The sequence below is a fragment of the Muntiacus reevesi genome, chromosome 12, assembly GCF_963930625.1.
Source record: "Muntiacus reevesi chromosome 12, mMunRee1.1, whole genome shotgun sequence".
Lineage (NCBI taxonomy): Eukaryota > Metazoa > Chordata > Mammalia > Artiodactyla > Cervidae > Muntiacus > Muntiacus reevesi.
In genome coordinates, this window is record NC_089260.1 from 32,086,448 (window position 1) to 32,230,626 (window position 144,179).

General features: G+C 38.4%; 2 protein-coding genes and 1 pseudogene across 2 annotated transcripts; 2 read left to right on the plus strand and 1 right to left on the minus strand.

The window, feature by feature from the left end:
• Nucleotides 1-3,343: 3,343 nt before the first annotated feature.
• Nucleotides 3,344-96,340, minus strand: EIF3H (eukaryotic translation initiation factor 3 subunit H). The gene is made up of 8 exons (XM_065903159.1): nt 96,180-96,340; nt 66,561-66,717; nt 18,623-18,790; nt 16,964-17,063; nt 15,579-15,728; nt 7,387-7,507; nt 5,272-5,404; nt 3,344-3,568 (listed from the first exon to the last, which is right to left on the minus strand). The coding sequence occupies exons 1-8, from the start codon at nt 96,309-96,311 to the stop codon at nt 3,471-3,473; spliced, it is 1,059 nt and encodes a 352-aa protein (XP_065759231.1). The 5' UTR covers nt 96,312-96,340; the 3' UTR covers nt 3,344-3,470.
• Nucleotides 96,341-111,738: 15,398 nt separating this feature from the next.
• UTP23 (UTP23 small subunit processome component) lies at nt 111,739-116,841 on the plus strand. The gene is made up of 3 exons (XM_065903286.1): nt 111,739-112,012; nt 115,249-115,423; nt 116,343-116,841. The coding sequence occupies exons 1-3, from the start codon at nt 111,825-111,827 to the stop codon at nt 116,724-116,726; spliced, it is 747 nt and encodes a 248-aa protein (XP_065759358.1). The 5' UTR covers nt 111,739-111,824; the 3' UTR covers nt 116,727-116,841.
• Nucleotides 116,842-126,860: 10,019 nt separating this feature from the next.
• On the plus strand, nt 126,861-126,941 carry LOC136145327 (U4 spliceosomal RNA; annotated as a pseudogene).
• Nucleotides 126,942-144,179: the final 17,238 nt, after the last annotated feature.

A 144,179-nucleotide genomic window follows, 5' to 3' on the forward strand; every position in this document is an offset into this window, starting at 1 on the left:
TGACTTACACACACATAGGGAGTGCGCATCTATGTAGTAAGGAAGCTCAAGGCAACAGGTATTAGGCCACAGCTGTTTGCTTCCACAATCAGTAATCTCCCAACAGTTCTGGCCCCCCAGGCCTCCTTTTCTACCCCAATGAGTCACATCAATCTCTGTCCCAATCGGTCCAGAGGCTCACACTCCACTCTGAGAGTCAGTGCCAGATAAGCAGGTTCGAACTTCTCCACAGCACATTCTCAGGCTACAGGAGGCAGAAATCATTCATTGCTCTTCCTGTCTTTGTTAACACCGATAGACTCAGATCTTCAGCCTCCCCTTCATTACATGCCTATTAACCACCCCTTCCATACATGCCAAATAAAGAAGGAAGCCTCTATTGGCAATGACGACTCGGTCATGCTCTCTACAGATGGACACTTATGTTGTTTACTAAAATAAGCCCTAATAAGCATTTGAAAAGTTAAAAGTCACACAGTCATGTCTGACTCTGCGACCCCATGGATTGTAGCCCACAAAATTCTCCAGGCCGGAATACTGGAGTGGGTAGCCTTTCCCTTCTCCAGGGCATCGTCTTAACCTAGGGATCAAACCCAAGTCTCCCACATTGCAGGTGGATTCTTTACTAGCCGATCCACCAGGGAAGCCTCATCCTGATCTAATTTGAGTATTATCAGCCCCATCTCTGATAGAATTATAGTAAAAAAAAGATGCCTAATGAGAAAATTGATAAATGGTATATTACATATTTAATTTGAATGAGAAATGTTTACTGTAAGATGGAATTTACAGCTTAAGTAAAAAATTATTTCATGACATTCTCATATCCACACCAGACTTTAATGCCAGCATGGTCTGAAAGTAAAGTTGACATAGATTTTCCAAAGTTATAAAAACATACTGTGGACAGTGTAGCAACATTTTAGAAGACACTAAAATTTAAATATTTAGATGGTGTACATGAGAAATTACTGTACATGAGCTCTTTAATGAGGTTAACGTTAGATAACCACATCTCCATCTCCATTTCCAAGCTTCAAAAAAGGAAGAAAGTTCTTTTAGTTTTACCCCCATTTTAAAAGGACAAGATATTTTGGGCAGGCTAAAAGATTTTCTTGGGCATTTTTTAAGAAAAATGCTACTTTTTCTAGAGCCTTATAAAACATTATCTATGATTATGGGGTAAATATCAAACAGCTTTTGCTTTTCTTGGCTTATAACATTTAATTTTCCATTGATTAACACGTTAGCTTTTTCTATTCTTTTTGTTCTTGGGTAAGTGAATGATTTATTAGACCTGGTACTCAGTTTATGAGCTTTCCTCATTTCAACTTGAAGAAACTGCAAATATTTATAGAAGATGAACCACATGTATTTGTTCCTGAAAAATGTCAGAATATAGCACTCAAATCAAATGCCGAACAGAAGCTACTCCCTAACACTACATACTGCGGAGATTTAATTTCCATTGACATGTTTTCCTAAACAGTTTTTCCCACTACAGTAATTCCTAACTCAAAAACTACTGAAATCTTCTGTTAAGTATATGTTCACATATTACTGAGTTATGGGCACCTAAATAGTCATACAGAATTTCAGAAAGATTCCCATCTTTAGAAAATACAGTAATGAATGAATGAATCCTGTTAACCATATGCCACGAGGGAAACATTATATAAGACTATGTTGGAACCAAATTTCCTTCTTTTTAGTTTGCTCTCTGATACTTCAAGGCCGCTTTGTTTTTATTCACAAGGAAATTCTAAATCTAGACAACAAGAATTCGGGAAAAGAACCAACAGTCTACCACCCACAAAGGCAGGGACTGGCTCTATCAATAATCCCCTCTGCCTAACAGTCAAACTCAAATACATGCTCAAATAAGGAATCACCATGGAAGGACTGCAAAGCAGTATAATGCTCCTGAAGGTAACATGGCAATAAAAAGCCTCCGAATTGTATATACCCCTTGACCAGTAAGTCTGCTTCTAGGAATGGATCCTAGGAAAACAAATTACATGTGAGCAAAAACCCAATATCCTCAATGGAGAGCCCCGGAGTGCACCCTTAGTCACAGCTCACATTGACGCTGCTCCACACCTACCACGGCTCCCCACAAATCTACTAGTGCTCACACCACTCTACAAGTAACACACCTGTCTCCTTCTCTCCTTCTCTCATCTCCTCTGGACACGGAGAGTCAGGCGCAACCTGTCAGTCGCTAAGCAGTGTCCAACTCTTCACAACCCCATGGACTGCAGGCTTCCCTGTCTTTCACCAACTCCCAGTGTGTTCAGACTCGTGTCCATCGAGTCGGTGATGCCACCCAACTGTCTCATCCTCTACCACTGTCTTCTCCTTTTGCCTTCAGTCTTTCCCACCATCAGGGCCTTTTCCAATGAGTCAACTCTTCGTATCAAGTGGCCAGTCTGCCTAAGGGCACACTAAAGGGAAAAGAGCCACGGTGGAACCCAGCTGATCACAGGGTCCCAGTGTTGCCTCCAAACTAGTGTTGCCCAAAAAAAAGAAAAAGAAAAAAGGGATTTCTCTTCTTATCTGTTACCCATTCCTTTTGACTTTCTTTCTAGGGGCCATGTCTTCAAAGGGAAAATCACAGCAAGAGTCTCATAGGCATACCTCCACCACCTTGGTGACTCTGACTTTGGTGTTAAACAAATGACAGGATTTTTAAAAATTTTCTTTCAAACAAAAAATTATAACAATCCTTTCCCTCCCAATGTAGTACTTACTTCTCAATTCCTCTTTCTCCACTCATAAAACTTGCTATTAGCAGAATTATTAATACATTTTATGGTATAAAAAAATAAACATGAAGTCTTCAATTCAAACACACAAACACAGAATGAATTTCATTTTCATACAAAACATGGTCCTTTAGCAAAATGATTTTTTTTTTTTTAATTCTTGTGCCCAGTGAATGGCCTATGAGCATGGGGACTGGCCAACCATCATCTGAAGAAATGAAAAGCCAGCCATAGGAAGTACACCCAGCGATCCCAGGCCTGAGAAAGAGGGGTGCTAGAGCAGGAGCAGGAAGCCTGGGCTCCAGGCACGCTCACTGGGGAGCAAAGTCCTAGAATTCACAGTAGGTGCCAGGGCCTCGAGGTCAGGAGTCAGGACAAGCAGCACAAGGCTGGGTGGTTGAAATGTGGCACCGAAAAGGTAACAAATGTGACGGAACGGAGCCTGTAGGTGTGAACTGGTGAAACTTTTGGTCGAGCCTGCTTTATCTTCGAAATACACAGGTACAAGCAAAACAAAAATAAGAAGCTAAATATTATATATATATATAGTCTAAAACCAAATGAGCAAGCAGTCAAGATTGGTTTATTTATATTTTATTAATTGCTAGAAAGACTTTCCAATATTCAAATGTGCTTCTTCTGAGAGTTGCCCCAGTGTGATCTCAAGAGTCTATGTTAACGTCCTTTTCTGGAAACATCCTCTTCTTAGTTGTTGTATTCTTGAAGAGCCTGGGCCATGAAGAGTTTGCCTAAATTCTGGGCAGTGAACTCCTTGATGTTCTGGCAGTAAGTGTTAATCTGGCCTGTGCATTCGGGAAAGTGAGAAAGAGTCATAATGTTGCACAAATTGCAAAATGACCTAGAATACCAGTCACATGATAAACTCAGGATAATACAGAATCATCAGAATTTTATTATGTTTTGAATCAATAACAAAAAAGAAGCAGACTCAAAGATACAGAGAACATACTAGGGGTTATCAGTGGAGAGAGGGAAGAGGGGAGGGGTAATACAGAGGTAGGGGAATAAGAGGTACAAACTATTAGGTATAAAATAAGCTACAAGGTTATACAACACAGGGATATAGCCAATATTTTATAATAACTATAAATGGAGTATAAACTTACAAAACTGAATCACTAGATTGCACACCTGTTACTTACATAATATTGTACAGCAACTATACATCAATAAAAATTGTTTTAAGAGTTAAGAATTCCATTTATTCATAAGGGATAATAAACAATGTCAGTTATTTTGAAGATAAACTATCTTCCACTCTTGGTTACACGGAGAATGAAGAAAAACAACAACTTTTTAAAAGATAATCAGCAGTTACTAGCACATGTTAGTTGTCAATCAAAATGTACTGACAGTGCAGATCAGACCAACACTGGAACTAAGAGAAGTGAGAAAACAGCTCTAGCTCTTCTCAGTCAGGTGGAAAGGAGACACCAACCAAAGAACAGTAAACTAACCACACCCCCCTGCCCCAGATGTTAAGAACTACAGGAGTTTTCAGCCCATGCTCTGGAAATATTAACAGCCTCCTGCTGCACCCCCAGAGCCAAGACAGAGCCAGAGTGGGGCGTCCACGTGAGGGGAGGGCCCCATTACTGCCCGAGTCCTCAAACGAGTGATCTGATGGGACAACTACACATTTCTTAAAAGTGTAAGAAATACAAATTTGCTTAAACTGGACCTTAGGTAAGAAATGTGTCTCAGTTTCCCAAATTTAATTTAGACATGTACCAGAAAGCTTTAAGGAATTTGGAATTTTCTCCTGTTCTAAAAATATGTCAACAGAAATGAGAAACTGTAGAGGATCAGCTTTTCTTTGAGTTGGATTTTCACACTAACAAACCTCTTGGACAACTGGGTGACTGAAACAAACAGTATTCAACCACATTTACACAGAAATAAGCTATTACAGCTGAGTATGAGCATGAATGTTATATACTCAACATCAGGCCCCGGTACAGGACACACGGCCTCACTCCCTTAAGGCAGAGTTAAACGTTGGGTATCCCCTGAGAAACTCCATCCAGAGTCACACTCATGTTGCTACAAGATGAGTCAAAGTAAAGGAGATGCTTCTTCAAGTCAAAAACTACAATTCATATCAGACACCCACATTCAGGCCAGGCTCAATGAAGCTAGAGCACCAAAAGAAAGGGGTTCCAACTACACGATCTTTTCCATTATGAGATGATAAACACTTTTTCCTGGTTTCCATGTTAGATGATCCACAATAAAAACTTTCTCATTTTAGAAAGTTTATATAATCCCACCTCAGAAGTGTTAAGATGAACACCGAGTGGAGCACTGAAAGGATCTAAGAAATAACAAAGACTGACAAATCCTTAAATTTCAGAAATTACAGGTGCCAGATTCAAGTTCATCATTCAACCATTTGAAACACTATCTTGCTGTTAGTGAGCCTCCCACCCGTCTGCTTCCTAAAGAATAAAGAAAACCAGCCATGCTCTGCACGGGCCAGCAGTACCTGCAATGAGCAGAGAATCCATCCTGGCAGGGGGCTGGTGTGGTTTGAAGAGTTTGGACAGATCCTCCTCAGGGAGTGGGGGTTCTCCTCGGCTCTGGCGCTGCATGTTCTCCTGCTGGCGACGCTGCTGATACTAAAATTCAGACGGGGGATGGCTGGGTTACTATTCTCTACCCAAGGAGAAAAATAAGACCTCCTTCACTTATGCGATCAGCAAAAATCCCACTGCTTTGAATTCTAATCTCGGTTTTATAAACGCAACCCTTCCTAATCCTTGCCTCTAAGAGGCTAAATATGGTGACGGTCGCAATGGTCAAAGAAAACTTTGTTATAAACTCTAGTGTCATTCTGAGTTCTAAGAGTCTACTCTAACTAATGATTTGGAAAAGCAAAACTGGTTACGTGAGGGGGCTTCAAAGGCAAAGCTCAAGATGAGTGAGAAAAAAGGAAGGAACTTGATCATTTATGACAACGGGGTAATAACAGCATGACAAGTACGATTCATCCCAACTTATAGAGCTAGGTAATGAAATAACCACAGTGCAGAATTTTTTCAACTTTATCTCTACTGACCAAAAGAACAATAATATTGATGATGTTACTATTATAACATCACTGTAGTAACATACTATTATTATAATAGTAAATACTATTATTATTCTTAACAGCAGATAATCATCTGTGCTTTAGCACCACAACTGAGAATGAATATTAGCTCAGATAACGCTTCAAAAACTTTCAAACTCTGGATTCTATGATTCAACGCAAAAAACGTGGGAGTATATCTAAAGATATAGACCAACTATAAACTTACAGTTCTAATTACAGTCAAGATGCTAATAGCTGTGAACTGCCTAAAACAGCAAAGGGAGTAATAGCCCATGCACAGCCTTAAAGGTCAGGAAATGGGAAACCAGGGTAGGCGAGTAAAAATTTTAAGTTCTTAGATTCCTAAAGAAGGGAAGTAACTTGCCTTGCGAAGATTTCTATTTACTATGAGGCATGAGAATAGAAGTTAGACAAATCTAAAAAGGGTTATGAATGGTGCTAAGAACAAATGTCAAGTGTAAAAATTTATGACATATTAGAATTCAAAAAAAAACTCTTAAAATTGGTTCCCAGAATCAACTGTCTCACGGGTGACAGATTCTCAACTTGATCTTCCAGCTGAGTCTAAACTATAGGAAGGGCCAGTAGGAGAAAGGATCAAGATGGTTTTACTCTCCCCAGAGACATTCACCATTACCATCTTCATCACCATCTTTTCAGTTAAAAATAAAAGGTATTTTATAGACATAAATGTGCTTTTAAATATTTTATGTATGCTGAAACAATATATTTTAAATATATGAACACTGAAATTAATTTTTAAATAAAATACTCCCAGAACCACTTAGTTGTGCTTAGAATTCTATAGTTACACACCTAAAGTACATTGTAATGAACAGACTAATCAAACACTCACATGGATGTACATTCTGGAATCAACCATCCATGAACCAAATGCTAAGAATATTCTGGGGCAGTATAGTCCAAAACAGTATTCCACGAACTGTGAGAATCAATCATGTGGCCTTCAGGCAACATTGACAAAGAAAAATATGATTGGCCAGAGCAGTATGGATGTGTGTATTACATCCAGGTAATCCCAGGGCTCCTTCTGTATTATACTATCTATTTCACAGCAGTTGGTCTATTATTTCCTATCAAAATTACTTGCTCTTAATCACAATTGCTCAGTTTTTTAAATGAACTGAAGATTGCTAACTGTACTGCAGTAAGCCACTAGTAGACCAATTATAGTTAGTAAAGAAATGAGCTGTGACCCTCCAGAATCTCTCTGCCTGATTTTCTCAATAAATGTAGCCCGTATTTGCATAACCTTGGCACTACCATCTGAACTTAAAATACTAGCTCTCTTCAAGACAGCTACTTTTAAGTACAACTTGCAAATAATCTATTAGGAACATACTATATAAAGAATAATCTTTAAAAATATGATAGAGTTCTGTACAGATACCATGATTTATTAATTTAGATAATTTTGAAGATGACTCTTGAAGCATCACACTTAGAAATGAATTCTATGTTAGCTGAATTTTCCCAAATACGAACCTGATGTTTCTGCTGCTGCTGTTTACTTGTGTTCCTCATGTATGTGTTATATTTAACTATATCTTGGCTCATCTCATCCACTCTGTCCATCAGCAACTGCAGTGTCTTCCCCAAGTGATTGCTGAAATATAAAGTACAGATACTGACATGTCAAACTTTTAAAGTTAAAGCTCTGCCACTGCTCTAAGCAGTTTAGAGATATTAAGTTGATCTGCCATTTGCTTAAAAAAAAAAAGCACACACATACCAGAAAGCAAGGGTGGAGGAAAGAATGTGAATCAGCATGTCACTAAACTTTCTGTATCAAACCCACAACTGTAACTACAACCGTACTTGAAATAGTTCAGTTTCTTCCTGTCAGAGCATATACACACGTCAGAGCAGTAAACAGTTAAACATATCTAGCAGGGTTATCTAAAATGTGTACTTTTAGAACAACCAAGTTTAATCTAAGCTCAGGACTCCTGAGTGCACTTCCTCATCCCCACCACGGCCCTCCCCAAACGTGCTCCAGACATTCCGATCAGAAGTCACAGAAAGGAAGAACCAGGCAGAGACTTGAGACTTCTGGCACGCGCTTTCTCTACCCAGCAGGTTCTGAGAGAGTACCAGCAGCATTTATTCTGCAAGGCCAGATGAAGAGGGCTCCTTTCCCTCTGCCCTTCCTAGAATCTGGAATACAGTCATTTTTCATCTTTTCCTCTCCAGGAATTTCTGCTGTAGCTTACTTACCAAAATCTTCTTATAAAGTGATGCTAACGGTTTGTACAACGCCCATCATATTCACTGATTTCCTCCTGCAACCATCTCCTACCATGGTAAGGCTCACTACACATAGATGTAATCTGAAAATAACTAGCTGACAAACAGGATTCATTCATTCATTCCAAAAGGCTATCTACTAAATGACTATTATGTTCCAGCCTCAGTGTTATTAGCAAATAAGGAGACAACAGTGAATGAGACATTCCTAGTCTTGGTCTTCACTAGCTTACAGGTGACAGGAAGAAGGGAAGAGATGAGATGGACACTTAGATAGTATGGTCAGAATATTTCTTTTAAAAGATGACAGGTTGAAAGCAAAGGACTAGAAGGCATCAGCCATGGAAAAAGTATTCTAGGTGGAAGAAAGCACAGGTGCTGAAGGCCTGAGACGGGCAGCAACCAGGCTGATTTACACTATGGAGGCCTGGCATGGGAGGAGCACAGAGACAGGTTAAGGAGGGCAGGCAAGCACGAATGAGGTACTGCGGGCGGGCCACGCAACACTTCAAAATCACAGTCAGTGAGAATGAGACCCTGTGACTCTAACATGAACAGTACCCTTGTGACAGGTTCTGCCTTAAATTTTAAAATGGCCACCCTGGCTGCTATGCAGAGAATACACCAGAGAGTAGAAACCAGAAGATGGTAGAAAGTCAGAAAACTAAGATCACGGCATCTGGTCCCATCAGTTCAGTTCAGTCGCTCAGTTGTGTCCGACTCTTTGCGACCCCATGAATCGCAGCACGCCAGGCCTCCCAGTCCATCACCAACTCCCGGAGTTTACTCAAACTCATGTCCATTGAGTTGGTGATGCCATCCAGCCATCTCATCCTCTGTCGTCCCCTTCTCCTCCTGCCCTCATCACTTCATGGCAAATAGATGGTAAACAAAGGAAAGTGTCAGACTTTATTTTTCTGGGCTCCAAAACCACTGCAGATGGTGACTGCAGCCATGAAATTAAAAGACGCTTACTCCTTGGAAGAAAAGTTATGACCAACCTAGACAGCATATTAAAAAGCAGAGACATTATTTTGCCAACAAAGGTCCATCTAGTCAAAGCTCTGGTTTTTCTAGTAGTCATGTATGGATGTGAGAGTTGGACTATAAAGAAAGTTGAGCACCAAAGAATTGATCTTTTGAACTGTGGTATTGGAGAAGACTCTTGAGAGTTCCTTGGACTGCAAGGAGATCTAACCAGTCCATCTTAAAGGAAATCAGTCCTGAATATTCATTGGAAGGAATGATGCTGAAGCTAAAACTCCAATGTTGTCCACCTGATGCAAAGAACTGACTCATTGGAAAAGACCCTGATGCTGGGAAAGACTGAAGGTGGGAGGAGAAGGAGACAACAGAGGATGAGATGGTTAGACGGCATCACCGACTCAATGGACCTGAGTTTGAGTAAACTCCCGGAGTTGGTGATGGACAGGGAGGCCTGGTGTGCTGTAGTTCATGTGGTCGCGAAGAGTCGGACATGACTGAGAGACTGAACTGAACGGATGGAAGTGCTAGAAAGAATGAAGAAAAATTAGAATGCTCATACATTTGTTGTGAGAATGTAAAACGGTGCTGCCACTGTGGAAATAAGTTTGGTGGTACCTCGAAGAGTTAAACACAAAGTTGTTACATGATCCAGAAATTCTATTCCTGGGTGTGTGTGTGTGTGTACACACACTCAAAAGAACTGAAAAATCATGTTCGTACAAAACCTTGTACATGTATGTTAATACCGGCATTATTCAAAACAGCCAGAAAGTGGGAACAAAAAAAGAAAAGGATAAATAAATTGTGATACATCCATATGATGGAATACTACTGCATCATAAAGAGAATGAAGTATTTATCCATGAATGAAACTTAAAGGCATTACACTAAGTGAAAGAAACCAGACACAAAAGGCCACTTATAATATGGTTCTATCTATATGAAATGTCCAGAAGAGGCAAATCCACGGAGACAGAAAGTAACAAGTGACTACAAGGGGATGGAGGATGAGAATTGGTATTGACTGCACAATACTGCAAATATACTAAAATGTATTTCTTAAAAATGGTTAAAATGGTGCCTTCATTTTCTGTGAATTTTATCTCTACTTTTAAAACTGCATACACACACACAGCATCTACTGTGGTATTAGACAGTAGCAGTAGTGGCATGGACTAGCCCAGTGGCAGTTAGCATGGAGGAAAATGGGCAGAACTGAGAGAGGAATCAAGGGTGACTCCCAGTTTCCTGGCCTGAGCAGCTGAGTGGTTGGTTACAGCACTTAGAGGGAAAAGAGACTGAGGAAGAAACAGAATGGGAATCCTGGGAATGAGTAAAACTAAACCCAGCTGAAACATGAATTCTATATGGATTCCATCTGTAACCTAAAAAAAAAAAAAAAAAAAAAAAAAGTTTTGACTGATCTTAAATAGTAGAAAGAGCATAGATCTGGTCTCTGTGGGTGTGTGTAAATTAATCTTTTAATTCTAGGTCTGGCACTACCTACCTTAACTCAATATAGTAGCTTGGCCTAATGACTTAACCTAAAAATCAAGTGTTTTTGCAAATTAAATCTTATTTCATATTTATCTTATTATAATTTTGTGAGTCAGCTTTAACTTCCAGACATTTCTTCTTCTTTGCAAATCAGATTAAGTATTCACTCTTTTCTTCCAATTTCTTAACAGGTTGATTTTAATTCATCTATAATTTGAGCTGATAGTGCAAGTTGAGGAATAAAAATATTTTTTTTCCCAATATCTCATCAAATGTCCAGATCGGCTGATTATTGACACTGCTTTCCAAATAACTTCTGAAATTTAACAATACTGAGTCCTCTCACATGCATTCTTTCAACATACATTACTGAGTATATACTGACTTTCCCAGTCACACTCAAAACATTCTAGAAGAAAGAACATTAGAAGAAAGGAACACAAAAAGAGAAGCACAAGACAGCGGTGGTAGACTATAACAGAAGAGAAGCATAAAATATAGTTTGGTAGGATCAGGTGAAGACTCTCCAGATTATATGAAGCTGAATTTTGAGTTTTTGAAGGAGTTGGAGATGGGAGTTGAAGACAAGGAACATGGGGAGGGACACTTCAGATACTGTGTATAGGAAGCCTGTTCAGAGACACTGCATGAAAAGTCTGACACATCTGCAGAGTGACAAGTAACTCAGTACATCAGAAGCTCGGAAAAAGGGCAAGATAGGGAAAAAAAGAGAGCAATGAACCTGAAGAGGCAAAGAGTCACATAGCAAAGACTCCTGGACGCTAGGGCTAGAAGTCCGGATTCTATTCCAAGGACAAAGGGGACTCTGCCAAAAATTCTAAGCAAAGGAGTAATGTGATCATACATTTTAGTTTTAGCAAGATAACTGCAATGAAAGAGGAAAAGGTCAGAAGCAGGAAATTAAGAAACTGTGAAAGTAATCAGGAAAAGAAATGAGGCCCTGACCAAAGGTAGCCAAGGACAAGGATGTAGATGAGATCACCCCAGGAATCACATATAAGAAGACAGACCCCAAGGAACACATATTTACGGATGAGCAGAGGAAGGCTGACTGTGGAGAATGACAAGTAACTCAGCAGTAGAATCCTAGACTCAAAATATTTCAGGAAGAAGCTATTATCAACACATTAAATGCTTAAGAGTCTACCATATCCAGTAATATCGTGATAATGTGTGGCTTGAGCAAAAACTCTTGTCACAGAATAGATGGAACACTGAGTGTTTAGGATAAGTGGGAAATGAGTAAATACAGACAGCGACATGCAGAAAAATCCTATTAAAAAGTTTGTAAAGAAAAAAAGGAAAAGATGGAGTAAATGGTGAAAGGAAATGGATAAACTGATATAAGGTCAAAAGATGTTCTTTCTGGAACTTAAGTTTAAATGTCCTTACTTATTCTTAGGAGATGCACATTCAAGTATTTATAGGTTAAGTATCAGGTCTGCAATTTACTTTCAAATGGTTCAGGGGAGAAACCCATTTATGTCTACAAAGAGAGTGGGCGCAAAGGTAAAGGTGCAAAGTAAAAGTTTAGGCATGTTTATTGTATGATTTATCATTCTTTCAATTTTTCTCAACATTCGAGCATTAAAAAAACAAAACTTTTTTTTTTTAAATGGGGAAAGCCAGTCAACAAATGTAACAGAAAAGAACCAGTACAGAGAGGAACAGGAGATAACTCACGAAAAAGGGTGCAGAAAAAGAGAGACTGGATGAGACCTCATGGAGACCCTGAACTCTCACATTCACCAGTGAAAGAACTGAGGCCCCAAAACTGTATGAAATACTGTAATTCACTACAGGATTATTTACTAAGTAAGTCATTTATATCCTGAAGTGCAAAGAAATTCAGAGAAGGGAAAGGTCAGCCCCAATCCTTGGCTGGGTGATGGAGGAGAACAGAGACACAGGAAAAAGTCACTGAGGAGAATTACTGCCACTGCAGAGAAAGATCTAGTATTTGTTTCCAGATCTTGTATCCGGGAGTCTGACTGCGAAAGGTACTACCAGAATAGAGCTCCCCTCACCACCAAAAACTGTCTTCATGTAAAGTACTAAGGTCACGTGTTATATAGGTGTATGTTACAAACGTGGAAGAGAACAAGCACAGGTACGTGGACTGTCAACATTTCATAACATTCTATTACCATAATGCTCTTCAGAAATCTAACCAGCAAGAAATACTTGAATATCTGCACAGTTCAGGTCTTGAAGGGCAAAAGGAAATAACAATAACACAGAACTGTTTCACAGATAACGTTCACAGGGAATCAGGTACATTACCAAGAGCAACTTTATGGGGATCTTTTCAGTACCAGTGCAACCAGAATACTGAAACAGAGTTACTGTTCAGAGTTTCAATAATATAGTCTTTTCTTTTATTGCCCAGGAAACAAAGAATTGGAAACAGATAACTTAAACAGATGTGAACCAAGACGCACAGTGATAAGCTTGCTCTGGCTGCAGTGTCCATTTGTCCTTATTATCCTTCAGGTATGATGCCCACACTTAGTTTATTTTTTTAAAGAGGAAATAAAAACAGATTTTTTTTCCATGTGTGAAAAACTGAAGGCTTGTGTAACACATTTTTAAAAATTAATCAAGGCTGTTATGAAATAACCATACCAAAACTTCCATCTAATAAAATTAAGAATCAGAATTTTTCAAATGAAAGGGAATGTAGTATATGTTTTATTCATAGCATAGAGCAAATTTATCAGGTAAATAAAAAAACTGATACACACATATGGGTTGTGAAAAGCAAGACCAAGCGAAATGTTTAAGGAGCTACTTCATAATGATTTCTGAGGCAGTTTCTTAGAAAAAAAATTGTATGCCAAATGATGATTAACATCATTGTACTACTAATGTTAGAAATTAAAATTTGAGAGGCATGAAGGTTACATTTATTTCAGTATTTTAAATTAGTATTATCAATTCGGGTCAATGTAGCAGTCCATTAATATAAGCACAGCTTCAAGGTTGCTTCTTTTTTTCTCCCCAAAGGAACACCAATTTACCCTTTAAAACAGTTTCACATGGAAAGCAAAGGCCTTTTCCTATTTCACATAAAATACAGAAGATAAAAACTATAATGAAATAAATATTTGTCCTGATCTTAGTTGCTATGGTGAACTAGGAACAGTTTCTTGGCTACTATAAATGCTGCTTTGGATGGACAGACATTGCAGACCAGCTCACCGGTAATGGGAAAGCAGAGAAGGGCTGTATTTGTATTGTATGATCAATAAAGGAAGCTTGGGAAAAGGTGAAGACATAAATTATATAAGCAAAAGCTTTCACATAGTAAATTTAAATTATATAACTATATACTTAATACATAAAATTGTAACCTTGCATGTTGAAAAAGGTTCTTAGCTCAGTGCTTTAAATACAGGTGTGCCGAGTGTGTTTGTGAAAGCCATGAAGAAAAATATGACCTTCTAAAAGAGACAAATTAAAGGACTATTATGAATGTATGTTTGCAGTCAAACAGTACACTCTTTAGTGCCAAATGAGCCTTGCAACCTGGCTGTATTACCTAGCACTCCGTTTACCATCCAGTTTCCATCTCCTTCCCCTGTAAAGACTTTCTAATGGTCTCTGTGATGAGTTCATGCAATGGAAGGTGGTTCTTCAACCACAGCCCCCCGTCCTGGTGCATGGACAAGAGCACTGGGTACACTGGTCCTTCAGGTTTATCCCCACTTGTCTTACAATGAAGAAGCACAAAGCCTGTATATTCTTTTGTAAAGCTTCTATGTGGTGTAACTAAAAATCTGATGAATACCTGAGCTTCTGTTCCAAGCTGGTTGCTTCAAGAAAACACATCTTGTTTTTCTCAGCCATTCAGCAACTGCATATTCATAGTTTACTACACCTACCTGCTGTTAGCTTCCTCCCACCACAAAGAACAATCACTAGCAACAAGCTTAAAGAGCATTTAGGAGGAGCTATATATATATATACACACACACACACACACACTTGACTCTGTTCATATTTCTGTTAAAAGCAATAAATGAGGGGAAATGAAACATTAATTCCATAAAGGAAATACCCTGTTTAGGCACACCTCAGTCAGCATTTTACCAATATAATAAATAGTATCTTAGCAACTAGATAGCTAAGGCAGTCAGGATGGGGCAAATTATGTCACCACTGTCTAAGAGAGCAAAAGCCAGTGTCAGGTTCAGAAAATTCTAATTCTGGTTGAAAATTCAAGTGGAAAGTTTACTGCTAAACAGAGTCTACATCTGAACAATGGTGAGTGGCACAGTAAAACAAACAAGCATTTCTGGTTTTCTCCTAAGCATTATTAAGTATCCAGACATTAATACCATAGCCTCTAATGTCAGTGTACAATAAATAAGGCCGAGCCACATCAAAAACCCCTCCTCCATGGGCATTTACCATCTCAAAGCAAAAATGACACAGCAAGGCAGCTGAGGTTCCTATAATGACAAGAGGTAATTAGTATTCAAGCCTCATCTCACTTTATCAATAACCATGGTGCTCTTCCGGACTTCCCTCGTGACTCAAACAGTAAAGAGTATGCCTGCAATGCCAGAGACCTGGGTTCAATCCCTGAGTCGGGAAGATTCCCTGGAGGAAGGCATGGCAACCCACTCCAGTATTCTTGCCTGGAGAATCCCATGGACTGAGGAGCCTGGGGGTTACAGTCCATGGGGTCGCCAAGAGTTCGACACAATTAAGAGACTAACACTTTCACTTTCATGGTGTTCTTCCTGGGATTTGAGCAGAGCTGCACAAGACTACGTGCTGTTACTATGTCTTAAGAACCTCCCAAATGTTTAAGTCATTCCCCACCCCCCCTTGTTTCACAGATAAAGTCAAAGTTAAAAATCTTTTGCATAAACTGATTTTTTAAAAAAAGGGACTTTTCATGAGACAGGGTTGCTTACCTGCTAGCAAGACTGAGCAATTCATGTTTGTCTGCTACAGCTGACTTCTTCTCTAGCTCCCACATTAGAACGTTGATCAGATGTGAATTTTTAATTACAATGGGCACTTCTTCAAACATGTGCTCAAAGGTGATATTTCCCTTTTTCAATCTGCAAAGCATGTTAAAAATACTTTATAGTCTGGTGGTCAGAAGTAAGTGTTAAAGTGACTATTTCATACATTTTACATTCTTCCTAATTACAGGCCCTCTTCAGAGTTTTTGTTTGTTTCATTAGCAATCTTTAAAAGAGGGAGAGAAACTAGAGATTTACAGAATCAAGCACAAGTTGAGTAATTTGAACAATTCAGAAAATGATCTGAGTTGGAGCTATAAGACCAGAAAATAAAACTCTTAGCCAAAGAAACAATTCTTTCTTCATAATCAGGTATCTTTGAAATTTCACATACTAAAAAATGCAAATGTCGTAAGAAATTATGCTATATAATCTATATCTAAAATATTTAAAATAAACAGCTAGAAAAGAGAAATACTCTCATTCTTGGAAAGTTCACTTTAAAAACCAACTGAACTCAAGAGATTAACAACGAGAAGGACACTCACAGGCTATTCCACACACAATGGTTGAAAACACAGCAAGAATGCAACTTCTCACAGTTTAATTATAATTACCATACCCAGGAGATGTTCATGAGTTAGACTTTCTTTTAAAATTCTTTGTATCTTAATTTCTTTAGGAGCCAAATGGGAAATTAGTCATGAACTGTCTGTCCCAAATGAAGTCAAAGCCACTAAGTTTAATTTATTAAGAAATACATATTCCTATAATTAACAGAAAATGAAAGAATTCTGAATTTAAAAAAATTTTAATGTAAATATCCCAGTGCCATCATGCAGGATCGCAAAACAGCTTTAATAGTTAGTTCTCTGCATTCCTGTCACCCATAAAATTTCCCAAAAGCAACACTCCTTACTAAACCCTTAAGACATTGTATCTTTCCACACCCCGTCCCCCACAAAGAAACAGGAAGTCAGAAAATAAGACAAACGGCTCATAACTGTTCTAACACAGAGCTTACAACCTGACAGCCGCTGAACACTCATCCCATCTCCTTTTATTTAATCATGTATTTCTTCAAATCCAGTAGCTAATTAATTCTCACTCTAGCTGCATTCACCCATGGTGAGAACAACAGATGAGACATTCCAGTTTAAAATGGAAAGGGAGAGATCAAGGGGCACTCAGCCATGCAGACACTTCCACCGTCCACACGGCAGAAGCATCACCGCACCACCACCGAGGACTCAATGCATGTGGCAAACTAGTATCTTAAAAGAAAAATACCCAGTCCTTAACATATGCCTTATAGGCCCCCAAACACTTACGCTTCAGGAGAAAAATCCTTTTCTTTACAAACTTCCATCAATTTAGGAGTCAGTCTGTATGCCTTTAGTGAGAGAGACCCTTGGGCAGTTTTTATGGGATCTCAAATAAAGAAAAGAGAAAGAAATTACTAAGAACTTTGTCACTACCAGTGCTCAAATGACACTGGTTCTGAGCATGTTCTGTTAATTATTGTACAATCTTGGCAAAATGAAGATCAAAATAAACATAAACGAAGAATAAAATAAAAATAAATGAAGATCAGAGCACAATCTGAAGCAGATTCAAAGCAATATAGCAAACGGTAAGTGAAAAGGCAAAAAACTATCACCCTACTTATACTAGGCAGAATAACTTCCTCCTGAAAGTATAAATATAAGATACAAAATATAGTTATTTTCAAATCTACTCAGCTGGAACCAGCAATGTTGACAAAAATTAAATACAGCATATGTTCCATACATCTTATATACATCTTGCATAATTAAAACGAAATACTAATGAATATTAAATATGAAAACTCACTGGATGCACTTGTGTATTTCCTTTGCCCCTAATTTAAATGAATGGCCGTGCAAACAATTTACCCATCCTAATAATCACTGTTCACAATTTTTAGTTAAAGCAAATTCTAAAAAGAAAACCACTAAAGTCAAGGTGCAATCACAAGTGTCTTTTTAGTTTTAGAGAAACTAATTTTGTCAAAACTAACTGCTTAAACACTCCAAGTGTAAGGGAGCTTAGCACTTGCTGCATGATAACGGCTCCGGCATGCCAATATTCGCCTAAAACCTGTGTTAACATTCATGTTGCCTGAAACTTAACACAGTGAAACTTTTAGCAATAGGTGATAAAATGAAAACCAAAATAGATTGAAACAAGTGGAAAATTCATCAAGGTCTGATGATGCAATGTTTCCAGCCAATATAAGTACACTTTAACAACTTGTTCTTTACTGTAATCCAATTGTTAACATACTGAAACAATTTGGGGGCAGCTCATAAGATTGATCGTATTCATTAGTATTTTTTCTGACAGATACTCAGGACGTTACATTTACTTCTCAGCTGGAAACTATATGCAAGTCTGCCAGATATGGCAAACTGTGAGTGTTTGGGGAGGGGGAAGGCTATAAAGCTGTTAAATTGCCTACAGTTCTGATACAGCACAGAACATCTGGTCTGGAGAGCTTGAGGAAACACCATTAAATAGGCTGAAAAGAAAAAAATCTTTGTGCTGAGAAACAGTCCAGGTTTTGTACGCTGCTGTCAGAGGTATAAAAAAAAAAACTTGGCACACTGTGTTATGATTGGTCAGTCACGTACAGAGCCAGACACTCTAGCAATCGGGGTTTGTTAGACATCTGGTCTAGTTCCACCAGCCCCTTCAAATGAGGGAGGGGAGATGGAGGAATAAAAATGAAGCAGCTACTCCAGCATTCCAAAATGTACACATCAGGGCTCTGATAGCAAGAAAAATAAACAGAAAGAAGGAAACCCTGTCTAGACTTAGCTGCTGCTGAGGCTGCTGCAGAAACAGGGTTGGTATTTACTTGGGAAGGCCTGCCAGGCTGCTCTTAGAGGCAAAAAGACAGAAAGCAAAAATAGTAGTAGCAATAATATTAAGGGAAGAAAAGAATAATAAAGGAAACTCCTACTAACCATAAATGAGAACGACAGACTCTTCAATGGCATGCTGGTAACTGAACTGAGAATCCAGAAGGGCCCGGGTGACGAATGAGCCGTAGTATGTGGACTGGTACCAGCCCACGTGGAGGTGGTCGATGTTCACATGGCGAAGGCTCCGCATCATCTCCATCTGATACTGGACTAGATGATGGGCACAAGGGGACAAAAGAACAACTGTCTAATGACATCACCCATATGAAAAAACAAGCCTTTTGGAAACAAATTTCTATACAGCTATTTCTTATCTAAAGGGAACATTTTTCCAGATTTTTAAATTAATTCACTTTACACATAAAGCAAACAAATAAAGCTTTCAAAACATTAGGGCATTCCTTTTCTCATTAACCAAAAAACATTTTGTAGAAACAGTATTAAAAATGATAATAATATTAATAGTAATAATAGTATAGTATATTAGTAACAATATATTATTACAGTATAATAGTAATAATAGTAATAGTAATATTAACAATAATAATAATAAGCTTTATTGCAAACAAGTAATTATTTATTAAATGTGGTCTCTTTTAATAAGAAATCTATAAATTACTAAATTGGCTGTAAGAAGTTTTGTTTGAATGAATAAGTTGAGAGTAGTTATCAGCGTCTTCAACAAAGCTTTTAGAACGGAGAAGTTAAAACCATCAAGAAAACTAAAACGGGGAAACAGTTAACTACCACATGATTTAACTATGAACAGGACACAAGCTGCAGCTGATTAAAAATATAAGAATTCATTTTTGCCTTCGTCTGGTGCCCCCTGCTGCATGTGCTAAATTTTAAAAAGAATTTTTTTCTTGTCTGGGAGTTCCTTTATGTTAAGTAATCAATATTATTTATTAGATAAGTCATATGCTAATCACCATGTATGGAACCGAACAGTTGGATTAACTTTTATTGATAATGACTATAACATACATTATTAACTCAAAGCCATATTACCAGGAAAATCGGTGCAAATTGACAGTACAATAAATAATATATTTTAAAAAGCAATATAGCCCAATAATGAGTAGCAAATATGTAAAACTGGAGAAAATTTTATAGTTAGTGTAATATTCAAGCTATTTCTGTATAATAAATGCACTCAGACATACTTGTTTAACTCAAAATCCAACCATTTCATTTTTAATCAGGTTTTAGCAAAAGTGGGTTAAATGTCATTTCCTTGGCCACAGAGCTATGGTTTTACACACCAAACAAAATTCAGGATCAAAGAGTATAAAAGAACGTTCCTCAGATGGACACAGCCTTTTCAACACCTGTTACTAGGTAAAAAAATTATAAATCTGCTTATCCCAAAGAAAGTTATATTTTTCATGATAAAAGATGGCAGCCAACTCATCAACTACTCAGAATTAAATGCTTTTTGAAATTTTCTTTTTATATACAACATGATGGTCTCAAGAAGAAGCAGTATAAAATTAATATGGTGATCCTGTGTCAATTATCTCTTCTCTTAATTTTTTCACTCTCAAGCATATAAGAGATCCCCTTCCTAGCCAGTTAAGAGATTTCTATCAACCACATAAAACTGGGATAGGACCACTACTATGATCTCTGTTTTAAAATTTCACAACTCTCCTAAAATAAAATCACTGATTTCGCTAGTAAAATTTAATCAAATGTAATTTATGAATGAAAAACTCTAATATTACCAGTAAAACAGGAGCCAGAACTAAATTTAGTATTTATTTTAAAGGGATAGGAAAGTGGAGATAGGAAGCAATTACAAGCAACTGGCAGTGCAAACACGATTGTATAGGGTGAGCTTTTAAAAACAGGTCCTTCTTAGACATCTGTCAGTGTACAATTTAGTTATAAAACAAGCACAAGTCAGATTCCACCAACTTGAAATAGTAGTAAAAAAAAGACTTGGAATCTAGCAATCTAGGTTCTCATGTCGGCGCTGGGATTTCTCTCATGGGGCATCTTGCTGTCCTTCTCCGATGCTGTTTTCCCATCTCCAAAAAGATCTGAGAGCTCATCCCAGTCAAAATGCTGTGACTCCACACTGCTCACTGGATATGCTACTTGTAAATAATGATTTTTCTATAAACTAAAGCCAGGTCCCTAGCAGGCATTAATAATTAAAATAAAAATGCATATCTCTAAGAAATATTCTTTAATCTTACTAATAAGTCAAAAAGCCTGAATACAACAGATTTTATAATAGCATTTTCAGGAAGCATGAAGTAAAACATTTTACAATTGGTAGCAAACATCAAGATTCCTTCTTCATATACAGTCTTACCTACCTCAAAGCTCCCTGAATAAGGATAAGAAGGAAAATGAAGTATTCAGCTAGAAAAGGGACTAAGAGATATGAGTGAAGCCTGTTGCCTTATGGATTTACCATTATAATAAAACTTTATTTTTAAGGTCACAAGAGCTTTCATATGATGAAAATACAAATTTAAGGGTTAAGAGCAATGACAGAGGAGTTAATAAAACTGGTCTTGAAAAATCTACAATGAACTGAAATTTCACTATTACACAAAAAACATGTGAAGTTACAGGTCATTCTTCATCTTGGTTTAGACTTTAAACCACTCATTTTTTAAATTAAAAAACACTTAAAAAAAATGAATGTCTTCTTGAAGGTATCACAGGGAAAGAAAGGATCTAAAAAGACTGCCAATGATCCCTGAAAAGGTGAGGCTAGGGGTCCAGAGCTCCAAAGTGACCCTGGGGTGCAGTCCTCGCTGGAACTACACACACGAGGCTCCGATAAATGCACGGTTTAAAGAAGTGGTGGTCAGTCACTCAGTTGTGTCTGACTCTTTGCCACCCCATGGACTGTAGCCTGCCAGGGTCCTCTGTCCATGGCATTTCCCAGGCAAGAATACTGAAGTGGGTTGCCATTCCTTTTCCAGGGGTCTTCCTAACCCAAGGATCAAACCTTGGGTTTGAGCAAACCAATGGGTCTCCTGCACTGACAGATACATTCTTTATCACTGAGGTACCAGGGAAGCAAAGCTTAAAGAAGTTACTTTGATTTAATTTAAAAAATTTTTAAAGAAGTCATATTTATCCTACTATATGCAAGCAAGAGACAACTCAAAAACAGCCAAGTGAATTTTTATCTCTGCAGTCTTTAGGTCTGTGTTCTTGTTCTAACATCCACACAAGACATGACCACTGGCTCCTTCCTCAGTTTTTCCCCTCCTCCTCCAACCCAGGTTCTCAAAAAGTACAAAATCAAACCCTACAAAAGCTAAACTTGTCTCAAAACTGTGCTTCCAACACCCCCACCAATCAACAGAGCTGAGCTGCCACACCAGCTGACACCCACTTATCCCTCTGACAGAAGGAAGAGAGTTGTGACACAGCAGCAGACTTCAGATGGGAAATAAGGAATGGTCATTCCAGAGTCTAATCTCCCAGGCAAATGCCACTGCGTTAGTGGCTTTGCTGATGCCTCTCAGGAGTTATGCTGGAGGTGAAGGGGAGAGATACTGGAGGTGGGTAGGTGAGGTATGAACAACAAACCAAGTTTAGCTAGGACACTGGATGAACTGGGATGAGAGGGGCTCATGTTACTGGAAGGGACTGTGAGGACGGGTGTCCCAGCCCACAGGCTTTGGCGAGGGGAAACTGCTGCTATTTCCTTCTCGTTCCCAGCCAACCTCACTTAAAACCCCCTAACCCCCTACTGGCGTTTTAAAAGAGGGGTAGAAAAGATGTGACTACACAGGGAGACAGGTTCCCTCCTACCCAGGGACTGCCTCACACCTCCGAAGGAAGAGAATCAGCAAAAAGAAATACAGGAGAAGGAAAAGAAAACCAAAAGTTCCTTGATATAAAGTGCCACAGCTCCCTACTGTGGAGTTAATGCAGATTAATGAAATAATAAACAAGCCTTTACTGGCAACTTTGCCGAGTTGGTTCAGGGTTACAGACACTTTCATTTTTGTTCTCAAGTTCTCGGATTTAACAGAAACCCAGGCAGCAACTTCAACCAATGACACTCACTTCTGAGTTAATGGCTAAATATTTCTGGAGAACTTCCCAAAGATGAATAGCAAGGAAAAACCTTTTGGAAGAGGGAAATACTTCAAAATTTATGATAATACTCAACAGAAAGGCTCAGAATTGTGCAGTGAGAAGTTTATGAAAGAACATTTTAAACATTGTTCATTTAAAAAGCAAACACACCCTCCCAACTGAGGAGAAAGAGTGCATAGCAAATGAATTTCAAAGACAAACTGGAAGTTACTGTTAAGCCAACTCAAATTACTAATACAAAAACTACACTTAGACGCAACTGAGGTGGTGCTACAAAACTTGGAAGGTTATAAAAATGAGGTGAAGTTTTATAAATCTCTTCAACCTCTACAATCATCTTAATTGGTTAAGCCTCTCAAGCAAAGGACAGCATGGTTTACAATACTGATAACTGTTCAGTTTGGCACCAGTGTATTCATATTCACTTTTTCCAGATATCTCCTTTGCAAAACAGGCAATTTTAAATTGCCTAGAGCTAAAACTGTCAACTGAGGCAGGCTGCCCAACAGTTAACTATTCCTTTCAAAAATCCACCACATTTGTAGGGCTTTCCCTCATTTTTATCTCCAAATATGAAAACACTGAAAATAATATGCAGTCTTCTATTTAAATGCTATGCTGGGATTCACACTGGCAAACAACCAAGTAAGACTTTGAGTTCTCCTTAAGACCACCGGGAAGGATGGTGGCTTAGCTTTTCAGTTCAGCAGAAGAATCAACCAGTATTTTTTTCACCTCCAATTTCTCACCTTCATTTTAAAAACCATCTCTATTTTATTATTTTAAGTGAGCCCTCATGAATGCAATTTATCACCAAAAAAACAGGAAAAAGGAATTACCACTGTTGGCCAGATGGGGATGAGGTGAAAGAAGAAAACTGAAGCTGAGACATAGTCTGAAACGATCTGTCTGGCAGATTTTGGGGCGGGGGGTGGGGGGGAGGCGGAGTGGGCAGAGCTTATAGATGTCTCATTAGAGAACAATTAAGGAACCCAGGAATAATCTAATTTAAATTTTAAAACAAAAAGAATTTAATGGACCTGTCATTTGACTACTTAATATTGTAGCAAATAAATCTAAATCATTAAAAAAAAGACAATAAAACCATACTTTAAAATGTGCATATGCACTGACACAGTGTGGAGAAAACAGAGAGAGCCAAGCACCAGGAAGGAAGTAGCACTCAGCGAGCACTAACTAAGGCGGACTTCCTGTTAAGAGGTCTACACACGGTATTTGACTTTATTCCTCAGGATGACTCTAATGAGACAAGCACGATTACTGACATCTTTTTAGAAAAGTTGTGTATCACAGGTTGTGAACGGGCAGGACTCAACTGGACCTCAGACTTTCTGACTCTAAAGCCAGGCAACCACCCATTTACAGGATCTCATTTCTTCTTATTAGTAAAGTGGAGACAATGATTTCTGAGTCAATAAAGCATAAGAGAGATAGAGCAGAAACACACAATTTCTAAGTTTTCAGAAACCACACCGTGTGCATATTTGATCACTAAATTAACCAATAATTTAGGACTACCAGTAAGATTTTAAGTGATAAAACTACTGTCAAGGATTTTTAAATGTCAAAGTTGAGAATTATCACAAATATATAATCAAACTCCTAAAACACTGCATTCTATTTTAGTATTTGAAACTTCTGCCAAGATTACTTTGTAACCAAGCACTGGCTCAGATCAAAGATGCACAAACACATCAAGAAAAGGAACAAAGAGAGACCAGATGTAGTATACATGCTCTGTGCAGCAAGGAAACAGACTAAGCTCAGCCAAGAGATGCAAACAGCTTTAAAGGCAAACAAACAAACAAAACCCCACAACTCTGAAGCAAATCGGTGATTACCACAAGCGTCACAGGGACATGGACTACATTAAAATTTCCTATCTGTCCCACCATTAGGCTGTCCTAAGGAGGGCTTGTAAGAAAATGATCACAAGCCCCCCTCCCAGCAGCACAGGTCCCAGCGAGCGCGGACAGGTTATCAACTGTGAAGGCTCAACCCCGACTTCTCTGCGCTTTCCCCTTCATATCGGATTTTCTGCCAAGCCACACATACGTTTCAGGCAATGTTCAAAGCTAGGAGCAGATGTAGATTTAAGCAAACAGAATGTGCATCTGAAAAGAAGAATTAAATAAGAGTCTACTTTGGGTGGAGGACACGTTTTTTAAAACTTCCATACTCTCTTCACCAAGTCTGCATTTATGTATTCATCTGTTTCCCCCTCAGTCAATACACCTGTTATTAAGGTCACTCTGGGATTGCTTAAGAATTATGGTAAAAGCTCAGGTCCTCACAATAAAGCGTCCAATATAAATTCTACTCTACTCACACATGAACCTATTCTATTTAAAACGAAATAACAAAAATACTTTCTTAATCTTACCAGAAATATCCTTTAAATTGTTCGTTTGTCCTGAGTGGTTTAATTTCTTCTTTAAAGTATTTATGAATTCTGACAAGTAATTTCTTCTGTATGCCAATCTGGGAATGGGGGGAAGGGGATGTGTGTGCTACTCTACCTTTTAAAACCAGCCAAGAGCTTAGAAAACTATTGGAAGCCAGAGGGCTTTTTAAAGAGGTTTTAATGTAACTCAAGAAGTATCCTATGAAACAAAGTGGATTCTTCACAGAAAATACTGTGTATATGCTGCAACAAATTCATATAGTTATGAATTTGTCCATAGGGATTCTTCAGGCAAGAACAGTATAGAGTGGGTGGCCATGCCCTCCTCCAGAGGATCTTCCCAACCCAGGGATCGAACCTGCATCTCTTATGCCTCCTGCACTAGCTGGCAGGTTCTTTATCCCTAGCACCACCTGGGAAGAAGTCGCCTATGAAATAAACAGGATTCTTCACAGAATATACTATGTATATACACAACACATTCATACTCTTATGAATATGACTTGTTACAATGCAGAGCACAGAATGTTAGAAGACCAAATGAGAATCTCTGGATTTAGAAAAATAAATATTTCATGCTATTTTCATGAGAACAAATAACACCCCAACATATTTACAGATATATATACCATGTACTTATTTAATGTTGACACAAAGTGAGGTGCTAACAGAAATATTTCAAAATTGTGATTGTTGTTAATGTACTAGGGAATGGTCACAATCATCAAAAAATTATACATATATAGGTAGATGTTGCTATTTACTTACTAAGTCGTGTCTGAGTCTTTTGTGACCCCATGGACTGCAACCTGCCAGGCTCCTCTGTCCATGGGATTCTCCAGGCAAGAATACAGGAATGGGTTATCATTTCCTTCTCTAGGGGATCTTCCTGACCCAGAGATCAAACCTGAGTCTGCTGCACTGCCAAGAGGATTCTTTACCACTAAGCCACCAGGGAAGCCCCAGATAGGTACACAGATAAAAATCGATGTATCTCCATCTTAGTATGTTCATAAAGCACAGGAAGTAGCTTGCATTAAAATGTAATCAGTGAAATCATATCTAAGGAAAGTAAAATTAAAGAAGGTAGAAATTAAAGGTGAGGCAGAGACCTGAACAAAGTGAAGCAAACCAGATATTCTGGTTAAAATACACAAATTTAGTTCTGAGCACTGGCAATCAACAGAGAAGGAAATGGCATTCTGTTTCAGTATTTTTGCCTAAGAAATCCCATAGACAGAGAAGCCTTGCCGACTACAGTTCATGGGGTGGCAAAGAGTCAGACAGACTTAGTGACTAGACAAACAACTGGCAATCAAAGCAAAACGGAAAACATGGTGATTTATATTATCCAAAGCAGGCAGAAAACTAAGATCTCAAGGTAGATTCTCTCTAGTTCTTAACCCTAAAATAAAATTTTCGTGTGGGGTTTTAAAGAAAAACTATTATGCAGCTTTTTGAGACGCAAAAACATTTTTCTAATAAAACAATTACAACTGATTTACCTTTTAAAAATAAATCTAGGTTTTTAAAATAAAACAAGGAGAGACTGTCTCATGATTATTTTCATAAAACAGAAAACAGTTTGTACAACTTAGCAACAGAAGAACAAGCACAGCAGAGGAAGAAAAGAAGAAAGGGCTACGGACATGAATTAACAGTTCCATCAAATCAATAGTTTCATCCTGTAAGAAACTACCTAACAAACTACTAGTAGTAGTTCAACCACCTACTGAACTACTTTTCAAAAAACATACTGGGATGCATCAGGAGTGAGCACTAAATACTTTAAATAAAGAACAAATGATCCTTTTTGGAAGTATTGTTTGCTGTGCAGGAGCAAAACTGTTCATTCTGAACCCATTCACTGAGCATCACCTGTGCTGGGAGCTTGATGAAGCTATGGTGACACGATCTTTAAAGACAGTCCCTCCTTCAATATGAGCTGTTGGTTAAATAACGCATTTATCTCTCTGCACCTTCCTCACCTAGAAAACAGTGGTTTCAACTTCCAACTATCTGAAGATGGCAGTTTTAAAAACATACCTCCAGTCTGGACAACTGTTTGCTTGTAACAAGCATTTTCAAGGGGGAGTTCCATAGGTAATGCACTGATTTTTATCAATCCCACCCTCCACACACCTACTAATTCTGCTTTCTCCCTCCCTGAGAGGTCCTGAGTCACCAATCTTGACGACCTTCTCCCATACTCAGCTCATATAATACTCTACCTTCTTAGTAGCTCTCAATCTGTTTTCTCCAAGGCAAAACTCACTTAGAAGTTTTCTAGAATTTTAACTGGGAAACTGCTCATGAGAGGCCAAAGGAAAAGATACAAAAAAGCACATGTGAAAGTTGTTCCCTCCTCCTAAAGAGAAATACTAGAAAGAAATATGCTGAAATGGTAAAGAAATACACTGAAATGGTAATGGCAACAGTTCTCCAGGGTGTGGGATCATAGATGATTTCTGTTCTCTTATTTATTCCTACCTTTATTTTCCTTGGTTTTTAGCAAAAGAAGTGTAAAATACATATGTTAAAGGAGTCGCTGCTGCTGTTTCGTCACTCAGTCGTGTCTGACTCTCTGCAGTCCCACGGACTGTAGCCCACCAGGCTCCTCTGTCCATGGGATTTCCCAGGCAAGAATACTGGAGTGGGTTGCCATTTCCTTCTCCAGGGCATCTTCCTGACCCAGGGGTCAAACCCACGTTTCCTGCTTGGCAGGCGATTCTTTACCACTGTGTCACCTGGGTCGTATTAAAGGAGTACATACACATGTATCAATAGAGTTTTCTTTTGCTGGCCAATTTATTACATGTAACAGAGTCACCAAATAATCTGGATACCAAAGCTGCTAAGCTGTGGAGGCAGAGAATTCGGCACAAGATTATTCAGAATCTGAAGTAGCCAACCTGGTCTGAATATTGTCTGCTATGGACTGAACTATGGCCACCCCAAATTTGTAGGTTAAAGGCCTACAAAAATGTATAGGTTAAAGGCTGCAGTGTGATGGTATGTAGGGACAGGGCCTTTGGGAAGGAACTGGTTTTAGCTGAGGTCATCGGAGTGAAGGCTTCACAATAAGGGAGTAAGTGCCCTTAACAGAAGAGATACCTTAGAGCTTCTTTCCTTCCTCTCCATCCACGGGCAGTACTGAGTAATGAGGCTGTGTGAAGACACAGTGAGAAGCTGGCTACAACCCAAGGAGACAGTGTTCACTAGACACCAACCCTGATAGCATCTTGATTTTGGACTTTCAAAGCTGAAACTGAAAAATAAATTCCTATTGTTCAAACCATCCAGTCTATGGTATTCTGCCATGGCAGCCCAAGCCCAATAAGACACTGTCTAAATTTAACACACATTAGTTGTGTGACCTATGACAAATTATCTCAGCCGAGGTGTCTGCTCTTGCAAAATGAGAGTAAATCAGTATCAACCTCGTGAAGTCGTAAAGAGGATTAAATGAAAACCTTCTCAACAAAAGCAAAGGCCTTCTGAGGATTACTGAATATCCTCAAGAGTTCAGCAGGTTTGCACTGTCACCTATTATTCAGAAATGCTATTTATAATCTAGAACCTATGGAACTTTTCTGAGTCGAAAGTTTTTGAGAATTGGGTTTGGTTAACTTGGTCCCCAAGTATTGAGTAAATTCCCCATTTTCATCTGCATTTTGGGAGGACAGAGAAATCAGGAAACTGGGGAAGAGAATCAGAGGTAGTGTATGTGACAAGAAAGTCCATGAATTTGTAACATCAACTTCATGAAAAATAATTCACATGTACAAATATGAATATGATCAAAAAACAACCTACCATGAAAAAGGATTACAAAAGGAAAAAAATACTTCTTAGATACTAAAACTATAAGCTAATTATATTCAGTACAATAAAGAACAGATTCAATAAAGAAAGAGACAAGCTACAGAAATTAGATTTCGAGAAAAGGTAATCTTGGGTGTTCTATTATTACTGTGTATATAACAATATAATTGCATTGTACTATATAAGTTCCTATCTCCTGATTCCATTTGTAACTCTTCGGAAGGAAGGAAATAAGCTTCCTCCCCCACTCCACAAAAGGTGCCTCTACAAGCTACACTGAGAACCGGAGTGGAAAAGGGAAGGTGACTGGGCAGCAGAGTGTCCCCTCCACAAAACACGGACTGGGCACGCTGCCCGCCCACGTGATGGAGCTCAACTCAGTGTCAATACAGCAAACACCTCTAACGCGACATCTACTGCTTCCTGGGGTGATCCACTCCTCTACCTTCACGGGTCAGGACAAGTGGATTAGAAAACCCGTATTAAAGATGTTCTAAGAAGAAAGGGGCTTCCCTGGTGGCTCCAACGGCAAACAATGGCAACACAAGAGACCTGGGTTTGATCCCTGGGTCAGGAAGATCCCCTGGAGGAAGGCATGGCAACCCACTCCAGTATTCCTGCCTGGAGAATTCCAGGAACAGAGGAGCCTGGTGGGCTACAGTTCATGGGGTGTAAAGCTTGAATGATACAATCTTTTAATTAAGAGTATCCTTAACTACAACCCAAAGAAGGGAAAGCTGGCAAGAATGGCAAGTGACAGGAGTTACAAAAAAGGAAAGGTTAGGAAGAGGAAACAATTTTCTACAGATTAGTTACATCAACAAAACAGAAGCACTTATAACCATACCCTCTATCCAACCCTTTCTTGCCCCCATCTCTTTGCCTACATGCTCAGTTCAGTTCAGTTTAGGCACTTAGTTGTGTCCAACTCTTTGCGACCCCATGGACTGCAGCACACCAGGCTGCACACAGCACACCTGTCCATCACCAACTCCCTATATGCTCAGCTTCATCGAAACTTATTTTTACATGGTAAGGGATAATGAGGTATATGCTGAGAACATGACCAAGCAGAAACCCTCATAGCCACCACAAATAAATCTGAGGTTTGATTCTCATGGCTTGTTTTCAATGAGGCCATGTTACTTCCCTGTTACAATCTCCTTTTCCCAAAACCATAAGAATATATGCTTTTGTGGAAAGAGGGTGTAAAGCTTTCACTAAATTCTCAAAGGGGCTGAGATCCAACAAAGAGTAACAAGCACTGAGATACAGTGGAGAAGGAGACAAACTGAATCCTGGCTCTCAGAGAGCTTCCACCCCTCTAAGCGTGCAGTGGAGGGGATGGGGGGCGGGGGCGGGGAGAGACAAGATGAGAAGTAGTAATCAGTTCCGGTTCAGGGGCAGCCAAACAGATCACCAAAGACACACCACCAGAAAAAGTAGAAATGACAGGCCCAAGTTCCCGAGAAAACACCAGCTTTCAGCAGGATGCGCAACAGATGGTCACTCTTACCCATCTCCTACCAAGACCAGCAAGTCCATCATGGGAAAAGCAGGACAGAGGCTTCATCCAGACTACTCTGCAATTCAGATTAGTAATTCCCAGGGTGGACAGGAGAAAATACTCGCGTTTACCTACCAGGTGTTACATTCTAAAAATAAACAGCACAAACTGTATTCTACTATGTTACGAACATACCCTGGAATACAGTTCTGGAGTCGCACACACTGAAAACCTTCCTCAAGCAGCCCAGTGATCCTGTTGTCCTTGGCAGCTTTCACAAGGAAACCTCTAGAAGCCATTACTGAGGCTGCTCTAATCATACGTCACTATGTAATCCGAGGCTCCTGAAGATGGTTTTCTATGGTAGGCCTCTCAGATTAGAGGGAAGATGAAATAGAGAGTACAGGTGGGAAATAAAAATCATTGAGAGGCAAAAAAAAAAAATTATTACAGAAAGATGCTGGAAGGCTACAAAACAGACCAAATAATTCTCTTTCACAATTGGCAGGCAGGATCCTGCCAGATGTTTGAAATAGAATTAACCTCTATGGGCTACACTGATAGAAATAAACTGCACAACTATAAATAAATAAATATCTAGGGAAGTATAAATAACTATCTAGGGAAAGGCTATCTTTGTTTTACTTTCCCTGAACTTGATTGTTCACCCCTCGCTCAAACCACCAAAAAAAAGAAAACAAAACAAAAAACTGTCCCTCACTGCAGTATCCAGATACAGAGCCAGCAGCTTGTGCCGAGGCTTTAGAAAATATGCCAAAGGCAGATCAAACAATACCTACTTACAAAGCTAATAAGTTTAATCAGAGTATTTGCAATGTTTCAAAGCATTTTCAAACCAGGCAATATCACCTTAACAACAAAAGCCCTCTTTTATCCCCAAAGGATATGTATCTATTCCTTGCAGAAAAGACTATGATAGTTAGATAAAGGCAATACAAACAGCTTACAGATGCTGCTTTCTTCTATTTCGGGGAAGAAAACTCTTGAACAGCAAATTCGTCCCTTCATATATTCACACTGCAAGTGTATGTATCAATCTACAATGTGCTTGTCCAGAAACAGGGTGAAATAGACAGAAAAGGTCCCCGCAGCCGACATTCTAGTAGAGAGGAGCGGATATGACACAGGGGACAGCTAGCATTCCTGGGTCTACTCAAATGCTCAATGTTCCCTAAAGAGAGTAACTGGGTAATCCCATATAGTTCTCTGGGCCTCTAAAATGAATAAACTAGCTCTGTTAATAACCACCAGGAAATCAAGCTTGGGAATCAAAGGCCTGGCTACTTACCTTGCAAAATAATACAGTGCGAAAGAATAGTTGCAGCCTGAGAAAACAGCAGACCTGAATGGCTCTGCCATTATATACAATAAAATGAGGCAGACGAAAACCTCCAAATAACCAAACTGCCCTTAAAAATACAGTTTAAAAATCATCTAATTTTTAATTTACCTCAAATGAAAAAAATGATTTTGATTAATGCGTATCACATGGTAACAGTGATCACAGTAAACAGTGCTAAAATGGCAATGATTACCCTTGTGAGAAATCTGACATTTTAAGAGTTAAGGCATGGACCAGCTAAAAATCCTCCATGAATAAAATTTCATGTGTTCCTTTTCCAGGTTTTTAAAGTGGAATCAATTATCTCTAATGTACCTTTGGGTGCTAATATTCCAGAGGTAAATGGGAGGGGGGTTAGTTTCACTAAAAATATAATCAAGAAACCCTAACAACAAGAATGGTCAGAAGAAGGGGAGAAGTAACAAGAATCACAGTTTAAGACGCGACAAGAGTGCTAGACTACGGAGCATATGTGGGTTGCTCACAAAGAAAACGGGCCTCAGGCTGATCTCTGAGGAAGGAGGAGAGGGTCAAAAACACTAGATTTTCCTCCCAACACAATTTCAGTTCGTACTAAGAAGCACTGAAACAATCTCACACGTGAAATCATTTGTAGAACATTTAAATGGACACTGGCACTCACAAAAACCACAGATTTTGAGTTTTTAAAACGTTATCCTAATTTTAATTACATAAATAAAAGCTTTAATAAAATTAAAAACAAAACTGCTTTATATCAGCGACAGAGATGATTTGCATCTTAAATATACAGCCTGGAGATGGATGACTTGGAGTATAGGTTATATATCTAAGAAATTCTTTTCTCATTCTCTTTCTACTAAATTAGCAGCTCCTTAATCAAACTTGTAGGTCATCAGGAAAAGTAGCCAGCATTTTTGCTGTCAGATGATCCTACATTTATGAATGAATGTAACAGACTAAATTCTAATCCTTGATTTCACCAAGTTCCAGAGCTATAGATGTAGTTGTTAAAATAGGCCTGGCTATCTCTTCAATTTCTTCCTTTAATAAAACAGAACTATCAAGGCTCAGTAAAGTAGGAACACTTTACTCATCCCAGTATCATAATCTCAATGTTTAAAAGTGTGATATTTTTACTCAAAATTAATACTGTAAGGCTTCTCATGGTATTGGATGTTTAGCTAAAACATGCCACTTAGCAAATTATTTGAAGAAGAAATGGAAATAGTTTTTATTGGCACTTAATACAGTTATAGAGAAGGCATCTATGCAAAGACTCCAGCAGGCATCTTTCTCCTTACAGGCAGGTTAGAAAAGCAGGGTCAGAGTTAATCTCCTGTCCCACATTTTTCATTGAACATAAAGATAAATATTGAAAGACTGAAATTTTATTATTTTCATTATTTCCTTCCATACTAAATTAAGGCTGGAAAGCTTAATAGCATTATTTTATCAAGTCTAAAACTAAGCATAAGAAAGAGAGCTGGCAATTTTAATTACAAGACACCATGGATTAAAAGACACCCAATTTCATAGAAGTTCAGATGCAAAGCCAATGAACCTGTTACCTGTAAATAAAGCAGTGTGTGGGCAGGCATTGTGGCAGCAATGCTCTTTTCTTGTCAAAAATACAATTGTATTCTATCAGTACCCTAATATACATTTCCTGGCCTATATAACTCATAAAATAGTTAAAGTAAAAACTCTCTTCTCTTTAATCATGAATTTCCCATGATAAGCAATAAAATCACCTGGCACTTTTCCTTCATACAAGAGTAACATATATACTAAGACTGAATGCATTTGTGCACATCAACAGTGAAGCTGAGTATCCACTAACATGCACATATAACAGGAAGTCCTTCTGCATATTCTATACAATTGAAAGTACACAATATTAACTAGCAGTCATCCTTCTAGAGAAGGATATAGCTCCTCCACCTTCTCTCCAAACACAGCATTTGTCATTAACTTTGCAGTCACTTTCACAAGGTTCTCTGCAATAGTGCGACTTCTGCTTGTGTCACTTAAAAAAAGAAGAAGAAGAAATGCTACTTTGAATGCTGCTCTCATAGATGGGACTCTCGTCCATCGTTAGCAACAAGATTCATTATATTTGGAAATAATTCTTTGGAAAGCAATACAGCTTAAACAACAATGGGGAAAATCATTCAATAATACAATAATTTATATTATATTACATATGAATAATATTCATATTATATTACATATGAAAGATTAAAAGGGCTTTCCTGGTAGCTCAGCTGGTAAAGAATCCACCTGCAATGCAGGAGACCCAGTTTGATTCCTCCATTGGGAAGACCCCCCTGGAGAAGGGATAGGCTATCCACTCAGTATTCAGGGGCTTCCCTGGTGGCCCACACAGTAAAGAATCCGCCTGCAATGCCGGAGACCTGAGTTCAATCCCTGGGTTGCGAATTTAATGTAATATAATATGAAAGATAAAAAAGGTAAAAACACTCTAAAATTAAAAATGTTAAACACATTTTAAAACCTTGGAAGGAAATCACCAAATTATTAACCATCACTGTGTTAAAGATATAAGATGGATAATTTTTCCCCTTTTCCAAATTCTCTGAAATACTGTTCTATTAATTTTTTTATAATTCAAAGAGTGTACTTAAAACAAGAAAAACTTAGCAAGGGCCGAAAGTTCAAATAGAGTACATTCTGTTCTCTAATTCATAACAAAATTTGCATGCTCACAAAAGTGATAGTTAAGTTTAAAGACATAGATAAGATAGGAAGAGAAAAGGCAAAAAAGAGATGCAAGATTTTGAGGAGTTCAGTAACAGAAGCATTTCAAGAAGTAAACCAGATGTTCCTACTATGGAACTGCAGCAGAGGGTCCACGAGACAAATTCATAATGTCAAAGGCTATATTCAGATCAAAGAGCATAAAAGTAGGGTCCATTTGCTACAGAATTGTCCATGACACTGAAGGGATCAGGTCACACTAAGCTCTCAGCAAAACTCAAAATCAGCTGAAGGCTGTTGAGTAGGAAAGCAATGGAAAGATGAGAAGACTGCTTCCTCAAGCACATCACTGGGAAAAGGAAGCTCCACAATGGGGTCAAAGCACAGCGGTCAGAAGTGTCTCATTTGAGGCCATAAAAAAACTTAGTTACCAAAAGTATTTACCAAACATTCATTTTATTTGCTTCTACTGCCACAAAAGCAGAAAAAGCTTTACTTTACTTCTTTCTCCCTAAGTATCTCTCTTCTACTTTACTGTTCTATAGATCAAGTAATATTACAGTCCTTTCTCCAGGACTTCTCAAAACCAAATGAAAAAACTCTTTTAAAAAAGACATCCCTGTCTTCAGAAGCACCATGGATCAAATGCCCTCACAAAACACTTTACAGGTCACATTTAAGAGGGCAGATGATGCATACTCTGGCTAATTCACTTGCAATAAGTAAATAGCAAACATTATTCTAAGTGCTTGGTCTATACCTAATAAATTTACCTTCCCTACAAAATTAAAATGGAATTTTATTAAAGACCTGCAGGGTGGCATGAAGCCACTTGAGCAGGAAATGTTTGATTTCTTGGAGATAAGTCTTAGCGTCCAACTGCCAGCTACTTCGATTCAACAACCTAATCAAGAGAATATATAAAAACGAAACGTTGATATGCTGTTTGCTATGGTTGTGATGCACAAACTTTTCCCGGGACCTCTGCTTAGATGGTAATCAACTGACACTGAATTATGACTAGTACACTAACTGCCTGTTCAGAGAAAATCAACTACACTCACATGATTGTTTAAGGTCAAAAACATCTCAGAACACCTACCATCCACAAACAGTAACATCTTACAGATGGTGTCATAAAACAAAAATTTCAATACACATCTGCTCTCCTATCAGGATTAAGAACAGATAGGGCCATACACCAGACATTGTCACAATGCCCTAAATACTGAATTTATCTCTAGTATCAAAGATCAGCCTACTTTCTTACATAACTTCTCCAATTGTGAGTGTCCCTTGTATGGTAGTCTGCTCAGGCTGCCATAACAAAATACCACAGAAGTTTACTTCTTCGCGGTTCTGAAAGCGGGGGGTTCCAAGATCAAAGTGTTGGCTCATTCAATTCCTGGTGAGGGCTCTGCTCCTGGCTTGCCAGCCTTCTCCCTGGGCCTTCACATGGTAAAGAGAGAAGGAGAGCAAGCTCCTAGAAGGACTCTAATCCTATCAGACCGGAGCCCCACCCTCATGGTTTCATCTAACCCATTACCTCCCAAGGCCCCATCTCTAAGTACCATCACAATGGGGGTTAGGGTTTCAACATATGGACTCTGGAGGCACAGAGACATTAAGTCCATAACAAGGTCTATTTAAATTTCTCAATTTGGAAATGGTGTGTGTGGATAGGGATGTATGACAAAAGCAAAAATGTTTATTTAAATCATAAAAATCTTTTATTAAAAAAGGCTGACATTAATATTCACAAAAAGAACTGTAAGGAAACAATACCAAAATTGGGCAGAAGCAAAAAATAAAATCTCTGGTTATCACAAAGATGCTGTTCGGTAAATGCTCTGGTCAAAACAGTGCTCAATGATTATACAACCCAAGCAGCTTACATACATTGAATTGTTTTAATTTTGGCCATCTTTATTTTTCCGAAGTCACAAGATGAATAATAATAGTCTACATTTATTAGTAGCCTACACAACTCACATGTATTTATGATAATAACCTCAACAGTTCTTTGGTGTAGGTATTATTATCCCCATTTTACAGACAAGGAAAGTTTAAGAACCGTCCATTACGGTAGCACAACTTTAGAATGTAGTTTTAAAGAAGAAAATAAGATCTGTCTCTAATAATTCTCTATCTGGAAAAAGGACTATTCACAAATCTGTAGCCTTTCACTTAACTATTAATAAAAAGAGCCTGTCTTTGTTCTGTGTTTTAATCTCAAAGAGAAGCTATTATGCTACAACCACTGGAGAGAGCCAAGATGAAACTGGGCAGAAAGGATCAAGTTCTCACCAGATGGAAGTCCTGCAGACATGAGGGCTTTTTCCAAAATATTTGATTTAAAGTCGGAAGAAACAGAGTGTATCTTCTTAAATACACTATAAAACTGTCCCTGCTGGATCCCCCACTAAAGTGAAGATGTAGAATGGACACGAATAAAGCAAGGTTTCCAAAAGAGAAGATGCCAGATTCCTCTCTTTCTTCAATTAATACTCATTTTTAATTACCTTGCAGCTATTATATTCATATTATTCCAAAGAAACAAGATGATGCATTCCTCAACACAACCACTATTTTTACAAAGCTAACACTCCTAACATTAACATAAAACTGCTAAACCATTATGAATGGGAAGGAAAAACACAGAAATTTGGAATATCATGAAATCTTTTCCAGACTCAGAATTATGACCAGTGCTAAAATTCAAAGATTGAAGGAAATAGATAAGAAAATAATTCTTTTGAACTGTAAGCATACACTACAGGAAGTATGCATAGCATGAAAACATTTTATAGTGTTTATAAATCAACATCCTGTAGATGTTATGATTAAGAATATCCACAATTTGTTCAATTATAAAATGTTTTAAATTGTCAAATTAGCAAGAAACTCGTATCTGCTTCAGATACTCTTTGGGAAGGAATATGTAAATCATAAATAGTTGTTGCACAACCAACAAAGAACACTACTGTTTATTTCATAAGAAATATGTTCTTGAAATATGTATTTCCCAAACCTTTTCATGCAGAATATACACACACAGTATCGATGACAAAAGTATAAAATGTGGCTGTAGGACAATTCATTTGATATTATGCGAATCACCCAGTCTTACAGGTTATAAATGCCTGTGCCTCTTCTCTTATTTATAAACAGCCACAGTCTGCATAAAATGAACTTCAGATTCTGATTTCTTGAAGAGTGACTGATATAAGAAATTAACCAGAAGTTTGCCCTAAAGAGAAATGGAACATCTGGTGAAATGTGTACATGCTTCAGGATCTCATCTGCTGCTAAGGTTAGTATTCCAATGTGATGGCTGTCATCTCCACACTAAGTGGTAAAAGCCTCACGTACTGAAGAGGCATCTTCTTCAACCACAGAGTGCGTTCTTTTTCTCAGCAATGTGCTAACAACTGGGCCTCACAGAGTACTCGGAGAACTATTTCTGTAATAAGTACACCCTTCAGTTCAAAACACGGACCACTCAATAGACTGCTTTCACCACTGCATTGCTGACAGCATCCCTCTCCCACATATTTTAACCTCAGTATTAATCAAGTCAAAATGTGTGCTCCTTCTTGTCTGTGATCCATCAATCTGTTCTGCTTTTATTTTTCAATTCACCAATAAGAAAATCCGGAGAAGAAATGGGAGAGGAAAACTGAGAGAAAGGCCAGGTGACCAGGAGAGGCTGGCATTATTAATTCGAAAAAGAGCTGCTTTCACGAGCACACCATGCTCAGTAGCCTTCCTCCTCCATTTACTTTTAACTTTCCATTTTCTGCCATAAACAGCAACAACAAAATTCTACGCTTACTGCAGTATAAATTGCCTTACATTTGTGACACTTTTAAAAGCCCCTACTGTGCCATCAAAAGTTCCCAAACAAGGAAAGATCTGCACAGCAGGAGAGGAACCCACTTACATTTTCTAACAGCTGTGAAGGATCAGTCCCCTCGAGTAACAGAAATCAAATGCAAACTGAAAAGTGTTTAGAAATAAAATGTTTCCATCACCTCACACTATCAGCTACTTCCATTAGTATCCAGGAAAGGGTCATGGATTTTACTCAGCATTTTAATACAATAAACTTTACTGACAGTAGAAAAGAGAACACAATTACAGACTAATCCTACTATTAAACACAGGAAGTCATCAATGAAGAAAATGAACACTAAACTTCCCATTTCAGCCGCTTCTCTACTGGACTAAACAACGAATCACAAAAGCCCTAGGGAAGAGTTTACAAGTGTTATTTATGAAGCTTATTTGGGGTTCCGTACTCTGAATTAAAAACATATTACTTAAAATATAAAACATTTAGCATCACATCAGGAATTGATTTTACACCTAGTTCAAAGAAGATGATAAAGTCCTATGGAGGGATTTCATATTATTGTGATGGTTCTGTAAATATCTTGACTACCTACAAATCAGAAAGGATAACACAGTCTACAGATCCTGGAACATAAAAGATGAGTGACCAAATGGGCTCAAATCATCCATAATACACTAAAAATAGAAGGATGTGAAAAGATTTTCAAACATCATTACAGAGTGAATCCCAACTCTCCAGTTCCAGATGACTTCCGCCTGTTATTTCCTGAGCACCTTTCTCAATTTCCAGGCACAAAGGTAAAAGTTGACAGCTGGCTTTAAATCAGGACATAGTCCTTGCCTTCAAGCAGCTCAGAGTAGGTAAGAAAGCCACATTAGCAATGTGTGTGTTAGTCGCTCAGTCGTGTCCGACTCACTGGGACCCCATGGACTGCAGCCCGCCAGGCTCTTCTGTCCACGGAATTCTCCAGGCAAGAATACTTAAGTGGGTTGCCAAGCCTTCTCCAGGGGATCTTCCAGACCCAGGGACTGAACCCAGATCTCCTGTATTGCAGGAAGATTCTTTACCCCTAGCGCCGCCTGGGAATCCCATCAGCAATACCACGGGATAAACTGAAGGTGCGCGGGTTGCGGAGCTAACGCAAAGGGGACTACCGGGCGGGCAGAGAAAAGGCTTTACAGAGGCTCGGGCCTGCGCTGTGCTGAAGGATGGGTAAGAGCCCGCCAGGCAGAAAAAGGTAAGAGCTACAGCTGAGCCTAAGGAAACCACCATGCAAGGTATGGCGTGTAAAGGACTCCAACAAATTTTTAAGGAGCTCTATAAACTATCTCATACTATACAATATGCACAGGAAAAGGAAGAAGAAATAAGGTGGAAACCACACACCTGAGCCAAATTTCTAAGTGTCACAGGACAGGGAGACACGGGCTTTACTCTGCGGGTAGAGGTGCCAGACAAGGGTTTTAAAGTAGGAAAGTGACACTCTGAGACTTCAAGTTTTGTTTTTTTTTCAAAGGTATCACTTTGGAGGGAAGAATGGACTAAAAAGGAAAGACTTGGGCAAAAAACCTGTTAAAAGGCTACCACAATTCCAGCAAGAGATGGTAATGAAAGCCTGAAGTTAGGTAGTAATGTAGACAGAGTAGTTAATATGAAAAACGGAATATGCTCAACAATTTTACATGTTAACTTTAAAAGGTGCTTGTGCAAAAAGTTTAAATGAACCACCAAGAAAACATCAAAATTCCAAAAGGCATTTTAGGCTGTGTACTGCATTAAAGTAATACTGCAAAACAACTTAATTAGTAAGAATCAAAGTTTACACATTCAAGAAAAGGACTAGAAATACACATCATGCCTTTTCCAACCCTGGCATTCCAGTAAAAGACACAAATTACCACGTGTTATCACAAAATACATTAATCAACAGTGCAGCCTAAAATATTTCAAATAAATAAGGGCTATAATTTATAATTACATTATTTGTTACTATACTATACTATACTACCTAGAGAAAAATAGATGTAGAAATTCAAGAGAAACTGTTTCAGTCATTTGATGGGTTTTACGAAGTATTTTCTACTTGGCTCAAATTTTTTTTTTTTTTTTCCTTTTAAGTAGGAAGGGCCAGGAGAACTTTGTTTAATCTGGGGCATTTTTATAGGGTTTTAAAACAGCATCATTTCCAAACTGCTTTTCCCATGACTGCTTTCTTTTCTGGAATGATTTTCAAATATACTGAAAAATCACCTAAATTTACAAAAATCTCTAACAATGAGGGCTGCAAAGTTATTTATGTACTTTATGATTCCTTTTAAAGATAGTTGTAATAAACACTTGGGTCACAAAAGCAATCAATCATCCATTCAAGTAAGAAACCTAAAATGCCCAAGACACTAATCTAGCATGAATCAGGTCTGACTACTGCCTACATATACTTATACTACAGGTTCTCTCTCTCTCTTGTTGCTAAGGTGTGTCCGACTCTTGCGACCCAAAGGATTGTAGCCTGCCAGGCTCCTCTGTCTGTGGGATTCTCCAAGCGAGAATACTGGAGTGGGCTGCCATTTCCTTCTCCAGGGGACAAGACCTTCTCAACCCAAGGAACGAACCCAGGTCTCCAGCACTGCAGACAGATTCTTTACAACGGAGCTATGAGGATAACACAAGTTAAAGTTAGTTAAAAATACAGTGCTTCAGAAAGTCAAGAGACACCTTCTGACCACAGCTTAAATGTAACAAGAAAATGTTACTGAAAATGCAAAGCAATAAATAAATACACACTATATTTAGTCAGCCCGATTTAACCCATAATTTTCCTTACTTTTATCTGTATGATAGTCAAATAACTTGGAAAAACTAAAGAAACATTTGAATATCAAGGGAAAAGTTTCAAAAATTCTGAAAGAAGCAACATCAAACTCACCATAAATATATCAGAGTAGGGAAATGCCTTCCTCTGAGTAAGCTCAAGTACTAGCTCTAAACACAGAATGGTATCTAATCTCTATGGTATTCATATCTTGAGGAAAGGTCCTATACAGCCAACTTCAGGATACAAAACATTTTGACATATACAGTGCTTTTAAAAACCGAGACATTAAACATAAAAACTGGAAACAATTCAATAGCCCACTGAGGATAGAATGAGTAAATAAAATGTGATATTCACACAATAGGATACAGCAGTTAAAAAATGAATGAGCTACACAGGATGAACCTCAGAAATATAAAGCTGACTAAAAGAAGCAAAACAAAGAAAACGTAACTGTCATTACATTTATAAAGTTCAAAGATAGATAAAATCAAATTAATAATGCAGCTGGTAAAATTATACAAGATAAAGCTTCATGAACAGTCAGAATACTAGGTATTTCTAGGGGGAATGCAAGGGAGTTGTGATCAGGAAGATCTGAGGGGTTGTGTTATATTTCTTAACCAAAGTAGTAGTTCCGTGGATGTTTGCTCTATAATTGTTCACCAAACTGTGTTTGTTTTATGTACTTCTCCTGCAAATAGATGTAGGAATTCAAGAGAAACTGACCCAGCCATTTGACGGGTTTTATGAAGTATTTTCTACCTGGCTCTTAATTGTGTGTTTTTTTTTTTAAGTTAGAAGGGCCAGGAGACATTTCTTTAATCTACGGCCTTTTTACGGGCTTTTAAAACTGTACATATTCTTAAAAACTCAAATACAGTCAGAGGCCCTATCACATTAAAAAGTAAGATTCTCTGTATTTTAATTAAAACTATTACAGGTAAAATGAATCACACCAGTAGGAAAGTATACATAACATGAACATATCCCAGAAAATCCAGTGGAGTCTGACATCTTAATGCTGAATCTACTCCTCCCACATATGATAATATATTTCTACCCAAAATAATCACTATCACTTTAGTAACTGTTGAAAAGCATTTCTATTTTCACAATTACTACTAAAAGTCAGTCTTACTAGTTCTTAGAAAATACTAAGTCCAGGACCTTCTTCTTACTGGCCCCCATTCCTTTTTGTTGTCTTTTCCTAGAAGCAAAAAGGCGGCCTAGAAACTTACAGATGACAATTTGCTGACACATCATTAACTACTGAAGTCAGTTGTCTAGTTTCTGAATATACAGCAACCTGAAACAATCAGATGGAGGGCAACATAACTAAAAAGAAAAATAGCTCATCTCTTTCTTTATCCCTCAACTCCACCACAACAGCACTTTAAAATACAAAGTGGTTGGTGGGGACCAGAAATTTGAAAAGTTCTAACTGAGCAAAGGCAACTTACTTTGTTTGCTAAGTACTGCAGACACTGAACTAAGATTGCAGACACTGAAGCCCAGGAAAGGGTGTACTGAAATTATTAACTCTTCTGACTGCTGTTAACATTACTTTTGATCCTGACTACCATTTCTAGGTTAACTTACATTAGGGTCTAATTATAACCTACTTTTCTTATCATTCTCAGTGTATAAAAGAAAAATGTCTTAACATAATAGATACAGCAAATATTCAAAGATTAGTTCTGCTCCGTGTATTCACGTTAGAGAAAATTTAAAATACAGGTAGAAAATGCTTTAAGTATATTTGCTAAATTAAGCAAGTGACTAAGAAGAAAGCCACTATTCTCAACATATTAACGGCTCTGACAAATGTGAGAATGATATGAACAAGTATCATAGCCAATGCAAAGAATTTACACCAAAATTAGTGACAGTATTGTGTCTTTGAGAATACACTCAACCCCAATGCTTACTGTTCAGGTAAACACTGTTTCCTAGTATTCATAGACCTAGTTCAGTTCAGTCGCTCAGCTGTGTCCGACTCTTCGGGACCCCATGAACTGCAGCAAGCCAGGCCTCCCTGTCCATCACCAACTCCCAGAGTTTACTCAAACTCATGTCCCTTGAGTTGGTGATGCCAGCCAACCATCTCATCCTCTGTTGTCCCCTTCTCCTCCCACCCTCAATCTTTCCCAGCATCAAGGTCTTTTCAAATGAGTCAGTTCTTGCATCAGGTGGTCAAAGTATTGAAGTCTCAACTTCAACATCAGTTCTTCCAATGAATATTCAGGACTGATCTCCTTTAGGATGGACTGGTTGGATCTCCTTGCAGTCCAAGGGACTCTCAAGAGTCTTCTCCAACACCACAGTTCAAAAGCATCAATTCTTTGACGCTCAGATTTCTTTATAGTCCAACTCTCACATCCATACATGACTACTGGAAAAACCATAGCCTTGACTAGATGGACCTTTGTTGGGAAAGTAATGCCCAAGAGGCATTTAATAAACAATCTTAGTGCAAGCATGACTTCTTACATAATAAGTTTCATGGCAGCTCCTAATGAGAGCAAACATTTAAGTTAGGAGATATAAGAAAAACTTTCATTTTCTATTTTAAACAACAACTGCATCCACGATACATATACATACCACACTTTGAAGGAAATGCTGCCAACAGTGCGCAGAGCAGACTCCAGTTCAAAACCAAATGCCACCTTTTGGTTTTGACCATCGCTCCCCCTCCACTCCCTACAAACCTAGCAGGGGCAGGCGGGGGGCAGAGGGGGGGCGGAGGGGGGTCTGGGGGGAGAGAAGGGAGGAGACACGTGCTTAAAAAGCCCCAAGGGCATTCCAAATAATGTATTCAAGTGTTCTTTCTTTTGGTTGTTTAACATGTACTAAATAATCTTGCATTTCTTGCCTGCCACACTCTATGCACTTTTCAGTTATTTAAATTTTAATTTTGCTTCAGAACACTGCTACCAGGAACTTTTATTAAAAAGAAATAAACTTCTTAAAGGCTACAAAAAAATGCCCTTCTATTAAAAATAAAAAATGAGGAGGGGGATGTACACGTTTCTATTTTCAATTTTCAGTTTTCTATTTTCAGTTTCGGAGATTAGACACAATTACTTTTTACATTATTCCTCTTGGAACAGAGGTTTCTCACAGCTAGTGAAATCACCAATAGAAAATTCCCTCTTCCCAGTGCTCACTCTTTAACACTGGCAGATAAGGTCCTGTTTCCTAAATTAACAACCTGCTAAGAAATCATCCTAGCATCCCACCCTTCTTACTTATTGGACTGAACTAAATCTAAAGGACCAGAGGGATAAAAGCACAGAAAGATAAACACGTAATTTTGCAAGCACTTTGAAAGGCTCTCAAAATCCAATAAAAGTTTACAACGATGTCAATAATATGAAATAAACTAATAGAAACTGGAGAAAAGAACCATTTCCTTCATAAAACTTACCCAAGATTCCTCTTAATGGCAAATTCTCAGTGCATTCGAAACGACTATTAGATGTGCAAACATACAAACTATGTACTTTTACAGGACCTCGATTATATATCAGGCATCAATGCAGTAAGGACCAATTAAATTTCTGATTTACAGAAAAGGCCACCTCACTTATTATCTTGTACTAAAAGTAAATATTGCTTTAAAATCTAACCTAAGTGGAACTTAGGCAAAACATTTAGAGAATGTACTGGCATAAGAAATGACTAAGAATCAAGACAGGATTCCACACCACAATTAAGGGAGACTCAGGAAAAGTATTATCTGTTTTTCAAAAAGTCCTTTACCTGATACCTACACTGAATATACATCTTATACAGTAGCTCTGAGACCTTAATGAGTACCTCTCACTCCTATGACCTCTGATATCATCACTCTTCCTGGTTTTTGAAAATGAAAGTCGCTCAGCAGTGTCCAACTCTTTACGACCCCATGAACTATACAGTCCGTGGAATTCTCCACAGAATTTCATATTCATATATTGAATAGCATATACATGTTATATATGCATATGGAATTCTCTAAGCCAGAATACTGGAGTGGGTAGCCTTTCCCTTCTCCAGGGGATCTCTCAACTCAGAGATCAAACCCAGGTCTCCGGCATTGCAGGTGGATTCTTTACCAGCTGAGTCACAAGGCAAGCCTAAGAATACTGGTGTGGGTATCCTATTCCTTCTCCAGCGGATCTTCCCAATCCAGGAATCAACCAGGGTCTCCTGCACTGCAGATGGATTCTTTCTTTACCAACTGAGCTATCAGGGAAGCCCAATAAGCAATAGTCATGAATAATAATAATAAAGACATGATATAATAATAATTAAGACTTGATAAAAGATCAGCATATTTCATGACTACATCAAGGAGATCCCAAAGCACTATACAAATTGTTTCTGAAATAATTTATAATTTCTGCCTGAAATACAGGGTTCAATGACGAGGGTTTCAGAATACTTACAATGAAGAGGGCTGGAGTGATACTGGCATGATATCAAATTTCTACTACCTATCATGTTTAATCCTTGTATCTTGCTTAGTCTTCTTGAAAAAAAAGTCTACATAATTTAAGAGTAAAATTAATGAAGCATAAATCTGACTATAAAATATGTGAGGCAGAACACCCTTGCTCCAAAAACAGAATGAAAAACACAAAAACAAACAAACAAAAAAAAAAACCTTTTTAAAGAAAACAAAGCAAATGAAATAAAATGGAAACAGTTAAGGCAGCATATGCAGTCAAACAAAAAAGGCCAGGACACCAAGCCTACCTGTATTAAATAAGGGCACAGACACAGTAGTCTCACTGTGGCTTTTCCAAGGAGTTCCAGATCACCCCTAGGGAAATACTTTGCCTGGATGAAAACTTTTTTATAAGAAAGAATAAAAAAGGATAGAATTTTAAGATTTTAGAAAAGCATTAAAAAAAATGCATGCCTATTTATATACACTTGGATGTGTATGTTAATCACTCAGTCATGTCCGACTTTTAGTGACCTCATGGCCTGTAGCCCACCAGGCTCCTTTGTCCATGGAATTCTCCAGGCAAGAATATTGGAGTGAGTTGCCATTTCCTTCTCCAGGGGATTTTTCTGACCCAGGAATTGAACCCGGGTCTCCCACACTGCAGGCAGACTCTTTACCGACTGAGCCACCAGGGAAGCCCTGGTGGATTCTGAATACTGAAGACATCTGGATACTGAAGATCTACTGCTGCCTTCACCAACCCAAAGGCTGGCAAATACGCTCACCTTCCTCCTTTGTTCTACTACCAGTGAGCTCTATGAATTAAACTGGAATTAGGATGGTTTCTAGCTGACGCAGTGGTAAAGAATCCGCCTGCTAATGCAGGAGACGCAAGAGACATGGGTTGGATCCCTGGGTTGGGAAGATCCCCTGGAGAAGGAAATGGCAATCTACTCCAGTATTCTTGCCTGGAAATTCCAGAGAGAGGAGCCTGGCAGGCTCCAGTCCATGAGGTCAGACATGACTAAGCACACAGCCCAGGCAGGTACGCAGAATGACCGCAGCCCTCCATTGTCTATACACAGGTCACTCTCTCAGTTCCTTACAGCGCCACTTAAAGAGGTGGGGCTCCTTCTGCATTAGGTTACAAACAGTTTTTTACCCCCTTTATTAGGAACCTCTTTCTGAGCCTATCCTCCTCACACTGAATTAGTATTAATGGTTTATGTTTCTTCCCTCAGGGCCTAAATCTTTATTTGTTCCTATTAAATATCACACTGTTTAAAAATCTCCTAAATTTCAACTTGCCCTGATTAGTCTGAATTATACAATGCAAATTAGACCTCTCAACAAGGCTTGATCTTGAAATGCAATAAACATAATCACAACTGATTAAGTTAAATTATGCTACCACAGAAGATAGACTCTACATATTTCATATGCTTCCAAGCTATAATGAACTAAAAACTATACCCCAAATGTACCCAGAATTATGCTTTTGTGAAAAATACAGTATCTACCACTCATGAAGTGTTTACTATGAATCAGATACTGTCTTAATGTTTTACATGCATTCTTACTTAATCCCCAGAACAACCCTAAAGGTAGATGGTAGTATCATCACAGTAAAGAGCAGATCACATTCGACTGTAGCAACATCCTATCCCTGAACCACTATACTAAAGAGGTATGATCATGGCTATTAGGTATCTTATGGTTTCACATGCAAAATAATTCTAAGAGCAGTTATTATTACCATAGCTTTAACATGTTGAGCGATATGATATAAAATAAATCTGACATGGTTGATTATTTTAAAAAGTAAACCTGTACATTTCCTACACATTTAATTCAAAATTGAGTTTAAGGTGCAATTTTTTAGATCATCATGTAAGTCTAGTCTACAAGTCTAGACTTAGCTGTCACTCACTAATGCAAATTACCCCTTTACTCAGAAGACATCAAATTTCTCATCTCTATCCCTTTGGTCATTCCCACCACCAATGCTCAAACTGGTCTTCTTGTAGTTTAATATTTTTTCTTAAACCAGATCTCAACATTGTTAAAATACAAAAAGCTTATATAGTTGCCCACTGTCAGTGGCACAAAGGTCAAACTCTTCAACAAAATGATCAAAACTAATATACCCTATGTTGTAGGTATCAATTGTCTCTATTTTACAGAGGTGGAAACTAAAGCTGAAGGACTAATTTTTTTCCATACTCCACATCCATCTATCAGTACATTGGTCATGCAACAGCCTCTATTTCAAAACCTCTTCCCACAATCACCCTCCTCCCTCATTTTGAGAAATTCTAATCTCTCATGTGGATTCCAGTTCTTTAATGTTGCCAATCCCTAAATTTCATTATGATTTTTTTCTACCAAGAGATGCAAGACATTGTTAATATCTGTGGCTCATCTTAGCAAAGGACAGCAGCAGGGCTGTTAAGAATTTACACATATTTTACACACAGATACACATACATTTATTTGGGTGAGTATGTCTAAAGTCACTGAGCTATACATTCCATTTTACTAATTAAAATTGATTTGGTTAAAAAATAAATAAATAAAAGTGATTTGGTAACATTTGTTTACATTTCCATCCATTTCATAATTTTACTTCCCAACAATTTTTGTCATCAGTAAAACACTTAACATTTGACTCCTCTAAGTTCAACAAACTTTTCCCTTATATTTCACCAAAATGGTTAATTTAAATAAGCACATATGTGCTATCATTATTTTCTTCTAAGAGCAAGGGTCAGTATGATCAATGACAAATGACAATGTAGGTTGTTTTTTTAATGAAAATAATTAAAGAGAAGACAGCATTTTAACAGTCTCAAGTAGACAGTGATTATCTGGCATTGGTGCAAGTCTGTTTAACTGTCTAGAGTGGTAGAGTGAAGTCGCTCAGTCATGTCCAACCCTTTGCGACCCATGGACTGTAGCCTACGAAGCTCCTATATAATTTTCCAGGCAAGAGTACTGGTGTGGGTTGCCATTTCCTTCTCCAGGGGATCTTACCCAGCCAGGGATCGAACCTGGGTCTCCTACATTGCGGGCAGACACTTTACCATCTGAGCCACCTGGGAAGCCCCAGAAGGTAACAAAACTCATCCTGAGTAGGAGCATGGCAACAGCAGCTGAAACAAAAGACTTAAAACCAACTGTCAACTTCCTTAAGCCTTCAACTTCTTAAAGAAAACTCCTCTTCACTTTTTAGTCACTATTTAGCAAAAACATCAATGACCAAAAGCAAGTATTGTTCCTGTTTTTAATGAATCAACCAACATTCTTAAAAAAAAAAAAAATTTTATACAGTCTGAAAGGAAGCCAGAGCATCCATAAGTAAAACTGGAATCCAATATGGAAGTTAAATTTAGCATGCTTGGAGTTCAGAGAGTCCATTTATAAGGTAAAAGTTAGGAAAAGTTAGGTTAAACATAACACTGGTACTTTTAAACACCTTTTTTGAGAAATGGGATGGGATTTTTCTATCACTGCTAATTTACTTAGAAATTACATGCTTTCCCAAGTTAAATCCACCCTTCTAAATACAGAGTATGCTCAAAACATTCAACCTTTAATCATATAAAAGACTTCTGGTCTAAATTTATTTTGTTAAATTTCTTTATTCTAATCAGTTGTCCTTCAAAGCTAAGAAGAAAAAATACTTTTTCTAAATATGTTCAAATCAGGGAAGAATATATTCTTTAATCACAAACAAAATTAAAACTAAGGAAACTAAAACACTAAAAATTTTTGTTAAATTATTCAAACACTGTTAATACTATTCCACTACCTAAAGGATCAACTTAAACTAATTTAGCTTTGTGTATAATTTACAATCTCCCTTTTTTGGTTCTAGCCATTCAACAAACATTTTATTGTGCATTTACCCTATGTCACTGTTCTACATATAAAGGAAACAATACATCTTAGCTCCTGAGCTCAATAAATATCCAGTCCAATAAAAGTGAATAAGAGAAAAAGGTAATTAAGATTAAATCTGACAGTCCTCATAATATTTACTAGTTACCAAAGCGTTTTCATTTATCTCTAAAAATTCTTTGCTACTTTTTCCACCAGGAGGTGCAACTTAACTCTCCTCTTAAGCAGTAATTTACTTCTAGGGACAGATAGTAACTGTTCAGTGGAGAAACCTGGCCATTATCCCCTAAACTGAGTGGCCAAGGTTAGTATCACCAGTACTAAGACATGTTGAGATGATGTCCTTCCCAATATGATGTGATTAGAGAGGCATATCTCCTGTATTCTTCCCCAAATTCCATAACCTCAATCTAATCATGAGAAAGCAACACACAAACCAAACTAATAGACAGCGGACAAAAGACCTGACAGTACTTTCCAAAATGCCAGTCAAGAAAAACAAGGAAAAGGTAGATTGTAGGAGACTAAAAAACGTGACAACTAACTGCAACAGGTATCCTGAACTGACCTTTGAACAGAAAAAGAATGTAAGTGGGAAAACTAGAGAAATACAGATGAAATCTGTAGTTTACTTAATGGTGTTGTGTCAATTCTTAGTTTGACAAAGGCACTGTGGTTATAAAAGATATTAATAATAAGGGAAGCTAGATGAAGGTTATACAAGAACTCTTTGCAATTTCTATAAATCTGAAATTATTTCAAATTAAGAGAAGAGAATAATCCACTATGCAGGAACAAGGCAGATTTTGGTTTGGGAAGAAAACAAGTGGTTCAGTACAGCTGTCATAAAGCGGGCCACGGCAGCAGGAATTGAGGGTAACGTCACAAGAGAGAAAAGCAGGAACCACATATCCTCAAGATTTAGCTCAAATTCCACTAGTTCCAACCTAGTGCTTAAGTGACTTCCTCTTCTGAAATCACTTCCTATACAACCAATTGTACACAACCAAGTACCACCTGGGAATAGTACAGAACTTAACTTCATAAAGTAGCCATGGTTATATCTAATGCATGCCAAGTGCTCAACACAGGAAGTGCTCAATAAATGTTAACCATTACGACTGAGGTTGTAATGTTATCATCACCAATCCAAGAATAATGACAATGACGATGATAATGACAATATTCAAAGATTATTGCCTCCCCATGACTAGTTTTCAAGACTTTTACTTTTTAGTGATTTTTCCCAGTTAAGAAGAGAAAAACGAAAATTTCTTCTTGCTATGTTCTTACTAATAGCTAGGAAAAATACCTATTTTACTAATGATAGCAAAATTTTGATGTACAATTGCTTTTTTCCCCATACAAAGAGCCATAATAAGATTAGTCAACATATATGACGAGATACCTGGAGTCAACAATGAAATAGAAGTTTAAGAACTGCAGAACGGGGAAATCAAAGGGATGTCCCTGAAACTTCAATATAATCAAACTTCCAAATCTCCCATGTTTCACATATGATCAACTGCAGATTGACAGCATTCAAGGAAGGGAAAACAAAACTTCCAGCAAGTTCCAAAATAAGAATATAAAAGATAAGGAACATGAGCATCTGTGGATTCTGGTCTTCACTGACTGCAGGGGCCCTAGCACCAATCCCCCTTGGGTACCAAGGACAACCGTACATTCTTTCTTATTTTCTTAACTGGGATGTTTAATATCTGAAGTGTTTCAAATATCCCAAAGAAAAAAACAAGCTATTTAAGGCTGGTTTTCAATTATTTCAGGCATTTTTTTCTTCATCTCTTAATTTCACCAATTGTATGTCCATGTGAAGCTCTCACAGTGGGAGTATACGCCATGCTGGTGGTCAAAGTTGTGTTGAGACCAAATTGAAAGTTTGAAGAGGTCCTTTGTACACAAAGTATTTTGCAGTGTATGCAAACTATTGCCAATAATACTGTGTAGGATCACACATGGGAAATGTTAATTCCTGCATCAAATATTCCTGATATTGAAGTTCTGGTGGGCTATAATCAATGTTCTCCAACATCCAATTCATATTCTGTAAGAGATGAATCTGAATCAGTCGGAATGAATTTAGATACTCAACAGTATGTCTGAGATGGCGTAGCGTAAAAGTAAAAAAGAAAAGCTCATCTAACTTATGTGAAAAGTTACAGCACATAATATACAACTCTGTCCATGTTGTTTAGATATTAAACTATTAGGAGCAGACAGTAAAGTTGCAAAGTGATTTGAGTTGTTTCTTCTAAGAGAGAAACTCTTTTTCAACTGAAACATCAATGTTCTAATGTTTCTGTAAATTATAGAGATATCCAAGATAAGAGTAATAATTCAAAAAGGATATCAGATACCACCTTATCCAAGTGACCAAGTGACATCACTAGTGATGTCATGTGGATAACATTCTACCATCCAACAGGACGTAGTAAAAAGAGCACTCACCGTTATGGGTTTTCTCCTCAAAACTCTAATCATGAAAAAATATCTGACAGACCTAAACTGAGGGGCATTTTACAAAACACTTAATTGGCACTCCTCAAAACTACCCAGATGAAGGAAAACAAGGAAAGACTGAGGAATGGCAAGACCAGAGAGGACTATGGGAGACACGAGGACTAAGAGTAATGTGGAATCCTGGACTGCACCCCAGAAAAGCAAAGGACATTAATGGAAAAACTGGTAAAATCTGGACAAAGTCTGAAGTTTAGTTAATAGTAATGTACCAATGTTGGTTTCTTAGACTTATGTACCACAGGAATGTTAAGATGACAACATGAGAGGAAGCCTGGCTGGGACTATAGAAAACTCTCTAAACTATCTCTGCAAGTTTTCAGTACACCCAACATTATTCCAAAATAAAACATGTAGAATAAATAAATAAATAAATAAAAAGAAAAACTTGTTTATGAAAGTTATCCAGGAACAAACTTATGGCTGCCAGGGCTGTGGGGGGCTGGGGGGAAGGGACAGTTAAGGAGTTGCGGATGGACATGTCCACACTGCTATATTTAAAATGGATAACCAACAAGGACCTAGTGTATAGCATATGGAACTCTGCTCAGCGTTACGTGGCAGCCTGGATAGGAGGGGAGTTTGACGGAGAACAGATACATGTATGTATGGCTGAGCCCCTTCCCTGTTCACCTGTGACTATCACAACATTGTTAATTGGCTATACTCCTGTACAAAACAAAAAGTTAAAAAAAAAAAAAGTTATCCAGAAGCCACAGATAAACTTTCTTGGAATAAACACTATCACTAATGCATTCAATCACCAAGCTAAGCTTCATAAATATTTCAAATACACCACCAAGAAGAAAAATCTGGGGAAAAAAAAAAAAAAGGAAAGAAAAATTTGAGATTAAGTCTCAGTATTATAAAGAACATGACAGTCATGAAGTCAACCACTTTAACTTAAGACTCTTCAGTTCAGTCACTTCTTGCTACTTACTGAACAAAACCCCAACTCCTACAAGGCTCTAAATGACACAGCCCCTTGTTTCTCACTGAGCAGGATTTATTCAGATAGCCAAGCTTTCCGAGAGTTGCTAAACAACTGCAAGCTCATTTCCACCTTAGAGATGGCCTTTGCACTTGGCTTTCTTCTACTCCTGGCTCTCAAACAGCTGAATACACCTCAGTACCAAGGACTCTGAAGGGACCCATAAAAGGTGGGTTACCACCTGCTAAAGTATGTTTATTTCTTCCACACTACTTAACACAATTTATAATTATTTCACCTGGTTAACTATCTTATGTTTCTCTCCTCTAGGTGTTCACTAGGTTGTCTCTAAATATCTGGCAAAGTTCCTGAAATAGCTGGACTCAGTAAACATCTTTTGAATGAATGAAGGAATGAATGTACCAACTTCTAACAACTATTCTCAAGACAAGACATGACTGTCTAAAGAATTCCATCCCATGAATGGACAGTTCTATCGGAATAGTGAAGTAAATCTTCTTTACTCTTTATTACTATTTTTAGTAGATCTTAGTTCTGTCCTTTGGAACTTTAATCCTCTCTCCTTAAGACAGCTCTAAAAATATCAATCCACAGCTACATCACACTGACTCTTCCAAACAACACATGTACTTTTCAAAATGACCCCCAAAGCTCCCTGAATTGAAAAATACTTAATATTTTAGTAAAGCCTGTACGTGCCCTGCTGGTTATCAAGAGCTCACATTTACCTTACCCACCTGCTCGGTCATACACACCAGTATCTCAGAACAGGTGCTTTTCACAAATGATGCAAGAGCAAAGGGGATGACAAACAGGATTTACTTCTTCTAGAATACGTCAGATACTAAAGCTATTTGATACACGAGATCAAGCCCTCAAAATGTGTGTATAAACCTGAACTCAACCTTTTGACGTTTCTTCCAACTCTCTAGTATCACCTTTTCACTCTTACTGCTACTGCCCACATTTCATTCAAACCTCCATTATCCATTCTGTTTTTCCTGCTTCTAGACCAAGATAGACAGATAGATTTTATACCCTCATACCTCTGCTGGGGAACCTAGAATGACACACAACTGCTTCAAGCTTAAGCCTCTTTTTTTCAAGCATTCAGTCTTCCATAATCTGACTCTATTATTATTTCAGACCATTCCCCCAAACTAAGTCTTTGTTCTAAGTGACAGGACTCATTTTTCTCTGCCTGTATCACCTGCTTGTTCCTAAATCTATGCCTCTGCATTTTATATGAGTTCACCTTTCCTCAATCAATGAGTCACAAACCTCTAAAACTTAAAAGCACTACCCTACTTTCTAAAATAAAAATGTTACAAAGCTCTTGGTCAGCAATTTTTCCAATGATCAAATATTTTCCTATTTTTAATAGTTTTTCCTTTGTCTTATCATGGAAAACAAAAAGGTTGTTGATGGATTAACACTTCCATATGCTTCTTTCAATACCAAGGGCAAATCAGATATATTAAAAGACCATTATATTCTTAAGCGCCTTTAACCAGGCTTAAAAGTTATACTGAGACATGGAAACTTCAAGCCAAGCTAACAACAGTTGTAAGAGTACTCAAAACTCAAGACAGTGAAAATTAATGAGCACATCAATAAATGTACAAAGCAGTTTACATGTAAATTTTCAAAACAGCACTTTTAATATGCCAAGGACAATAATACCTTAAATTATTAAAACTTCCCTGTCCGCTCTTTACTAATCAAAATGAATATATATGTCCCTAGGCCAAAACATTTGCTTAACTATCATACTTAACAAAGATACTATTAGGTACTTGTGAAAGACTATTTCTAAAATTAGTAGAAGAAATATCTGTTGCTTTTAATGACTAAAAATTTCATTCATCTATATCAACAGGCTAACTAAAGTTTAACATTTCAAGTTCAAAGACAAAAAGCAAGGCAATTTATCAGATTCTGTGATTAGTATAATTTATTCATTATGGGTGAAGTAGTTAAAAAACTTTCCATAAATTCTCAAAGATGCTCATCAAAACCACTTAATACCAGCTGAAGGGAAACCAATAGCAGTACCAAATTCTCAAAACATGAAATATATATTTTAAATGCATGTATTTATATCAAACAATAATTAATTGAATTATGCCAAACAGCATTATAGTGCCCATTACTATATGATAAACAAAAGTGTAATTATGATCCAAGCAAAAATCTAAAGAGAAGCAAAGTCAGATGAACTTGATACTCAACTGCTGTACTTTCAAGCTTTTAATTTTGTTTAAAAGCTTTTCTCGTTCTAAGGATTGCTGAGCTGTTGAACTTGCACCTCCCCAGAATTTCAGCTTGGCCAGGGCCTTTTTCTTTTCAAAAATCTCTCTGCAGTGAAAGAAATTATGGTCTAAATCACAAAGATGACAAGAACCCTTAGCAATTTAAATAGACAAGCCTTGAAATAATATTGTGATCAAAGTATCAAGCAGCCTAATAAAACCCAGGTGGCTCATGCTTATCATATATGGTACTCATTACCACAATTGCACTATTTAATCTACTTCCTGGTGTCAACAAAAACTTTCTGTTATTAATTCCCTCCAGTTATGGATCTGCTTAAGTTACTGCAGTTTTCTGATAAGACAGCTCTTTGTCCAAAAAAAAATTTTAAAAGAGGGAGCAGGTCTCGTTTTAAATGTTTCAGAACTAGAGGCATGGCTGGTAAAAGCCACAGAAAGCACAGTGGCTTTGTATTATTAGTCATCTCTATAAGGTTATGTTCATTCCTAAGGAGGTACCAGATGACTCACGATTAACACAGTTTTATAAGGGCTTCTATGTTTGTATCAAAAAGGTAACCATATGCATACACAAAGAAAGACTTTGCAAGTTATAAGCCTCAGATTCAAACAAGAGATTTACCTACTGACAAAGCTATATAGGTTAGATTCTGCCAGTCAATCCCTTTTACCCACACACAACTTCTCTATCATTCACATGGTTACAACTTGTAAGATTGTGAAGCAATTTTCCCATTTATAGGTCTTACTGACCTTTTTTAAAAGTATTTAAATGTTTCTCAGGAAACTTGTTTTATAGTATAATTTCTTTCCAGAAAGATTCCATTTAGGCAAAGTAAAAATGTTAGCATTATTACATCTACCTCAACAACGGTGTCAAACACTAAAGCAGCATAAAGATTCTATCCCCCCCCAAAAAACTGAGAAAAATAATAACAGGGTGGCAAGATCATGGTTACTGTCTTTGGATTTTCTACTTGGTCTCAGGCACAGGTACCACGATATCCAAAAGGTGAAGTGGAGAGCTGAATGTGTTTCAAGCCTCCGGTTCACAGACAGCTGGCTGCACTGGGTACAAAGAAAAACCACTCACTGCTCAGCGTTTCGTGAGTGGCACCCAGTGTTCACACAGATTCCTTACAACTAACACATCTACTTCCTTTCCACACTCTCTTCTCTTTCACTCTGCTTGCGCAGATGGCAGGCACAGCAGCTTGGAAGCACTGCACAACACACCACTTAAGCAGACTGTGTACTCAGTCAAGAAGGAAGTTCACACGACAGGCTTTATCAGTGTTGTCTGTCTAAGTCATCTGCAGAGCAATGTATTCTAGAAAGTCTTCCTGTGTCATCAGCCACAGACCGGTCTCCAAAGTTAAATTAAACCATCTATTCAACCTATTGTTTGTAACTGCATTCGAAAGCATTTAATAAGAAAGTATTTCTCCTTCCTTAACCTAACCAGATCAATTTATACTTTCAATTAAGTCCTTTTAGCATTGAAACAGGCTTAAGAGTGCCTGAGCTGACTGTATATATTCAACTATCACTAACTTTCTGTTGACATGAAAGGTTAGGATTGCCCTTCATTTTATTTAATACCTCGTATACAGGCACAGACTTAAGAAACTTTCTGAATCTAGTGTTAAATTCAACAACCCAGCTGTGCTGATAGTAATGATAACACCAAAAAGTCACCTTTAAGTAAATACATCATGCCTACATGTCACAACTACATGTATCTATATCCCTCACTCACAACGATTTCAACAAAACACTGGGAATATGGAAAACCCTCCTAAACTGTGCTGAATTAACATAATAGATGAGCAGGTTGGAATTTCTAGTTCTGGATTAGCCACTCATTTTAGACTTGAGCCTCTCTAGGCTTCAGCTTCCCAGGTGTACAACAATCACAGAAGTTCCTCTTGTGATCCACTCTACAAATGTGAAAACTGAGACTAGAGGCCCAGGATTACAATCAGTAATAAACCATAACTTCACCAGAACTCCATCTAAGCTTCAGAACGTTTGTAAGATCTGTATATAAATGATTCAAAAATTCTTCTCAACCAAGAGCTGTAACGGTAAATGTGTACACACACCATTTCCACACATGTGGAACTGGCTGCAACTTATTTTTTATCTAGCTGCCAGTAGGATGAGGAGACAAGAAACAAACACAAATCTGGATTCTAGCAAAACATCAGTCTCACGGTTAATTATGTCAAACATCTCCTAAAGGAGCAGGGAAGTAACCCAGACACGCTTACAGCTTTCACAGTATGTCTAATACCATCTTATTCCTCACTCATACACCAGAAAAAATGGCTAATACCCATAAAGGTGTTATGTCACCCCTCTTCATATAACCCTTCACTCTCTTCTAATAATGAATCTTTGCAATGTTTCATTTTATCTGTGTTTCAAAGTAGGAATGGTGGTAAGAGTGGTATGAGGAGGGAAAGAAGAAATTTCTAAGTTAAGGAGAAATAATTCACCTTAGCAAAAGTCTTGCTCACAGACTTTTAAAACTGAGTATATTTGTTTACAGATTAAATTACTGACAGGAAGTTTTACCTAGATTTGGGAACCCCACCCAAGGATATCCAAAATAAATATAAAATATTTCTAATACAAAAATGAAAAACATGATAATTTACAAATCTTGAGGAACCACGTTATTTTACAAAATAATGGAATTACCCTGAATCGCAAATCCATAGACATGCAGATTTACAGACACGTATTTATAATCCTAAATCATTCTTCAACTACACAAAAACTTTCCAGAGACTTGCACCTGAACAGCAACATAATCTTCACTCAGTATACTAACAAATGTGCTAACATAATTTCACAATTTCTGATTTCGTAATTTCACAATTTCATAATTTCTGATTTCACTAACATAACGTGCTAACAAATCTCCCCACGCTTCAAGTCACAAACACTGCTCAAAACAGCTAGGTTCTTGAAATAATGAGCACCTCAGAAAATATCCTTAGCAGGGATAGACACGAAATGGCCACTGGAAATGCCTGGCACATAGTTCCCCCTGAAATAATGACTTGATGAATGAATAACAAAGGGATAAAGAAAGAAAAGGAGAAAATAAAGTGAGAACAGAGCTACCTGGAAGCTACAGTAGCTCGAGGACAAATGTTATTTGTGGAGGGACTGCCGCTGCCGCCTTTCCTGCTTGCTGGGGTCACTGACATGTGCCCCAGGTCCAAAGCCCCCACTAGGACCCCGCTGCTGGACTCTTATAACCACTATTGCTGCTTGTGGGACTCGCAGCCTGCCACCCAAAACTATGTCCTCAAGGTCCTCACCCATCCAATTCTACAAGACAGAAACAAGGCAGATACATTTCTGCAAAGACCATGGAAATAGCTGTAATCCTCTCACCATTCAAGGAGGAAAGAAAGATTGTCTGTATATTAAAATGTCTGCAGGTTAAATATGAGAGAAAACAAAGGGTGAATATGTAGATGGTGAAAAGAGGGGGGATGCAGGGTTGCATTATAAACGCATGCCATTATATTGTTACTTAAGTCAAAATAAATATTGCCTTTGTTTTCAGAAATATTAGAAAGCATCTAAAAGTACTGAGTAAAAATTACTGATCAAAAAAAAAGGCAGCAAATAATTCTCATGTTGAAATGGGATAAAGGTATGAATAGATCCGTCTAAAACTGATAATAGGTAAGTCTTGGAGAGTAATCTCAAACAGATAAAAGTTTCAAGAGCTATGAAAATTTCACCTAGAGAGACAATACAAAACAAACAGAACACTTCACTCTTAATATAAAGGGCAACTTGCAAAACACAGTATCAGCACCAAAACATCAAACCTAACTATAATTAATCTATCAATCTATAAAACTTGCAAGTAAGATAATGTGTTGAATTGGGGGAGTGAAGCCAGCTAACACTTCTCCTGGGTAAGACAGAAAGCTAGCTTTAACTGTGATGATTAGGACAATTTTTAATCAAACAGAAATAGCAAGGATCTTTTGTTACACACTAGCTGTGACTTTTTGACATTTTAATTAGTGCCCAAACAGTTCATTTTTAATGGTTATTATCTTAAAGTTTAGTAACAAATTCAAATATCTATACCTAATGTCACTGTGGTTCAAAAGTAAGGTTATTTTTATTTAATTAAAATTTAAACCACTGGGAATAGTAATTTAAGGATTACATTTTTAGACTTGGGAAACAGGAATTTTAAATACTATTTAAGTATTGTATCCACCTGTAATTTTCAAATCTTAAAGTATTACTTTAAGTCTGCACAAAATTTGAACAGGTTTTACTTGGCTCCTTTCCAAACCATAGCACTTACGCTTCAGGGACCAAGGGAGGGTACAGTGTAAAGCGCTTTAATTTCTTAAAGCAGAAAAATCTTTTACCTTGACCACATTTTCAATAGTATATCCTTCCATGCACAGAAGCTTCTCAATTCACTTAAAAAGCGAGGGGAAAATCCTAAATTTTAAAACATGAAGTAAACACAAAAAATATTTTTCGAGTTTTTAAAAAGCAGCAGACTTTGTTCCTACTCTTGTATTTTAAAATCTTGAGACACCCAAACTGGAAGGACGAAAAAAGCATACAAATATACAGGATTGAGGCTTTATATCTGGATTTTACTTCTCATATTCTAATCACCTTAATAAGCCAAAAAACTAAACATATAAAATATGGTTAAGGTTATTAAGTTAGTTTCAAATCACAAACCATAGCTTTATGAGTGATCAAAATAATTTAAGAAGGCAATAATCTAAAGTTCATTACCCTGAATATTCAGCAATAAATCATTCAGTGTGAAGGATGTAACATTTTCAAAACACTACCGTGAATAACCACCAAGGATCAGTGCCCCGGAGAACTGTGGCATAACTCAGAGCACAGATTCTCTCTGGTTACCTGACTGTACAGTATGTCACTGAGAATGAAACAAATATGAAATAGTTTATTAAATATTTAAGATGTACCAAGCATTCTATTTAAAAACCTATTAAATATTTTAAATAGAGCTAAATGAAGCAAGGGCCCTGAGTTTCTATAAACAAAGCACTCAATCACCATCAGGCATCTTTTTATGTATCAGAAGAGCCTAGATGTCAAAGACAACTTCACTATCTGACAAAATCAGCAACAAAATTTGAAAATTACTATCAAGGGACATAATCAGCTCTGAATTACAAAGATGCCAAATTGAATATATATTAGATAGTTTGCTCTTTATTTCTAGAGATGCTTGTGTTATATATGAGGGCCCAAAAATGTGAATAACGTACACAAACTCACAAGACATAACTTCCTTACAAGTTACTTAAAACGTAACTGATAATTATCTACAAACTCAAACTTTACCTCCCTCGTAACTGTAAAGTCATCTCCCAAAAGGAGTGAGTAGCTCATATCTGAGTGTTGCCATCATTTTTTCCTTTCCTCATTCTAAACTTACATCAATTCTTTTTCACAATTCTTTACACACTTGTCTCTCCCACCTAAAATCTTTCAAAGCAGTAACTAGATTTCATATCTGTATCTTTTTCACCACCCACTCAATGTAATTTCCTGGATAAAAGCTGAAAAGAAATTTTTTCTAAGATATCTGAAACATTTTTATTATACCTCCCCCACTTAATTATTTGAGATCACAAAGTAAACTTGCTCCTACTTCTCCAATAAGCTTCAAAACACACTCCAATACGGTCTACATAAACTTTCAATATTTCTACCAAGAAAAGTTCTTTGGGAGAAAAAATAAGGCAATAAAAGAAATGGATTTTTTAAAAAAAACTTAATTTGTCAAGCATATCACAGTGATCACTGACTGTTCATACAGATAGAAGATAATACAAAATAATAACTAAACATCTTTTCACAAAATGTCCCCATCAGTCTGAGAAAGTATGAAAAGCTTTCTCTATTCTGACTCAGTGCTTTCCTGAACTCAAAAGCAATACACAGCTGAAACAGTAACCACCGGCTAGGTTTAAAGCAATTTTGCCCTCACAGTGTGGGCTGCAAGCAAAGGAGAAGGTGAGACTTCAGGAAGCAAGTAATTAAGCAGAGACTTTCTCCAATGTAAACTGCGGCTTAGCAAGGTAGAAAGTATGGAAAATAATGTAACTATACAAACCCACTCTCTCTGAATCCAGTGATACCAAAATAACACCTATGCCATGAAAAACTACTGTGATTACATTTTATTTTAATTACATTTTTGCCAATCTATACTTTAGACTTTAAAAAGTCTGTTGAAGGCTACACCACTGCCTTTCTTTTGGAAGCTTAATGATAAAGTGATAGCGTACGGCAGTGTTAAGTAGTGTTTCTTGCTCTAACACTAAACTTGAGTAATAAAAAAGAAAATAATTTTCAAGTACCTGAAAAGAAACAGAAAGGTTAAGAGCTATGTGTGTGTGCGTATTGCTTCGCTGTGTGAAATTACTTCAGTAATTACAGTCAGTACAGTCTCAGTTAGGCATCAGCTCATTCCCCTGACTCCATTTTAGTAGCACAATAGTCTTCATGCTTCATTTCTCTAAGAAACTTTTTTGAAGGCCAAGGATCATCCTTTGTGACTGACTTAATAAAAGCAAAATTTTCAAAATTATCTATTCTAAATATGAAAATTATGGATTTGGCTCTGATTCAGAATAAAGTAAGCCTCTTATATCACCTGCAATATTATATTGATTTAGTTGACTGAAAAACAAGACAGTGAGTTATTGGATCTGTGTTTAATTCACTGCACTTTATAACATATTTAAGGAATCTGATTGTATAAAACAGTATCTGAATCTTATCAGATGAAAATACTTTTCCCTTTTAGCAAGCCTCGGGTTGCGTGTCTGAGAAAACAAATTAGTCTCTAGTTCTCCTAAGCTTGATAATAGTGCCCCCTAATGGGAATTTTAATATGAGTTTTTCTACTTAATTTTTAAAAAATCATATATTCTCTAATATGAGCACATTATCTCTCTAGAAAGTAAATTCTGTAACATAAAAGTGTATCAAGATTTAAACCACTCAAATGAAGAGTTATCACATATGCAAAAAAAGAAAAGTGAAACTTCACGCCAACAGTTTCTTATTTTCTGAATCACCTTACTGGAACATAAATCCACTGTAGCACTACCCAAAATGTTAACCTCATAAGGAAATTCTCCTTCCGCTATGTTCCGAGTATTCAGTAAGTGAGCAATGAATACGTGCCTGATCAATCAGTCAGATAAAAACTGGTTCAGAAGTGAGTTATTCAGAGTTACACAGATCATAACTGTAGAGCCGAGACTTCCACCTGAGTTTTCTGGCCTCATACCACCGTCTTTCCACAATACCTGGTCACAAATCTACAACCATAATCGAAAGCCTTCCTTTCCTACTATCTACAGATGCGTGTTGTGAGCTCAGTCAACTCAGTTGTGCCTGATTCTTTGCAACCCCATGGGTTGTAACCTGCCAGCCTCCTCTGTCCATGGGATTTTTTAGGCAAGAACACTGAAGTGGGTTGCCATTTCCTCCTCCAGGGGATCGTCTCTATGCGGGGATCGAAACAGCGTTTCCTGTGTCTCCTGCATTGCAGGCAAATTCTTGACCATTGAGCCATCAGGGAAGTCCATTATCTACAAACAGTTCTCCCAAATATCAGTAATTCAGTATGTGGGTTTTTTTTTTTAAAGGAAAAATGCAGTAAAATTAAAGCAAAAACTACCATTCTGATATTTCCAGGTGCACCAGTGAAACAAACACCCGATAATGCCAGCATTTTCACTATTGTGCACACAAACAGTCTAGGAGAGTCAGCATCAAGGGCAACATCTAAAAGAAACAAACAAAAAGCCATCAATTCATGATGAAAAGAACTATCTAACTTTATGAGTGGGAAAATAATAAGAAAAAGTGATATATAAAAAAGAAAAGGTCAGTTTTTCTTAAAGAACCAGACCGTACAAAGAAAAAATTTCAGGCCAGGTATCCATATGATCTCTGTCACAACTACTCAACTAAGCCACTGTGGCAGGAACACAGTCACAGAAAATACATAGTGAATGGGTATGAGAGTGTTCCAACGGAATGTTCCAGCCCAGATAGGAGGGGAGTTTGGGGGAGAATGGATACGTGTATACATATGGCTGAGTCCCTTTACTGTCCCCCGAAACTATTACAACATTGTTAATCGGCTATAGTCTACTACAAAATAAAAAGCTCAAAAAAAAATTCATATGCAAAAGCAGGCCCACAGATCACAGAATCTCTAGTTTACACTGGACACAATAACAAACCAAAAAAAAAAAAAAAAAACAAAACAAAAAAACACACACAACATGATTCAAAATACGTAATCACTAAAATTATTAAATGTTTGGTGTGCTTTACTTCCTTAGGGTGAAAGGCAGAGCAAAAGATCCTTCCCTGAACAAATATTAGTTTTAGCAAGCATAAAACAACAGAAAAGCAGTAAGCAAAACAATAGGCCTTTAGCATTATTTAAAATAATAAACATGCAGAACTATAATGGAAAAAATCAGCTTTTATCAAGTTTGATAAAAATCTAATGGTGACTGCATACTAATGTCCATTAAGATAAATAAACAGATTAAGTGAGAGAATCTAAAACTCAAGAAGAAATACTGGGGACTGTCTTAGATTTTTCACATATATAAGAAAAATGGCAAGTCCTACTAGTTTCCAAATTAGCTTTCCTCGTCTGCAAAATGGAATGGATAAAACCTTCAACTATGCAGAGTAAATGATTATAGAAAATGCACATTTAACACACAGCAAACAATGCCCTGTAATATTTTTATTATTTAATGCTAAACTGAAGTCTGTTGTTACTTCAGTGTTATTTTTAAATGAGCTTCTTAAAGCATATGTTAATGAAAAGGCACACGGGCCAATTATCCCAAGTCCATAAAAGAAGTTAGCAGACAATGATCAAATCTTTGCTTGGTTCATCTACTGTAATTGCACTAAACATTATTTCTTGCTCATATTTCAAATTAAGAATTTTAGGACTTCCCTAGTGGTCCAGGGCTTAAGAATCTGCCTGCCAACGCAGGGAACACAGCTTTGATCCCTGGTCTGGTAAGATTCCACATGCCGTGGGGTCACAACTACTGAGCCTGTGCTCTAGAACCCATGCTCTGCAGCAAGAGAAGCCGCCACAATGAGCAGCCTGCACAATGCAACCAGAGTCCCCCACTCTGTGTAACTAGAGAAAGCTCACACACAGCAATGAAGACCCAGTGCAGCCAAAAAGAACTCATTAACAAATAAACTGAGGATTTTATAAAACAAAATTAACTACTTGAGAAAACCATGAGACAATGTGAACTATTCAGGAATGGATCCTGCTCCCAACTGTGCCACTAACAGGGAAACTGAATAAGTCACTTCAAATGAACTCTTAGGCTCACTTATAAATCAAAGAAAGTATGCTAGCAAGCCATGGTCTTCCAGATCTAAAATAGTTATTGCTGAATTATAATTGTGCATCTCCAGATAGGGTGGTGAATATGGGAATAGAGATATCTAAATACTGCCAGAATAGACTGAAGAGAAATTCCAACCATAATCTTGTGTTTCACACACATTTAATAGGAATATTACAGCCATTCAAATGAAACAGGGAGATTCTGGCTGGCTTAACATAAAAAATTTAAAACCTTAAAAAAGTTTTTAAAAAATTCAAATACTTAGGTGCCTAGAATAAAACAGCCTTGGTTAGTTTCTAAAAGTACCACTTCAATTAAAATAAGATGTGTAGACCAAACTGCAATACCAAGGTATCAACCGCTGTAAGAGTACACTTTGTGTTACTATACGTTCAAGGTACTATGAGGACATGAAGTCAAATGAGATAACATTTTATCAAAGTTAAAAGTGATCAATAAAATGAATGAAAGGAACTTAAAAAACAATCACATTTACAATAGCATCAAAAAGAATAATATACTTAGGAACAAACTTAACCAATGCAGCAAAACACTTGTAAGCTGGAAATTACAAAACACTGCTGAAAGACAAAACCAAAGGAAAAGACGCCCATCTCGTAATCATGAACTGGAAGATTTAATACTGTTACACTGTCCATAATACCCGAAGTGAGCTACAGATTCAATACAATCCCTATCAAAATACCAATGGCATTTCTTTTTTTTTTTTCTTTGCAAAAATAGGAAAAAAAACTATCTAAAATTTGTATGGAATCTCAAAGGACCCTAAATAGCCAAAATAATGTTGAGAAAGAAAAACAAAGTTTGGAGACCTCACACTTCTTGATTCCAAAACATATTACAAAGCAACAATAATCAAAAGAGTACAGCACTAGCATATAAATCCTAGAAGAAAATATACGGAAGAACCTTCGTAATACTGGTCTTGGCGATGATTTCTTGTAGATTACACCATAAGTATAGCAAACAAAAGCAAAAATAGACAAGTTGAATTATATTAAAGCTTCTGTGCCACAAAAGAAACACCAAAAGTGTGAAAGAAAGACAATACCTGCAAACTATATATACAAAAAGGAGTAAATACGCAGAATATATAAAGAACTCCTTCAACAAAACCCTAAGAAATTAGCAAAGGACTTGAAAAGACATTTCACCTTCTAAAGAAGACATAAAAGCAGCCAACAAGCATATGAAGAGGTGCTCAACATCACTAATATTAAGAAAATGTAAATCAAAACCACAATGAGAGACTGACTCACACCTGTCGGAATGGCCATCATCAAGACAACAATTAAGTGCTGACAGAATGTGAGAATTCGGACAACCTAATTTTCAACTAGATCTTTTAAAAAATCCTTTAGGATGCTGACCTTGGCCTTTGGTAGGATCTTTTTAACTACTATTGGCCTTTGCTAACAAAGCAATTACACCTGCAGCACAAAGATTCTGAAATGCTTAAGGAGTAAGTTCTTTCTGAAGTAGACAACTCATCTCTTCTTAAACAGTAAGTCAAAAAACTACAGAAGGAAATGGGTGTGGGACATAGTGACGATTTCTGTCCTTCACACTGTAATTGGTAAGCTGCTTTCACAATGAGAAAGTTAACATCAGCACAGCTCCTATCCAAATTATCAGAATCACAAATCCCGAACAACTAAAGGCTAAACCAATCAAGTTTTTGATAATGTAACTTCATTTCAGAGAATCTGTAGAATATTTTTCAAGAGACTGAGAACTAGGTTACTCTGATGAGCTCCCGGTTAACAATTATCAAAGGTTATGGTGAACACTGGATCAATAACCATTTGTGTGAGTATCCTTACCTTCATCAAAGTCAGCATCATCTTCAGTGTGCTGAGGGAAAGGAAAGCAGTTGGTAATCTCAAGTCGATCTTCTACAACAAGGCCCAAAAGCACTCCTTGAACCACCTCAGTTCCTTGTCCTTCTTCCTGGTAATGTTTGATAATCTTTAATACCACCTAAAAGAAAAAACAGAAGCTTAAATATCACTCTTATAGTTTACACTTCCTTTATTTGAAAGAAAAAACAAAACTATACTGATGAACCCACAGTTCTGACAGAACTGACCTAATTTTTAACAAACCATTTCCTTTACCCTTACCTAAAAAAAAAATCTTACATAGTCTAAACGTACACCTGAAACTCTTGGAATTTGAAGATGTGTCAAAAATGTCCATGTGGGCTTCCCTGGTGGTTCGGTGGTAAAGAGTCTGCCTGCCAATGTAGGAGACCTGGGTTCGATCCCTGATCCACAAAGATCCCATATGCCATGGAGCAACTAAGCTGGAGAGCCACAACTACTGAAGCCTGCGTGCCCTAAAGCCTGTACTCTGCAACAAAAGCCACTGCGATGAGAAGCTCCCATACCACAACTAGAGAGTAACCCCCACTCACCACAACTAGAGAAAAGTCCGCGCAGCAACAAAGACCCAGCACAGCCAAGAGTAAATTAAAAATAAATAAAATGATATTCCAAAAACTGTCCATGTAGAACACTTACAACCTTTAGGTCAAAGGTGCTTAAAGTTCTGGCATCCAAAAATTCCTTCAGTTGAATCTAACATTACCACTTCTAGCTGAGACTATTACAGAGAAAGTGACCCCATTAACCTTTGTTAATAGCAATATCCTGCCACAAAAGATAAAAATATCAGTAAGGCACAGAGAAAAAGGTATCAATTATCTGAATATCTAAAAGCAGAACCCTCTGACAAACTCTCAACACCTCAAGACGGTTCCTGGACACAGCATCTCATTAATCAGAGGAAGCAACAACAGGAACATGTATCCAAGAACTTGCTTGGTAACAGAGAACATAAAGACAGCCCAGTCACAGCACTACCTAATTTTTCTCAACAATAAGGATATACCAAATAATCTCTAATGGAATAGCCAGCTCTTCTATTTACTCTCTCCTTTAATATTTCCATTAAAATGAAGAGGTACACTGCATAACTGAATAGGCAATTAATTTAAAAGTTCACAGTAACAGTCATGATTAATAATAATTCCTACAACATGAGATTGTTAATATATTAATGGGCTTTGAACAGTGCTTGGCACATAGTATTATTAACAGCAGTAGACTGTATTATTCAGTACAAGGACATGGCCTGAAGACTAAAGGGCAATACAGTCTAAAATACAATGGAAAGCTATCAGAGGGAAAAATAAATCTAAGAACAAAATGGGAATTAGAGTTTTACTGATTAGTGTTTAATTTAAAACATGTATATTATTGATAGGAATAAATCATCAGTAACCAGTTACTAATACAGGTTACAATTATTGAACATCATGTGCCAGGCAGTATCCTAATTGTTATACCTGTATTATAAATCATGTAATCCTCATAACTACCTTAGGAAAAAGCATTATATTATACTCATTTTACAAATAAGAAAGCTGAAACAGAAAAGTTGAGTAAATGGCTGAAGATCACATGTCCAGGAAATGGTGGCAGAACCAAGATTTAAACTCCAAAGCTTATGGGCATATTTTAACAAGAAGATGATTCTCCTACCAGCAGTTTAATTATTAAAACCATGAGTTAGGAACAGACATGAAGCAAAGACTCTGTGATGAATGGACTCACAAAGACTACACCAGTTTAAGATCCAGACCTTCTAAGTACAGCAAGCAGTCAGCAGGGAAGAGATTAAAGCAGAAGGACACCAACTAGACTGGCAGACCTTCAACACTGTGAAGTGAGAACGTGCATAAGCCTTATGCATTTCTGTATAAAAGACCTCTCCATTTCTTGAAAGGCACAAAAACAGGCTTCAGGGGTCATGCAGGAAGAGGATGAATGGTTTCCAGCTCTAGCATTTGTTAGCTGTGACCTTCGGAAAGCTATTTAATCTTCCCAAGTCCTAGATTTCTGACTTGCAAAATGGAACCATTTCACAGCATTACTTAAAGACTATTAAAAATGAGAAAAATGTACAGTAAATATTTCACACAGGATCTGCCCTGAAATAATGCTCAATGATCAATATTACTGACTTTATCAATAAAAAGAAAACAGAACTGTTTAATTCCCATTCAACTTAACTCTGCCAACAATGATCATTTTCACAATTAAAAAATAAACATCGGTACCTAAGAAGGGATAAACAAAATTGATAAAGAATTATTACAAACACACCTATCAGCTTGCCCAGGTTACCTAGTTTCCTGGATACTGAACCTGGATAATGAACCACAGCTGATATCAAAGTACATGAGAGATGCTAGAAGGTATGTGGGCTTAGTGTATATCTCTGCATCAACTGATTCCTAACAGCTGATTCCTGCATGCGGGACACGGAGTATTGATGACTAGAGCCCAGCACAGTTTCACAAAAAGCCAGACCAAAATAACCTTATTTCCCTTTATAAAGAAAACAGAAGTGAGAAAAAACAATTATTATCTTTAAAAACGAATTAGCATAGTTCAAAAACAGCTTATACTGAAACACTGTCTTATTTTAAACAAAGTAAACTGTGAAGGGGTTGGGAGCAAGTAGCCGAACAGCATGGCAGCCTGATATGCCTGCCCCAAGAATCAATGCAATTTATACAGTATCCACAGAAGTACAGTCCTCAAGTAAGAGAAATTATTATCTCGCTCTTTTCTGCATCACTCACCAGCTACAGCCAGTTCTCTATAATGACCAAGAGAAAAGTTACCAGTAACAGTATTCAACTGAGTAATGGTAAAAGCACAGTGGTTTAACGTCACTGGCTAAAGACAATCAATATGAGCAAGTGTGCCCCCTGAAGGACTAATTATAAGAGAGAAAGTTTTAAAGCCCTGTGATGAGAACCAGTTCCATGAATTAAAATCTCTCTACAGGCCAGGGACAGCCACAAAGAGCACTGTGCCAACAGTGTGGCAGTAGAGGACGTGTCTTACCTTGAAAGCCAAGTAAGGACCACAGACGATGGTTTCAGGAAAGAGGGTATCCATTCTAAGGATGAATTCTCTCCAGCATTTCTGGCTCACCAAAACAGAAAGCCTCAGGAAAGGCTTGGTGATCACTGAAATAACTTCCAACTGTAATATTTATGATTTTGCCAATTTAATAAAATCAGACATAATAAAGCATTCAGAAAACAAAAAACTTTTAACAAAACTAAGCAAACTCATTCTTCATTTTGACATTTTATAGCCTTCCTATTTCCTGTATACACACTAACATCTCAATTCTTTGGTTCAAAAAAAATGTAGTGGAATTGCATTACAAACTTCAGAGGACATTCAGATGTCAGAAGGAAATTCCTGAGCAGAAGCAACCCACTGACAGATAGGCTTCTGCTATTCTATACAAATAATCAAGAACTTACTATATCTAAAAAAACATTCCATAGATTATTAGGTTTTATGAGTAAGACAGAATCCATGTACTGCTCATGGTCTATATACTCAAAATGTATTTGCTAAAGGAATGAATGGTAAATACCAGTAAATCATTTTTGTCAAAAGCACTCCACTAAGTGCCTCAAATGCAGTTACTCATTAAATCCTCACAATCACTCTATAAAGTCAGTAATATTATTTTCCCATTTTACAGAGGAGGAAACAGATAATCTGACATAGATTTATTACAGCAGGGAGGTGAGATCTGACTTCAAGGTGTCGGAAGGTTACTTCACAATAACTGAGTAACTTGTGGTTCCAAATAGGTTTTTTGTAACAAGGCTGCAACAGAATGTGGTGGCAACAGCTCCAGAAGTCTCCATAACAAAGTTGTAGAAACAGGGTTACTACATGGAGTAAAAAAAGTTCAGAGAAGGGTTTACAGGGACAAGCAGCAAAAAGACTGAGGGAATGGTGCTGGTGGTGACATGTTTTGTGCCCTAATCACGAGAAGTCTAATAGCATGAACAACTGCCACTAGTTGGGTAAATTCTTACATAACTAAGATGAAGAGGTTCAGCTCTTTCTCTTTAGCAGCACTGTCCTCACTAAGCCACAAGATGGGAATGTTCCACCACACAAGTCCTGTTCTAGTCCTGCTTACTGGCCTTTCCTTTTCTCCCCCTCTAACCACTCACATGCTTCTGTCCATAAAACAGTGCTGACTGACTTGTAATTACCCCTGCTTATTGATGTCACGCTCCCTACTCTTACTCTTAAAAACAAGATACATGGAGAGCATACTAGTTCTCCAAACAAAAAGCACACTTCTCTATTATATTTTGTTTGTAAGTGTCACAAATGATCCCACATGCTCAGGAGCTCTATATCACTTGTTCCTAGCTTATCAAAATGACCAGGTGAGTTTTTTTTAATAAAAGAAGAGAGGTCTTTACTCTGGTGACATATTACAGTCATCAGTATTTTAAAAATACAGATGCCTGAAACCCAATCTTTGAAAATCAGAGGTAATTAAACTGGGCTGGGGTTCCTATCCTATATTTTAGGGTTTGGGGGGATGTGGGATTTCTTCTTTTTTGGGGGGGTGGTGGTGGTGGTGGTTTCTATTTTCATTTTCAGATTCTCCAGATGATTCTAACATCCTACTTCATTCTAATTTTAATAAGGTAGCATGGACCAGCCGGTCTGCTCTAACACCTCAGGTGATTGCAATTAACTCAACTGATTAAACCACAAGTCTCCTTCCTTGTTTAAGATTCCTTGTGTTGCTAAAAACTGAGTACACTGAGAAATACAGATCCAAGAATGAAACTTTTATTTACAAAAGTATGAAGAGAAACTTAAGCCCTAATTGGAAGGATCTCCACAGTAAAGAAATAAGAGGAAAGGTAAAGTGAGCAGCCCCACTGAGAAGCATTCAAGTGCCCTATCAGAGTTAAGACTTATTCTTTATATCTTGACCCCCTAATTTACGACTACTTATGAACCTGTGCCGGCCAGGTTACTTTATCCTATATATCAGCGGGTAAGCAAAGAGTCTTCTATAAATTATGCCCTAAGGGACAGAAACAAACTGACAAGCAGAATCTGAAATTACCGAATTCTTCTATACCTCCCTAACACTGTCATATTCTGGGTTTAAATGCTTATTAAATAACTTCCTGGATGTGACCTACACAACCAGTATTGTTCTTGGAATAAGTCAGCAGTCTCTAGAACCATCTCCTAGCTTTCTGAAGTTTGCATCTTCTCAGGATGGGCAAACCTTAGCAAAGAATCCCAACTTGCAGGACAGTAAACAGATGTCCTATCTGCTGAAAATACCTGAGAGGAATAAATTTTTTTTTTCCCTTACTATCATTTATTATTCAGTGTGGGCAATCTGAAAAAGCAAAACAGACTATCTGTAATCTACAATGAACAAAATACCATTTCTTTAAGTCTGGCATTTAAAAAAAAATGAAAACCTAACTTTGTCCAGAGGCTAAAACCAACAAAGAATTGAACTTCCATGACAGAAAATATATTTTATTTATTTATTATTATTTTTATTATTTATTTATTACTTATTATAAAATACAGAAAGTATTTTATAAGATAAAATATAAATAACAATCTAAAATATACAAATAAATTATACTAGAAGTCAATCAACTTAAACTTTGAGTTAGTTAATAACAAGCATGATCGGTAAAATCTTCCATCCTTCCTAGAAAGGAACATTTAACAGAAGCTCTAATCAAAATCACATCAAAAACTTTCAGTTCCACATCAGGGAACAATTAAACCTGGCCAAAATAAAGATTATGCTTTCTGATGAATTGGGGTAATTTTCTATCAAATATGATGTCTACAAAAACTGGTTACTATAGAAAAATTTGAAAGCCCTGCAGAGAATCACCAGAATTCTACAATTGTCATTTTCTTTCATTCACTCATAATTGGTTCACCCAGATACTTCATTGATTTCCACAGGCCAGTTATACCTCTGCCAGGCCCTATGAATATGAAACCAAATCAAATACATAAGGTCTTTACTTTCATGGGACTTTTAAGAACACCAGTTCTCAAATTTTTTGGTCAAAGGGCCTTTTTAACACTCAAAAATTATTGTGGACCTCAAAGAACTTTTACATTGATATTTCATACTGAAATTCAAACCAAAAATGTTCAAAATACTTTATTCACTTAAGAAAATGCATCCCACACTAACTTAAATTATGACATTTTTCACACTTCTATAAAACACTTACCTTTTCAAAAAGAAATTTTAATCAGGATAGAAGAATGACACTGTTCATAGTTTTGTAAATTCTATTAATGTCTACTTTAATAAAAGACAACTGGATTCTCATATCTGCTTCTGGCATTCAATGTTTTATACAACACATAATGGAGCATCTGAAAACCTCTATTAGACATTTATGAAAGAATGAGAGTAAAAAAGATGAAAAATGTTTACTTATTATTACAAAAACAGTTTAAACCTCAGAGAGTGCTGGGGGTTCACACTTTAAGAACCACTATTTTAAAATGAAAATTAAGAAAGTTAACGTGCTTATAGATTGTTTAAAGCACGATGAAAAAAACATAGAAATGTGCTGTTAAGCTGGGGTGATCTGGTAAAGGCCTCTCTCAGATGACACCTCAGCCGAGGGCTGATGAACAAGCACTCAGTCCTGTGAAGACCTGAGTGAAGAGAGTATGCGCCAATTATGATTTTAAATACTAGTTTCAAAGAATACTAAGATTTGCTTCTCATAAAATATACAAGTTGTATTTTAAGAGTATAAAAGGGCCTAAAGATGGATGAACAGCAGGGCGGCAGGAATACACTCCCAGGCTTCTGCTAAAAGCACTGATACATCAATAAGAAACCCAATCTGCTGGCAGATATAGACACTACTGCATAAGTCAAGACTAACAATTTCACATGGTTTTTGTTGATGAATTATGAAACAATATATTAATAAAATCCTTTCAGAAAAGGTTTGCCATGACTTTTATAATCAGCAATATTTCTAATAGCAGTGTCAAGGTTATTTTACTTGGTAAACATATGTCTATGAAGTTACCACCCAAGATTCCTCTAACGAAAGTGGCAATTTGAAGTTCAGAGTTAAGAAGTAATTTAAGAACTGTCTCTGGAACTTTCAGGCCTATGAAGTACCTCAACCTTCTCTATCCTGTGTGCAGGTAGAAATGCTAAATAAACTGTGTTTCTGAAATGCTTAACTAGCCAGCCAAGCTAGAAGAGAGAACTTACAAACGAGAGCATTAACTCTCTGAGTTAACAGAGCAATATCTATAGGTACATCACACTTAGCCACAATCCCCAAGAGCAAGGAGCTAGGTTGCAGCCCAGTCTCTGCCCTGGGTCAGCAAATGGAGTGTTGGCCTTGTCTGACTCAGAAAAGTAGAAACCGAGGTCTTTCCAAAAAGCTAGAGCTCCCTGAAAATTGTTGGTGGAAAGACAGAAAACAGTAACTGCAGTATGCAAGCTGAAACTCCAATACTTTGGCCACCCGATATGAAGAGCTGACTCATTTGAAAAGACCCTGATGCTGGGAAAGATTGAAGGCAGGAGGAGAAGGGGATGACAGAGGATGAGATGGTTGGATGGCATCACCGACTCAACGTACATGGGTTTGGGTGAACTCCAGGAGTTGGTGGACAGGGAGGCCTGGTGTGCTGCAGTTCACGGAGTCACAAAGAGTCGGACATGACTGAGCAACTGAACTGAACTGAACATTAAATATAAACTTACTACATGACCCAAATTCTGACTGCTCAGAATTCACCAAAGAAGAACAAAAAATATTCATACAAAGGTATGTTCACGAATGTTCCAGCAGCACTTTTCATAATAGCCAAAACCTGGAGGCAACAAAAAGGTCTACTAAACACAATGGATAAACAACTACAGTTAGCACATCCATTCTGTGGAATACTACTCAGCAACACAAAGGAACAAAGGATCAATACAACAGGTGATCTCAAAAAACATTACATGAGTGTTAAGAAGTCAACAAAACATTACTACTGGGTTGGCCCTAAAGTTCAATAACATCTCACAGAAAAACTCAAATGAATTTCTGGCCAACCCAATACTATATGACTTCCTTTATATGGAACTCTAGAAAAGGTAAAACCACAGCTGATAAGTGGTTGCCTTGGGGCCAGGGTGAGTGGGAAGATACTGAGAGCAAAGGGGCATGAATAATTGTATAATTGTGGTGCCCATAATACAATCTATTTACAACTATTAATACTAAAGTTCATCAAACTTCACATTTAAAAGAGTGGGTTTGGACTTCCCTGATGACACAGTGAACAGGAATCTGACTGCCAATGCAGAGGACACGGGTTCAATCCCTGGTCCGGGAGGATTTCACATGCCGGGGAGCAACTAAGCCCATGGACCACAACTAATGAACCCACGTGGCACAACCAGTGAGGCCTGCTCACCCAGAGCCTGTGCTCCACAACGAGAGACGCCACCACAATGAGAAGCCCGCACGCTGCAAGCAAGAGCAGCCCCTGTTCACCACGTCTAGAGATGGCCTGCACACAGCAACAAAGACCCAGCAAAGCCACAAATAAATACATAAACGGTTAACTTAAAATGAGTGAGTCTGATCAAGTATAAATAACACCTTAACTTTAAAAAACTGGACATACTTTTACAAAGTCTATTTGATGAAGGAACAATTTGTATGTGTCCACTCCAAATTTTATTCTTAATTTCAGAGTTCAAAGATCCCAAGGAAGGTCCAAGAAATTAGATTAAGAACCACTGCTACATTCTGACTTATAATGTACACATATAAAGTTTATAATGTCTAAATAATCAAAATAAATCTCTATTATTTTAGAAGCCAAGTATAATATTTGGACATTTTCCTTTAAAGTATTTTAGAATTTAATAAGATTAATTAGGTAATTAATACATAATTTCAGTTACCCAGAAAAATCTGTTTAGGAAAAACTAATTCACCAGAAATTGGATGCTTAAATGTTTACAAACATGCACACACATCCCATCAAAAAAAAAGACATCTAAAATCCACACTATCCAAAATTCTACATTAACAAGTATACTTCTCCAAGTGCATAAACCCTAAAAGCAAACATTCAAACCTGAAGGTTGCAAATAACTAAAAGAGATCTAAGAAGTTCTTAAAATCATATGCAATATTTTGTGTGTATGTACTTAAGGGCATGTTCTTGGAAAAAAGATCTATGGCAATTGCCAGATTCCCAAAGGCCCAAGACACACCAAAAGTTAGAAAGAGTTTTAAAAGTTAAGTAGCACTAAAAATGTACTATATATATATACAGTTATGCATTTATGTTTATACGAACAAGAACAGTGTGGAAGGACATACCTTTTATGAACCTTTGTATTATTTATTTAGTTCTAATTACTTACTTAGTACTAAGTATGTATTTGTTTTTAATTCAGAAAACACCAAATAAAGAAAAAATTAAGGGAAAAGATTTTAATCTATAGCAATCACTGGAATTTAATGCATGGAGTTGCACAAAGAACAAATTAATTTAATTTCCTTTTTTGACAGTGCTACTGAGTTGATGGAATGATATGGACATAAGGTATGTCTTGATTTTAGTATGTTCTTTAGGGAATATTAAAAAAATATATGAACTGAATGAAGCATGGTTAAGTGGCTTTGAAAAAAGGAGAAAAAGGAAAAATCCACACACTATAAGACTGAGCATCTGCTGACTTTAAATTCTAATCTCTTTCTAATACAGTTACTCTTCAACTCAATTCACAGATGTCGCTGCACATACATATACAAATTACCAGAAAATACCCATATGTACATACTATCAAGGTGAAAGAAGTAACTTTTAGATATATAGACCAGCTTTCAACAAGCAGAGAGATTTGTTTAAGAGAAGTCTGACCTAAGCCAATTATAAATCAGCAAAATATCAATTCAAACTTTGCACAAATTTATCGCAATAAATCTTCCCGAGGAAAACCAGTAGGTTTCCCACTGTCTTTGTAATACACATAAAAAGGATCTGCTGAAAGCCCAGTTTAAATGATTTGGGACCAAACTAGTTTCAAATTGTTAGAACTACACCATCGATCGTTTTTAACCTTCCTTTACAAAACTGAGCTCATAAAGAAAGCTCACAGGTTGCAACCCGTGTTGTGCACGTAAACAGTGAATCTACCTGTTCATCTTGTTAAAACAGTTCACAGACCAAGAAACGCTGACATTAAAATGGTTTACCATGAAATCTAACCATAAAAAGTACATCTAGTGGTATTTAGTGATTACAGTATTATTGAGATGCTGGTTATAGGAAGATGCTATTATATAAAATAGGTATAAAAGTCGCAAGTTTATAACCGTGCTTCTCAAACTACAAGTAGCAAAGAATTCATTTTCCTCCAGTCCACCACAGACCAAAATTTCAGTCAAAGAATAAAAATTACTTACTATAAAGCGAAAAAAAAAAAAATTAACAGACATAAGAGAATGTAAGCCCAGGGATCAGAAGCCTGGCTACATAGCGATATTAAACTGCTGTCAAAGTTTCTAAAGACCGAGTCTCAATCCCATGCTTATCTCAGGGACAGCAGGCACAGGCCGGTCAGGGACCACACCTCACACTTCCAACAGCACTGGTTTACAGACCCTGTAATATTAGGCAGGTACAACCTCTCCCAACTTCAGGAGTGGAACATTCAGAGTTTATAACCAAACACTTCTTAATTTATGTCACTGACAATGAAGTCCCTTAAAATATGCCAGCACCTCAACAGATGTGAGCTCTAAACTGTGTAGCTATCAAATCCATAGCTTTCCCCAACCCTTGCTTGCTACTGAAGCAGACAGGCACCCGCTGGGTTCTGACCACTATCTCCTAGTTTTGATTCTACTCCGAACATTGTATTTTTTAAGAAAGGTAAAAAACAAAAAAAAAACTCATTTCAGCAGCAGAAGTCCACTTTGAATCACATGCTCTGTAAAGACAGAGTTAAAAGACAGTGAATTATTACTAAGTAAGCCCAGCTGAAGCCCCAACATGCAAACCTTGATTGCTGTCTTCCACTTATTGTCTAGTACACAGTAACTCTTAGAAGTAATCTTTATTTTTGTGGGGAAAAAAATAATGCTCAAGTGAGAGATAAAACTTAAGTAAAAGCTTAAAACTTAATTCTTGTATGTACACACAAATGTGAGTTCTGGTCTGTACAAAATGAAAATCACACAACACAGCTGAACCTGAGCGCTAGAATTCAAAATTAAGTCTGAGTGCCAGGTCTGGAGCCTCAGGCAGGCTATCTTATCACTTATTACCTGGGCTTCCCTGATAGCTCAGATGGTAAAGAATCCACCCGCAATGAAGGAGACCCCGGCTGATTCCTGGGTTGGGAAGATCTCCTGGAGAAGGGAAAGGCTACCCACTCCAGTATTTCGGCCTAGAGAATTACATGGTATGGAGTCACAAAAAGTCGGACATGACTGAGCGACTTTCACTTTCATTTATCACCTATCTCCTGTGAAGATAAATGAGTCATTCAGTACCTATCTCACAGCATCCTTTGTTCAGTTGCTAAATTGTGTCTGACTCTGAGACCCCACGAACTGCATGCAGCAAGTCAGGCTTCCCTGTCCTTCACTATCTCCCGGAGTTTGTTCAAACTCATGTCCATTAAGTTGGTGATGCTATCCAACCATTTCATCCTCTGTTGCCCCCTTCTCCTCCCACACTCAAATCTTTCCCAGCATCAGGGTCTTTTCCAATGAGTCGACTCTTCGCATCAGGCGACCAAAGTACTGGAGCTTCAGCTCCAGCATCAGTTCTTCCAGTGAATATTCAAGGTTGATTTCCTTTAGGATTGACTGGTTTGATCTCTCTGCATCCTTATAAGGACCAAAAAATCATTCAGCCAAAATACCTAGCACACTGTGCCTACTAAAGCTCAATAAATGCTAGCTACTGTTACAACTACTATTATTACAATAAATATTTCAACCAATCTCACTCATTCATCCATTCATCTATCCCACAAATATTTAGTGAGTGACTAGAATATGACAAATATCCCCATGGTGCTTATACCTCTCTCCTCAGAATGTTTGGTCTATTTCCTAGAGATCTTTTTCAGCCTTATAAGAAACAAATATGACTTATGAAAAATCAGCCACCTGACACCAAACTTCCATTTTGTGTTAAGACTTATAATGCACTTGTACCTAGAGCTTTATTTTTTGTTGTTTGTTATTCAGTCATATCCAACTCTTGTGTGATCCCAAGGACTGTCGCCTGACAAGCTCCTTTGTCCAAGGATACCTGGAACCATCTCTTATAATAATCAATACCACAGGGTTTCAGGACAAGATGATTTTTTTTTAATCTGCATTAAAAAGTCAATGGTCTGATTAAACTGATTTAATCAAAATACTGTGTGTATGTGTATGAACAGATGTTAAGTTTCTTTAAAAACATCATTATCCCCGCTAAAAATACATACTAGATCCACTACTAGAGTTTCTTAAAAGTTTGAAACAAAAAGGCAAAGTCCAAACTGTTCCAGTTGCTGGCCAGACAGAAGAGGTCAGACAGGATGCATGATTCTTAGCTGGCTTTATTCCAGTTGTATAGATTCTGGGAGGTAAGGTCCACAGCCTGAATTTCTCACATCAATCACCGTCAAAGAACAACTATTACAGTAAAAGAATTTAAGTCTCAGAGAAACTGTAATGCCACAGAATCTCCCCTTAGCATATTCGGTAAAGTCAATATCTAGACTTTCATTTAATTCTGGCTTCTCTCACTGACTGATCTGTGAACTTGGCAGTTTTCTTATTTGGTTAAGCCTGGATCATTTTTTTCTAGCACTGAACAAAGAAGGTAGTTACTGCCAAAATGTAAATTCAAAAAGCAGAAAGCAGCATTAGTCTTAAATTTAACACATTTTATGGCTCAAGTGGGATGGGGTTCTATTTCATAAAGGGCTGAGTCAAATAATAAATAGGATTTAAATCACTGCTGTTAAGTTTTGATGTGAAATTCAAGTAACTTCAGTAAGGGGAAAAAAAAGATATTTTGCTCCTGACACATATGGGATTCGTTACAATACACTTAATCAATATCATTTCTATAATACTGCAGTTGAAAAAACACATTTTGTAATTATTCTCTTGTATCAACGTTCACTGATGGCCCAGTTTTAAAGTTAAATCAACTAATAACTGCTGGGCAAGGGGGAAGGAGGACAATGCAAACGCAAGAAAGTCAACAGAACAGCTCTGCTATCATAAAAACCAGTCATGAGAAAGTACAATGATGCAACTGAACATACAAATGTATAATTTCAATTAAACGTCAACTGATAAGGAAGTTTAACTTATAACATTAAGTGTTTACTTTACTAACTCAATATATATAACCAATCAGCAAATTTCCCCACATACAGCTAGAAGATAATTTTCCTTTTACTTTAAAGGCTTAGATGGAACAAAATTTCCTCTCATAGAAAACAAAAAAAATTTCAAAGTTCTTATAAGCTGTCTGCTTCCTAATATAGTTTAATTTTATTATATTCAGAAGCATGAACCACTGCTTAATCAGCAAGCCTTAAGGTGATTTTTAGGTGTTTCTATTACAGTTTATTTCTGCTTCCTTAACAGGATGCAATATTTGCTAAAATAGGTCTAGAAAGAAACATTAAAAAAGAATAAATAGGATTTCCCTTAGGAAGAGGGCGGTTGAAGACAGAGATGAAAGTGACCATTTCTTTTCACTACCTATTCTTTTTTGCCTTTTGATTTGTGAATCATGCATACCCAGCAAAACGGTTTAATGAAATAGGTTTAATATATTAAAAACACTTCAATTTTCCAGCATAAGAAGTATGCCACAATAACCCCAGGAGGTGATTATTCATGCTTTTTATCCTCAAGAGGTCCTTCAGAACAAAACTGAAGATGATGCATTTCTGTACAAAATGTAAAAGGGATTTTCTTCTATCCCAAAGAAAAAGATGCTAGTCTTGTTTTAAAGGTAACCCTTAGACCAAACTTGAAAGCAGTATACCTACAAGTCCTCGTTTGAAGGCTGTAAACAAAAGAGAGAGAGTACCTTCAAAGTCAAGCTGTAAAGTTTTGATTTTATTTTGTGTAATGAGTCTTTTCCAAAGGTCTTTTGCTACTAAGTAAGTGATCTTAAGAGAATCCAAGAGAAACTCCAGGGGACAAAGATAACACCAGAAGACTGGGTGACCTGGGCATACATGTGAGTGCTATCACTATCAGACAGGAAATATTTACTGAAATGATGAATCAAACTGTAACAAGCATACTAACAGGCATATTTAATTTTAAAAAGAAAGATTAAGAAATCATAACTTTCAGCTGGCAATGGTGCCAAGCAACAGCACTTGATACCCTGTAAGTGGGAAGGCACCCTGAACTACACAACTATTCTAGAGAGCAGTTTGGCAACATGCTTAATATGCTTAAAAATATGCACAACCTTCTTTAACTCATTAACTTCAACAATAGGTATTTATTAAATATCTATTTATTTTTATAGGTATTTTATTTTATCCAATTTATTAAAGCATTGGAAAAATAGAGAAATGTTAAATTACAGACTCTCAATGGTGTAACAACCCTCAAGTTATGAGCTTATAAACTAATTACCTTTGTGTTTTTTATATTTCTCCAGATTTTTATGATGAATGTATGTTTTTTTTATTTTCTAAAAAATCTAATTTTAGGAATTATTGCTATCCCATATATACAACAAACATCTGCTACTTATATCAAATGAAAACTAGTTGGAGACAAGGATAGAAGGTAACGATATTGAGAAAAAAAAGTTTCATATTAATCATCAGGATACAATGAATACCTACAGCATTTAGGTACTTGAGAGAAAAATAAACCTTAAAATTTTATGTCAAAATACAGTTAATATTCAGACTTAAAGAGTGAAAAAGCTTTAAACTTTTATTAAGTTAATACTCAGTTACCACTATTTTGCTGAATTCATTTTTTTTTCCTTGTATGCTTGGGCTTGGTACCAAAATCAATAAACTCCAGAATATGACGCTGGCATATACCAGTACCACTTTAGCCCTTTCAGTTTTGATGAAACAAGTAGTTTTCATCAAATAGATGACTTTGTAAATTATACTATACTTTGCTATCAAGTCTAATCTTTACAGGAGATAACCATTTTATAGAATGATCTTGTACAAACAGTAGTTTGCTGAGGAAAAAAATAAAGTCATTCTCTCTTTATTTTCCCATGTCGAGCCAAATGAAATAATACTCAAGTACCACAATTTATTTTTTCTCTTTTATTTTCACTTTACACCATTTAATTCATTGATTTTAATTGGAGTATAATTACAAAAATATTGTGATGGATTTTGTCATACATCAACATGAATCAGCCACAGGTATACTTGATAAGTGAAAGTGAAGTCGCTCAGTCATGTCCGACTCTTTGCGACCCCATGGATTGTAGCCTACGGGGTTCCTCCATCCATGGAATTTTCCAAGCAAGAATACTGGAGTGGGTTGCCATTTCCTTCTCCAGGGGATCTTCCCAATCCAGGGATTGAACCTGGGTCTCCCGCATTGCAAGCAGATGCTTTTACCGTCTGAGCCAATATGATATTTTACAACAAAATTATTAATTACCCAGAGAAAAGCAAATGCAACCAAGTTTTCATGTAAGTGCCAAAATCAGAAACTTTTATCTAAAAGACTATCTAAAGTCAGCTTGGTAAGGTAAGAGAATCTGACCACAAAAAATAAGAACCGACAAACACCCTCTTCAAAGCCTAATGCTTTATAGAGGCTTCTCTTCCCAACATTGGGGCTAAAGGCCCAGAAAAGTGTTGCCAAAGCTGAAAATAGCTGGATAAACTTGTAAAATCCTGTACATTAAGATCAGAACTTCTAATTGTAACAGAGTTGGCTGAAGCCAAAGGTGACAAGAGAACAAAATATAAGAAACCAGTAGTCCACAACAAATGCTAAAGGATCTTCTCTAGGTGGGAAACACACACACACACAAAGAACTACACAAACAAACCCAAAATGAATAATAAAATCATAATAGGAATATGCTGCTGCTGCTGCGGCTGCTAAGGCGCCTCAGTCGTGTCCAACTCTGTGCAACCCCACAGACGACAGCCCACAAGGCTCCTCTGTCCCTGGGATTTCCCAGGCAAGAACACTGGAGTGGGTTGCCATTTCCTTCTCCAGCGCATGCATGCCTGCTAAGTCGCTTCAGTCACGTCCAACCCTGTGCAACCCTGTGGGCAGCAGCCCACCAGGCTCCTCTGTCCACGGGATTCTCCAGGAAGGAGTACAGGAGTGGGTTGTCATTTCCTTCTCCAATAGCAGGAATATACATAATGATAACTACCTTAAGTGTTAAACGGGTTAAACTATTCCAACCAAAAGGCACAGACTGAATGAATGGATACAAAAACAAGACTCATATACATGCCGTTTACAAGAGATCCACTTCAGGCCTAGGGACACATACAGACTCAAAGTAGGGGGATGGAAAAAGATAATTCATGCATATGGAAATCAAAAGAAAGCTGGAGTATCAATACTCATGTCAGAGAAAACAGACTTTAAAACAAAGACTATTACAAGAGACAAGGAAAGACACTACATGATGATTAAAAGATCAATCCAAGAAGATAAAACAACTATAAATATTGATGTGCCCAACACAGGAGCACCTCAATACAAAAGGCAAAAGCTAGTAAGAGCCATAAAAGGGTAAATCAACAGTAACACTGTAACACTGGGAGATTTTAACACTCCACTTATACCAAAGGATACAACTGCACTCATCTCACACTCTAGCAAAGTAATGATCAAAATCCTCCAAGCCAGGCTTCAACAGTACATGAACCGTGAACTTCCAGATATTCAAGCTAGATTTAGAAAAGGCAGAGGAACCAGAGATCAAATTGCCAACATCTGTTGGATCTTTGAAAAAGCAAGAGAGTTCCAGAAAAACATCTACTTCTGCTTTACTGACTACGCCAAAGCCTTTAACTGTGTGGATCACAACAAACTGGGGAAATTCTTAAAGAGATAGGAATACCAGATCACCTGAACTGTCCCCTGAGAAATCTGTATGCAAGTCAAGAAGCAACAGTTAGAACTGGACATGGAACAACAGACTGGTTCCAAATTAGGAAAGAAATATGTCAAGGCTGTATACTGTCACCCTGCTTATTTAGGTTATATGAAGAGTACATCATGAGAAATGCTGGGCTAGATGAAGCACAAGCTGGGATCAAGATTGCCGGGAGAAGTATCAATAACCTCAGATATGCAGATGACACCACCCTTGTGGCAGAAAGTGAAGAAGAACTAAAGAGCCTCTTGATGAAAGAGGAGAGTGAAAAAGTTGGCTTAAAGTTCAACATTCAGAAAACGAAGATCATGGCATCCAATCCCATCACTTCATGGCAAGTAGATGGGAAAACAGTGGAAACAGTGACATACTTTATTTTCTTAGGCTCCAAAATCACTACAGATGGTGACTGCAGCCATGAAATTAAAACATGCTTGCTCCTTGGAAGAAAAGCTATGACGAACCTAGATAGCATATTAAAAAGCAGAGACATTATTTTGCCAACAAAGGTCAGTCTAGTCAAAGCTATGGTTTTTCCAGTAGTCACATTTGGGTGTCAGAGTTGGATTATAAAGAAAGTTGAGCATTGAAGAATTGATGCTTTTGAACTGTGGTGTTGGAGAAGACTCTTGAGAGTCCCTTGGACTGCAAGGAGATCCAACCAGTCAATCCTAAAGGAAATCAGTCCTGAATATTCATTGGAAGGACTGATGCTGAAGCTAAAACTTCAATACTTTGGCCATCTGATGCAAAGAACTGATTCACTAGAAAAGACCCTGATGCTGGGAAAGATTGAAGGCAGGAGAAGGGGACGAGAGAGGATGAGATGGTTGGATGGCATCATTGACTCAATGGACATGAGTTTGAATAAATTCCCGAAGTCAGTGATAGACCGGGAAACCAGGCATGCTGCAGTCCATGGGGTCACAGAGTTGGACATGACTGAGTGACTGAACTGAACTGATACCAATGGATAGATTATTCAGGAAGAAATAATAGGGAAACACAAGTTTTAAAAGACACATTAGACCAGATACACTTAATTGATGTTTAAAGGACATTCCATCTGAAAGCAGCAAAATACACTTTCTTCTCAAGGGCACATGGAACATTCTCCAGGACAGATCCCATCTTGGGTCACAAATCAAGCCTCAGTAAATTTAAGAAAATTGAAATCATATTGGGAATCTTTTTTGACCACCCTGCTATGAGATTAGAAACCAATTACAGGGAAAAACAACCATAAAAAACACAAACACATGGAGGTTAAATGATATGCTACTAAATTCACTCCAGTATTCTTGTCTGGAGAATCCCATGGACAGAAGAGCCTGGCAGGCTCCAGTCCACAGGGTCGCAAAGAGTCAGACACGACTAAGCAACTAACACACACACACAACCCAGAGATCACTGAAAAAATCAAAAGAGGAAATGTAAAAAAGCCTGGAAACAAATGACCAAAAAAACACAATGAACCAAAACCTACGGGATGCAGCTAAAGCAGTTCCAAAAAGAAAGTTCATGTAATAGCAATACAATTCTACCTCAAGAAACAAGAAAAGTCTCAAATAAACGATCTAACCTTACACCTTAAAGCAACTAGAGAAAGAACAAATAAAACTTAAATGTTAGAAGAATGAGAGAAACCATAAAGATCGGAGCAGAAATAAATGAAATAGAAACAAAGAAGACAATAGCAAAGATCAGTGAAACTAAATGCTGGTTCTTTGAGAAGATGACCAAAATTGATAAACCCTTAGTCAGACTCATCAAGAAAAAAAGGGACATGACTCAAATCAGTAAAATTAGAAGTGAAAAAGGAAAAGTTACAACTGAAATACAAAGGATCATAAGAGGCTAATACATGTGAACAACCTGGAAAATATGGACAAATTCTTAGAAAGGTACAATCTTCCAAGACCAAACCAGGAAGAAATATAAAATCTGAGCAGATCAATCACAAGTAATAAAACTAAAACTGTGATTAAAATCTTCCAACAAACAAATGTCCAGGACCAGAAGACTTCACATGCAAAGTCTATCAAATATTTAGAGAAGAGCTAACACCCATCTTTCTCAAACTCTTCCAAAAAACTGCAGAGAGGGAGAAACACTCCCAAGCTCATTCTAGGAGGCCACCATCACCCTGACAGACAAGAGACATCACAGACAAAACCAGACAAAGACATCACAAAAAAAGAAAATTATAGGCCAATATTACTGATAAACATAGACACAAAAATCCTCAACAAAATACTAGAAAACAGAATCCAGCAACACATTAAAGGGATCATACACCATGATCAAGTGGAATTTACCCCAGGGATGTGAGGATTCTTCAATATATACAAATCAATCAATGTGATTCACCGTATTAACAAACTGAAGAACAAAATTCATATGTTCATTTCAGCTGATGCATAAAAAGCTTTCAACAAAATTCAACACCCATTTAATGATAAAAAAAAAAAAAAAACCTCTCCACAAGGTAGGCATAGAGAGAACCTACCTCAACATAAATAAAGGCCATATATTATATTACAAACCCAGAGCAAACATCATCCTCAATGGTGAAAAACAAAGCATTTCCTCTAAGAGCAGGAACAAGACAAGGGTGCCACACTCGCTACTGTTCAACCTAGCTTTGGAAGTCTTAACCACGGCAATCAAAGAAGAAGAAGAAATCAAAGGAATCCAAATTGGAAAAGAAGTAGAACTGTCACCGTTTGCAGATGACATGATAGTATACATGGAGAATCCTAAAAATGCTACCACAAAACTACTATAGCTAATAAATGAATTCAGTAAAGTTGCAGGATACAAAATTAATAAGCAAAAATCTCTTGCACTCCTACACACTAACAATGAAAGACTGGAAACAGAAATTAAGGAAACAATTCCATGTATCATTGCAACAAAAAGAACAAAATACCTAAGAATAAACCTATTTAAAGAGGCAAAATATCTCTATGCAGAAAACTATTAAGACACTTAGGAAATATATCAAAGATGACACAGACAAAGATATACCATCTTCTTGGACTGGAAGAACCCATATTCTGAAAACAATTATACTGCCCAAAGCAATCTATAGATTCAATGCAATTCCTATCAAACCACCAATGGTATTTTCCACAGAACTGGAACAAAAAATTTTACAATTTTTATGGAAACACAAAAGACTCCAAATAGCAAAATCATCTTGAGAAAGAAATGGAGCTGGAGTGATCAGGATCTCTGTACTACAAAGCTACAGTCATCATGACAGCATGGTTCTGGCACAAAAAGAGAAAGATCAGTGGAGCAGGAGAGGAAGTTCAGCCATAAACCCGCACACCTACAGTCACTTAATCTATAACAAAGGAGGTAAGAATAGAAGAATGAAGAAAAGACAATCTCAACAAGTGGGGGTTGGAAAACTGGACAGCTACACGTAAAAGAATGAAATGAGAACTTTCTAACACCATACACAAAAATAAACTCATAACAGATTAAAGATCTAAATGTAAAGCCAGACACTATAAAAGTCTTTAAGGATGAAATAGGCAGAACACTCTTTGACATAAATCACAGCAAGATCTTTTTTTGACCCACCTTCTAGTTATGAAAATAAAAACAAAAATGCACAAATGGGACCTAATTAAACTTAAAAGTTGTTGCACTTAAAAGCAAAGGAAACCATAAACAAGACAAAAAGAAACCCCTCAAAATGGGAAAAAAAACATTTGTAAACAAAGGATTAATCTCCAAAATACACAAACAGTTCATGCAGCTCAATACCAAAAAAAAAAAAAAAAAAACCAAAACAAAAACCAAACAACCCAATCAAATGTTTAGAAGATCTGAAGAGAGATTTCAACAAAGACACACAGATGGCCAGCAAACACATGAAAAGGTGCTCAATATCACTAATCATTGGTGAAATGCGAATCAAAAATATAACAAGGTTATCACCTCACTCCAATCAGAATGGCCATAATCAAAAACTCCATAAACAATAAATGCCATCGAGGGTGTGGAGGAAAGTGAACCTTCTTACACTGTTGGTGACAATGTAAACTGATACAGCCACTATGGAGAACAATATGCAGGTTCCTTAAAAAACTAAAAACAGAACTATCACATAACCCAGCAATCCCACTACTGGGCATATCATACCCAGAGAAAACCATAATTCAAAAAGACATTTAAAAAGAAGACACATAAACCCCAAAGTTCACTGCAGCACTGTTTCCGACAGCCAAGACAGAAGTAGCACAGATGTCCCCTGACGGATGGATAAAGACACTGCGGTAGATATACACAATGAAATATTACTCAGCCATAAAAAGAATGGATGCAAGTCAGCTGAACTGAGGTGGGTGGACCTAAAGCCTGTTACACAGAATGCTCTATGTTACAATAAGTAAAACAAATAGCTACTGGAAAAACTGCTGTGTTAACGCAGGAAGTTCAGACTGATGCTCTGTGACAGCCTAGGCGGTCAGGCGGCTGGGGCGGGCGGGTGCTGGGAGGGAGGGTCAAGAGGGAGAGGACATGTGCACACTTGAGGCCGACTCACAGGGCTGTGTGGCAAAAACCAACACAACACGTAGGGCAATTATCCTCCAAGTAAAACTAACTTTTTAAAAATTATTTGGATAAAAAAGATACGAGCACCCCACTGTCCACTGCAGCACTATTTACAACAGTCAGGACACAGAAGCAACCTAAATATCCATCAACAGAGGAATGGATAAAGAAGATGTGGTACATGAATGCGATGGAATGTTATTCAGTGATAAAAAGAAATGAAATGGGGACATCTGTAAAGAAGCAGATGAACCTAGAGACTGTCATACAAGCGGAGTCAGAAAGAAAAAAAACAAATATTATATATTAACACATGTATGTGGAACCTAGAAAAGTAGTATAGATGATCTTAGGTGCAAAGCAGAAACAGACACACAGATGTAGAGAAAAAACTTATTAACACAAAGGAGAAGGGGGGGTGGGATGAATTGGGGGATCGGGATTGACGTATACACACTTGTGCTTTGTGTTTAGTCCCTCAGTTATGGCCAACTCTACAATCCCATGGGCTACAGCCCACCAGGTTCCTCTGCACCAAGGAATTTTCCAGGCAAGAATACTGGAGTGGCACGCCATTTCCTATTCCAGGGGATCTTCCCAACCCAGAGATCGAGGTGGGATCCTTAACCACTAGCACCACCTGAGAAGCCCATATATACACTAGTATATATAAAATTGGAGAAGGCAAAGGCACCCCACTCCAGTACTCTTGTCTGGAAAATCCCATGGACGGAGGAGCCTGGTAGGCTGCAGTCCATGTGGTCGCACAGGGTTGGACACGACTGAAGTGACTTAGCAGCAGTAGCATATATAAAATAGACAGCCAATGAGAATCCACTGAATAGCATAGGGAGCTCTGCTAGGGCTCCATGACGACCTAAATGGAAAAGAAATCTAAAAAAGAGGGGACATATGTATGTATATGTATGGCTGATTCTGTGCAATGTAGGAGAAACTGACACAGAGGTGTAAAGCAACTATACTAAAAAAAAAAAAAAAATCCACTGCAGCGCTACTGACAACAGCCAAGACAGAAAAGCAACCTTTTAAAAAGGCGATGGATTTCAACAAGCTCTCTGACCTTAAGGGCAAGAAACTATGCCCAGGATGTCTGCAGGGTCATCCAAGTCTTGAAAGCAACCTGAGATGAAAAAGTCAGATGGACTTAGGTTTGCCTACATGAGGCAGGTAAGTTCACTTAGGGATACCTACTAGTACTGAAAGATGAACTCCCCAGGTCGGTAGGTGCCCAACATGCTACTGGAGATCAGTGGAGAAATAACTCCAGAAAGAATAAAGAGACAGAGGCAAAGCAAAATCAACACCCAGTTGTGGATGTGACTGGTGATGGAAGTAAAGTCCAATGCTATAAAGAGCAATATCGCATAGGAACCTGGAACGTTAGGTCCAAGAATCAAGGCAAATTGGAAGTGGTCAAACAGAAGATGGCAAGAGTGAACGTTGACATTTTAGGAATCAGGGAACTAAAATGGACTGGAATGGGTGAATTTAACTCAGATGACCATTATATCTACTACTGTGAGCAAGAATCCCTTAGAAGAAATGGAGTAGCCATCACAGTCAAAAGGAGAGTCCAAAATGCAGTACTTGGATGCAACCTCAAAAACAACAGAATGATCTCTGTTCATTTCCAAGGCAACCATTCAATATAACAGTAATCCAAGTCTACACACCAACCAGTAATGCTGAAGAAGCTGAAGTTGAATGGTTCTATGAAGACCTACAAGACCTTTTAGAACTAACACCCAAAAAAGAGGTTCTTTTCATTATAGGGGACTGGAATGCAAAAGTAGGAAGTCAAGAGATACCTGGAGTAACAGGCAAATTTGGCCTTGGAGTACAAAATGAAGCAGGGCAAAGGTTAACAGAGTTTTGCCAAGAGAATGCACTGGTCATAGCAAGCACCCTCTTCCAACAACACAAGAGAAGACTCTACACATAGACATCACCAGATGGTGGATACCAAAAACAAGATTGATTATATTCTTTGCAGCCAGAGGGAGAAGCTCTATACGGTCAGCAAAAACAAGACCTGGAGCTGACTGTGGCTCAGATCATGAACTCCTTATTGCCAAATTCAGACTTAAATTGAAGAAAGTAGAGAAAACCACTAGACTATTTAGATACGACCTACATCAAATCCCTTACCCTTATACAGTGGAAATGACAAATAGATTCAAGGGGTTAGATCTGATAGAGTGCAAGAAGAACTATGGATGGAGGTTCATAACACTGTACTGGAGGCAGGGATCAAGACCATCTCCAAGAAAAAGAAATGCAAAAAGGCAAAATGGTTGTCTGACAAGGTCTTACAAATAGCTGAGAAAAGAAGAGAAGCTAAAGGCAAAGGAAAAAAGGAAAGATATATCCATTTGAATGCAGAGTTCCAAAGAAGAGCAAAAAGAAAGAAGAAAGCCTTCCTCAGTGATCAGTGCAAGGAAATAGAGGAAAACAACAGAATGTGAAAAACTGGAGATCTCTTCAAGAAAATTAGAGATACCAAGGGAACATTTCATGGAAAGATGAGCACAATAAAGAACAGAAATGGTATGGATATAACAGAAACAGAAGATATTAAGAGGAGGAAAGAATACACAGAGAACGATACAAAAAAGATCTTCACAACCCAGATAAACATCACCTAGAGCCATACATCCTGGAATGCGATGTCAAGTAGGCCTTAGGAAGCATCACTACAAACAAAACTAGTGGAGGTGATGGAATTCCAGTTGAGCTATTTCAAATCCTAAAAGATGACACTGTGAAAGTGTTGCACTCAATATGCCAGCAAATGTGGAAAACTCAGCAGTGGCCACAGGACTGGAAAAGGTCAGTTTTCATTCCAATCCCAAAGAAAGGCAATGCCAAAGAAAGCTCAAACGACCACACAATTGCACTCATCTCATACGCTAGCAAAGTAATGCTCAAAATTCTCCAAGCCAGGCTTCAACAGTACACGAACCAAGAACTTCCAGATGTTCAAGCTGGATTTAGAAAAGGCAAAGGAACCAGAGACAAAACTGTCAACATCTGTTGGATCATCGGAAAAGCAAGAGAGCTCCAGAAAAATATCTGCTTTATTGACTATGTCAAAGTCTTTGACTGTGTGGATCACAACAAACTGTGGGAAATTCATAAAGAGATAAGAATACCAGATCACCTGATCTGTCTCCTGAGAAATCTGTACGCAGGTCAAGAAGCAACATGTAACAAAATGGAACAACACAGACTAGTTCCAAATTGGGAAAGGAGAAAATCAAGGCTCCATATTGTCACCCTGTTTATTTAACTTATATGCAGAGTACATCACATGAAATGCTGGGCGGGATGAATCACAAGCTGGAATCAAAACTGCTGGGAGAAATATCAATAACCTCAGTATGCAGATGACACCACCCTTAAGGCAGAAAGTGAAGAAGAACTAAAGAGCCTCTTGATGAAAGTGAAAGAGGACAGTGAAAAGTTGGCTTAAAACTCAACATTCAGAAACCGAAGATCATGGCATCCAATCCCATCACTTCATGGAAAATAGATGGGGAAAGTGGAAACAGTGACAGACTTTATTTTGGGGGGCTCCAAAATGATGACTGCAGCCATGAAATTAAAAGACGCTTGCTGCTTGGAAGAAAAGCTATGACCAACCTAGAAAGCATATTAAAAAGCAGAGACGTTACTTTGCCAACAAAGGTCAGTCTAGTCAAAGCTGTGGTTTTTCCAGTAGTAATGTATGAATGCAAGCACTGAATTATAAAGAAAGCTGAGCACTGAAGAATTGATGCTTTTGAACTATTGGGTTGGAGAAGACTCTTGAGAGAGTCTCTTGGACTGCAAGGAGATCCAACCAGTCCATCCTAAAGGAAATTAGCCCTGAATATTCATTGCAAGGACTGATGCTGAAGCTGAAATTGCAATTCTTTGGCCATCTGATGCAAAGAACTGACTCACTGGAAAAGACCCTGATCCTGGGAAAGACTGAAGGCAGGAGGAAAAGGGGATAACAGAGGGTAAGACAGTTGGATGGCATCACTGACTCAACAGACATGGGTCTGGGTGGACCCCGGGAGTTGGTGATGGACAGGGAATCCTGGCGTGCTGCATGCAGTCCATGGGGTCGCAAAGTCCATGGGGTCGGACACAACTGAAGTGAACTAGTACTCTTCCTGACTCTCCTTAATACACGTAGACCATTCATTGACTGCATATGATTACATGCCAAAATGAGTAACACAAGTTGTCACCATAAAAATAAAAAGTTCAGAGAAAAGAGGAGATTGATGTGGCCCAGAGCAGCACTGCTCAAACATCAAAATGTTATAAATCACCTGAAACAATAGATCAGGAGAAATTCTGAGATACTGTGTTTCTGTCTTTCTAACAAGCTACCAGGCAAGGCCAATTCTGCTTGTCTTGCTGGTCCTTGGACCAGACCTGGAGTATCAAAAATGTAATGCATGTAAGAAAGGTTAAGATTCAAACTGATTTAAGGTTTTACATGAAAATAGGGTTTTAGATGAAATAGGGTTTTACATGAAAGGTCCAACAGGAAGAATTAGCTTGATCTTACCTAGGAATAAAGAGATCACCTGAGTACAATGACAATTCATTCGTCCATTCTATAAGGATAAACTGAGTACTGACTGCACAACGTACATAAAAAACAGGCCTACAAGTCTATTGGAATGGACAGTTAACATTACTGAGAGATACCATTTCACACAAGGAAAGCAAGTCATCTAACTGTCCAATAACATGTAGAAAAGGAAAATTTTGTTCTACTCATGCAATGAAATGCTAAGTAGTAATGACAATGAATGAATTGGAGCTCCTCACTCAAGAACAGAACAATCTCAAGATCATGGTGTGAGATACATATATATATGATTCAAGACACAGGTGAACATGCACTATGATTTAACTAACACTTCATTCTTTTTATTAATACAAACAGGCCAAAGTAAACAAATATTTGGGAATACTCTGTGGTACAGCTGTAAAGAAAACCAAGATATCACTGAAACAAAGCTCACAAGAGTGGTTACAGCTACAAAAAAGGGATGGGAGAAAAGGATGAAATGGAAAGGACTTCAAAGAGACTAAAAATTCTAATTTTCAAGTTAAAAGGCAGTTAAATGGATATTTATTCAGTGATTACTTAAATTATGTATTAAAGACATTATTTTACATGTATATCTTGTTGTTTTACAGTTTTTGGCTAATGTTATCAATGATCTTTTTAAAAACTAAATCAAGAAACTGGTGATGGCAGATTCTAGTACCACTGAGTTGAAGAAAGAATGGAAGACTACAAAAACATGAATTATTTAACCACCGACATCAAACGAAAGAAGTGGGGACTAAGAATGAACACAAGTGAAAGTGAAAGTCGCTCAGTCGGGTCCAACTCTTTGCAACCTGATGGACTATGTAGTCCATGGCATTCTCCAGGCCAGAATACTGGAGTGGGCATACTTTCCCTTCTCCAGGCGACCTTCCCAACCCAGGGATCGAACCCAGGTCTTCCACATTGCAGGCGGATTCTTTACCCGCTAAGCCACAAGGGAGCTCAAAAATACTGGAGTGGGCAGCGGATCTTCCCGACCCAGGAATTGAACCAGGGTCTCCTGCATTGCAGGCGGATTCTTTACCAACTGAGCTATCAGGGAAGCCCAAGAATGAACACAAAGTGCTAAGTAAAAAGAGACAGGGTTGGACATTTTAATATGGAAAGGTCTGACAATCACCATATGTTAAGAGAAGGTAAAATTAAAGATTGATGAAAACTGATAGAAACAAAACTAAAGGTTCGAAAAGAAAGACTCAAGAAGGAAAGGAAATCTGCCCTTGGCTATCACCAAGGTGCCAGAAACAAATGTGATTAAACATCAGACTAAGCAAATTAGTCCTGTGTGGCTGGATTGAGTCATTCCTACAAAGCATGGGAATAGTGGCAAGTTAACCTGAACACAAAAGTCAAGGACATGTTGCTCAGCCTTGAACTCACTGCAAAGGCACTAAAAACATTGCAAGAGTGAAGTTAACCATGTCTGAACTTTCACATTCGAGTGCATGTTTTAATAAAAGTATGAAGGATGGACTGAAGCAGGCTAACAGAACAATTCAAGATGCTATGAAAACAATCTAAAGAAAAAGATATCAGAACAGGAAATGGAAGTACTACAAAAAGAAACTAAAATACTTCATTCATCAATTTATCCTATCTATCTCAATTAACTGATTCAGTTTTGGAATGTAACAGATGAAAAGTCATAATACCTGTCTGCCCTCAGTAGCTTACATTCTACTGGGGGAGAAAAACAAGAAAACAAACAAGACAATAACAAGTAATGGAAAATGCTATGAAGGAAATAAAGGTGATATAATTGAGACTAATGGGAATGAAGCTATTTTTTTTACACGATAGTTAGGCAAGGCCTCTCTTGAGATGCTGACACTTAAGTCAATACCTTAAAGGCTCAAAAAAAGCCACAGAGTAGGAAGAAGTATTTCAGACAGTATTTCAGGCTGAGAAAATAAAACAATGAAAGCTGACTGTAACTGAAGCCTAGAAGAAAGTATGAGGTGAGTCTGAAGAAAGAGACAACAGCAGCAGGGCCTTGAAGACTGAGTAAGAATTCTACATTTTATTTTAAGTGGATATGGCTGGTGGAATCTAGAAGAAAAGCAAATGAAATCTGATATATTTTGGACATAGAACCAACAGAATTTGCTGAGGGACTGGACGCCAAGGGTAAAATAAGAACAAGCATACATGAATGCTCAGGTTTTGACTTTTCAAACAGGTAGAGAGCAGTTCCATTTACTAAGATAGGAGAGAGTGAGGTAAGATTGATGAGAGGGAGAGCAGCAGGGCAAGGGTCAAAATTTTTTATTTTGGACACATTACGTTTGAAGTTCCTATTAGATATCTTAACAGTGACAGCAAAATGCGTAAGAGTGGCATTCAAGAACCAAGTCTGACAAGAAACATAAACCTACGAGGTCTCAGAATACAAATAATATTTAAAGTCTTGAAGAGCCTTAGAGAAAATCTACTACTATAACTTTTGCAAATGTAACAGCAGCAGCTAAAAGTACATGTTAACACCTTTTACCATTTAACTTACCAAGCACAAAGAGATTAATAATATGCCCAATGTCATACAGCTAATTTTAGCGCTGGATTTCAAGCCCAGCCGTCTGACTCCAGAGTTGCGCTTTCATCAGCTTTGTCAAGCAGAGACCAGGGGGAAAGACGCCTAAACCCAAACCCCAAGGCACTCCAACATTCACAAAGACGGAAAGAAGTCAACATAAGGTATTTAATCCAATAACGCGGTTTCAAGTAACCGCTGAACCACAGGCTCAAAAGTGGCTACAAACTAATCTCCACTTGGAGAGTTACAGATGTCAGATCCCAGCAGGGAAACAATAAAGTTTACTCTCCCCTTCCAAAAGCCCTATATCCTTCTCGACACCTCCGTCACCTACTTGCCTCCCAGAAAAGTCATTCTCCAAATACCCTCTTCCCAAGCATCTCAAAACAAGCCCCCAAGAATCTGTCACACATACACCCGAGCCTAGGTCCACTTTCTGAGTCCTCAATTCCCTGATGAGACGGCAGAGAAGGTGGCCACGTCTTCCGAACAGAAAGTGAAGATAAAGAAAGAAGGTTTTAGGGGCAAACCTTGGCCCAGCTTCAGCAAGCCCAGAGGGGAGGCTGCCGGAAAGCACGCCTGGCAAGACCGGGCTGGGAACTGAGCTCCCCACGTGGGCCGGGAGAAACGGAACCCCACTCACCAAGCCATCTATCTGCACTTGCTTCACGGCTGAATCTCCGGATCCTCCTTTGCCTTTGCCTTTGCCTGCAGCGCCGGTGGTAGAGCTGGAAGAGGTGGCGGATGAGCCGGTGCCTTCTTTGCGGGACGCCATCTTTCCAGCCGGACAGGAAAAAAGAAACGTGAGTTGCCGGAAGCGGAAGTAAAGTTTTACTTGACGTCAGGCGCAGTCTGGCGTTCGAGGGGCGGAGCTGTTAGGAAAGGCCCGCGGGGGAGGCCCCGCCTCCCTTCTCTTTTCCAGCCTTTCTTCGCCAATGGAACGCCTTGCGCATGTGCATTGTGCTTCAGGGGGCTACTTTCGTATAGAAAGCTTTAAGACAAAAAGAAGTTTTGGGAAGTGTTTTCCCGTTTATGTTTAATCGGTATGCACTAGGTAGTGAATCATAATTGGTTTATAGCTAGCATTTATGTAGCATGTCATTCGTATAAACTGCTTTCACTTTAATTTTTTAAATTAATCGGTAGTCCCAATGTTACAAACTATGAAGAGCTGTACTTACTTCAATAGCATATTTGGCAATTGAGACATGATTTGTCAAAAGTCATTCTGTTCATTAATGGCGAGCTTATATTGAAGTTTTTTTTTTAATTTCTTTGCAATTTTTGTCCTTGGCAATATCTCACTAAGATTTTCCGGTCATGTATGTTAATCACACTACATGTGAAACTGATTGGTGTCATTTCAGGGGGGCTCTGAAGAGCTCCAGTACTATAGTCCTTTATGTGTCAGTGCACAGAGAATTCAACAAGAGCAAAGCGGTAGATAAAAAGTGATTTGTTAGAATAGAACACTTGTGAGGCTTACAAGCAGGTGGGCAAGAAATGCCATGCCCCAAGAACTAGTTGGCTACAACTTTATAATCAAAGGAAAAGGGGGAAAGAGGAGAAGACCTCCATTGTCTTTCTTGAGTAGACATCATGTTTTCATCATTAGCTCCTCCAGGCTGAGCAGGGGAGTTTTCTTGTCCCTGTGTGGTCAAGCTAGGTCCACAAGTTACTTTGTTTTATGTGTGGAGAGAGCATTTCAGAGGGATCACTGGGCAGGATGTGGGTCTACTGCCACCATTGTTTTTATTGTTTGTTGGCGTGTCCCATGCTTCTGTTTCATGGCTGTGTTGCTAAGCAAGCCTGCTTGGTTTTGTGGTGAGGCAAACCTGCTTTCTCAAGTAATCATTAACTTACAGGGGTCTCCCATATTTTTCTACTTATAGAAAATCCCTAGTGGGATTAACTATTTAATCACCTATTTTGTCCTGTCATTCTGTCCCTACCACTGGGTTCTTGTAATCTAACCCTAACTGGAAAGGGCCTAAAAGTGATAGGGACAGAATGCATGCATGTGTTCTAAATTGATTTAGTCCTATCGAACTCTCTGCATCTGTGGGATGTAGCCCTCAGGCTCTGCTGTCCATAAGATTCTCCAGGTAGCAATACTGGAGTGGGTTGCCATGCCCTCCTCCAGGGGATCTTTCTGACCCAGGATCCAACCCGTGTCTCTTACATCTCCTGCATTGGCATGCGGGTTCTTTACAGCAGCACCACATGGGAAGCTCAGGGACAGAATGTGAAAGTGAAAGTGGCTCAGCCATGTCCAAATGTTTGTGACCCCATGGACTAGATAGTTCATGGAATTCTCCAGGCCAGGATACTGGAGTGAGTAGCCTTTCCCTTCTCCAGGGGATCTTCCCAATCCAGGGATCGAACCCACGTCTTCCACACTGCAGGGGGATTCTCTACCAGCTAAGTCACCAGGGAAGCCCAAGAATACTGGAGTGGATAGCCTACACCTTCTCCAGCGGATCTTCCCGACCCAGGAATCAAACCAGGATCTCCTGCATCGCACGTGGATTCTTTACCAGCTGACCTACCAGGGAAGCCCAATAAGATGATCAAATAGTTAGCATAGAAATCCTGTTAGGGAATTGTAGATAGAGGGAACTTTAGGGAGATTTGGGAGACCACAGTAAGACTAATGATCACTCAAGAAAGTAATGGGAAACTTCTGAAACAATGTAGCAAAAACAAGTCTCTTAGCATCAAAGTCAGATTGGCTTGCTTAATGATAAAATCAAGCTAACCTGCTGGCAACAAAGCCATGCAACAGAAACAGGAGACTTGCCCCAAAACAATAAAACAGTGGTGGCTAAGACCTGCATCCTGCCCAGTAAGCTAAGAGAATTAATAACCCCTGAAACATGTTCTTTGGCCCCTAAGACATGTTCTTCATACCATGCCCCCAAAATAATAAAACAGTTGTAGAAAATAACTACAATCTGCCCAGGGCTATCAAGTTAATGACTTCCAAAACAGGATCTGCACACACACACACAAAATCATTTATGGGAAGATGACTTCTCAAAATGAAAGCCACCATTGCACTGCAACCTGAAATATTTTTCCAAAGTGCTATGACAGTCCTGGCTTGACCATATAGGGAGGGACAAATAAACTTCCCTGCCCTACCTGGGAGAGGAACTGATGTTGAAACATGAAGCCTACTCAAGAAAACCTTCTCCCCCTCCTCTTTCTTCCTCTGATTATAAAAATGTAACCCACTGAGCACTCAGGGCAGTGCAACATTTGCCTGCCCGCTTGTGAAGCTTACAAGCATCCTATTCAAAGAAATCACTTTGAATGATTTCCCATTGCTGTATCCCATTGCTGCTGCTGCTGCTAAGTCACTTCAGTCGTGTCCGACTCTATGCGACCCCATAGATGGCAGCCTACCAGGTTCCTCCATCCCTGGTATTCTCCAGGCAAGAACACTGGAGTGGGTTGCCATTTCCTTCTCCAAAGCATGAAAGTGAAAAGTGAAAGTGAAGTTGCTCAGTCATGTCCAACTCTTCGCCACCCCATGGACTGCAGCCTACCAGGCTCCTGCGCCCATGGGATCTTCCAGGCAAGAGTACTGGAGTAGGTTGCCATTTATCACATTGCCTCTCAACAAATTCTTTTCTGCGTTGAGACATAAAGGACTGTGAGACCAGAGCTCTTCTGGAGCCCTGACACCTAACGGTTTCAGAAGGAATGACATGTCCTTCACTTGAATGCCTAATTTTAATTAAATTATTTTAATTTAAGAACAGCAGTGTGTTCAGTCCTTGTACATCTTCATTCCCTTATCTTTACTCTCAATACTCCTCCCGCAATGCTGATCATTCCTGAATTTATATTTACCCAGACCTTTCCACTGAACTCCACAATGGCATGTCTATCTATTCAACATCTCCACTTAAATGTCCCACAAGCACCTGCTCCAACTTAACCTTTCAAAAATTGAGCTCCAAATACCTTCTCCTCTTGAAAAAAATGTTCTTCCCCAGTCTTCTCCAGTCATCAGATGACAGTTCTATTCTTCTAGTTGATAAGAACTAAGCTTCTGGGGCATCTTTGGCTCCTCTGTATCCTTCACACACGACCAGTGATTCATTGGAAGTTTGTGTAAACTCCATGTTAAAAATGTATTCAAGGGCTTCCCTGGTGGTCCAGTGGTTAAGAATCCGCCTTGCAATGCAAGGGATGCTGGTTCCATCCCTGATCCGGGAAGACCCCACATGCTGCAGAGCAGCTAAGCCTGTGTGCCACAGCTATTGACCCTGTGCTCTAGAGCCCGGGAGCTGCAACTACTGAAGCCCGGGCGCCCAAGAGCCCGTGCTCCGTGAGCAGAGAACCCCCTGCAATGAGAAGCCCTCAAAGGGCAACTGGAGAGCAGCCTCTGCTCGGTGCAGCTGGAGAAAGCCCAGGCAGTAGTGAAGACTCAGCACAACCAAAAATTAATAAAATTATTCTTTAAAAAATGACATAGTACTCTTAAGCCTAAACATATACAACAGTTAGATTAATATAGATGCTCTATATTAAAATACAACTATTGGAAGAATGGATAAAAAGCACTGATAGAATGGGACTTCCCTGGTGGTGCAGTGGATGGGAGTCCACCTACCAGTGTGGCAGCCACAGGTTCGATCCCTGGTCCGGGAAGATCCCATGTGCCTCAGAGCAACTAAGCCCATGTGCCACAACTGCTGAAGCCAGTGGGCCCTAGAGCTCATGCTCCCCAACAAACTGCAATGAGAAGCCCATGCACCACAATGAAGAGTAGCCCCTGATCGCCACAACTAGAGAAAGCCCTCACAAAGCAATAAAGATCCAAAGCAGCCAAATATAAATAAGAAAAATTTTTGTTTTTAAAAAATTGGTAGAATGGATAAAAACAATTTAATATGCTGTCTAAAAGAAACTCATATAATGATATAAGCACATTGACAGTAAAATGATGGAAAAATATATCATTTATCAAAAGAAAGCAGAACTGGCTGTATTAATATCAGATAAAGAGAATTCTTAGCTAACCTAATCAGCAAAGATGGAGGAAAATGTTATATAATGATAAAATGGTCTATCATCAAAAACACAGCAATTCTAAATGTGTATGTTCTAGCAACAAAGCTGAACTTACTATGTTGAGAAAAAACTCATAGGGCTCAAAGAATAGACACATTCACAGTCATAGTTAGAGATGTCAACTCTCCTTTCTTACCAACTGATAGAACAACTACAGAGGAAATCAGCAAGGATATAAAGGAATTCAGCAACATCATCAATCAAGGGATCTAATAGACATTTATAAAACATTCCACCCAACAGCAACAGGATACACATTCTTGTCGGAACCCCATGGAACACAGAGATCATATCCTGAGTGAGGAACCAACCTCAACAAATTTAAAGTAATTAAAATTATTCAAAAAATCATTCAGAGCATGTTCATCAAGCAGAATGGAAATATATAAGTCAAAATATAAAGGTAACCGAAAAATTCCCAAATACTTGAAAACTATACAAAATGCTTCTTTTTTTTCCATTTGTTTTTATTAGTTGGAGGCTAATTACTTTACAATATTGTAGTGGTTTTTGCCATACATTGACATGAATCAGCCATGGATTTACATGTGTTCCCCATCCCGATCCCCCCTCCCGCCTCCCTCCCCACCCCATCCCTCTGGGTCTTCCCAGTGCACCAGCCCTGAGCACTTGTCTCATGCATCCAACCTGGGCTGATGATCTGTTTCACCCTTGATAGTATACTTGTTTTAATGCTGTTCTCTCAGAACATCCCACCCTCGCCTTCTCCCACAGTAAAATGCTTCTTTTAAAATTTCTTTTTAATTGAAGGATAACTGCTTTATACTATTGTATACAACATGCTTTTAATAACCCATGGATCAAAGAGGAAGTCTTAAGGGAACTTTTAAAACACACTGAATTTATTCAGAGGAAACTCAATAAATATGAAAGTATTAATATAAAATGTCAAAATTCATAGCACGCAGTCACAACAGTACTGAGAGGAAAGTTTATAGCTAAATGTATACATTATAAAAGATGATATATCTCAAATCAATAACCTAATCTTCCTCTTCAAGATCCTAAAAAAATAAGAGCAAAACAAGCCTGCAACATGCAGAAGAAATTAAACAACACTAAGCATATTTGATCATCCAAAGAAAGTTGCTTACAACCACTCAGTTGTACTTTAGCATCCCTCCAAAAGGCAGTTTTGATGTTGTGGTTATTAATTTCACTATAGATATTCATATCCTGGAAAAGACAAATTTACCCTATATCCCCAACAATATGTTCTTCATTCTCTCTATCCAAGGAACTAAAGTTTTCAGCAAAGTTCTATATTTGCTGGAAATATTTCAGATTTAGTCAGAGGCACAGAGAGAGGATGGCAAGGCCCTTCCAAAGCGAGCTGTGGGCCCTGTCCATGGTTGAATACCACCTGGAGACAGGAAGCAAAGGAGAGCCTGCCATACCTGAGTGAAAAAATGAAAAAATAAACAGTCTGACCGGGTCTGCTTTTGTGGCATGGTAACTCAACCCACTCGGAAAACACAGCCCCATGAATGTCAGACTGTGACCAGTCCATGCCTTGGACCCACCATTAGAGCTGTGTCTAATACCCACAGTATTAGAGCTGTTTCCTCTCAATTGGCTAAGACTCACCTAAATACCCTTCAATGCAATAAAATAGACACCAAAAATGAGCCAAAGAATTTCTTAAAATGTTACTTTATTCCTACTCAGTATTAGGATGAGCCAAAGGGTTTTGGGTTTTTTGTTTGTTTGTTTGTTTTCTTTTTTTTAATGTCAATTTATTCCTGTTCAGTTGTTGGTTTTTTCCAGCCCTCTACAGAAGGCAAGTTTCCTTTGGACATCTTGACAGTCTGAGTTGAGCTCAGGGATTTTGGGCAACCTCTATAGGGCCAACTTAGCATCAGTTCCAGCCTTGGTATGAAGGAAGAGGGTAGAAAGCCCTCTGACCTTTCTATTTACTGTCCCTCTGAGAAGTAACTGTACACTCATGACATACAAGTGAAGGATGGTTCTTCTTTGGTAACCATTAGGAACAAAGAGACCACCATTTTTAATAAAATTTCCAGTGGAAGCCTGTAAGGGTGTATGCTTTTATCTCATCTGCGTAGATTATTTTCTAGAAAAGGAGCACAAAAATCTTTTCCCCTTGAAAAGGAAATACTGTTACAGGATGGTTACAAGTTCTCCCCAAACATCAAATTAGTCACTCCATTGTTAGGATGTCATAAGGAAGAGGGTATAGAGAGAAACAAGAAGTCTACTTTAACACTACTCAGTTATAAGGAAGGGATCAGAAACGTGCTACTCTGGAAATGAGAGGAAAGGGCAAGAGTTGTCTCATCTCCTCCCCTCTAAAAGAACATATAGTGCCATCACAATTGAACAAGGCCTGGGGAACAAAAATCAAACATAAGCAAAGCTAGAAGAAACAACATATAAATGGGGCAAAACTGAAGTTGTGAATTAAATTCACACACTCTTTAGATGTTCACAAATATTTGCTTGACCGAAGAAAATCATTTGGCTTAAAACACTATAAACACTTTGCTTAATATTTAACTGGACTGGAAAAGATGCCTTTGGGAGATACTTGAAAGCAGCTAATAGCAACCCTTCTGCATTCCAGTCTCTTCACAATGGTGTCTGGGATTAAACAAGGACATATACGGAACATCCTAAATGTCCTTAAGGTAAAACATTACACAGGTAATATTATTTTCCCTTTAAAAATACATTTTGTTGCCTAGATTTAACAAATTGTCCATTGGTTAGGATAGCCCATTGGTTTGGGCTATGAGCAACCAAAAATAGATAAGTAAACAAAAAACAGTTTAAATTATTTTAAGCAAGGACATATGTATCCCTATGGCTAGTTCATGCTGATGTTTGACAGAAAACAACAAAATTCTGTAAAGCAATTATCCTTCAATCAAAAAATAAATTAATTTTAAAAAAGGAAATGTATTGTCACACAATTAAATGTCTAGAGGTATGTACAAATGAAGCAGCATAAAGACTCCAGTTCTACATCTTTATGAATCACTTGTCTGTCTTGTGTCATGTTTTGGTTCTGTGCACACCCTGGCTGAAGCTCCAGTACTCTGGCCACCTGATGGGAAGAGCCAACTCATAAGAAAAGACCCTGATGCTAGGAAAGATTGAAGACAAGAGGAGAAGGGGATGACAGAGCATAAGATGTTTGGATGGCATCACCAACTCAATGGACATGAGTTTGGGCAAACTCTGGGAGATAGTAGACGACAGAGAAGCCTGGCGTGCTACAGTCCATGGGGTCGCAAAGAGTCAGACACAACTTGGTGACTGAACAACACAAATTGGCTAGCTACCCCTATAACCTCCAAACAGCTGCTAGTACCAAAGAACACAATGCACTTCATTTTTGTAATTCTCGTAAGAAAAAGAAAACCTATTCTCCAACTATGGGGAAAGAAGTCTTTCTCTTTAATCTGAGATCGATTTAAATCATATGCCTTCTTCTGTATACTTATGTGGAATGAGACTAAGGGAGGTTATACTTTGAAGAACCAAATGTTTTGTTCAGTATTATGAAAAGTCACAATAGAGGGTAAGGAGAGAACCAATGAAAAGAAAATAATACTATGAATTATATTACCTATGAATCAGCATGTAGGTATTTTCTATGTGTTTGTTAAAATAATAATAGCTTTTAAAATGATATTTGATCTTCTCTGTTCCCAGTATTTTGATGTATGACCTAGCAAATAATATTAAAAGAAAATGAGTCCCATTGAAAACATTAGCACAGATTCTAAGAGTGACTTTTATTTGGTATAATATCATGTAATTAATACCTTGTATTGGTGTAATTCAGTTATAAATACAAGACTTTGAAATAATATTCTACTGAATTATTGAAAGCCTGTTTAATTTCTTGCCACCAGAAATTCAGTTTCTGCCCTGAAGTCCCCCTGCTGCTTAAAAATATATACTAAACCATGAGTGAAAGGGTTGTCTTCAAAATTTTGTTTAATATAAATAAATAATGTTTTTAGAAAATCCTTTAGTGCCATATCTGACATAATTCTCAATTTTTAAACTCCTTTAGGTAATAGTAATAATATTTGCTTACCTAGAGTAATTTTATAAGGATTCATTAATCTTCTAAAAATGCTTTGATAGGTTAAAAAATGAATGACCCCATACAGCATGAATTTCTCTGGCAGTTTCAGTTATGTTTCATTAAATTTCAAATCATGGTTTATTTATTATGCATGTATCAAAGTAAAACATTTTGCACATTGCTACCGCTTTTCAACTTTTTGCTTTTCTCCCCCATTGTATGTTTTTACTACTTTAATTAATACCACTGAACACTTTGTTAGTGAAACTCCAGTGGCGAGCACTATTCAGATCTATTATGAAAAACTTAATTCCTTTTAACTTACCTCACATGGCAGTATTTTTTCTCTGTATAATTTCATTCAAATAAACTATTTAGCAAGCAAATTTGCTAGTCTAATTTTACAGCCACCTGACAACAGCCATCTGATAACCAATGGTGAATTATTTGCTGATCACTGTCTGGTTTAGAAATATCCTTGACAAAGAGCAATCCCTTGTGATTTTTTTTCCTAAGACACAGTTTCTCCTTCTTCATTTCAGGATGAGTCCATGGAACCAACTAGGCCAACAGACAGAAATTTTGCTTGCTTTCTTTAATTGACAGCTAGGTGACAAATACAGTTCTTTGATGTTTCTTGCCCAAGCAGCGAAGCTTCTTCAATATTTAGCTAACTTTTCCAAGCAGGAGATACATTCCACTGACACTCTTAGTTAAATCAAATTGTTTATACTTTCAAAATAAACAAATGATAAGATAGCTTCTACAGAATGTAAAAAGATTTAGTTTATTTGAAAAAGTATTTTACATTTATATCTACTTCTGCTTTATTGACTAAGCCGAAGTCTTTGACTGTGTGGATCACAACAAACTGTAGAAAATTCTTAAAGAGATGGAGGAAATAGCAGACCACCTTATCTGCCTCCTGAGAAATCTGTATTCAGGTCAAGAAGCAACAGTTAGAACTGGACATGGAACAACAGACTGGTTCCAAATAGGAAAAGGAGTATGTCAAGGCTGTATACTGTCACCCTGCTTATTAACTTATATGCAGAGTACATCATGTGAAATGCCAAGTTGGATGAAGCACAAGCTAGAATCAAGACTGCTGGGAGAAATATCAATAACCTCAGGTATGTAGATGACACCACCCTTAATGCAGAAAGTGAAGAGAAACTAAAGAGCTTCTTAATGAAAGTGAAAGAGAAGAGTGAAAAAGTTGGCTTAGAGCTCAACATTCAGAAAACTAAGATCATGGCATCCGGTCCCATCACTTCATGGCAAATAGATGGAGAAACAGTGGAAACAGTGGCAGACTTTATTTTCTTGGGCTCCAAAATCACTGCAGATGGTGACTGGAGCCATGAAATTAAAAGACGCTTACTCCTGGAAAGAAAAGTTATGACCAACCTAGACGGCTTATTAAAAAGCAGAGACATTATTTTGCAAACAAAGTTCCATCTAATCAGAGCTACGGTTTTTCCAGTAGTCATGTACAGATGTGAGAGTTGGACCATAAAGAAAGCTGAGTGTCAAAGAGTTGATGCTTTTGAACTGTGGTGTTGGAGAAGACTCCTGAGAGTCCCTTGGACTGCAAGGAGATCCAACCAGTCCATCCTAAAGGAGATCAGTCCTGAATATTCACTGAAAGGACTGACACTGAAGCTGAAACTTCAATACTTTGGCCACATGATTCGAAGAACTGACTCACTCCTGAATGCTGGGAAAGATTGAAGGCGGGAGAAGGGGACGACAGAGGATGAGATGGTTGGGTGGCATCACCAACTGGATGGACAGGAGTTCGAGCTAGCTCCGGGAGTTGATGATGGACAGGGAAGCCTGGCGTGCTGCAGCCCATTGGATCACAAAGTCGGATGTGACTGAGCAACTGGACTGAACTGATTTTACGTTTCAAAAAAAAAAAAAAAACTTATAAACTAGGATTTTGAAACTGTTCAAAGAAAGGGTAATTATATTGGCAAAAACTAACCAACATCGAAGTTTTATCAAAGACATCTGCCAAGATAAAATTCTCTAATTCTGGCAAGTAGTTTTAATTTGGGCTTCCGTGATAGCTCAGCAGTAAAAGAACCAGCCTGTGATGCGGGAGACAGGAGTTCGATCCCTGAGTCAGGAAGATCCCCAGAAAAAGGAAATGGCAACCCACTCCAGTATTCTTGCCTAGGATATCTCGTGGACAGAGGAGCCTGGCAGGCTACAGTCCACGGAATCGCAAGAGTCGAACACAACTTAGTGAGTAAACAACAACTACAACAAACAACAGCATACTTGCATGCCCTGATGACAATCCCCTGTGCTAATGCCTAGCTGATTGACATTTACTAGCAGAGTTGAGATAAGCCTGAGCTAGAGAGTTCAACAGGTAAAGGAAACAGGAACTCAGGGTTACAGTATTTTATTTCCCACTGGCATATGGGATAAAAGTTTTAAGTGAATTCTAGGTAAAGTCAAGGTACTATGTGGGGCTGCCCACGTGGCTTAATGGTAAACAATCTGCCTGCCAAATAGGAGATGCTGGTTCATTCCCTGGGTTTGGCAAGATCCTCTGGAGAAGAAAATTGCAATCTACTCCAGTATTCTTTCCTGGAGGATCCCATGGACAGAGGAGCCTGGTGGGCTACAGTCTATCGGGTGGCAAAGAGTCCATTAGGACTGAGGGAGTAAGTACATATACACACAGTTTTAACTTAGTCTATCAATTATGTTTGGGTATGGTTGTATATAAAAGAAACAAAGTATTGATGTAGGGTCCTTCTTGGGTGAAAAAAATGTACCATTCTGGTGAGTGGTATTGATACTGGGGGAGGCTCTGCATGTGTGGAGGCAAGGGCTACATCGGGAATCTCTGCATCTTCCTTTAAATTTTGCTATAAACCTAATACTGCTCTAAAAAAAAAAATACAGTTTCAAAAATGAAAAGAAATCAAAAATAATATTTTTAAACTACAATAGAAGTTTATTTTTCTTCTCATGTAAAACAAGCTCAGAGGTTAAAAGGCTAGATTTGGAAAGGTAGTTTCATAGTCACTGATGGCCCAGGCTCTTTCTCTTTTCTACTTTGCTAGCTTAGCACATGGCCTCCATCCTCACATTTACCTCTTGCTCTAAAATAGACTACTAGGTTCCCCTTTATCACATCCAAATCCTAGGAGTGGTTAGAAAGATGATGGGAAAAAAACAGAAGTGCCCACCACCAAATGAAACCAATTTCCTTTTAGCAGCTTTCCCAGAAGTCCCTTGTAACACTTACACTTAACCTATCTTTGGCTAAAACTTAATCCTATAACTATACTTAACTGCACAGAGTCTGGGACATGGATTCTCTTTTCTGGGTACGCTACTGTCCAGAATGAAATTAGGATCCTACCTACTAAAGAGAAGAGAAGAGATATTGTCAATTCACAGTTTGTGCCACATCCATTATGTTACATGTGGGATTTTGTGGGAAATTTCATGCAGTCATTAAAAATAATGAAAAAGTACTATGCCGATTAACTTGGAATATGCGTCGGGATTTTCACAAAGATTATTGGGTGAGAAAACTAAAACGGATAGAAGTGATAAAATATGATTTCATTTTTGAATAACAAAGTGACAAAAATCTCTAAATATGTATGCAGATGTACATGCAAATGAGTATGTGAATATGAAAAAAATCATAGAAGGGTACCCAGTAGATTACTATGTATTATTTTGGCAAAGAAGAGGAGATGCCTGTCTTGTGTTGTTCTATTGTTCCTCTTGTTACAGTAGGCCTGTGTTAGTTTTATAATATGAAAAAAATAAAATGTTTTTTAAAAATATGGCAGCAGAACCAACCTTTGTAACACCTTCCCTTATATATAAAAATTCACAGTAAGCAAGTCCCAGATGGAGTTTAGGGGATCTTAGTGAAGTACTAATAGACTCTCAATGCAAACCAGTTTACCTAAGTTGTTTTAAATTATTTATTTTAGGAAATTACTTATTTAAGGAATATGTTAGCTGGGTAACAGTAGGGGAACATTGCATTCCTTTGGAGCTAATGGATGTTAACAAATGTTTATAAATATTTAAATATGAATATAAGGAAGAATAATATCATGACAGATAGCTTTGCTGAATTATTGGAATATGAGTATTTATGAAATTAAACAAAATAAGCTTTATGAACTGCATTTAATATTTACCTATTTAATTCCATTTAGGACATGAATCTTTCATGAAAAGTCTTGCTTGGGAATTAGTCATACCTTGCAAGAATAAATCATATTCATGTCAACTTGGCTGCATCAAAATTTCATGAAGAAAGAGCTTCAAAATTGTGTACAACAACATATAAATTATATTTGATCCAGGTGTAATAAAGAATATGAAGACTATGAAAAAATAAAGAAAAATAAATTAATCCCCTACTGCAACTGAATGTCTATTTGGCCTGGAAAATATCCAGTGTAGTGAGTGACCTGAGGGGGGAAAAAAAAACAGCAGCTAGCAATGCTGAGACATTACTGTTCCTGCACTCTAAGGTCAAGAGAATTTTCAATGAATATTTTTAAAAGTTAATAATCTTATAATAATTTGCAAAGTAAAATTTCAGATTCAAACTTATATCCAAATAGTTCCTCCAACAATGGCAATATTTGGTTCCTGCCTTTGTTGTGGCCAAATGTTGATTTTTCAATACTAGGTCATTTGGCATCAGGCAAAGATATACTCAGTAGACCACTTAATGAAAACGTCCCAATGCGTAAACAGTGATGCTTTACTGAAGACAGTCCTTCTGGAACACTAATATGCATAATAAATGACTTGCAGGAGATTGTAATAAATGTCACCTCCTCTCTGAATAGTATCCTTCTCCCTCAATACTTGTTCTCAATCAAATGGGCATATTAAACCAGCATATTTACAGCCTTTCTGCATGTCCCAGGATCATGTTTTGAAAAACAATGATGTAACAGAAAATTCTGTTTTAAACTTGATCACCAGTACCTACTGTCTTCTTGCTTGTGAAATAAGGGATGGTTGTGCAAATAGCACTGTCACATACATAGACCTTGAAAAAAATTGCTACAGTTTAGTAAATTGAAAAAAAACAAATATGACTCAACCCTAGGCCCGAACCACATATTTCTTACTAGTGAAATGTGGCCAACAGGATGGAGCTGGTAGATAAATCTGTGAGTCTGTTTTTAAAACTGTTTTAGCTGTTATGGAGGACTGGGATAGTATATTTTCTCTGTCTGTGGTGGGATTATAGTCAGAGTGGGGTGTTGGCACACAGGGATAAAGAGAGTATTCAGATTGAAAGGTCATGAGGAATTATACTCAAGAACCATGATTCCAGTCCTACAGTAACTCTTCATGGCTTCCAACTCCTAGATTTATTTTTGGTTAAAAGATGCAGCCATTTAAATGATGTTGTACTGGGAATCAAGACAGGGTTTACATTATAGAAGATTTCAATTCCAGTTTCATAAACCCGTGTCTTCAAATAAAACCCCAAATGCAAATAATACATCTCTATCATTTTGTAAGTTATTTTTCTGCATTGGTTCTTTCAATCTTCAGCCAGAACTAGACCTGGGACAGATCCAGGTCAAAAGAAAAAAAAGCAAAATCCCATACTCCCACTCTCTAATTATTTTGCCTAGAATTGAAGTAGATATGTAGCAATTAGTCATCGGGGAACTCAAAATTTTCAGATTCACCCTCTTCATTAATCAAGTTGACCAAGTATTTCTAAACTTTTGGTCTGCTTTGTATCTCCCTGTTAGTAAGTAGCCCAGTAGGTAATCTTCCTACCCTAGAGACTATAGACATAAAAGGTTCTTGAAAGTCATCTAGTCCTGCCGACCTATTTGACATTGAGGAAGTTGAACCAGTTTTTTTTGGGAGTTGCTCAAGGTCAAATGACTTGGGTTAAGGACAGAATGAGAACTCTAGTTTAGGGACACTGACTTGGAAAAAGGAAGCTCTTGAGAAGTCCTCCTGAAACGCTCCTTGTGCGTCATTTAGGACAGTCTCCAGAAGAAATGCAAAATGGTAGAAGTTTTTGCCCTGACATTTGGCTTATAGGACCACTCATAGACAGTGGTCCTACGGGGAGATTTGGTGGGGTGCCAGAAGACTTGAACTTCAGGCAGGAGACCTGGGTTCCACTGGTAGTTCTGACACTAAAGAACCAGGTGACCTTAGTACTCAGGCTCAACTTCTTCATAGGAAGGCAGCCGTTGCAAACCGGCCCAATCGCAGTCATCCAATATACTTTGGTCCCTTTCTTCCCTCATTTGAGAATTATTAACATTAAAGGAGGAAATGTAAGGTAACTTATCTAGAACATAGACAGTGCCTAGGACATATTAAGGCTCAATATTTTCACTGATTATTATAACGCCAATTTTTCAGCTGCTGTGCCAGTCAACACGCAAGAGGCGGGGGGGGTGTGTGTGTGTGTGTCTCGCAAGAGGCAGAGTGTGTGTGTGTGTGTGTGTGACGCAAGAGGCAGAGTGTGTGTGTGTGTGTGTGTGTGTGTGTGTGTGTGTGTGTGTGTGTGTGTGAGACGCAAGAGGCAGAGTGTGTGTGTGTGTGTGTGCGCGCGCGCGCTAAATCGCTTCAGTCCTGATCCACTCTTTGCGACCATATGGACTGTAACCCACCACCAGGCTCCTCTGTCCATGGGATTCTCAAGGCAAATTCTTGAGAATCTTGAAGTCGGTTGCCATGCCCTCTTCCAGGGGAGCTTCCCGACCCAGGGATTGAACCCACGTCCCTTAACATCCACCCACATTGGCAGACGGGTTCTTTACCACTAGCGCCACCAGCGTGTAGTCTTTTTAGTCTGACACCTGACTGCGCATGCACGCACCTAACCACATCTAGTTGTTTTCCCGCTTAAGAGCAAGCTCCGCCTCCGAGGGCGTGTCCTTTAGAGCGCCGGCACTACCGTGAAGCGCGCGCTTGTCTGGGTGTGACGTAAATTGGGGCGACAGATGGGGGCGTTTGCTTCCGGGGCCAAAGGATGTTTGTTTCCGGGTAAGCAGACATTGCCGGTCGTGGGATACTTTATTGGTTCGAAGCTGCCTCCTGATCGGGTGGCCTGGGCCCGGGAAGCCAGGCATGAAGATCACCAGGCAGAAACACGCCAAGAAGCATCTTGGCTTCTTCCGCAATAATTTTGGAGTCCGCGAGCCATACCAGATACTGCTGGACGGCACTTTCTGTCAGGCGGCGCTACGGGGCCGCATCCAGCTGCGAGAGCAGTTGCCCCGCTACCTCATGGCGGAGACTCAGCTGTGCACCACCAGGTGGGCCTGGCCAGTCCGGGTGGAGGCGCGGGGAACCCGCGAGTGCGGTAGCAGCCGGGCCGCTGCTCGCAGGCATCCATTGCGATCCCTGGAGGGGCAAAGCGCCCCGCCCAGTAGGAGCTGACAGTTCAGCGGCGTCGCGGAGGAGGGTGGGCGAGTATCAACCGTGTAGACAGACAGTAGTATCGTGGGGTATTTGCTTGTCGCTAGTCTGGAGGACAAGCACACGTCCTTTGCAGTCCAACCTGACTTCCGTTCCCAGTGCTACCAGTTTTGTGATTTCCGGCAAGTTATTTAATCTCTGAGCCTAGAATTACTTATCTGATTAAAAAAAAAAAAGATCGTAACTACTTATAAATTTGCTATAAAAGTCTAACAAGGTATAGTATATGATGATCGTTTATTGGTATCTCAAAACCTGTGTCCTCGAAGTGGTTGCTGGTTGTTTGAAAAGCTTTTCCCAGTTTAAGAATTTTTCAAGCTTCACAACTGCCTCATGGTGTAACACCTTCTATTCCCAGAAAGATAAGGCCAGACTCGATGTTAAGAACTTTGTGCAAGGTCCTCTGTTTATTCAGCTGCCTTTTTTGAGCACCAACCATATGCCAGGCACTGCTCTAGCCAGAGGATAACTAGGTGAACAGGATGATCTCCCAAACCGAATGGCCAGCAAAGTGCATGAAGTGTTAGTCGTTCAGTCGTGTCCGACTCTGTGCAACGCCATGGACTGTATCCTCCCAGGCTCCTCTGTCCGTGAAATTCTTCAGGCAAGAATACTAGAGTGGGTTGCATAAATCAACCGTGATTTGTTATGTTTGACTCCAAGTGTAGTTTCCTTATTTCCTCAAAGTGTGGGAACATGTAAGATGAAACCATGTGGGGTTGTTTGGAGGGAGGATGAACTCAAGGAAGGTTTCATAGAGGAAGTGACTTGAGCTCAGTCACAATTCAGTTCTGAAGGGAAGGACACTTTCTGAGTGAAAGAGCCCTTGTAGAACTCTTGAACGAAGGAGTGGAGTTGTGAAATGCAAGGGAAAGAGGTTAGAGCACAGTGTACACTCGGGAAAGGAGCTGGGAAGAAGATAAATAGAGGCTGCATAACAAAGAACTACTATTTATAAACTTAGTAGTTTTTTTTTTTCTTTGTAGAATATTTCCTTTAAAAAATGAAAAAAGAAAATTTAAATGACCATAAGACCACACCAATGACTTACTACTGTCATCCATCCAATTCTTTGTACACACACACACATAAGAATGGGCTCTTACTCTCCATATGATATTAATGGCCTGTCTTTCTCACCTAATAGTACTCCATAAACAGCTTTCTGTATTCGGAACTTCATACAGATTTCATCCAGGCAGAGCTTCAGATGGGACATAGATACCCTTAATTTTTGATCCCCTTTGCCTTCACGACTGCCAGATCCTGATGACCTGTGCTCCAGAGTTGATTTCTTCTGTCTACAAGCCTTGTCCATATAGCTCTGTCATAAATATTAACATTTTTAATACAGTCTGTAATATACATGTGTTTGAGAAGTAGTGGATGAAATTATATTTTGCTGCATTTTCCCCCCTAAAGAATTTAGCTTCTGAACTTCTGGAATATTTCATGCACAAAAATAGAATAGCATCACAAAATATCTATCACCCAGCTTTTGCAGTTATTGACATGACTATTCTTACTCATTTATTTCCCCCACCCCCCTTAATCTTACTGATAGGTTATTTTAAAACATTGTTCTGTTAATTCTTGGTGTGTGTTAGGAGGTAAATGCTATCAGACATGATAAGTATCTTCTAGAAAAGATAACTGCAGCTATGTAAGGGGTGAGTTGGAGAAGCAAGAGAATGAGGACAGGTAAACCCATTTTTTGGTTAATTCTAGTCAAGAAATAATGGGAGAGAGGAAAGGCAGGAACCCCAGGGTTTTACAAGGAGATGTCACAGAAGTAAATACCAAGCTGAGATAGAACTACCCACCTTTGGGGCAGGGTAGAGGTGGGGGTGAGAAAGCAAAGATCAAATAGGATTTCGGATTTCTATACAAGGTATCTGAGAAGATAATAAATTCAAAGCATTAGCAAACCCTGGAGAAGTTTAGAGACAGGAAAGTAGTTTGATTTTAGACATAGTGAATTTGATGAAGAGCTGACGGCAGACCATCCATGGGAAATATTCAGTAAATGTTTGGCAATTTAGTCCTGAAATTCAAAATAACATTCAAAATGGGTAACTGTAGAAAGCAAAATCTCTTCAAACAAATAAACTAATGGGATAAAGGGGATGAGGCAAGGTAGAGACAGGCAAGGGTTGGCTCAGGTTGAAGAACCTTTTAATTCAGTATTTCTCATAATTTTTAAGTGGGATAGAGGAAGTACCTGGGGATCTTATTAAAATACTAATATTTGACTCCTCCATAAGAGGTTCAGATTTGTGGATGAGAAATTAGGCTTCCCAGGTGGTAAAGTTGTAAAGAATCCATCTGCCAATGCAGGAGACGCAGGTTCAATCCCTGGGTCAGGAAGATCCTCTGAAGTAGGAAATGGCAACCCACTCCAGTATTTTTGCCTGGAAAATTCCATGGACACAGGAGCCTGGTGAGCTATAGTCCATGGAGTTTCAAAGAGTTGGACATGACTGAGCAACTGAGCACACACAATGGTAACACTTTGAAAAACAGTAGCTTAATATGAAAATGCAAAGTGAGGAAAGTTGTGATTGCTTTTAAACAAGCTGGTGAGTTGAGAATCTTTACTTTTCTGAGCTGAAAATACTTTAAAGGTGTATCGATTTGTACTTGAAACAGAAGCCTATAGCACTCTGGTTGGGGCATCTATTGTCAAACTACGTAGATTCACATTTCACTCTACCACTTTTAGTTGTTTGACTTTGGGCATGTTACTTGAAATCTCCCAGAATAAGCTGTTCTAAAATAAGGATAATTTTAAAGTAAGCTGCCCAACTTTGTAGGGCTGTTTTGAGATAAGGGAGAATTTATGTCAAGAGCAGTTAGCATGCTGCCTGCACGTGATAAATGCTCAGTACGTTTCACCTATTCATTAAGTTCCTTCTACTTGGTGTGTGCATTTTTCTAGGTCTTTTGAGAGTGAAATGGTTACTGTATGGCTTGTAGTTTTTGAAAAAGGCCTGAGATTATTTTTTAATACTTTATGTGAATAACTAATATGCATCTGTTATAACTGAGCTGCTAATAACATTTTATTTTCCAGATGTGTGTTAAAAGAGTTGGAAACATTGGGAAAGGACTTATATGGGGCAAAGCTGATTGCCCAAAAATGCCAGGTTCGAAATTGTTCCCATTTCAAGAATGCAGTGAGTGGATCAGAATGTCTGCTTTCCATGGTGGAAGATGGAAATCCTCACCATTATTTCCTGGCAACACAGGTGACACCAGTTTTAAAAAGAGTCAATTTTAGTCATCTCTTGTTTATACATTATGTGGAGCTATTTGTCATTAGAAGAAATTAGATGGTTAGGCATAATGGTTTACTTCTTCATTACTGAAATTTCCTTTTTTTAAATAAAAAATTATTGACAGAGATGTGATGATATGTTTTAGGGCTCTTAAAAGGAAAGTAAGTAGAGCAAAGATTTTACATTTTATGCTTATACATGTTTTTCATGTTTCTATATTTCATACTATTTATGTGTATATATGTATTCATATATTCATGTGTATTCATATTTCCATATGAATACATATATTCAGAAAGTTGTGTTTCATATTATTTGAGACCATACCACCAGTATGGAACTCTTTCAGGCTTTTAAAGACTGGGGTGCAGGGGAGGAGAGACTCTCTGGGTGAATAGTAATAAGTTCACATCCGTACACATTTCTTAAATATGCTTGTGGAATTATAAAATTACACAGTTAGAAGCAGAGCTGAGTGTAGAAGCCGAGTCAGCTAGTTCCTACTTTATTTCTATTCTTTCGATCTCTGTGAGCATTCTTGACCCTTTCTGAAACATGTATCAGAGTAGGAATGATGGATATCACCTAACATATTTACCTTTGCATTTGTTTGTATTTTGAGGTCCTAGAAAATTAGTGGTCTTAGAATATTGATCAGTATAGAATATTGATAATTCGAGTTCATATTGTTGACGCTTAACTGTGCTCAGTTTTTATGTTTTTCTTCCTTTGTCATAAAATATACTACTGTTAGTGATTCATACTGATTTGAGAAGTAAAACTGGTGATCTTTTATTTTTAGTATAATCCTCTTTACATTCTCAGAAATCTATTTAAGGTATCTAATTATTCTATTTGAACTAAATAATTCTGTGTTTCTCTTTAATAGGATCAGAATTTGTCTATGAAAGTAAAGAAGAAGCCTGGAATTCCCCTCATGTTTATTATTCAGAACACTATAGTCTTGGACAAACCTTCTCCCAAAGCAATTGCATTTGTTAAAGCAGTAGAGTCCGGTCAGCTTGTCTCAGTGCATGAGAAACAGAGTATAAAGCAGCTCAAAGAGGAGCAGGGTTTAGTCAGAGACCCAGAACAGAGAAGAAGAAGAAAGCGCAAGAAAGTAAGTGGCCCCAATCCTCTTAGCTGTTTGAAGAAAAAGAAAAAAACACAGGATACGAACTCATCTGCCTCAGAAAAGAAAAGGAAAAGAAAAAGAATCCGAAACAGATCTACCTCAAAAGTACTTTCTGAAAAGCAGAATGCAGAAGGGTAATAAGTCTAAAGACTTTCAAATATGAAAATAAATTTCTTTTAGAAACTGTGAAAGTACTTATTTTTGTAAATGAATTTTGACCCACAGCCTTTATAAAATTATCTTTTAAAAACCAGTGGATGTGTTTAGGTGTGATCATGTTCACTTTTCTTACAGAACTTAGAGGGTTTTTTTTTTTTTTTTTTTAATGTAAAACGGTTAATCTCTTTCTGTCCTAGTGCTGACCCCACCCTCCAACATTATGTGGAGATGGTTTAAAAATATCTTCTAGTACCAAAATGCTTGTGACTAAAAAAGAGGTAATTCTTCTCATCCTTCTTTCATGTTCACAGAGGAAACTTACTCTTGCAACTTATATAGTGGTTGTAGAATTTACCTTTATGTTTCCAAATAATAGGAATATGTTGCTGTCTTTTGAGCTGCTGATTATTTATTAAGTTTCTGCTGGAAAGAGTGAAAATTTTGCTTACTTATTTTACTTCACCATTTTTCTAGTATATTAATATTTCAGTGTTTTTACATCTCAAATTCAGTATTTTCATTATGAAGACTATCAACTTTATTTACTACTGAACCAAGTAGCATGCTGTGGTTGACTTTATTTCTTATATTACTTTTTTTATTTCAGAAGTTAATAATGGGCTCATTTTCTTCTAGAATCTGACTCGATCTTGCCATATTCAATAATTCTGGAAAGGATCTCATAATTTTCTATATGATTGTTATTGTTCAGTTGCTTAGTTACATCCGACTCTTTGCAACCCCATGACTGCAGTACACCAGGCTCTCCTGCCCTTCACTATCTCCTGGAATTTGCTCAACTTGGTGTCCATTGAGTCCGTGATGCTATCTGATCATCTCACCCTCTGCCTCCCCCTTCTTTTGCCTTCGATCTTTCCCAGCATCAGGATCTTTTCCAGTGAATTGGCTCTTCTCATCAGGTGGCCAAAATATTGGAGCTTCAACTTCAGCATCAGTCCTTCCAATGAATATTCAGAGTTGATTTCCTTTAGGATTAACTGGTTTGATCTCCTTGCAGTCCAAGGGACTCTGAAGAGTCTTTTCCAGCACCGTGATTAGAAAGTATCAGTTCTTTGGTGCTCAGCCTTCTTTATGGTCCAACTCTCATGTGTATACATGACTACTGGAAAAACCATAATGTCAGGTAATTTCTTTCTCCTGGTGATACTTCTGGAGCCAGCTCTCTGACCTCCAATGTGGAAATGTTTTCTGCCAGGTATATTGCTCAGCTGTCACCTAGGCATTTCCTGTCCTTATCCAGAGAATCTATTCTGTAGCCTAGATTCTTCCTTCTACTCTTTCTTGGTTTCCTCTTCTGTGGTAGCACATAGAATGTGTAGGAGGTACATTTTTTGAGGCTCAACCAGTGTTTCTAAACTTATGTTTATTGTAATAATCTAACAAGATAAAGAATGCTCTATTCTTAATTGTTTATAAGACCCTAGGGGGGAAAAAAATCCCTTTACTCATTTTGAGTTCCATTTGTCCAGTGGAGAGGGTGATTTTCTTTCGGGTATACATGTTAACTTCAATGGCAAGAATTCTCTTCCATTCTTAGAATAATACTCTCTCAGATTGGCTTTAAATATTGTTTTTAAAATGTCTAAATAGTTCAATTAGGAGTTGAATAATCTAACTTTTCTTTTTTAGGCCCATCCCAAATTGTTTCAATCATCAATCAGGCCAAAATTAAAATGTTTTTACACTGTAAGATTGAAGTATAAAGTTCTTAGATTGATCAGTAGTTCCTGACTTTGAGAGTCTGCGATACCTTCAAGTAGTGGTTCTTAATCTGTATCCTTATAATATCATGATCATGTATGAAATACTTCATGAATAAGTTCTTACTTATAGCTAAAATGAATGACTTTTTAAAAATATGAGACAATTCAAATTTATTCCTATAGAAATAGTCTCAGTTGAACTCAGACATGCTTTTTTGATGGAAAGTGGAATTTTAGCTTTACACCAGGAGCACCACATAGGCTGTATTACCTCTCAAGCCAGGTGAGTGTTTTCTGTTGTCATTTCATGATTCTGTTTTAAATTGTTTATGTAGGAACATTTTTTAAAAAGAAAAGCGAAAGTAGAAAAAAGTGAATATAGTTCTATAGTTTTGTGAGGAGAAAGCATTTGTCAGTAATAACAAGAGTTGAGATTACTAAATATAGGCAAAGTGATAAAGCAAGTGAAATGTACACTGATGATACTCGTTTCAACACTCTCAAGTGCATAAATTGTAGGTATTTTTCTTTTTAACAAGGTTTGTATTTACTCAGTGCTATCTTATTGCCTATTAATAGAACTGGTGAGCTGGGAAAGTCAAGTCATTTTTATAAAATAGTGATTTTTAAAATATAAAAAGTACAATACATTATAAAACATTTAATATCTTAAAACTTTGATTAGTCATATGTATCTTTTCTTGGCAAAATTTACTCTAAATGTAACAAAAGGATCTCATATCTTTGTACTAGTTCTTCAATGAATATTACCCATTGCCACCACTTGAAAATTGCTAATGCTACTTGCTTTATTTCTCTGTACAAATTAGAGAAAGAAGTGGTGGGCCATAGGAGCATGCACGTATAATCCATTTTGTGGTTTGGAAAAGAAAATGTTAAGAACCTCTTTAGAGGATAGCAGCTCGCGTTGTTGGGGATAAAATACACATGCTTTTGCATTCTCTGAAGTTTGCTAGACTTCAGATCCTATATTCCCTACAAAGCACTAGAGCCATTTCTAAAAGGAACCAGTCACAGCTACCTGGTGGCACGTTGATTACATTGGATCCTTTCCATCATGGGCAGAATAGAAATTTATCCTTAATGGAATAGAGCCTATTCTGTATATGAATCTTCTTTTCTTTCCCATTATGCTTATGTCAGTATCACTTAACAAAATGCCTTATTTGCCAATGTGGTACTCTGCCAACACTGCTTCTGATCAGGGAATTTGTGGTAGGTATTAAATGGTCTTGCTCTAGTATGTCGTTATGTAAGTAATGCTATTTTGGAAACAACACCTTGAAAGGATGGATATTCTCTTAGAAGAATATCTTACAAGACACAGTATAAGATTTGAACCAGAGGTCAATACATGGTGTGTCACTTCCATACCTAGAATACATGGGTCCAGAAATTAAAGGATGGAAGTCGGAGTACTTCCTCTTACTATTATGTTGTATAACCCACTCAGAATTTTTACTTGCCCTCACAACTTTGAGCTTTGCTGGCTTGGTGGGGGGGGAGGGGGCGCGTCTAGTTCCCAAAGGAGAAATGTTTCTACCAAGGGAACAACAATAATTCCATTAATTTGGAAGATGTGAGTGCCACCGGATCATTTGGGGGCTGCTTTTTTAAACATTTACTTTTATCTTGGCTGCACTGGGTTTTCCCTGTCGCACGCGGGCTCCTTCCAGTGGCTTCTCTCGTTGCTGAGCCAGGCACTGGAGCACGCAGGCTGGGCCTGGTGTGGCGCGCATGGGCTTAGTTGCTTCACGGCATGTGGGGTCTTCCCAGCTTAGGGACCGAACCCGTGTCTTATTGGCAGGCAAATTCTTTAACACTGAGCTAACATCTTGGCTGATTTCATGTGAGGCAGGACCACTCAGTTAAGTCACTCATGAATTCTTGACCCATGGAAACTATGTGAGGTATATGTTTGCTGTTGTAAGCAAGTAAATTTTGCGATAGTTTGTTATGTAGCAAAACAACGAATATAATAATGGAATTTTAAAATATCAAATATGACCTTGTGACCAGTTACATAAATTGTGCCTCTAACAGCTATGAGTCTTTTCTTTCTTGTTATGTGTATATGTATCTATAGCAATACGTGCTTAGTTGCTCAGTCGTGTCTGACTCTGTAGCCAGCCTACCAGGCTCCTCTGTCCATGGGGATTCTCCAGGCAAGAATACTGGAGTGGCTTGCTATGCCCTCTTCCAGGAGATCTTCCCAACCCAGGATCGAACCCAGATCTACATTGCAGGCAGATTCTTTACCATCTGAACCACCAGGGAAGCCCGATAACTATATGTGTATGTGTATATATAATATGCATATACACATACATTATATAAATGTTATACATATATAAATGCATATATGTTATGTATATATACAATATATATTATGTATAAAAGAATCATACATTCACACATATATATTATCTCCTTTTCCTAAATATTTTTTACATTTTTTATTGAAGTACAGGTGATTTACGATGTCATATTAATTTCTCCTGTACAGCAGTGACTTAGTTATATATACATTCTTTTTTAATATTCTTTTCCATTATGGTTTGTCCCAGGATATTGAATATAGTTCCCTCTGCTATACATTAGGTCCTTGTTGCTTATCCTTTCTGTATGTCTTTCAGTTCATTTCAGTTCAGTCGCTCAGTCATGTCCGACTCTTTGCGACCCCACAAATCACAGCACGCCAGGCCTCCGTGTCCATCACCAACTCCTGGAATTTACTCAAACTCATGTCCATCTAGTCGGTGATGCCATCCAGCCATCTCATCCTCTGTCTCCCCCTTCTCCTCCTGCCCCCAGTCCCTCCCAGCATCAGGGTCTTTTCCAGTGAGTCAACTCTTCACATGAGGTGGCCAAAGTATTGGAGTTTCAGCTTCAGCATCAGTCCTTCCAATGAACACCCAGGACTGATCTTCAGGATGGACTGGTTAGATCTCCTTGCAGTCCAAGGGACTCTCAAGAGTCTTCTCCAACTCCACAATTCAAAAGCATCAATTCTTCGGCACTCAGCTTTCTTCGTAGTCCAACTCTCACATCCATACATGACCACTGGAAAAACCATAGCCTTGACTTGGGATAGCTTCCATCTATTAACCCCAAACTCCCAGTCCATCTCTCTCCCACCCACTACAAGTTTTTCTTATTTGAGATTAACTTTACCATTTAATCTTTTGGTAACAGAATTTCAGGTGGGACTGAGATTGAAATTAAGGGGTAATTAGCATAGCCTATGTAGCTACAGTGACCATTAGTATTTTGCATCTTCTGATTTTGTGAAGTGAGAATACCTTCTTTTGTATGAAGGACAGTTGCATCATACAACTGGGAGTTGTTGAATTATTATATGAAAATTTAAAGTGTAAAGAAAGGTGCACATGGATGCTGAGTAGCCAAAGGTGTGTCAGTTGCAAGTCAACCTGTCTGTGCTCTACATTGTGGCGCTGGAGCTGGAACTCTGCAAACCACAATCCTCTGGTGACAGTTTTCTCCTAGATTCTGCCAGTGAGGGGCACTAAGGCAGGACCTGGAAGGAGGATGGAAGAAGATAGGGTGTGCTTTTTCCTGTGAACTTACTATAGACTCCTTGAGTGCCTGTTGTGGTTCTTCACGCTAGCTGCTGCAGTTTCTTACCAGCAGTCCCTAATCCAATTATAACACTTGTAGAACAGGTTTATTGCCTGCACTCCTTATCCCTCACCAGAAAGCCAGTACTAGCTGGCTGGAGCCCATTCTTCTGGGGCCCATCCTCTGAGCTGAGAGACGTTGGAGTTTGCCTTCTCAGATATTTCAGCGCCAGGGGCTCCTTCTCCACGTTCTGTTTTAATAATCTTTAAAAATTTTTTGAATTATTTTTGGTTGTGCTGGGTCTTCGCTGCTTTTGCGTGGGCCTTCTCCAGTTGTGGCGAGCGGGGGCTACTCTTTGTTGAGGTGTGTGGGCTTCTCATTGCAGTGGTTTCTCTCATTGTGGAGCATGGGCTCTAGGAGCACGAGCTTCGGGAGTTGCAGCACGCGTGCTCTAGAGTGCGAGAGCTTTAGTAGTTGTGATGGACAGGCTTAGTTGCTCTGAGGCACGTGGAATCTTCCCAGACGGGGTTTACTCATGTCCCCAGTCTGCATTGGCAGGTGGCTTCTTATCCACTGGGCCACCAGGGAGGTCCTGTTTTAATAATTCTAACCTCTTCCCTCTATCCCCTTGCTTTAAGGGCAGAAGTTGCTTCCTGTGCTTGCTACCTCCATAATTTTTAGGATTTTCTTTCTACCTGTTTAGTGTTGTGGTTAACAACTTGATACCTGATTAATATGTGTTTGTATTAAATTATCTCTCACATGACTGGTGTGGTTTTTCTTTCCCAGCTAGTCCCGGATATCTAAGGGTTCCAATTAGCCAGGCCTGATTGAAGTGTTCATTCTGGAGCTAGAGGGGAAGGGGTCAGCTCCACTCAAATTATATAGACTGAGATTGGATAAGGTTTAGTCCTCCTCAAAGAAAAAATGGGATACTATTATAAAGAGAGGTGAGAAGGGATCAGGCAAAAAAAATCACATCTGAGTATGAGGATAATCTTTAAAGATAATGAGAGAAGTTTTCACAACCTTTTTCTCCCATATATAAATAGGCTAAATAAAATTATTGTGAAAGTGAAAAGACAAATGGAAATTAGATGCCATTTCACATTCACTAGGATGGGTTATAATTACATAGACATGAAATAGCAAGTGTTGTTAAGGATGTGGAGAAATTGGAACCCACATACATTGCTGGTGAGAGTGTAAAATGGTACAGCTGCTTTGGCAATCCCTCAAATGCTTAAACATAGCATTATCGTATTATCCAGCAATTCTTTCCCGGGTATATACCCAAGAAAAATGAGAGCATACGCCCACACAAAACTTGAACATAAAAATTCATAGTAGGTTTATTCATAATACCAAAAAGTGGAGATAACCCAGATGTCCATTAACTGATGAATGGATAAATAAAATGTGGTATATATATATAAATATCCATATAATTTATTTGGCAATAAAAAGAAATACCTATGCATACTACAACATGAATGAATCTTGGAAATATGCTAAGTGAAAGAAACCAGTAACAAAGGATCATATAGTGTATGATTCCATTTATATGAAATGTTAAAAATGGGCAAATCTATAGAGGCAAAGTGGATACCTAGAGGCTAGAAAAGATGGGAGGATGGAGGCAAAGGGTACAGGATTTCAGAGTAATGAAATAGTCTACAGTTGATTGTAGTGATTAGATGTACAACAGTGTGGGCATATTAAGTCCTTGAATTTGTATGCTTTAAATGGGTGAATTGTGTTATGTGAATTATATCTCAGTAAAACTGTTAAAAGGTATTGCACAGTAGGTATACAGTGGACTCCCAGTGGTACATACAGTGGTACATTCTTTACCATACAGTGACTCGGGTAAAGAATCCACCTGCCAATGCAAGAGACTCAAGTTCAGTCCCCAGTTCAGGGAGGTCCCCTGGAGCAGGAAATGGCAACACACTGCAGTATTCTTGCCTGGGAAAGCCCGTGGACAGAGGGGCCTGGGGGGCTGTAGTCCATGGGGTTGTAGAGGAGTTGAAGACAGCTTAGCGACTCAACAGCAGGTGTACAATACATCCTTATTATCCATGAATCAGTCACACAACCAAGTGGATTGAACAAATATATTTCTGTGCTCTGGATATTTTTAAGGAGCAGCTGAAGAAGAAAAAAATGTATGAATTGTTTCCAGTTTCTTTAAAGGAAAAAAAATTACCTGACAAACTCTTTGGGTGGTAATGTTTCATTTCTTTTTCTCCTAGAAATGAACCCCAAGTGGCTGTCTGCCAGTTTTCTCATGCTCATTATCCACTCCCTGATGCAGTCAGAAAAATACCATCTGTTCCTTTCAATTGTCAAAAAGTTACAAATTATCTAAACTTTTCCACAGGTAGTAAATCCTGAAAAGGTACATCTTCCAAATGATCATTTTCTACAACTATTGTACAATGATATTTTGTTTAACTTGATGTGAAAATGATAATCCCTAGGTAATGAAATATTTAATCTCCAAAACTGGATCAGCAGTTGTCAATATTTTACATGGTGAGCAATATGAGCATGGTGCTGTTTAGCTGTATGATATAACAATGTCCATACTGGCACTTAGAGAGTTTTCTATATTCAGAAAGAGTAGTGCATGAAAGGAAATTATCTGGGAATCCCATGGATGTTTAGAAGAGCCATATTTGTTGTTAGCATAGGTTCTCCGTGTTTGTACCTCTTAGAATGATGGCGAGCCCAGACATCTGGGCAGGTAGGTAGCATCCCTGATTAGAATAATTCAGTGTTTTTTTTTTAAATAAGTTAATTTTTGGTTGCACTGGGTCTTTGTTTCTGCATGCAGGCTTTCTTTAGTTGTTGTGAGTGGGGGGCTACCCTTTGTTGGAGTGCACAGGCTTCTCATTGCAGTGGTTTCTCTTGCTGTAGAGCCCAGACTCTAGGCACACAGGCTTCAGTAGTTGCAGCACGTGGGCTCTGGAGTTGCAGCGTGAGGGCTCTAGAGTGTGGGCTCAATATTTGTGGAACACAAGCTTTACTGGCCCTTGACATATGGAATCTTCCCGGACCAGGGGTCGTACCCGTATCTCCTGCGTTGACAGGTGGATTCTTATCTACTGCCCCACCAGGGAAGTACTAGGGTTTGTATGTCTCATCGTTTCCTCAGACAGTACCTTTACACACTTGGAGTTATCACTGGGCTTTTTTTTTTGATTAAAGTTCAAAGACAGCGGTTTTATTTTACCTTTGTTTTCCAGTAGTGCTCGATGTCATTTCTGGCACCTAGGTCCTTACTAAATGTTGAATGAGTGAGTGAGTGAGTGAGTGAATGAATGAATCAAACTGGATGGAATTGAACTCTATTATTATCACCCTTATTCCAGGGTCTCTAGCCTTCCTAACTCATGACTGTCAGTATCACACTGTTTCTTTTTTGTGTGACAAAATAGGGACCATTTAAGTTTGCTTGCCAGTGCTCGCTTCAGCAGCACATATACTAAAATAAATTTGCTTGCCAATATAGCTCATACATGAGGAGGGCATGGCAACCCACTCCAGCATTCCTGCCTGGAGAATCCCCATAGACAGAGGAGCCTGGCAGACTGGTCCGTAGGGTTGCAAGAGCTGGATATGACTGAGGGATTCAGCATAGCACATACATAGCTCCAAACTTTATTCCTTGAGCACTTTGCTATTTGGAAATAACCAGTAGTTAGAAAAAAGAATCTTATATTTTGGTGAAAGGGAAGAAATACTTAGAAATATGTTTGATTGGCAAAATATCATGTATCCTAACTGAAAATTTGTTTATTTCATATGCTTCTAAAATCATTGACTACTTTTCTCTTCGCTGTGTTATGAATTATTCTGATTGTGGTAAAATGACAATGTGTACATGTTGGGGGTATTGAGAGTGTGCACTTGGTTGCACATAAGACACATTCTTTGTTAGAACAAGTGTGGTTACAGTGCATGGCTACCTATGGGGCCCCTTCATCAATTCTGGAGCTCCGTTTCTCCGAGGGCATCAGTATTTCCCAGAGGACAGGGATACACTGTCTTTCCTTTCCATCTCTGTCAACCAAAAGAAAAGCCTATTATAAGGAAACATTCATCTAACCACATTCAACAGTGCTGTCTGGTTCAGTGTCCTTCCAACTGTGTCATTATCCTTTGCGCTGATACACACTCGGCTCTGACATTCTGAAAAGACAGTTTCATACCATTCCTCATTATTTCTGTCTGCAGTGAGAAAGCATTTTAGTCTCTCTGGACGTAATGTCCTGTCATCATGTACCTGGTCCCTACCGTGCTCTGGCTAAACACACTCCAGACCATCTGAAATTTTGGGGGTGACTTTGGAGAAGTAACAAAAGGAGAAGAAAGTGACTCTGCTAAAACTGAAAAAAGGGAATTCAGAAATAAGTATATACGATTGTGTCTCTTATTTCTGCTTTGCAAGTAAGATCACCTTTAGTATTTTTCTAGACATAGAGAACAAATATATGGATACCAAAGGGAAAAGGAGGGTGGTGATATGGAGTCCTGCACCAAGGCCACAGACATGGAGCCAAGAACTAACCACAGGGCTCCAGAGGAGCCCACCTCTGGAACTGAGTGAACCCCTTTGTAACCGTTGCTCAAAGCAACCCCTCATCCTTACCAGCCAGCTTCCTGACCCCAAATTCCACAAAAATCCCCACCCTGGTACTCACCCTATTACCATAAGGAATCATGTAATGCCAACCTGCCAGCAGGAATTTTCTTTGATTTGAGACTATAAAAATTGGTTACGAGCTTTGCGCAGTGGCAGTATCGTAGCCAATGAGGTTTATCCGAGGCGCGATTATTGCTAATTGAAAAAAAAAAAAAATTGGTTACGAATCCAGGAAAAACATTGACTCTCCCTGGCCCGTCAGGAGCTGTCAGCCCACTGCACTAGCAGTGCCCACATTATTTCTGCTCTTTGTTCTTAATAAACTCTCTCCTTTCTGCAATACTCTGTGCCTGGAAATTCTTTTCCAACCCCTGTTAGGACTGCCACACAGGTAGGAGGAATTGGGAGATTGGGATTGACACATAAATAGCACTGATACTATGTTATCAGTACTATACTATGTAAAATTTATATAGTTATACTACATAAAATGGATAACTAATGAGAACCTATTGTATAGCACAGGGACCTCTGCTTAATGCATTGTTGTGACCTGAATAGAAAAGTCCAAAAGGGAGGGGATTTATGTAAATATATGGCTGACTCACTTGCTGTACAGTGGAAGTTGATACAACATTATAAAGCAACTATACTCCAATAAATATTAATTTTAAAAAGAAATAAGTATATATGAGAAATAGAATGCTGTGAGACAGTGGCTCTTAGTCTTACCATGCATCAGAATCATGGGAAATAGTAAAAACAATGAATAAACGCCTAAACCCACCTGAGAGACTTAGATTCCTTTAGTCTTATGAGATTTGTGTAAATTAAATGTTCCTTATGTGTTTCTTTCTTTTTTCTTTTTTTTTATTTTTTATTTTTCCATTTATTTTTATTAGTTGGAAGCTAATTACTTCACAACATTGCAGTGGGTTTTGTCATACATTGACATGAATCAGCCATGGAGTTACATGTATTCCCCATCCCGATTCCCCCTCCCACTCCTTATGTGTTTCTAATGTGCCATCAGATTGAGAACCTGGCATAGAAAAGAACTTGGGTTTGGGAGTCAGGCAGTTTCAGGTCCAATTAAATGGGGCAACTCTCAGCCTCAGTGGCTTGTTTTTGTTTTTTTTTTTCATGAGTGTATGTGTTAGTCACTCAGTCGTGTCCACTCTCTGCGACCCCATGGACTGTGGCCCACTAAGTTCCTGTGTCCATGGAATTCTCCAGGCAAGAATACGGGAGATTGCTATTTGGGTAAATGTGGATTGTAAATAAGATAATGTCTGGTCCTTAGTATATGGTTAACAAGCTCTCAGTTCCTAAGACCACAGCAGCATCAGCATCAGCGGGGAGCTTGTTAGAAATGCAAATTGAGAGCCAGAACTACCAATCAGAATCTTTGGGGGCGGGGTCTAGGAACTCGAGTTTTAACAAGTCTTCCAAGGGATCCCTATGCTAGCTAAACAAGGAACCACGCATTAGTTGAGAACGCCAAACCTGGACAGAAAGCACCACCAGGAATCTGGGACCGCCACCGAAATTTCAAATATCTGACCGAGTCCAAGGCTAGAACCAGAGACACCCCAGGGAGTAAGTATAAGGGAAAAGTGGGTCTTCAAGGAAACTGGTGGTGTTTCCAAACTAAGAGGAATGAACGTTAGTTAAAAACATAGCTCTTCCCTTCAAATATGGAGGGGGTGTGGGATTATGGCGTTTGTTTTTGAGGATGAAACAAAAATGATGCTGGCAGAAGTTTTTTTCGGTCAGTGTCTGACCCGTAATAGATATTTAGTGAGTTATATTAGTTATTTTTATTAAAGTAGTAAGTATACTGGGGATTAATTAGGAACCATAATCTTTGTGCTTTATGTTTCTGGCGTTAAATGATTAAAGAAAATGTTTTAGGTGATACAAACAAATTTTAACACCTCACAAAGTCTCTTTTGGAGAACTGCAAAATGGGGTGGAAAGCAAAAACTCTTATAGGGTAAAAAGTAAGAAATGCGGTAGAGAAAAATAGATATCTGATTGGCTGGGACCATAGTCACCCTTGTTAATATCCAAAATGTATAAACAGCTCACACCATTCTATAAAACAAACAAACAAACTTGATTTTAAAATGGGCAGAAGATCTGACTTGGCATTTTTTCCAAAGAAGACATATAAATGGCCAACAGACACATGAAAAGTTACTCAACATCACTAATCATCAGTGTAACACAAAGATTATATCATTTGTAAGTTATATTATCATTTGTAAATATTTTCTCCCATTGAGTAGGCTATCTTTTCATTTTGTTGATGGATTTTGCTGTGCAAAATCTTTCAAGTGTAACTAGGTCTCATTTGTTTATTTTTGCTTTTGTTTCCTTTGCCTTAGAAGATAAATAAAAAAATACTGCTACAGTTTATTTCAAAAAGTGTTCTGCCTATGTTTCATTCTGGGAGGTTTCTTTTTTTTTTTGTGGTTTCAGGTCTTACATTTAGGTTTTTAATGCATTTTGAGTCTATTTTTTGTATAAGGTGTCAGGGAATGTTCTAATTTCATATTTTTTAGTTGGCTGTCCAGTTCTCCCAGCACCACTTATTGAAGAGATGGTATTTTCACCAGGGTATATTCTTGCCTCCTTTGTTGTAGATTAGTTGACTATAAGTGCATGGACTTATTTCTGGATTCTCTATTCTGTTCCATTGATCATGTCTGTTTTTGTGCCACAAAACCACAGTTTTGTAGTATAGTCTGAAGTCAGGAAGTGTGATATGTCCAGTTCTGTTCTTTCTCAAGATTGCTTTGGCAACTTGGAGTCTTTTGTGTTTCCATACAGACTTTGCAAATTATTTGTTCTAGTTCTGTGAAAACTGCCATTGGTATTTTGATAGAGATTGCCTAGTTTCTTTTTCGGTTGCACACTCCTGAAAGACTTGGGACTTGATCTTATACTCCTTTTTATCTAAATTAATTAGGATTTGGTTTGGCTCTGAATAATAGGTAAAAAATGACAGTATCTTGAATGAGTGTATCAGCTGTTACTGTTTAGTTGCCAAGTTGTGTCTGACTCTTTTGTGACCCCATGGACTGAAGCCCACTAGGCTCCTCTGTCCAGGGGGTTTCCCAGGCAAGATACTGGAGTGGGGTGCTGTTTCCTTCTCCAGAGAATCTTCCTGACCCAGGGATTGAACCGAGTCTCCCTGGCAGGCAAATTCTTTATCACTGAGCCGCATAGGAAGCCCAGGTGTATCAATCAGGTAGGTATTCCTAAATAACAAGCCATGCCAAACTCACTGGCTTAAATCAGGAATCCTCTACAGTTGTTGGCTGTGTTTTGACTGACCTAGGCTGAAGCTGATGGGATTGTTCGCAGGTGTGGCAGCTGGGGCAACCCTGCCGCTCGCTGAGGTCTGTGGCTTGATGGGGACGGCCTGCTTCCTCCTTGGGTAGGGGTGGGGGCCAGGCTAACCAGGGTTGTTCTTCTGGTTAAAATAAGAGACATAAAGCAGCAAGCAAGCCCCATAAGGCCTGGTCTCAGAACCAGCCCCTGTTGTTTCTACTCACAAAGAAGTCACATGGTTGAGCCTGCAGTCAAAGGGTAAATACACATTGCCCATGACAAGGCCATGAAAAGGATGTGCATATAGGGAGGAGCAAAGAATTAGGGGCAGTTGTTCATTCTGCCACAACAAGATAGAATTTCTTTCATCTAAAAGTCCAAAAGTTGGAAAAATTCTCAGGAACTCAGGCTGCTTCTTTTTTTTTTTTTTAGGCTGTGTGGCCTGTGAGAATATTAGTTCCCCCACCAGGGATCGAACCTGGGCCCCAGGAAGTGTAAGTGTGGAGTCCTAACCACTGGACTGCCAGGGAATTCCCTGCGTCTATCTTGTTGGTCCTTGGTGCATGGCCTAATTGTCAGGGTTAACTCATGGATTAAGGTGGCTTTTTTAGCTCTGTATCTGGTAGGAGGAAGGGACAAAACAAAAGGGACAAAGGGCACAGGCCAACTGTATTTAAGGGAGGTGCCAAGATGCTGTCACCTGACACTTCTACATCATGTGGCCACTGTTGGTTGCAAGGGAGACCGAAAGCATAACCTTTATTCTACTTAGCCATATACCCAGGTAAATCAGGGCATCTATTACTAAGGAGGAAGAGAAGAATGGATACTGGGGACAAGACAATGATTTGTGCATATAGCCTTATTCAGATTATGGGTGCGATAAATAATTGTTACTTTTGTTGTACATTTTTTACATGCTGTGAAACAGTGGTTATTCTTTATGGGAAAAGAGAATGGCTATTCTTAATAAGAAGAATCAAAAATGTTTTTTAAAATTCAGTGGTGCACATGTGTGGCACTGTAAGTTCTTTCTGGTCCCACAGCCACAACTGACTGAGAAACAATTTTTTTGAATGAAAAGCAGTATTCTTTCTCAATCGCTAGACTTGACTCAATGACTATAACAGTATTCCAATCAAGGGATTGAAACTAATTAAATTCAAAACCACAACATGGTATCACTATGCGCCTATTAAAATGATGAAATTGAAAAAACAGACAAATGGTGGCGAGGATATAGAACAATGGGAACTCTGGTAGACTGCTGGTGGAAATTCAGAATGGTCCAGCAGTGTTGGAAAGCAGTTGGCTGTTGCTTGTAAACAGTCACTTACTGTGAGACCCAGTAATTCCACTCTTAAGTACTTACCAAGGAGAAATTGAGGCATATGTCCACACAAAAACCTGCGTTTTGTGAAAATACAGCATCTTTATTCACAGTCACTAAAATGTACTGAAAACAAAGTGTCTGTCCATAGCAGAATGGGTGAAAAAATTCAGTTATACCCATACAATGGAATACTACTCAGCAACAAAAAGAAATGAATTACTGAACATGCAGTAAGATGAATACATCTCAGAAAACTTATGCCGAGTTAAAAAGAAAATAAAAAAGCTACAAACTATGTGATTTCATTTATGTGACATTCTGTAAAGGACAGAATTATAGGGACAGAAACTGATTACTGGTTGATAGGGGCTGAGAGTGAGAGAAGAATGATGGTAAAGGGCATAAAGGAACATTATGGAATAAGGGAGATATTTGCTTGATTCTTAAGAATTGTATTTGTTGTCATCTTTCATAGAACTGTACACCTAAATATGATAAATTCTATAGTATATAAATTATATCTCAGAAAATGTGACCAAAAAATTCTTTTTTACATCTTTTTTTTTAATTGAAGCATAGTTGATTTACGATATTGTGTTAGTTTCAGGTATATCGCACAGAGACTCAGTTACATAGGTTATTTTTCAGAATCTTTTCCTTATAGATTATTATGAAGTATTAAAATAGTTCTCTGTGCCATACAGTAGGTCCTTGTTGTTTATTTTATATATAGTGCTTTGTATCAGTTAATCTCAAATTTCCATTTTATCCCCCACCTCACTACTCCCTTTGGTAAGCATAAGTTTGTTTTCTGTGTCTGTGAAAAATTCTGTTTCTTCTATCAAAAAATAAGCAATGCAAATTTGATGAACTCAGGAGGAAAAATGGATTGATTTTCAAGTGGTGTTTGCAGCTATTTTTCACTGAGAAAATAGTGGGGATTCACTGGCGGTTGAGTGGTTAGAACTCTGCCCTTTCACTGCCAGATTGAATCCCTGATTGGGGAACTGAGATCCCACAAGCCAGGCACGACCAAAAAGAAAAAAAAAAAGCAAAGTCAGTTATTTCTATAATGAAAGATTCGTTTATTACCTAGAATTAATTCTAGCTTCAAATAATTAATTACTTTTACATGTTTTATTTTAGCCTCATATCTGTAATTGCTCCCCGTGAAACAGATAAACCCATTTGGGAAGGTGCGTCTCTCTCAGCATTAACAGTGACTCGGGTTATAGTCCGCTGGGTATTGAAGAGCCAAAAGGAATTGTTTTCATAATGGAAAATGGCATATTCTGGAGCTGTGGAAGTGGTATGAGAAAATTCTGTAAGAGTAATTGTTCTTTTCTGGTAAAAGGAAAGATTAATACTAGCTCTCTCACAGATTCAAGATAATAATGCTTTGCTTTCATGATCACCTAGCCTTAACTAAACAGGAAAACCAAAAATTTCCCTGAGGAAGAGCTGGGGGACCCCGTGGTGTGAAGAAATACATCCCCCTGAGTGGAGATAAGAGGTGTGAGGGTGGGCTGAGGGGGTGAAGGGGGCATAGCAGGAAAGTTAGTCTCAGGGAGAGACTTGCCCTCAAAAGGTTTAGGTCTAACCCTAGAGAAAGACGCATACTGACAAGTAAGGCAATAAGGTGTGACAAGTGGACAGACATGTTAAATTCCACCTCAGGGGCCTTGGAGGTCACGTGGTTTACATGAAGGGGTAATTCTACATCTGAGACGAGAGGGAGGACTGAGTGTTCTGTGTAGCTGGAATAGTTGAGCAGGGCATGGAAGTATGAAGGCTCCAGAGTGGGCAGTTGTGTGGACTTGGGGTTTGGAGAACAGACGGGGTGTGATTACAGAAGAGGCTGATACGTTTGAGGAGACAGGCAGGAGGCAGCTCTGAGTCCCTGTAGAGTTTCACCTCCATTCTCCTTCAGGCATGGAGAGCCAGTGTGGAGAGCGGTATATACAGATGACCCCAAACTTATGGTTCAACCTAATACACTTTGTTGTTGTTTAGTCGCTCAGTCGTGTCTGACTCTCTTGAGACCCCATGGAGACCGCCAAGCTCCTCTGTCCATGGGATTCTCCAGGCAAGAATACAGGACTGGGTTGTCATTTCCTTCTCCAGGGGATCTTCGCAACCCAGGGATTGAACCCCCATCTCCTGTATTGGCAGACAGATTCTTTATCACTGAGCCACCTGGGAAGCAATTCACATTCCCTGGAGACCATACTTTGACCTTTTCCAAGGCAAGCAGTATGCATTATGATAGGCTTCCTTGTGGCTCAGCTGGTGAAGAATCTGCCTGCCATGCGGGAGACCTGGGTTCAATCCATGGGTTGGGAAGATCCCCTAGAGGAGGGTATGGCAACCCACTCCTATATTCTTGCCTGGAGAATCCCAGTGGACAGTGGAGCCTGGTGGGCTACAGTCCATGGGATTGCAAAGAGTTGGACACAACTGAGTGACTACGCACATACATTCCCTTATGACGCTGGGCAGTGGTGTTGAGCAGAAGCCCCCAGCCATCTAGGTGATCACAGGGGTAAACAACCTGCACACTTACAACCACTCTGTATCCATGTAATCATTCTGGACCATATGACCATTCTGTTTTTCACTTTCAATAAAATACTCAGTAAGTTACAGGAGATATTAAATGTTTTATTATAAAATAGGCTTTGTTAGATGATTTTCTCCAACTGTAGGCTAATGTAAGTGTTCTGAGCACATTTAAGGTCAACTAGGCTAAACTATGATGTTTGCAAGGTTTAGATGTTGTTGTGTTAGTCGCTCAGTTGTGTCCAACTCTTTACGACCCCATGGATAGTCTGCCAGGCTTCGCTGTCAATGGGTTCTCCAGGCAAGAATGTTGGAGTGGGTTGCCATTTTCTCCAAGGGATCTTCCTGACCCAGGGATTGAACTCATGTCTCTTATGTCTCCTGCATTGGCAGGCAGGTTCTTTACCACTAGCAACACCTTGGTAAGCCTGACTCAGTTACATACATATATATATTCCTTTTCAGATTTTTTTCCCTTATAAGTTATCACAAAATATTGAGTATGGTTCCCTAGTAAGTGCATTTTGTACTTAAAGATATTTTCAATTTACTATGCATTTATTGGGATGTAGCTCCATCATAAGTCAAGGAAGAGCTGTATCTGAATTTTGAATAAATCACATTGGTAACTCTGAGGAGTGTAGGGTAAGAGGTAGTGGGGTGGACAGTGGTGATGGGTAAACCATTTAGGAGATTATTGCAAAAGTCTAGCTGAGAGATGATGGGGGTCTATAATGAGAGGCAGCAGCCGTATAAATGAGTGGGTCAATTCTGAGAGCTATGTAGTACCTTCTTCAGAATAAAGTTGTGAGAAAAATGTAGAATCTTGGATAAGGTTCATTTTTGGAAAAAAAATAAAGATTAAAAGCTGTAGCATCATCTGCTCCAGCCTTACTTCTGTAGTACATCCATCACCACTGGCTTACTATTTCGTGCCCTGGCATCCTGTCTCATATCTCTTTATTGACTTCATTCTGAGGCAGGGTCTCCAGACAAGGCCAGAAAAATGGTCCAGCACTTTTAGGCTTATGGAGAAGACCTAGGGCTGGGGATGCTGTCAAGTACTGCTTCTGGGGCTGGGTCACCATGGGTGTGTGTGGATATATTTCACATAGAGAAGAGGGGAGTTAGTACCAGGAGAAGGATAAAAGACAGCAGATGGCATCCATCATATGTTCCAGCTTTCCACAGTAGATGGGGTTTGGGGTTGGTATAAAATATAGTATCATGTTGCTGCAAAGTTAGAGAGACAACTAGGCTAATTGGCTTGGGTGTTCCAGGGGTGCTGTTTCATCTGGCTTAATATTTCTCAGGATGATTATTCATTATCTAAGCTGACTGACTTTTATTTCATACAAATGCTGAACCAGACCAATACTAGGGTGACAGGTGTAAACCAGGAGAGTTCCCAGCAAGCTGGAGCACAGGGTCACTCTCATTCTGGGTCTCTGCATTCAGCTCAGTTTCCAGAAGTCTCCTGGTTAGTTGATAGTTGCTTCCTTTGATCTTATTCTAAAATATGGTGCCAGAGTCATGATGATCCATCTTCTGCCTCCTTGCCGTGTGCATTGGGGTGGTTCTACTTCCTGGCCCTTCCCTATTTTTTCTTCCCCTCCATTCCTCCGTCAACACCAGAAGCTATGAATGTTAGCCTGACCCCTTTCAGGAGATGAACCAAAGGCAGGATCCAATGACCATTTGCATTATATCAAAATTGTCATCCCTAGGCTTGTGTTTTACTATATTATATTGTTTTATTTTTTGCAAAAGGAAAAAATTGCAGATGACAGCAAGAATGAATCATTTTGATTATTTGTGTGTATATCTATATCTTGAAGTATCTTAGCATTATCTGTATTTTTCTCTCCACTAGACTGTGGGCACCTTGAGGACAAGAGACATATTTTATTAGCCTTAGTGTCATCATTTCTTATCACAGTGCTTGGGGCTTGTCAAACATTTCAACTAAACTAAAATCTAATATCAAGTTAATGGTTGTGCTACTAAATTCTGCAATTTAAACTGAGTTAAATTTAGAGTTTAAATTTAAACTCAGTTTAGTTTAGTTTAACTCTAATTTAGAGTTAAACTGAGGAATTATTCAAATGGAGAACCTACACACTTTTATTTGTGTCCTCAATATAGATTCAGCAGTAGATCTCATACATGGTTAGAGTGTGATCATGTTTAATCCACTGCTCTTCTTGGTAGTGATAACAGATACACACCATCACACCAGCCCTGACAAGAGTATGGTGTTTGTGTTCAGTGGTATTTAGTGTCTGAGGAGCAGAGCAGGCCAGATGAGATAAGTTCTGATTTATCAGTTCTCACAGCTGCTGCTGCTGCTAAGTCTCTTCAGTCGTGTCCGACTCTTCACGACCCCATGGACTGCAGCCTACCAGGCTCCTCCGTCCATGGGATTTTCCAGGCAACAGTACTGGAGTGGGCTGCCATTGCCTTCTCCAATTCTCACAGCTAAAACTTAGCAATTCTTATAATATTTTTCACAATGTTAGGCCAAGGTGGTGTGCTGGTAATTGTTTACCATCCAGCTCTCCTGAGGATGAAAAAAAAAAAAGTCCTGATTTGTAAACCTTGCCAGTTTCTATAGTGTAAATACTCACTCCATCACTGATTCCCAACTACCAACATGGTGGAGCTGGGAAGAGGTGCAAACTTGTATGAGCAGGCTCCAGCATACCCTGAGTACATTAGTGCAGGACTGTCCCAAGCCTGAAGTGGATATCTCTTTATTTTTAAAACACAGAATTTTATTTTACTTATTTAAAAATTTTTTTAACTTTTACTTTTGGATGTTCTGGGTCTTTGTTGCTGTGCATGGGTTTTCTCTAGTTGCAGTGAGTGGGGGCTACTCTCTAGTTGTGGTGAGCTGGCTTATTGTGGTGGCTTCTCTTGTGGAGCACAGGCTCTACAGCGCTCGGGCTTTAGCAGCCGTGGTACATGGCTTAGTTGCCCTGAGGCATGTGAAATCTCCCTTGACCAGGGATCAAACTCATGTGCTCTGCATTGGCAAGTGGATTCTCAACTACTGGGCCACCAGTAAAGTCCTGGTGTCTCTTTTTGATATTCATTCATCCAACAGACAGCTATTCATTGACTCCCTCCTGTACTGGTGCTTGGGAAACATTGCAGAAAAAAAGCGAAGATTTCTAAGCTTGTGGGATTTAAATTCTTTTGAGGAGGATGGAGACAGAAGATGAACAATAAACATATTAACAAATGAGTTATATAATATAGTAGAAGTTGATAGAAAGTGAAAGTCACTCAGTCATGTCTGACTCTTTGCAAGTCAGACAGTATACATTACAGTCCATGGAATTCTCCATGAATTCGAGAATACTGGACTCCAGAATACCGGAGTGGGTGGCCTTTCCCTTCTCCAAGAAGTTGATAAGTGCTACAAAAAACTAGGTGGATTGAGAATGTAGGAGAGGTTGTAATTTTAAATGGGATGGTTGGACTGCTCTGAGATGACATTTAAGCAGGAATTTGAAGGAGGTGAAAGAAGCAAGACTTCTGGCTATCTAAGGCAGGGGTGATCTAGACAGGGGGGCAGCTGGTGCAAAGACTCTGAGGTGTCAGACTGTGGTAACTTCAGGTGGGGAAAATGGAGTGGGAGGGGAGAAGGAGGGAGAGACACTGATTGACTGTAGGTGGAAGGAAAGGTCGTGAGAGAGTGTTGATATGACAAGGGAAGACAGACCTCATAGAATATTGGGAACATTCTGGATTTTACTCAGAGGAACTAGAGAGCCACTGTAGGCAATGCAGGAAATAACAACCCGGAGAGTACCTGTGCTCATAAGAAAAATCATATTATCTATTCTGAAAATAAGTTACTCAGTCCCCTGAATAAAAAATTTTAAATTATTTAAATTAATCGGAAGTTCCAAATATTACATTTCACTTGTGTCAGAAACTTTTTTTTTTTTTGTAAATTCACCTTTATTATGCAGATAGTTTAGCTACTAGGGAGGAAAAATTCTCTGAAAATCTATAAAAAGCTTTTTGAAGTCTTTAGAAAGGCAGAGGTGATGAATCTAAGGAAACATTTACCTCATTATGTAAATTAGATGTAGGCACCCGAGCCATTATAATATTTCATTTGTAACTTACTAAATGTTCCTGGCTTTGAGACAGTGTCATTTGCATCATTCTTTGCACACCTTGGCAAATTACTGTTGTTTTAGGGATTTGATTGTACAGATTCTTTGCGACCCCGTGGACTGTAGCCCACCAGGCTCCTCTGTCCATGGAATTCTCTAGGAGAATACTGGAGTGGGTAGCCATTCCCTTCTCCAGAGCTTCCAAACTCAGGGATTGAACCTGGATCTCCCGCATTGCAGGCAGATTCTTTACTGTCTGAGCCAAAAGGAAGCCCCCTGTACAAACCAAAACTAGTCCAAAATGATGAAAACAAGGGTGGATTCAATGGAGGAGACAGTAATATATCCCCATACCTAGGGAAGAGTGTGAAGCTCAGCTTCATGAAGACCAGAAACTAGGAATTGGAATCAGAAATATAGATTCAATGTAGCTACTCCCTCCACCTCTGTGTCTTTCTCTCTAGAGTTTCAAGGGCTCTTGGCTCTGGATTTTATCTGTACGTTTGCTTTGCTTTTTTCACTTCCCAGATGACCACTTGCCTCTTCCTTGCTTGCCTTTCTCCTCCTTCATTCACTGATGTCCTTAACCTCAGAGTTTATATCACATTATAAAGCCAGGACAGACTGCTCATAAATCTGTATTTAGCACTGACATACATTTAACTACCATATGTAAAATATACAACTAGTGGGAAGCTGCTATATGGCACAGGGAACTCAGCTCAGTTCTCTGTGATGACCTAGAGGGGTGGGGTGGGTGGGGGTAGGAGGGAGGCTCAAGAGGGAGGGGATGTATGTTTACATATATTGGGTTCACGTTGTACAGCAGAAACTGGCATAGCATGGTAAAGCGGTTATACTCTGTTAAAAAAATATCCATATTCTCCAGAACCTGAATTGAGTTTCTGCAAAGGGAATCTGATTGGCCCCAGGGTCTGAAATAATTCACTCTTGATCCAATCAGCTGAGTAGAAGGGAAATGTTCACATGCACTCATTAAACAAATGTTGACTGAGAGTATCATGTACTACTTGCTCTTATAGGTTTTATGCATGCTGTAGGGACCATACTCTCCAGTCTCCATGAAGCTTAAATGCCCTGGTTCTTGCATTCCATCCTGCGTAGATGTGCATGAAACAGGATGGTGTTAGTGAAGGGTGAACAGGCATCCTAAAAGAGTATCCTGTTTGGGGATCTGCCAAAAATAGAGATGTCACATCTCTCTGCACCAGGTCAAACTTTGATTCCTTTGACTGCAATTGCAAGTTAAGGGATTCGCCTTCCCTTTATTCCATACCAATCTAAGCAATCACCTCTTTGCCAGAAGGTCAGACATTACAGTATCTTTTATCCTGTCCTGTCCCAGCTAATAAATTTCTTTATGATGGAAGTAGGTACAGGGCAGGGGCTGTTTCACTCTATAGTGAAACCTCAGTTCAGCAGACCAGGCGGTTGTTCCAACAAATAATTGTTAACAGTATCAGTTGGTTTTTTGATGATGTGTGATGTTGCTTTGCAGTGGCTTAAGTATTTTATATCTGTTATCTTGTTTAATCCTTACCAGTCTGAGAAGGTCCTCATTTTACACATGAGAAAACTTAGCAGAGAGGTTGAATGAGTGGCTCTAGGTCTCTCAGCTGGCAAGTGGTGAGCCAGGATTTGAATGTAGAGTCTGTGGAACAATCACTAAATCACACACTCTCTAAGGCACTCCTGGTGATGGTGATTTTGCGGGGGGGGGGGGGGGGGGATTGAGCTACTTTTAGTGCCTTTTCTGTAACATAAACGATAGGTCCATGAAGATTGCCAGTCTCAACTTTCATCAGCCTGTCTGTATGTAAGATGTCAGGCACTCTGATTCATGGAAATATGTGTTTCAAGTTAATAAGCAAGAAAGATTTTTTAACCAAAAGACCTCAAGCAGAGGATTGGTGGGAATTACAAGTTCTCCCTCCAGATATGCAGCTTATCCTTTAAAAAGAGTATGTCAACCTTTAGAGTTAGATACTTCGCTTCAGTGTCTTTCCCAGGTTCTTTGAGCTAGCAAGTGATGAAACCGGGATCAGAACCTAGGACCTGTGGTCTTAACCACTAGCTTACATTGTCTGAAAGTTACTTGTAGTGATGGCAATGGTAGGGAATTACAAGAGATGACACGAGTTGTGGTCTCTCAATCACATCTACTTGCCAGTAGAAGGAAAAATTTTGATGTTTGTTGTATTGAGGGAGTGGTGGTGGTGGTGATGATGATAAGGAGGTGTCCCAGGTCTATTATAGTGAATTTTCCTAAGGGTCTCTTCTAAAATCCTTCAAGACCAACCCTTATAAAGACTTCTGTGAGCACCCATCCCCTTTAACAGAATTGATTGTTCCTTTCTATATCCAACCGTGTTCATTGGATATATTTCCACTAAAGCATGCAATCTCACTCTAATACTTTGAACTCTAAAGTCAAGAGATTTTCTCTCTTCTGTTCACTACTGAATCCTTACTGCCTAAGCACTTGTCCTGTTGTGTGCAGTGGACACACAATGTTGTCAACAACAACAAAAAAAGGCAGACATACAAGTGCTTTACCAATAACCATCTTCTGTGGCTCCTTTGGAAACTTTCTATTATTAGTTCCCCTATTTCCAGCAACAAAATTCTCCAAAATGTCCAAGGCTCTTTGAAGTCATTAAAGAACTAAGCTGATGTCTTTGTGATATTACTTTGTGACCCTGTACTAAGTCCAAATCCAACTACTATTGAGCATTCTTGTTCATATTGCATTTTTTTCCCTTTTCCTTAGCATCCATAATAACCATCAGTTGCAAGTTTATGCATCTTGTCATGTTATATCTACCATCTATTTAGAGGTCACAGTGAATTTCAGTTCAGCAGAGTCAGCCATTTGGTTTGCCTATAAAACACCTAATTAGCAGAAGTGAAGTTTATTCATTTAATCGTGAATTTACTAATGGAATTTACTTTAAAGTGTATTAATCTTATGAAAAATGAAGCCACATGGGTGAGCTAAGGGGGATAGGAAGCCCTTAGGAATTTTAGGATAGAATAATAAAATGATTTGGGCTTCCCCGGTGGCTCATTGGTAAAGAATCTGCCTGCAGTGCCGGAGACACAGGAGACACAAGTTCTATCCTGGGTAGAGAAGACCCCCTGGAGGCGGGCATGGCAACCCACTCCAGTATTCTTGCCTGGGAATCCCATGGACGGAGGGCACGGCTGGCTGCAGTCCACAGGGTCACAAAGAGTCGGACATGACTGAAGAAACCGAGCACGTGTGTAATAAAATGATGTGACTGTACGTTAAAAGGTTCTCTCTGGAAATGGTGTGAGAAACAGCCCTAGCAATACAAAGTGGAAGATGGGAGAGCATTTGAGAAGATATTGGAAGATACTGAGAAGATATAGGTTGCACTAAGTTCGAGGTGATAAGATTTTGGATATATTTTGAAGAAAAGCTAACAATTTGCTGAAGGGCTGATATAAGGTGAGAGAAAGAGGGAAGGCAAGGACATCCCCAGATCTTTTAATCCGAACGATTAAAAGAATTGTATTGTCAGTGACCGAGTTAGGACAACCTGTATGAATCTCAGTCTGATGAAATCCCATGATGGTATAAATACATTCCCACGGAGGGTGGGAAATGAAGCCATGTGCTTTTGGAGCATACCATTATCTTAGTCATATTGTGTGTTTCGGTCGAAAAAGAATAAACTAGGTGAGTGGTCCTGGAAGAGGAGCTGTCCACAGACTTTGTTGTTCAGTTGCTAAGTCATGTCCGACTCCTCGGGACCCCCTGGACTGCAGCCCTCCAGGCTTCCCTGTCCTCCACTATCTCCTGGAATTTGTTTAACTTCATGTCCATTGAGTTGGTGAGGCTATCTAACCATCTTATCCTCTACTACCCCCTTCTCCTAATCCACAGACTTAGAATTGGTGAAAAATGGAAGTTACACTAGGCAGGCTACTTATGGTTACAAGTAACAGAAAACTGCCGTTTAAAAGACAGTTTATCAGGTCACACAACTAAAAGTTCAAGGGTACATTTAGCTTGTCTCATCTAGCTCCAAGTACTTGATTTTATTCAGACCACTCTCTGATTCCATCTTTCACTTATGCTTTTGTTTGTTTTGGTTTTACTCTCAGGTAAGTGGTCTATACTTGGTGGCTTCCAGAATCTGTAGTTTCAAGATGGAGCAGAGAAGAAATCACCTCTGAGCACTGATATCTGTACATTAGAATTTATTAAATCGTCACTTGGATTATTTAATTCTTTAATTCTCATCAAAGTTTGTATAAAAATATAGTATAACTTACCATCAACACTCAGTATGATCATTTGAGTCTTATATTATTATAATCATGTGAAGATCACACTCAACATTTAAATAAAACTTTGGAAGTTAATCTTCACTCACTGCTGTTCATTCTTATTTCCTTCGTCTGGCTTCAGTCCCTCGGTAAAATTGCAGGATGTGTATAATTTGGGGGGGGCGGTATAATGATGAATGCATTTGCTTTTCTGTAGGATTGCATTCTAGAAAAGAGACTTAAATTCACTTTCTTCCCAGTTCTTTTTAGAAACTCTATTGCAAAGAATTTTAAACATGTAGGTATTTTTTTAAAAACCCCAAAATAAGGACCTGTAATGCAGTCTTAATATTAGAAATGATTATATAATATGGGAAATTTTAGTTATATAATACATTATTATTATCTATAATCACAATGCTCTGCATTAACTCTCTAGAACTTACCTTCTAACTTACCTTCTAGAAGTTTGTATCTATCGATCAACATCTCCCGGTTCCCACATCTCCAACCCCTGGTAATACCACCCTACTCTATGCCTGTATTAATTTGGTTTTTTTAGGTTCCACATATAAGTGATATCATATTGTATTTGTCTACTCTCTGATTTATTTCCCTTAGTATAATGCTTTCAGTGTCTGTCCATGTTGTCACAAATGGAACTTCCTCTTGTGGCTGAATAATATTCTGTGCATAGCTGACCCTTGAACAAGATGGGATTGCACTACATGGGCCCACTGATACAAGGATTTTCTTCAATAAATACATACTACAGTACTACACAATCTGTAATTGGTTGAATTTGTAGATGCAGAATTGTGGCCGTGGAGGGATGACTGTAAAGTTATGAACAGATTTTTGACTGAGGAGGTAGTGCATCAATGCCTCTAAACCCTCAAATTGTTTAAAAGTGAGCTGTGTATGTACGTCTGTATATAGAATATTAATATATGCTGCTTCTCTCAACCATTCATCTATTGACTTATGATTATTTTGTTTGTGTATTTTGGCAATTATGAATAGTGCTGCACTGAACATGGGATTGCAGATAACTGTTTGATACTCTGTTCTCATTTTCTCTGAGTATATATCCATAAGTGAAACTTCTGGATCATATGGTAGTTCTAATTTTAATTTTTTGAGGAACCTCCATGATGTTCTCCACTGTGACTGAACCAATTTGCGTTTTCATCAATGGTACACAAGGGTTCCCTTTTCTCCACACCCTTCCTCAACACGTTCCTTATCTTTTGTCTTTGTGATGATAGCTTCTAACAGGCGTGAAGTGATGTCTCATTGTGGTTTTCATTTGCATTTCTTTGATAATTAGTGATGCTGAGCACGTTTTTTGTGTACCTCGCGGCCCTTTGGATTTTGTCTTTGGGAAAATGTCTTCTTCCTTTGCCAATTTGAAAGGCAGATTATTTTTGCTAAGTTGTGTGAATTATTTATATATTTTGGATCTTAACCTCTGCTGTGATATGATTTGCAAATATTTTCTTCCATTTTGTGCATTGCTTTTTCATTTTTTGGTGGTTTGTCCTACTGTGCAGAAGTCTTTTAGTTTGACATACACACTTACTAATTTATGCTTGTATTGCTTTTGCTTTCATGTTATATCTTAAAAAGATCACTGCCAAGACCAATGTCAAGGAGCTTCTTTCCTGTTTTCTTCCACATGTTTTACAGTATCAGGTCTTTGTGTCTTTAATCCATTTTGAGTGAATTTTGTGAGTTGGGGGCCAGATTTCATTCTTCTGCATGTGCTTATCCAGTTTT

Bases quoted from the DNA above. Each gene is read 5' to 3' on its own strand.
- EIF3H (XM_065903159.1), bottom strand. From the start codon at position 96,311: ATGGCGTCCCGCAAAGAAGGCACCGGCTCATCCGCCACCTCTTCCAGC. The intron at 7,508-15,578 runs GTAAGCAACCCT...TTTATATTTCAG, and splicing joins TTGCTCAGTCTTGCTAGCAG to CAATCACTTGGGGAAGACAC. The intron at 3,569-5,271 runs GTACTGCTGGCC...CCGAATGCACAG, and splicing joins GGATTCTCTGCTCATTGCAG to GCCAGATTAACACTTACTGC.
- UTP23 (XM_065903286.1), top strand. From the start codon at position 111,825: ATGAAGATCACCAGGCAGAAACACGCCAAGAAGCATCTTGGCTTCTTC. The intron at 112,013-115,248 runs GTGGGCCTGGCC...TTTATTTTCCAG, and splicing joins ACTCAGCTGTGCACCACCAG to ATGTGTGTTAAAAGAGTTGG. The intron at 115,424-116,342 runs GTGACACCAGTT...TCTCTTTAATAG, and splicing joins ATTATTTCCTGGCAACACAG to GATCAGAATTTGTCTATGAA.